The sequence below is a fragment of the Sitophilus oryzae genome, unplaced genomic scaffold (assembly GCF_002938485.1).
Source record: "Sitophilus oryzae breed Bouriz unplaced genomic scaffold, Soryzae_2.0 scaffold_810_pilon_pilon, whole genome shotgun sequence".
Lineage (NCBI taxonomy): Eukaryota > Metazoa > Arthropoda > Insecta > Coleoptera > Curculionidae > Sitophilus > Sitophilus oryzae.
The window spans coordinates 6627203-6759928 of record NW_022147429.1 but is presented as its reverse complement, the minus strand read 5'-3'; the positions used below and the strand labels follow the sequence as shown (position 1 = coordinate 6759928).

At 32.5% G+C, this 132726-nt stretch overlaps 6 protein-coding genes across 7 annotated transcripts; 4 read left to right on the top strand and 2 right to left on the bottom strand.

The window, feature by feature from the left end:
* The first annotated feature begins 20276 nt into the window (after nucleotides 1-20276).
* LOC115889133 lies at nucleotides 20277-47636 on the top strand. Its single transcript, XM_030909065.1, has 13 exons — nucleotides 20277-20534; nucleotides 21064-21315; nucleotides 21493-21958; nucleotides 22022-22216; nucleotides 22277-22859; nucleotides 25224-25500; nucleotides 25560-26039; nucleotides 27251-27512; nucleotides 37136-37602; nucleotides 40848-41064; nucleotides 41124-41310; nucleotides 41488-41783; nucleotides 47006-47636. Exons 1-13 carry the CDS (start codon nucleotides 20337-20339, stop codon nucleotides 47152-47154), a joined length of 4029 nt encoding a protein of 1342 aa, XP_030764925.1. The 5' UTR covers nucleotides 20277-20336; the 3' UTR covers nucleotides 47155-47636.
* A 3501-nt stretch (nucleotides 47637-51137) lies between these two features.
* On the top strand, nucleotides 51138-55588 carry LOC115888977 (tetratricopeptide repeat protein 30A). Of its 2 annotated transcripts, XM_030908875.1 has the most exons (11): nucleotides 51138-51254; nucleotides 51343-51576; nucleotides 51676-51843; nucleotides 52585-52720; nucleotides 52779-52943; nucleotides 53218-53486; nucleotides 54000-54196; nucleotides 54367-54577; nucleotides 54733-54908; nucleotides 54996-55204; nucleotides 55266-55588. In XM_030908875.1, the coding sequence occupies exons 1-11, from the start codon at nucleotides 51198-51200 to the stop codon at nucleotides 55397-55399; spliced, it is 1956 nt and encodes a 651-aa protein (XP_030764735.1). In that variant the 5' UTR covers nucleotides 51138-51197; the 3' UTR covers nucleotides 55400-55588. The 2 variants fall into 2 exon arrangements, with proteins under 2 accessions (XP_030764735.1, XP_030764736.1); XM_030908876.1 differs by lacking the exon at nucleotides 53218-53486 and having other exon boundaries at nucleotides 52779-52966.
* Nucleotides 55589-55850: 262 nt separating this feature from the next.
* On the bottom strand, nucleotides 55851-64527 carry LOC115888978 (neutral and basic amino acid transport protein rBAT). Its single transcript, XM_030908877.1, has 9 exons — nucleotides 64332-64527; nucleotides 62918-63126; nucleotides 62303-62455; nucleotides 61379-61568; nucleotides 61005-61320; nucleotides 60417-60947; nucleotides 60172-60359; nucleotides 56130-56291; nucleotides 55851-56072 (listed from the first exon to the last, which is right to left on the bottom strand). Exons 2-9 carry the CDS (start codon nucleotides 63006-63008, stop codon nucleotides 55991-55993), a joined length of 1713 nt encoding a protein of 570 aa, XP_030764737.1. The 5' UTR covers nucleotides 63009-63126; nucleotides 64332-64527; the 3' UTR covers nucleotides 55851-55990.
* Nucleotides 64528-65388: 861 nt separating this feature from the next.
* Nucleotides 65389-83164, top strand: LOC115889027 (testis-specific serine/threonine-protein kinase 3-like). Its single transcript, XM_030908934.1, has 6 exons — nucleotides 65389-65676; nucleotides 66116-66285; nucleotides 66902-67051; nucleotides 71204-71477; nucleotides 82073-82258; nucleotides 82896-83164. Exons 1-6 carry the CDS (start codon nucleotides 65509-65511, stop codon nucleotides 83115-83117), a joined length of 1170 nt encoding a protein of 389 aa, XP_030764794.1. The 5' UTR covers nucleotides 65389-65508; the 3' UTR covers nucleotides 83118-83164.
* A 5897-nt stretch (nucleotides 83165-89061) lies between these two features.
* LOC115889015 lies at nucleotides 89062-94209 on the bottom strand. Its single transcript, XM_030908915.1, has 3 exons — nucleotides 93966-94209; nucleotides 93817-93882; nucleotides 89062-89890 (listed from the first exon to the last, which is right to left on the bottom strand). The coding sequence occupies exons 1-3, from the start codon at nucleotides 94060-94062 to the stop codon at nucleotides 89724-89726; spliced, it is 330 nt and encodes a 109-aa protein (XP_030764775.1). The 5' UTR covers nucleotides 94063-94209; the 3' UTR covers nucleotides 89062-89723.
* A 6910-nt stretch (nucleotides 94210-101119) lies between these two features.
* On the top strand, nucleotides 101120-131096 carry LOC115888979. Its single transcript, XM_030908878.1, has 4 exons — nucleotides 101120-101442; nucleotides 114409-114504; nucleotides 115690-115815; nucleotides 130219-131096. Exons 1-4 carry the CDS (start codon nucleotides 101289-101291, stop codon nucleotides 130458-130460), a joined length of 618 nt encoding a protein of 205 aa, XP_030764738.1. The 5' UTR covers nucleotides 101120-101288; the 3' UTR covers nucleotides 130461-131096.
* Nucleotides 131097-132726: the final 1630 nt, after the last annotated feature.

The window sequence follows — 132726 nt, the reverse complement described above, 5'->3', positions numbered from 1 at the left end:
GGTATTAGTTATCCACAGTTAACCGTGTGGACTCTGCTCTTAAATTCCCATCTACATTCCGAGTTTCAGCCCTCTAGCTCACATAGGGCCCGTGTTACGACACTCCAAAGACCCATCCTTTCCCTTCATCCCTTCATCCCATCCCTTCCTCATTGGTTTAACGATCGAAAAAGTGGTAAACCAAGCTAGTGTTAACACACTAGCTCGTATAACGCGGGTCGTGTCGTGACGCTAGCTAGTGTGTGGCGGCCATCATTTTTTACTCCCAGCGCGCGTAAAGAAGTTTAACTTCAAAAAAAAAGTGAAGTGAAACTTCTTACTTCCGGGTCTGTCTGCCCGTTTGTCCATCTGAGCACTCAATTCGGATACCTGTATCCACGTGCCTAGTTTGGTTCCAATCGACCCACGACTAAGAAAAATCCTGATGATTTCGTCCATGAGGCATCGGTTCGAAACGTTGAGGGCGACTTCCTGTAGCCCGTCCGCAATTAAGCCAAAATTGACCCACATTTTTCTTCGATATCAGATCGTTAGTCCTACCCTGATGATGATGTAAACGAAACGTCGTATCCAACTTTGCAAGTTGGGCACCGGCGCTCACATGGCCTACCCACCAAATTTGGTCGCGATCGGACATCCATTTATGCTGGAAGTACACACTCGCGGAGGCGACCCGAGGCGCGACAAAAAATTAGCGGTATACATGCGGCTATTGATTAGAACCGTTTATTTTGTTGCGTCTCGGGTCGTCTCGTCGAGTGAGTACTTCCAGCGTTTACGTTCGTTCCATTAAAACTACAGGTACATTCAGGCTGAGAGCGTCGAGCGTCGCGTCGCGTTTGCGTTTGCGTCGCGCCCGCCCCATTGAACTCGAACCCTGACGCTCAGCGGACGCTAGCGCAACACCAAATGCGATGCAGCTCTCTGCCTGAACGGTCTAATTTAAGTTAAGTGAATTGATTCCATTTCGACACGCGGACGCGACGCAAACGCGACGCGACGCTCACAGCCTGAATGTACCTTAACTGTCACAGGTCACATTGACATATCGTGTCATACATGGTCAAGTTGACCTTGGTCCAATCTATTGCCAAACCAAATTTCCTCGGACGATTTTTTGATTTGATTCATTGATGATGGGGTTTCGTAATGCACAAAACGTCGTTGTTAAATCTAGATATTTATTCTTGTTTTAATTTCTATTTCAGATGGATGCCAAGTTTCTTAAAAACCAGCGCTTCTCAAAAAGGCATAATTTGAGTACAAAAAGACAGCACGCTGTAGCCGCTCAAAGAAAAGCTGAGAGACAAGCTAGCGCCAAGAAATAAAATGTCATTAGATTTTAATTAAAATTTAAAAGTATTCCTATTTGTTTTGTTACATATTTTATGGGTCCTATAAGAATAGTATTTTTAAAATACTAAAATCAAACTAGGGGGAATATAGCCTGCCCAAGATAAATTGTTTTTTTTTTCAATTTTTAAGATGTCGAAATCTTGGGAAAGTCGTTGGGCAGACTATAGAAATATGGGAATATCTTATCTTGCACAGTATCTTTAATTGAATCTAAAGATAGTTTTACAGGATAAAAAAAAACAAAATGGCTTTGTATATACAGGGTGAGTCTTAAATAAATGCAAATATTTTTAGGGGTAGTATCTTGGTGGTAATATTTCGACTCCAGAAACACGTCTGTTTTTTTTCGCGAAAAAAATTAAAAAAGTTTTGGAAATTTGTTTAATTCTTAGTTAAAAAATATAATATCTTCGATAGATGTCTTCATAATATGACAGCATAGGTAGTAGATTAAATTCACAAAAAAGAAAATTCCGAAAAGATCGAGCAGTTCTTAAAATGTAAGCGAAAAATATATATATTTTTTTCAAAGTAAAATAGCTCGGTTATTTTGGACTTATTTGAAAAATGGCGAAGAGAAAATATGTTTCTTTTATAGAGATCTACCAACCCTGAAAATATTTGCACTTATTTTAAGACTCATCTTGTATATACAGATCACCCCAAGTCCGTGGTCTGGAGTTAAATTAATTTAGGACACCCCGCATTCCAGATATAAAAAAACGGCGTCAGATTCGCTTGGAAATTACGATCGATGACATTTCAAATATATTATGACAGCGATCTTCATTTCAGAGACATCGCTGACGCCGTTTTTTCGACCATATTGTAGTATAGACAATATAGCAATAGACGAATGAAATAATTTATGCAAAGACGATTTGTATGGAGGATAGAGGTAAGAGGAAATACCGTATGATCAAAAAAGTCGGCGTCCAGTTGGCTTGGAAATGACGATCGATGACATTTTCTTCATTTCATGGTCATCGCTGACGCCGTTTTTTTTTTGATCATTGTTTGTGATCAGGGTCATGTCTGTACCTTCGTCTATTGAAAAGTGGTCATAAAAGAGGGAAGACCTCAGATGGCGCTGCTGTGGCAAAAGTCTACTTTGGTTCTACCTCTGGTTTTTGCTCTGGTTCTACATTTGAAACAAGCGCAAAACTTTTTAGAATAGTAAATAATCAAAAAGAGATAGAAAAATATGCGATTTCTGAAGGCGCCTGTTGCCTCTCTTTGACTAACTTCACTTTATTGAAATCCGCTAAGCTCTAGCTCACAGCTCTAGCTATCTCTAGCCCAGAGAAGAACAATCGTAAAGAAACCACAAAAACCGTTGGCACTATTGAAGTGAGGGGGACCAAGTTTTGTGACCTTCGCCTGTTTATAGCATGTTTCTAGCTACACTGAGAGAAATTCAATGAAGGCAAAAGAAATGAAAAAGCTATACACTGAAAACACATGTGTTCAACAAAAAGTATATATTATAAATATTTAGGAATCATATTGAATAGTAATAACTATCTTTTAAGATTTAACGGGTTTCCGCGATTTGTGGATTTACCGCGTTCTAATAACCTATTCCTTTTAGAGGGACATTTTCAAGTCGTATCGGATAATATTGTGTAAACAATAGATCTTGTATTTTCAAATGAAACACTGGATTTCCCTCATAACTCCTTTATTACATTTTAGTAGGTACTTCGGATTACGACACAAACGTGTGTATCGTGCCAGCGCACGGTACCGACTGCCTGCGGCGGGCGCCTCACTCACAATCTTATCTCCCGTAACATTCTATTGCCTCTGTCATAAAAACCATGCATTATGAATAATACAATCTGACATATACATAAACCATAATTTGTTAATGATAACAATACACTATACATATAAACAAGGTACTCATAAAAATCATAACAATTGTTTATTTCGAAATTAATATTTAAGTTAATAAATTAAATTGAAGTGTTTTTTTAATCAAAATATAAATAAAACAATTTTAAGAAAATTTCGAATATTTAATAGTCTAAGAGCTAGCAACGTTTTCGAGGAAGTACTTTAAGATGTCTGGCTCTTTGATATATCTTTTACTATGCTCTCTGGAACAGCATGCGGCCCGTCTGGCTGCCGATACCCGTTTCGTTCACTACTGCGCATCGGAAGAAGATCCGGTAATGGTGTGGATCCGGTGGCAGACCTTGAAACGAGTTTGTGCTGCATATATAGTCACAGACACTACGCATGCGCACATCTTCGATGTTGCCAGTTTGCAAGTTATTTTCAGTAGAAAACAAATATGTGCTTTTCAGTGTTTTTTGTCAATATATACCGTATGGTCGAAAAAACGGCGTCCAGTTGGCTGGAAAATGACGATTGAGGACATTTCCCATATAAAATGACAGCGATCTTCATTTCATAGTCATCGCTGCCGCTATTTTTTTTATATTATTTTAATATTTCGCACAACACGTGAACGCTTTTATGTATTTTCATAGTCAATAAAATTAAATGGAAATAAAACTCTAGATTCTTATAATTAATCTAATTGCTCTAGATTATTATGCTACGTTTAAAAAGGGCTTTATTAAAAATTCGGGAAATTAAAAGGGATGTGTCCAAGGTTTTTCTTTTTTTTTAATTTTTAAATGCTGTAGCTCCATGTCATGTTCGTAATAGTTTTTTTAACACTCGATCAAAACTACGGATGCCTTAAAGGCCTTTTTAGCACAGATAACACATAATCCAGATGGCCATTGCTTACGGAACAGCATGTTTTCGATGAGACAGTTCCCTATTAATGACACAGAGGGCGCCTATAGCCAAATCTAATAATATTTTTTTAAACGAACGAATTTCGAGCCACACCACGGCCACGCGATGTGAAGCGACGTAGCCGGTTGTTCATATTTATAAGCAAATTCCCGGTCAAACCTAGGGAAATGTATATTCGGACTTTAATACTCATACAATTCGGATATGAAAATACTAGTCGCAGTGGATGTTTGAAAGTCAGAATTTCTAGATGCATATATATTCTATTTATAGCCATGAAATTTATAATTTAGATTTTATTTTTATTATTTGTCTCTTAATATTCATTAGCTGAAAATAAGGGTAAAGGTTATCTATATAGTAATAAATAAAATTTGGCACATAGGTTCCTTAAGTGATGTAAATGAGCACTAAGAAGGGATTTTTTGAAAATTCGACCGCTAAGGGGGTGAAATTAGGGATGAAAAGCTGCATAAAAATTTGTTAAAATCTGGTTTAAGAGTATGAAATTTTTCACGAGTGCTCCTTGACTGACGTAATTGAACACTAAGGGGCAATTTTTGGAAATTCGCTCGTTAAGGGGGTGATATGGGGGGTACTTTTGTATACAAAAAAAAGCATGTCCTAGGACTACGAAATTTTGCACAGAGGTGCCTTAAGTAGCGTAACTTAACAGTTCGATTATACAAAGCGATTTTAGGAAATTCTTCTACTAAGGGGTGAAACTGGGGGTGAAATTTTGCATACTTTTTTAAAATTAGTCCGAGGAGTTTGAAATTTGGAAATTGTTAATTAAGTGACGAAAGTGAGTACTCAGAAGCAAATTTTGGACATTCATCCCCTAAGAAATAAGGGATGAAAATTGGTATAAAAATTTGTTAAAATCGGTTTTAGAAGTATGAATTCTGCGTAGACGTTCCTTATGTAACTTAATTTAGCACTAAGAGGCAATTTTAGGAAATTTTTCCTCTAAGGTGAAATGAAGGGCGAACGTTCTGAAAAAAATCTGTCCTAGAAGTATGAAAAAAATTTGCACAGAGGTTCATCAAGTGATGAAAGTTATGCTCAGAAGCGAATTTTGGGCATTCATCCCTTAAGAAATAAGGGATGAAAATATGTACAAAATTTGTTAAAATCGGTTTTAGAAGTATAAAATTGTTCGCAGACGTTCCTTATATAAGGTAATTTAGCACTAAGAAGCAATTTTTCGAAATTTTCCCTCTAAGGGGGTGAAATGAGGGGTGAACTTTCTGAAAAAAATCTGTCCTAGAAGTATGAAAATTTGCACAGAGGTTCCTCAAGTGATGAAAGTGAGTACTCAGAAGCGAATTTTAGGCATTCGCCCCATAAGAATTAAGGGATGAAAATTTGTACAAAAATTCATTAAAATCGGTTTTGGAAGTATGAAATTTTGCGCAGACGTTCCTTATGTAACGTAATTTAGCACTCAGGAACAATTTTTGGAAATTCGCCCTCTAACGGGGTGAAATGAGGTGTGGACGTTCTGAAAAAAAATTGCTTGTTATTACTAAATTACGTTACATAAGGAACAAACAGAATTTCATACTTCTAAACCCGATTTTAACAAATGTTTGTACAAATTTTCATCCCTTATTTCACTCTCTTAAGAGATGAATGTCCAAAATCCACCTGTACAAAATTCCACACTCGTAGGACTGTTAGTTTTAACTAACAATTTATTAAAGTGCAACTATATAAAAATTATACAGGGTGGCGCCTCTCATATGACTCGGAGGCTCCAAGGAGAACGACCAATTCGTATTGAAATGAAATTTTGTGATCATATGTAAGTTAATTCTGCGTACGTTTTAAAAATATAGAGAGTTCTACAGGGTGTCCCCAAAAAAAGTTACACATCAAATTTGTATTTTTTTGTAAGGGAATACCCCCTTTATTAATTAATTTTTAGATTCTAAGAGAAAAATAAAGGTGTGTTTTATTAGGGAAGTATATGACTGAAATGTAAGGTTTTAGACTTACTTAAGATTTTGAAGAACAATTTTTAAATTTCAAGAAAAACTACCTAAATTGGAATTTACTCTATTGCACTTTAATCAAATTAAAACCTGACCCATAAAGTTATACAGGGTGGGGCAAAATTAATGTTGAACATTGGTATAACCTGTATAACTCCTTTAATACCCACCCTGTATAAATCCTTTAGTTTAATTGAATCACCCAGAATATTATTCCGATATTCAATGGGAAATTCATGTCACTTCCAAATACTATTAAGGTTGCCGGCCTACCCCTCAAACAAAGATTTTCCTAGATATTTTCATTTCTATGATTTAGTGTGAATAGATCTTTATTATTTGATAAAATCTAGGGTGGCTGTGATATGTCTGACGTTACTTCAACATAGTGTCAAATTAGTTCAACTTTAGCAATTAGTTATTATTTTGTGTCAGTTCGTCAGTTGAAACAAAAAAATTTAAGAAATTTTCCGAAAATAGAAACTTATCCTACATCAGAAAGAATTGATATGATTCTACTTTTAGATTCAAATTTTTGTTATATAATTATACATTTATATCTAATTTTAATTCTGTGATAATTAATATATGTTTTAAACGTATGTTTTTATTACAGTATTTTATACTACATCCTTTAATTTTGATAAATTAACACAGCCACCTAGATTTTTTCAAATAATAAAGATCTACTGACGCAAAATCATAAAAATGAAAGTATCTAGGAAAATCTTTTGTTAGAGGGGTAGGCAACCTTAATAATATTTGAAGATATATGAATTCCCCATTGAACACGGAAATAATATACTGGGTGTTCCATTTAAAATAAAGGAGTAACTTGCTTTTCAAAGTGATAAATGTTCAATATAAGTTTTGTCCCACCCTATAACTTTTCCTGTCACATTTTAATTTGGTTTAACATATTATGGTTATTGTAACTAAATATCAGGCTATACAGGATAAATTACAATATAGATAGCTGTTATTGAAATTTAAATTTTATTCTTCATTTTCACAAAATGTGAAATATGTCAAAATCCTTACATTCTAGGCACATGCTTCTTTAATAAAACACACCTTTATTTTTTTCCTGGAATCCAAAAATCAATTAATATATAGGGTATTCCATTACAAAAAACAACTTTAATGTATAACTTTTTGGGGGGACACCCTGTATAACTTATATTTTTATAAAAATGCTTTCAATTAATCTATATATGCTTCATTTCCAAGCCCACTCCCCACGCCGTTTTTTTTTCGATCGTATGGTATATTCAATAATATTTGCATTACTTATAATTTATAACAGTTTATGTTCACTGATTCATTTATAATTTATATCCACTTAATTACTTGATTTATCCATCATAAACTTTGCATAGATAAAAAGAAATAACGATGGACAATTCTTAATGTGTTAAATTATACCGTATGATCCAAAAAAAAAAAGGCGTCCGATTGGCTTGGAAATGATGGTCGATGACATTCCCCATATAATTTTACATATCAAATGACAGCGATCTTCATTTCATAGCCATCGCTGACGCCGTTTTTTTCGATCATACGGTATATGGTAAAGCCATCGATCACCATTTTCTAAGGTAACTTAACGCCGTATTTTTACATACAAAATGTGCAAAAAATTCTATATGAATGAACTCACCAATTTTCTATCCACTTTGTACATAAATTAGGATCTCTTGACGCAGGAAACTTAAACATATGTACACCTGATTTCCGAGAAATCCCACAATTATAAAATTGGCACTTATTACCAGACATTTTAATAATAATTTTATTATCACTAATCACACACAGTTATAATCAAAGACAGTCAAAGTAAATTACCCGCCTTTTAAAAATATCCGTTAAAACAAAAGACAGTAACGACATATCTAAATCTTCTATCTTTGTCGCATATGGTTCGTTCCTTTATTATTCCGTGATAAGGGAAGGAATAGAGATTTTCTATGATAAAAGTGGTAAAGCTAGGTTTTCATATGTACAGATTTGAAAAACTTTCCAGGAAATTCGGTCATATTATTTTCATTAATACCCATATAACACACAATATCCGCAGGATATTCTATGTAGAATGTCGGAATGTCCCATTATAAGATCATCTTATAAAGACATATAGGATATCCTCCAGACATCCTGAAATCCTGTAGATGTCTTAGAATAGAATATCCTATGGATATCTCTGTCATGTATCTATGTCTATAGGATATCCTCCAGACATCCTGAAATCCTGTAGATGTCTTAGAATATCCTATGGATATCTCTCTGTCATGTATCTAATGTAACATCAAGCTGAGATATCCGGGGATGCTCACAGATAATAAAATATCCTAACAATATCGTCTTTAGATATTTAGGAAAAATAAATAATGTACTACTTTTTATATTACATAAAAATGCAATAAAACCATACAGATAGATATATATTACGTCAAGGCAACAAAATATCCTGTTGGTATCTTCTGGATAATCTGGATATTTATGCGCTTCTGGCCACTCCTAGTAATACAGAGAATTTAAAAACGCCCGCGCAAAAAATTTCCCACAATCCATCTCGACAGTTGTTTGTTTTTATCATCGTATTATTTAGTTTGGATTTAGTGAAATCTGAGGTGAATTCGGTCATTTGTCGATATTGGATGGGCTTAAAAATGACGTAGAAAACTAACAAAACTGTTGGGTTGAGTTTGACTTAGTTTTTTCTTTATACTCATAGTTCTAGCCTTGTCTCTCAGCAGAAATTATATCCTAATCCTCAACTAATGCAAATGAAAAACGACGAACAACCTAGGGTCTCATAATGAAGAATTTGTGACAAAATTATAGGTGAAAATTTGTTGAAAATCGCTTGTTCTTTATCCCTAAACTCCATTTTCGTGTTTGGATCTATCTTAAACAGAAATCTTATTTTTTGGGTTTAAATTGTGAGTTACTGAATGTGTGATGTTAGAAATTATACCTGTATCCTGCAAAAGCACCCTCTTGATGTAAACCTGTTGCTGCTAGACATAAACTGCTAAACTCCATAAGCAGTATAATCTGGTATAATACTGATACGATCGAAAAAACGGGCGTCAGAGGTGGCTTGGAAATGAAGATAGCTAAGTTATTTTGTAACGTAAAATTATATGGGAAATGTCATCGATCGTAATTTTCGCTTCAATTGAACGCCGTTTTTTTCCAATGGTACAGTATAAATTAAAAAGCTCTTAAACTCATATTAAATAGTCCTTATAAATTTTGACGCTAAAATTCATTGACATATTTATGTAGGTATATTTTCGAGCTGTTAATAAAAAAATATCCAATGAATAACGTCAAAATGTGGCTAAATAAAACTAAATCGCGAACGTTTTTACTATAAAACAAAGGATGAAGTAAGTATTGTCAAATAACAGTCCTCATGTAATGTCCTGTAAAATATTCTATAATGCTCGCAACATCATTCTTGTATTATCCTAGAAATATTCCAAATAATCGTAAAAGGTTTGCCTTAGGGATGTTCCCGAAGATGACTTTTTTTTTGTCCCACTTGGATATTCTATAAATATCCTCCCTTTCTGGTTTTTGGATATCCCTAAGATATTTACTATATCCTTTGTGGATATCCTCAAGATATCTATAGGGATTGTGCTTGTAAGTTATATGGGTAAATTGTTTATCAGGTAAATAAATTCTATTAAAAAAAAATTTTTGAACGAATATTCAAATTCTAAACGTTTCAATTAACAAAAAAATTGGCCAAGTGCGAGTCGGACTTCAAGTGCACGAAGGGTTCATTATCATTGAATGCACCATTCACACATTATCTATACAACATCAGACATTATATTATTGTAAACTTTTTTCCGGTTAGCTGAAATTTTGAATGCGCTTATTGTAAGTAATTTAAAAAAATGAAGAAGAACCACGTTGCTAAAAATTGTGTTAATCAATAATAAAATGAGAGTAAAAATAAATATGCAAAAATATGTAAAAATAAAAAAAAGATTAAAGAGAAAAAGTCACCTTGCCTACGATTCGAACCTGCCTCACTACGTCTCCAACGCCTTCAAATCCTAGCAACTATACACACGGCCCTCGGGGACTTGAATATTCTGTGTAAAATTCTTACGCTAAACGATAATGTTTGGTGAAGGGAGTACTTTTGTTTAAACATTTATTTAATTCTGTTTTGAGTATTTGTTCTTATAGCGGCAACATAGATACATTATCTGTAAAATTTTCAACATCAGACATTATATTATTGTAAACTTTTTTCCGATTTAGCTGAAATTTTGAATGTGCTTTGTAAGTAATTTAAAAATGAAGAAATACATTGCTAAAAATTGTATTAATTAATCAATAAATAAGTAAAAATAAATATGTAAAAATATGTAAAAAATAAAAAAAAAGATTAAGAAAAGTCACCTTGCCTAATGCATTCGAACCTGCCTCTCACCATCGCCTCAACAGCCTTCAAATCCTAACGCCTTTAACCACACGGCCACCGAGACTTTGAATATTCTGTGTAAAATTCTTACTTAAAACGATAATGTTTAGTGTGAAAGTACTTTTTTTATTTATAAACATTTATTTTTAATTCTGTTTTTTAGTATTTGTTCTTATAGCGGCAACATAGATACATTATCTGTAAAATTTTCAACTGTCTAGCTATAAAGTTAATAAAATTAATAGGTAGTAGCATATTTCAACATTATTCACTGGTTTTAAAAAGATCAAAAAAATATGCATGTGTGTTTATAGTATAAATGAATTGCTCCTTACGTTAGTTCTTATTGATATAATAGCAAAAAAGTATATAAAGTATAAGCGCAATTTTATTAAAAATATGTTATTCTAAGTTAGATTAACATAGAGTTAAAAAATATGTGTTACAATTTCCTAACACATATATTTTTTTAACTCTAATGTTCTAAATTAATTGTTCAAAATATAATTGTTATTTTTTTTCCCTAGGAAAGATAAAACTTCATTAATTTTCATAAATAAATTTATTTCTATTAAATTTTATAGAGCAATATGTACTACAGTTTTATTTCACATTTTGTAATACTGCTTGTCTTGCGGTGCCCATTGCTATCTGTGAGTTCATTCAAATTATGAAAATCACTACTGATCTAGAAGATAAAATGTACCTAAGTACCATAATATTATAATCAAAAATGACTAATTTTGTAAATTATTACCTATAATGGTTAGATGAGATGCATGTAAACTTTAGGCTGGTTTCTTAAAGTTAGGTGATTAATTATCTTCTAGCATCGTCATAGGCTCTAATCAATTGTAGATTATTCTTCAATCAACCTGAAATATGTAATATTATTTACTTTATATATCTATGAAAAATTATCATTTTCTTTATGAAAATTTTGAGTTTAAATTTAAATGTGATTAGAATAAATATACGTCACTAATTAACATTTTTTATCACAGGTAATATTCTATATTACTTTATGTTTACTTTTGTGAAAATATTACTTACCTATAATATTTAAACAGGTTCCCTGAATGTACAATTTTACTTGTTTATCGCGATGCCGAGTTCTGAATCTTGTATTGGTTGTCTAAAACTGTTTGATTTTGCTTAGTTATATTGTATCTATTTTATTAAACAAACTCAAAATAATGTTTATAATTACCTTCATCAGCCTTTATACCATTAAAAGTCATTATTATCAGTTATTTATGTAGTATGTAGTTATTTTTCTTTGAGTTATTTGTTGTTGTTTGTTTGTTTCAAAGATCATTTTTGAGGTTAATATTAGGGATACGAACGATACTTCGATACTAGTATGGTATCGATACTTTGTTTCGATTCCAAGTAATTTCATTATCGATACTATTTTATCGATACTTTTGGCTCAATATCGATACTTTTAGTTTTAGTATATTTACTAATAATATTGGCATGCTGCCGCCACCTGTTGGACTATACGTGAACCGCAAAAGTTTGTTCTATTTGATTCTTAATTTGACTTGTTTGGGTTAGTTTTTACTCTGTTGTAACTTCTAGAATAAAGAGAGACAGATTATTTTGAAAATGTTTTTTCAACGCGGTGTTTTTAATGTTCTAGGCATTGGCATTGACAATTGACTTTATATTCTTTATATCGTTTTACCAGAGTAAACAAACCGCCGAGTAGCGACAGTCCTGTTTTCAATTTTCTTTGCGGCTGCGCGAAATATGTGTAGGTTATCTGTCATATGAAGAAGCGAAGTTGCCACTGTTGCCATTTATCAAATATCTCTATATACTTTATTTGAAGTATACCTCAGGCAACGAATGTTTTTTTTTAATTATTTATTAAAGATATTTTATACATTCAAATTTAGAAATAAGTTAGATTATGTGTTATCTGTGCTTTTAGCCTCCGTAATTAAAATTGTAGAATCAGCTTCAGCAACATTAACAGTTACCTTGTTTAATTCTGCTTATACATATATTGCATTAATTTTTCTGCTACCTTAAGATTTCTCTATTCTTACACCTAATTTATGTGATTTTCTTAGCATATATGATTTATAAACCATATTTTTCCTAATGGAAGGATGGAATAGGATATGCAAAATTAAGATATTTTAACATTTATTTCCCAGACAAAGCATAATATAGTATTAAGATTAAGACATAACAAATATTATAAGAAAGATCTTAATATAAATCACAAACTAACTAAGTCTTAATTTGGTCTTGTGTAAACATAGGTATAAAACTAATAAGATCGAAACTCAACCTTCACCATATTGTCAAGATTTGGTAATAGGAAACAAGAAATTACAGTAAATTAAGAAAAGAATATCAAAGTACACGATATTAAATACTGTAATGTATTCTACGACAGAAACCATCTCTCTTCTAATGAGAAAAAGATAAAACATAAAGCTTATTGAGCTTATTTTAGTCTTATCAACACACTCTTCGATAAAATATATGTCTAAAATTGCTATTAATCCACTAACTTGATATTTTTAAGAAATTATGATACAAATATTTTAATCAAAGTATATTTATATTTAGTAACATTATAGGTAAACGTTACTTCTATCTCCCATTGATGTGTATTGTTCTATAAGACTCGTCATGGTAGTACTTCAATACATCAATACATATAATCAGAACTATTGTTGCCTGTAAATAACTAGAAATTAAATAACTTGAAAGAAATAAAATAATTCTAATAAGTTTAAAACCATTAAGAAAAAATCCGTAAATGATAATTTTTAATTCTAATCTAAATATATAAATAAATGTTATTAACATTACAATTTTATATATTCAATTTTATATATCATTCCTTAAGTTTGGATATCAAGATAAATCTGAAATTATAAAATTAATTAGAGAATTTGTGTTATTATTGATTAACACTCAAAAGAAAATTTTCAACTGCAAATAATTCGAAAATAAACTGCAATTTGGCGACATCGACAATGTGCGCTTGCGTAATATTGATGATCAAATGCAGCAAATATGGGCTTCAAGGTCAGCCACCGGATCCACACCTTTACCAGTAATGGTGTGGATCCGGTGGCTGACCTTGAAACGAGTTTTTGTTGCATATAGTCACAGACACTACGCAGGCGCACATCTTCGATGTTGCCAGATTGCAAGTTATTTTGAAATTATTTTCAGTAGAAAACAAATATGTGCTTTTCAGTGTTTTTTTTTGTCAATATATACCGTATGATCGAAAAAACGGCGTCCAGTTGGCTGGGAATTGACGATTGAGGACATTTCCCATATAAAATGACAGCGATCTTTATTTCATAGTCATCGCTGACGCTATTTTTTTTCAATCATAGTACGCGGTATATATTTATATTATTATTTTAATATTTCGCACAACACGTGAACGCTTATTATGTATTTTCATAGTAATAAAAATAAATAGAAATAAAACTCTAGATTCCCATAATTAATCTAATTGCTCTAGATTATTATGCTACGTTTAAAAAGTGCTTCATTAAAAATTCGGATGTGTCCAAGTTTTTTCTTTTTTTTTTAATTTTTAAATGCTGTAGCTTCATGTCATGTTTATAACAGATTTTTTAAACATTCCATCAAAACTACGGAGGCTTTAAAAGGCCTTTTAGCCTCCGTAATTAAATTTGTAGAATCAGCTTCAGCAACATTAACAGTTACCTTGTTTAATTCTGCTATACATATATTGTATTAATTCTCTGCTACCTTCGGTAGCAATCTATTCTTACACCTAATGTATGTGATTTTCTTAGCATATATGATTTATAAACCATATTTTTCCTAATGGAAGGATGGAATAGGATATGAAAATTAAGATATTTTAACATTTATTTTCCAGACAAAGCATGATATAGTATTAAGATTAAGACATAACAAATATTATAAGAAAGAGCTTAATATAAATCACAAACTAACTAAGTCTTAATTTGGTCTTGTAGTCTTGTATAAACATAGGTATAAAACTAATAAGATCAAAACTCAACCTTCACCATATTGTCAAGATTTGGCATTTTAGGAAACAATTAATTACAGTAAATTAAGAAAAGAATATCAAAGTACACGATATTAAATACTGTAATGTATTCTACGACACAAGCCATCTCCCTTCTAAAGAAAAAAAGATAAAACATAAAGCTTATTTTAGTCTTATCAACACACTCTTCGATAAAATATATGTCTAAAATTGCTATTAATCTACTAACTTGATATTTTTAAGAAACTATGATACAAACATTATAATCAAAGTAGGTAAAATGTTACCTCTATCTCCCATTGACGTGTATTGTTCTATAAGACTCGTCATGGTAGTACTTTAATACATATAACCAAAACTATTGTTGCCTGTAAATAACTAGAAATTAAACAACTTGGATGTAATAAATGATGTGTCATATTGATGATACAAAATAATTCTAATAAGTTTAAAACCATTAAGAAAAAATCCGTATATGATAATTTTTAATTGTAATGTAAATATATAAATACATACGTTATTATTATTACAATTTTATATACTCATAATACTTTCATTTCATAATCTTCATTTTCCTTCTTACCTTAATTTTGGATATTAAGATAAGTCTCAAATTAGTATACCCTCAAATTATAAAGTTAATTATAGAATTTGTATTATTACTGATTCACACTCAAAAAAAAATAATTTTGAACTGCAAAGAATTCGAAAATAAACTGCAATTTGGCAACATCGACGATGTGCGCTTGCGTAGTATCGATGATCAAATGCAGCAAATATGGGCTTCAAGGTCAGCCACCGGATCCACACCTTTACCTTAGTTTACCCATTTCCCATATAATTTTACATATAAAATGACAGCGATCTACATTTCATAGCCATCATTGACGCCGTTTTTATTCGATCATACGGTATTAGCCTTGGTATTAGTAACATTATAGGTAAAATGTTACCTCCTCATAAAAATATTAAGGGGTAATACCTATTAAGGTAATTATAAAGCAATATAAAGGTATTTATTGGTATAGGCACAGAATATCTAGCTACGCAACAGAAAAATACTCGAAATGAAAGAGCTAAAATTGCACAAATAGAATACTAGATGGCGCGACAATATCATAATCAGATATCTAGGGACTTTAATAATCAGAATATATAATTAGAAATTTTGAACTTTCGGTTTTGGATCGACGTTTTGTCGACGGCCTTATAGCTCGGCCAGTGCCTTCTATTAAAAGATCAGCCTACGGGCGAGATATATGACGTCACGCTAGTTAGATATAACGGATTAATAAATATGTTGTAGAATAGATGGAAAACATAATTATTCCTCAGATTTTTGGTTTGTATTTTAAAAATGATATAGTTTACATGAAATATACATAATATACAGTTAATAACTACAACATATATACCTATTTATAGTAATAAATACTTTGGCAAATAAACTATGAACCATACAAATGCAGCAAATGTTTTACGATGTACAAATAGTGTATAGGTACATAACATAATGGGTAAAATGTAAATATATTTTAAATTTTGGGGTTTGAAAATCGATCTAATTTAACAAAAAACATTCAATATCTAATAATAGTGATGTATTATTATTTGCATTCACAAAATTTATATGTATATCTTGCAAGTATCAATCTTCGAAAAATTATATTTACAAATAATACAATATTATCTAAAAAAGGCGTCAGCGATGGCTATGAAATGAAGATCGCTGGCATTTTATATGTAAAATTATTCTAAAATTTTTGATTTTCTTGGGATTTTTAGGTTCGGGAAAAACGCTGATTTAAGTTTTCATTTGGGTTTTCATTATTTTTATTTGGTTTAAAAAAACGTTTCGGCTAACTATAGCCTTCATCAGTGTTGTGTCATATGAGAAAAATAGTGTCGAATATAATCCAAAAAATTACATATACAATATAATTCACACCTCATAATATTTACTGCAATTAATAAACTAATATAAACTAATCAAAACATGACCACATATTTTTTAAAATTATTATTCTTAACACTAAAATTATCTACATTGACTATGGAGTACGCAGTACGCAGTAAACATTATGTGCGTGGTATGAATATTTTATATGTAATTTTTTGGATTATATTCGACACTATTTTTTTCATATGACACAACACTGATGAAGGCTATAATGTTAGCCGAACCGTTTTTTTTTTAAACCAAATAAAAATAATGAAAAACCAAATGAAAACTTAATCAGCGTTTTTCCCGAACCTAAATCCCAAGAAAATCAAAAAATTTAGTATATTTAGAAACAAGATTCAAGAATATCAAATTTTCCAAGATTGTAAAATTCTAGTTAATTATTTTATGTGTACAGTTATTTAGGGCATGTCATCGATGTTCATTTCCAAGCCAACTAGACGCCGATTTTTTTCGATGATACGGTATAATTCTTACATAAAATGTAAATAACATTAGACCAATTAAAACAAATAAATATGAATTTCTTAGTATTTTTAGTAACACCTTTATTCTTAAAACTTAATTTTGTATTATGCAAATATACCAATTTTATTGTTATTTTATTCATATTGTATTCAGCCATCACTTAAATATTTGATATTAATTTGGTATTATAAATAATACATACATTATATATTATCAAACAAAAACACATTCTTCTTTTAAACTGTATCAGTCTTGTCTTTACAAAAATCTTTTTTAAAATTTGAACTCAAAATAATAATCTTTTTCATGATCTTTAATACACATATTCTTTATTTTTCCCTAGATCATAATACCAACTTAGTGTTTGAATCTATCGAAGGAACCAAGCAACACTTGGAGTGGAGATTCCCACAATATGAATAAAATAAACATACTTGTCCAGTTTTCATTAATACCATCATGGGAGAATATTATTTTTAAATTTATTAAATATTTTCAATAAAATTCTCTTGATTTATAACTCGTACCTTTTCTTGCTCTTCCGGACACTTTAGGCTGCCTAGTATAATAACTATCCATAAGTAACTATCCTTTCCACCAGGAACACAACAAAGATGAGGCATAGCACAAAACACACACTCCACTTAAGCTTTATTGATGAATTGTTAGAGTCTTAAAAAACACACACAAAAAATCACGATAAGTAAAAAATGTATGGGCACTTTTAGGTTAAATCACTTACACAACGTGTAATTTTTAAAATTTCTATTTCTTTATGCGAAACCGAGAGTGACCATATATCTGGTAGTAGTTTATGTCACTTCAACACCAAAATAATTAGTTTTTTGCACTTTACAATAATAAATAATACCAAAAATCAAAAAGTTAAAACCAAAAATCAACCGACAAAATATGAAACGGAATCTAACCCAATATCTAAGTATGTACAGCTGATGAAGTAATAAAAAGTCCGCCCGTAGGCTGATCTTTTAATATGCACAGTTGCCAGATTCCAAAAGACTTGAATTGGCATCCCATCTTTTTATTGTGTATAATGCAGTATGTGTTTCTTTCTATTCTTCTTTTCTTGTCAGGTACACTTATATTAATTATTCCTTTATTATTAAAATAATTTTAAGTATATTATTACAAAACATATACATTTTTAATATACACTACCTTATAATGTTAACTAAGAAAATACCTTTAATTACCTTTAAAATTAATAATATACAGAGCGATTGATAGTGATATTTATTAATGCTGGAACGTTAGTAATGAAATATAAGTTTAATAATAATGGAAATAATTTATTAAAATGCAGTACAAAAAATGTTAACTGACTAAAAAATACTATAATAACAAATTCCTTCCGTTTGCCACGTTATTTATATAGACCTAGGTAGATTTTAAAAAGTGACACAGGTACAATTAATAATATATTAGTTCGGCATAAAAGTTGCTGTCACGACATCGAACAATAAATTAAAATTATTAATTAAACAAATCTTTATAAAGAAACGCAAGTATACCAAATCTGGGCCCAATCGAACTCCGAAAATGATATCATAATAGTGTACTATATTATGGTACCACTCGATATACTTTAAGGTACCATAATATTGCAATGTCACCGAAGATTCGTGGTATACCAAATTTAAGAACAATCGAACGCCATGAAATGGTATCGTAATATGGTACTATATTAAGGTACCACTTTATATACATCATAGTTCAATCATATTACAATGTAACCGAAGATACGTAGTGTACCAAGTTTGAGCCCAATCGAACGCCAGAAAATGGTATCGTAATATGGTACTATATTAAGGTACCACTTTATATGCATCATAGTACCATCATATTACAATGTCACCCAAAATACGTAGTATCCCAAGTTTAAGCCCAATCGAACGCCATGTACGTAATATAATACTATATTATGGTACCAGTTGATATGCTTCATGGTACCATAATAATGCAATGTCATCAAAAATACGCAAGTATATATCAAATATGAGCTCAATCGAACGCCAGGAAATGGTATTGAAATATGGTACTATATTAAGGTACCACTTTATATGCATCATAGTACCATCAATTACAATGTAACCGAAGATACGTAGTATAACAAATTTAAGTCCAATCGAACGCCAGGAAATGGTATCGTAATATAGTACTATATTATGGTACCTCTTATTATGCTCCTTGGTACCATAATATTACAATATCACCGAAGGTACGTAGTATTTCAAATTTAAGCCCAATCAGAGACGCCATGTATCGTAATATAGTACTATATTATGGTATCACTTGATATGCTTCTAGAAAAAAAACGGCGTCCAGTTGGCTGTAAAAGGACGATCGATGACATTTCCCATATAAATTTACATATAAAATGATAGTGATATTCATTTCATAGCTATCGCTAACGCCGTTTTTTCCGATTATACAATATGAACTTGGTATGAACACAATCGAACGTCAGGAAGTGGTATCATAATACATACATATACAGTTAGAACAATACTTATTATATTGTCGCCGAATTACAATGAAAATTCAGGATTCAATTATACAATCAAACGTCAGGAAGTGATTGTAATTTAGCTCATAAGATTTAATTCCAACTAACATGGCAAACTGAAAAAACAGCTCTGATCTATTTTAATATGTTTAAATGATGTAGCAAATTTGAAGTTGGGTAGGCTTTATCAGGAAGTATTACGATATGAATTACACAATGGCAACACTGCACAAAATTCTTTTAAAATTTTGTTTGTAGAAAACTGTTTTCTTTTAAATTTATTGCCCTCTATTATGTAGTAGCGAAACTACCACATCAAAATATCTGATTTGGAGACAGACTTTTAAAGCCTGTCTCCTTTTGCTACCTACAATTTTATACATGTAACGAGGCTTCTGTTGCGTAGCTAGATATTCTGTGGTATAGGGTATTACGGGCCATAATTATGGAGTGTACAGAGTTGATACAGAGATATAGAAGGGAGTACTTCCTTATCTCTGGGAGTGTAGAGTATATGTAGTTCATTGAGTATATGTATCATATATAAAAATTATGCGATAAAATATATGAAAAATCAACATCAAAGTTGTCAACGTCAACCTAATTTTTGGCAGCCGGAGTGTCAGTGTCAGATGAGTGTCAGTACTATAAATAAACAAATACGCATTTGTAATTTATATAAATAAAATAATTAGCACTATTAATTCCCGTGATTCAGAACAGAAGATAAAGAAAAAATAGCCAGTCTTATTCGGTGTTATGTTGGTGTAAAGATGTTACTGAAAAAGTCAATTATTCTTTGTTTATCAATTTGCATTTTATTTGTGAATTCTGAAGAGATAAACGATGGCAATATTTCTCATAGTGAAACATATTCATCTCATATCAACTCAGTTTTAAATTATTTAAATGCTAAACCAAATAAACTTTATGCCTACAAAAAAGGATCTCTCATTAATGCTCAAAATAGGGTAAGGACAAAGAATCTTTTATTATAAGTAAATATGCATTTTGGTTATATATTTAAAGGTTTTATTTTTATCAATCTAGTGGAGGAATAACTTTTGTTTATCTCGAAATTGTTTTATTTTGGCCATATTGACCTCTGATATCTAGAAGTTAACTTAAACAAATGTGCCAATATCACTTATTTAGAGTAAAAGAAAATCTTTATCTTTAAATTTTAGATCTATTTTAGGACCACTATCATTCTATAAAATGAGGCTTTTGTTTGAATAAAAATTGAATTTATAATGTAGAAATCTAATATGGAAACTTATTAAAGAAAATTTAGTCTTATTTAAGAAAATCAGTATGTACATAATTATAAATTAAAATTAAGGAAGTTGTAGGTTGCCACTTCCTTCTTGCTACATCATCACTTGCTGTTGGTTTATATTTAAACAAAATGTCTTTCTTCCCTCTGTTTTGTAATAATTTTATTATTTTTTAACCCAGTAATATGAAATAAATTATTTTATAATGTATTTTTATTAATAGGCTGACATTGTTGAAGTAACAATTGAAATTGATGTAGACTGTATTAATAAATATCCAGAAATTCCTTGTAATGAACATTCACTTATATGCAATGCCTTTATTGGTCAAACACCTGAAAAAATAGCATCTTATGAAATTCTAAGTGATGTAAGATGTAGTCCCAAATTTGATAGTTCAGTAGATGAAGAAGATGTAGTAAAAGTTAAAGCACCTGTAGTTGCTTCAGTAGACCCTCAAGGACAAAATAGCAAGGTATATTGTTATTACTAGATAAAATTTATATAGACCATTTTTTTAAATAAATAAGTGTTTTGTGGATCTTTTTTTGATCACATTAAGTTTATCAAATTTTAACTTCAGGCTAGTCAGAAAATTATATTTTTGGTATATATACATACAGTGTATCAAATCATATTTTAATAATTACAGATTGAATTAAGTAATGAAGCCATGTCTCCTGAGCAAGAAAAACCAGATTTTATAGCCACGCGCGCAGAAGCTCCATGTTTGGGATGTCCTTTTGACTTGAATCCTAATGCTCAAGGTGTAGATGAACTAATATATACCGCTACAAGGCATATTGAAAGTGAAAGAAATCAAAGACATAAAGTCACTAATATTAGAAAATTACAACAACAGATTGTGAATGGAGTTAAATACATTTTAGTTGCAGAATTTGCTCCCACTACTTGTCCTACCAATGCTGATATGTCAGCACCATGTCCTCTTGATACTAATTCAGATACCTTTATCTGTGAAATTAATTTCATACAACAACCCTGGATTCATAGAGGCAAACACATTATTAATAATAACTGTACAGTCTCTCAAGAGTTTGCCCCAGTTGATTCTTATGGTACAAATGATGCTCAGAATGAAATTGTAGAACACAGAAGTAAGTATTTAGTATGTAAATATATATTTTGTAGGTGATACATTCAGTATAATTAAATTGAAGGTGACAGCCCTTCTTCAGAGGATACATCTTTACCTCATGTACCCAGCCATAGTGCGATTGATGAAGATAATAATGCTTGGTTAGCTGATTTAGAATCTCAGATCCTTACTGATCAAGCATCAAGTGCTTCCCAAGATAGGAATACAAATCAGATTGAAACTTCTAAATCTATTGAACATCCTGAAATTATGAGAAGTACAACAGTATCCTTTCTTGGACACTAGTACAAATTTTAATATTTTTCATTTTCTTTAGTTGCTGAATCATTGTTTGTTCCTCAGTACATGAAAGATCCAGATCTTAAAATTGAACCTTTAAATGCTGATTCGCAAAATACATTATATAGTAACATGCAATATACAAATGAAGAACCAGTCCTTACTATTTATCAGCCACCCAGGGAATCTATAAGAGACCCTGGAATTGAGTTTACCAACAACCAAGATTTTTACAATCCACAATGGCCCGATGTAATGACTGACTTTGAGCAAGTAAGATATAGAAGGGATGACAGTCCTGAGTCTAAATCTAGTTCAGAAGAAGACAATGTAGCCAACAGGAACAATACTACATTAAGTAAGCACCCCATAGAGCCAATAGCAACAACCGAACAAATAAGAAAGAGAAGGGATGAAAGTGCTGAGTCAAGTTCTAGTTCTGAAGAAGATAAAGTAGCTGATAAAAATAATATAACAATAAGCAAGGTACAAGTAGAACAGGCAGCAACTCTTGAAACAGTTACCCTTCCTGTTGGTGTTGTTAAAAGAGAAACAAGCAATAGTCCTGAAGAAAGTTCAGAGGAAAATAAAAAACAATCACATATTAAAACTTCTCTTAGGTAGATACTCAATATTTTTTTACTTCTAAATAATGTAAGGGTCCGGCAATAGTGCGTCGGGCATCTGTAGCTCCTAGAATAAAAAACTTGGAAATGTTGTTTAAGTGCTAACCTAAAGTATGTACCAGGATGTATTTCAGGAAAATATTTTAACTTCTTCAAGGTTCGCTCTTCGCTCAGAAAAGTGAGTGGATCGGGATGATTTTTTGTAAAATGGAACACCCTGTATATTATTGCATTTTTGGCTTCCTTTCAGATCACTTTACATAATCCTAAGATATGAGTAGATATATTTCGGTAGTTTCAGAGATATTAATAAATACATAAAAAATATACATATATTTTTCAGCTTTTTTTAAAAAAATTATTAAAAATACAAGAGCTGTCCTGAAATCAAAACTATATTATGTATTTACGTTAGATGGTCTGTACTTACTTTTCTATAAATATCGTAATCTTAAATCATACAGGATGTTCAAAATTCTACGCCAGACTTTCTAAAATATAAAATAGATTTTCTTCGGTTTTTTTTTAGATGGAACACCCTTTATATTATTTTTTTACTAAATGGAGAGCCAAAAACATTGAATGAACATTTTTTGCATTTAGAGTATTTCAAAATTATTAACGGTTTTGCAGATATTCGCGATTTTATATTGCGGTTACATATGGCATTTTCCATAGTAAACCCAATGATTTTTCTCTCGTATTTTACCGTTGAAAGAGCCATAAGAAATAATACCGCGAGTATCTGCGAAGCCGTTAAAAATTTTGAAATACTCTAAATACAAAAAACGTCCATTTTTGAAATCTCCATTTACTAAAAAAAATAATATACAGGGTGTTCCATTTAAAAAAAAACGAAGAAAATTTATTTTATATTTTAGAAAGTTTCGCGTAGAATTTTCGAACATCCTGTATGATTTAAAATTTTATAAAAATTAACGATATTTATAGCAAAGTAAGTACAGACCATCTAAAGTAAACACCTAACTCTTCGTCCTACGTGGGAGACAAAAGTGAGCGGGCGACGCGTGCGACAACAGAAGGCGATGAGCGCGACATATTTGAATCGCCTATGATACCGCTTCAGTCGCGCGCATCTCCTACTTAGGACAGCTTCGTAAGAAAACGTTGTTTGATAAATACGCGTCGCTCGCACCGCCCCAATCGCGCGCTTTTGTCTCCCACGTAGGACGAAGCGTCATATAGTTTTGATTTCAGGACAGTTCTTGTATTTTTAATAATTTTTTTGAAAAAGGCTGAAACAAATATTTATTTATTAATATCTCTGAAACTATCAAAACTTATTTAAAAATATCTTAAGATTATGTAAAGTGATCAGAAAGGAAGCCAAAAATTTAATAATATACAGGGTGTTCCATTTAAAAAAAATCATCCTGATCCACTCACTCTTTTTTGAGTCACCCTGTAGAGGTTAAATTATTTTCCTCAAATACATCCTAATATATACTTTAGGTTTGCACTTAAATAAAATTACTAAGTTTTTTTATTTTAGGAGCTTCAGATGCCCGACGCACTATTGCCGTACCCTGTATGTAATATAATCCCGTATGATAAAAAAACGGCGTCTATTTGCCCTGGAAATGATGGTCGAAGACATTCCTCATTAATTTTGCATATAAAATGACAGCGATCTTCATTTCATAGCCATCGCTGACGCCGTTTTTTCGGTCATATTGTAGTTTGTTCATGACTTTTTATGTTACTTGTGCTAACCATATGATTTATGGCATTACGTTTGAGAAAAGAAAGCGTATAACGGTTTATGCGTGATGTAATGGGAGAAAAGTCATAGGCGCAGTTTTATAGATACATCTGGATATAAACTTTGATTTCACTGAATTTTTTATGAATAAGTTGATTGTGAAATTTAAAATTAAATACTCGAAATTTTCTTGCTTTCTTTTCCAAGTCGAAGGTTTTTTTTGCTGCAGATATTATTTAAAAGTATATTTGTAACAGGATTTATTGAAATTCTGACAATATTTTCAGTATTATCAACATAACATGATACAATTAATATTTTTAATCTATTAAACCAATTACTTGGGACAAATACTTTTGACACTTTTTTATTTTACTTTATTTGTTATGGGTACAGCAAAAATATAATATCCTTAAAAAAATTAAAATAGTTGAGTCCATATTGACTCTTATAAACCAGTAACGTGAAAATGAAATGAATATCAATTATTTATTTAGTAGTGACTATCCTATTGCTACAGATACTTTGTTTATACCTTATATGTTTATTTAATTTCTGATAAAATATTATTTCCAATGTGTTCAAACTTAGTTTTGCGTTTGGTTACATAATTTTAACTTAATAAACATTTTCAGAACAAAAAGAGAAGCCAAAAGAGACAATGAAGATTCCAGCAGCAGTTCTAGTAGCGAAGAAGATGAGAAAAATAATAATAATAATAATGAAAAATCTAACAAGATTGAAAATTCTTGCGAGAGCAAAAAATGTAAAGGTGCTAAAGGACACAATGGACATGAAGAAAATAATGGTAATGATAGTAGCAGCAGCAGCAGTAGTAGTGATGAAGAGAAAAATAATCATAGACATAAGAGATCAATTGGACAAATGGAAAAAATATCTCATGAAGAAAAGGTTTACTGAATTACATTTTCTATCTTTTTAAATTATCTTTTTAAATATTTATTTTTCAGTCAATTGTGAGAGATCTAGCAACCTTTGCTGCTTCCACCTTAGACAGCATTGACGAAGACCACCATAAGAGAGTAATACTGCAGATTTTAGGTGCCAAGAAATTAAAACTAGACGGCATATATTATCAAATCATTCTAAGACTTGGAATTTCCCATTGTCTCGAAGGAGATCATCATGAAAGTTGCAGGGAAAAGCTGTATACTAACGCAACTAAAATTTGTAAAGTCCAAGTTCACGTAGATGACGACTATTCAAATCCAAAAGTAGTTAAGTCTCAGTGCCAAAATATCAAGAAAGATGCAAACGACAGAAACAGGACAAATTATAGTCGCTACAGGCGCAGAGCATCTCCAATAGGTGCGGTTGGAGCGCCTGGCAGTATTTCTAATGATGATTCAAGAATTCAACCTTATATTCAAGCTGCTTTAACACATTTAGATTCAACAAGTCAAGAACAACATAAACTTAAGGTTATAAATGTAAGTTTTTATGCATTCTGATTCAAAGCTATGTATGTCCTTTTCCCATCGTGGCGTATTAGGATCTACCAACAGGATAATCAATATTTTGTTTCTTTAGTCAGTAAAAACCAAACACGTTTAAATAAAATATACGACGGCCTCCCCATAAGAGCAATGAGAGGATTTACGTCCCAGTATTGAAGGAGGACAGAAAATCGAGTCGAATGGTTTCAAGACATAGGTTCGTCCTTGTTTAGTCAAACCCCCTACAACACAAGGATAGATTTATGTAGGAAATGCATTGAAATTCTGTAGCCATCCTTCAACATCGGGACAGGAATTTAAGCGGTACCCTCCGTATACTTTATTTTAAAAGTATTTGGTAAAAACAGCTTTTTTAGGTTAGGATTTCGAGGTTAAAATATTCTATTCACATCCTGGTTAAGCGGAAACGACCACATAGAATATTTTAGCTTTGAAACTACTAATGACTTCTACCACAGATTATAAACTTATCGTCAAGAGCATTGTTTTTTGTGGTTCCAATTTTCGGAGTCGCGCACTAGTTAGATTACTAGTTTGCGCACATAGCACGTCCACTTATGGCCCCTAAAATTGTGCACAGCGCCTGACCGGCCTAGTTATTACGCTGTTTAAACGCGAGTTTATTTTCGCGCACAGGAAATTTTACTCGTTTGGTCATCGTCATAAAAACAATTTTCGTACCACGAATTAGGGACAAGCAGATTTTTATCTGTATACATATAGTATACCTAATCTGTACTTCTACTAACTCTTTGTTTATTTTTAACAGAACCATCTATATATTTTATGCTTTTTGGATTCTATGCCAAATCCTAAATACATTATTCTGTACCCAAGTTTAAACCAATATTCAAATATAAATATATATTATAAACTTATTTTACTGTAAAAAAGGGATATTTGCAGACAGTGGCGTAGCGTGGCTTAGGGGCGCCCGAGGCGGAGAGCCTCTAGGAGGGAGGTTTGCCGCCTCTACAGAATCCGTTCGCCGCCTTATAACAATTTTTTCATCGCTTCGCAAGTACTTGGAGGTTCGCCGCCCGCCCCCACCGCCCCCGCCTTGCTACGCCACTGTTTGCAGAGCGGAAGTAAATTATGTATACATTTTCGGTATTAATTCGTTTTAAAGTCATATTATAACTCTATTTGCTATTTCTACTTTCTAATCACATTTAATTTTATAGGTTATTTCGGCAACCTCTCAAGTAGTGGCTGGTCAGAAATACGTAATCACAGTTAATTTAGGATTATCTGATTGTAAAAAGGATGATGAAAGTAAGGACGTACAATCTTGTGGATTGTTAGATGGACACGAGCCAGAAGAATGTGTTGTTGAAGTATGGGAAAGAATTTGGCTGAATAGTCGGGAATACACTGTAAAATGTCCAAGTAAAGTCCACAATTTTAAGACAAAAGCAAAGGCAGAGAGACGTAAAAGAGAGATAGGTAAGATATAATTTGTTACCTCTGTAGGAAATTTAGTAAATACAAATTCAAACCTATTGGTTTGAATTTGTATTTCATATTTGAAATAAAATTATAAACTTACTTGATTATAAGGGATATTGATTGATAAGATTGATATCTTGATTACAAGGGATAAAAGCGGAGATAAGGACTGTTCAGCCATCGTTCATCGTTACGTCATCATTATATGTCAAATATGATTTTTAGGGTGTGTCTGAAATCAGTTCATATTGTTTAGAAAATTTTAAGTACGTTCCTATATTATCTTAGATCTTATAAACTTCGTGAATAAGTAAATTCGCCTCATTTTTGTTGAAGACACATCAGCGACATTCGACTCTCTGATTATCTTTGTCTTTGACACTGATTGACCAATCGCCTGTTGTTCTTTTGGGCATATGTCATTTTTATGTCACAAAAAAAATATGAATATATAAATTAGAGAAAATAATATTAGTTATTCGAATATTAATTATTTATTGGATACTATTTATTAGTATATTAATTATTTGAAGAAAAAAAAAGGTAAATTGCCTAATAATGTTTAAAGTGATTAAGTTACCTAACATAAATATATATTTCAATGAATAAAAGTCGGTTTAAAAAACGATTTTAAATAACACATATCTTGTTTTTTAAAAATATGGAATATACTTCAGAGGTTTTCATACTTTTAGTATAGTGGAGTTCTTTTAAGGATAAGCTTTTTCTTATTGCGGACAGTTTCACATACCATATGATCGAATAAAAACGGCGTCAACGATGGCTATGAAATGAAGATCGCTGTCATTTCATATGTAAAATTATATGAGAAATGTCATCGATCGTCATTTCCAAGCCAACTGGACGCCATTTTTTATCATACGGTATTAGCTAACACTTTTATTAGTCATAATGTCTATTTATCCACTAACTTTATTACACTACAAAAAAACTTTTATAAAGAACACAAATCTAAAATATCGTCGGAAATCCACATCAACTCTTACTCTTTATTATCACGGCTCAAACAGCAAAGAGTATACGAAAAGTACAAAAAGTGGCATTGAGGCATTAATTAATTTTTTTTATTGTTTTGACTTTTCAATGTCAAAACATATTTTAATGTTTCCCTGGTTACTGGTTCTATGTGTTGCCCATTCATCATAGCTATTTTTCAAAGTAGTATTTTACTTTTTATATCATATACAGAAAGGTCCACAGACTTCGAGACATAGGAAAAATCAAGTCCAGAAGATAGTATTAGATATTGCCGAAGTGTCAAGTGGCGTCAGGAAATACCTGAATTTTTTCCAGACAATTTATTTAAATTTTAAAATTCGACACATTTTTTTTGTAAAAAAGACACGTCGTGTTTACAAAAATTATTTTTAAATGTTATAAATTAATTTTATAACATATATTTGAAAATTCAGAAAAACTAACCTAAAAACCAAAACAAAACAAGGCAGGGAAAAATTTCCTTACCCTTGGAAAAAGTTTTCCTTGCCTCCCTGTGCAAGGAAAACTGTGTTTTAAAAGAAGATAAAAACGAGTTGTTTGGCTGTCCGTGTGATATTTGTCGAAATATAATCTGCGCCAACTGCTCTGGAATCAAAGCCTCATAAATAAGAGTTATTCCAATGAAGGGACGAACACTCATGTTTGTCTGCGGATCGTGCATCCATGGCTTTCAGGACCTCCCGCGATGCTTTCAAATGGAAGATAGGTTACAGCAACTGGAAATGCTTGTTGGCAGCCTAAAGCCACAAGGCAACGCAGTACCATCCAATCCAGTGGGACAATTATTGAAGGAGGGGCTCGAGGAAGTGGAGGCTGTGGACTTAAGAGAGACGGGATTTCGGGAGAAGCAGATTTAAAAGAAGGCTAAGGAAAAATTCACGAATATATAGGGAAATGGTTGTGCCACCCTGCTGGCTGCTATTGGTGAGCGCCTAGGCAGGCAAGCCGACCAAATGTCATTAAAACTTGTTATGGTTGCTGAAAAGTGCCTATCTGCTTATACAGAGCAAATGGCAACCAAACTGAATGCGGTCACTGATGCAATAGAAAGTGCAAACAAGGAGTTGGTCGGTTTTTTACTACAGAAGGACAACAAAAATGATAAGGCTCTATTGGGCAACCCAAACCCAAATACTACTCCATCATGGCCACAACCTGAAACTGAAAACCTGAAAGCAAACCTGAAACCCGCAGTATCTCTGGTAAAATTTGCAGCGGACCCCAAGGTAGCAAATAAAAACATTGGTGAACGAATAGCTAAATTTGCCTGGATCTATGTTTCTAATCTAGACATAAACACTACTCCTGATGATATTCTTTCGGTTCTGGACCCTCAGTTCTCGGATGTCTACCAATGTCATCGTCTACCTTCGAAGTATAAAAAACCAAACAGTGCTGCATTCCGGTTGGGTGTCCCTGAAGAACTACAAGCACATTACCTCTCAAATGATTTTTGGCCAGATGGTTGTTATGTTAACACTTACAAATCCAGTGCAAAGCCAAATGATAACCTTTATCTACATGGCCGTGGTCGGAATTTTTAAAGAAAATCCCAGTTCCAGAGGAAGAAATAATAGTGAAATCGAAGCTGCCCATATGCCTGTCGAATCAAAGCGAGGAATCGTTACATATTGCCCACATCAATCCATGGTCAATGTGTAACAAATTTTCAGACGTCCGAGAGTTTATTCAGTCATCCTCTTATAACATTATTACAATTTCTGAAACATGGTTAAATAGCTCTGTGCCCTCAAGCCTATATGAAATTGATAATTTTAAATTATATCGACAAGATACAGCGTTTTCACATGCGACGGACCGTCCGCGACGGACTGTCCGTCGTGTTTTTTCAAGATAGCCGTCGAACAAACTCCGTCGGACGGAGCATACGCGCCCATGTGAAATTGTTCATATGAAAGCGCTGATAGAGACGGCTTATATAGACAAGATATAGCAGCTTATGTAAGTACAAATTTTAAACTTCAAGTACATGCATTGCCAGATGCTAATAATGGCATCGACCAATTGTGGCTACAAATAATGCTTAATAAAAGGAAGGTGACTGTTGGTATTGTCTATCGACCACCATCAGTTCATTTTAACAATGTGTACTGTTTGTATGATGTCCTACCCGATATAATTTGTGAAAGTGATGTTTGTATATGTACTGGTGATTTTAATATTAACATGTTAGACTCTTAACTCCAGAGTGCAATTTTATCTGTGATATACTTAAGTCTTTTAATTTAGTTCAGTTAATTGGGTGATCCCACCCGCATATCTCTTAACCGTGAATCTTTACTAGTGATTAAAAGTGACTTAATTTTAAGTAGTGAGGTAACCTGTGAACCAATACAGACAGATTATGAAGCTGTCTATTGTAAGCTTAAGTGTGAAAAACTGCACAAAACTAGTAAAGTTGTTTGAAAGTAGGAGTCTAAAAGTGGCACACTCTGAAGAATTTCTGAATGACCTGTACTCTATTGATTGGCAGAACCTCTATAGGACTGATGTATAAATACTAAGTTAGATAGGTATATTTGATAATAGCGTAATAGCCCTTTTTAATGCTTACTGCCCTATCAGGACTGCTGTTTTGAGAGAGCCGAGACCACCTTGGTTAACCTACAACGTAAAAAAATTATTGAACTTAAACATAAAGCCTTCAGGAAATTTAAAATGCAAAAAACATTGGCCATCAAGAGCTACTATCTTCAGTTTAAAAATCTTACTGCCAGTATAATTAAAGCTGAAAAGAAAGCTTATTATTCAACTGAATTGGGCAATTGCTCTAATGGTAATAAAAACAAAAATATATGGGATAAATTATCCAGTTGGAAAATCATAAATAAAACCCCAAAAGACATTCCCAAAGATCTAAAAGACCCCAACACTATAAACCAAGCTTTATAAATGCTGTTCCACAAACCAATGTTAGCCAAGGGGTATTGGATGGCTTTCTCAATTCAGTTTCTGTTGGGGAACAGTTCGTATTTGAGCTAGTAACAGAGGATGAAATTTTAAAATGCATTAATGGTATCAAGAGCAACGCCATTGGAGTCGATGGTATCTCCATTAAAATGTTGTAAGATGTGTATTGCCTGTCTTAAACCACTTGTAAATATTATTAATTTTTCTCTTGAGACTGGCAAAGTACCGGATATCTGGAAAATGGCTCTTGTAGTACCTGTGCCCAAAGTAGACAATCCTTCTACTACTTGTGAGCTTCGGCCCATTAGTATCTTACCTGCTGCCTCAAAAATTTTAGCAAAAATAGTAAAACACCAAACGCTGAACTTCATTTATACTAAAACTATGTTACCAAAATTACAATCTGGATTTCTACCCTATCATAGCTGTACCACAGCATTGTTAAAGGTCACTAGTAATATAAGTTCAGCGTTTGATAGCGTTACCTCGGTCTTGATAGATATGACAAAAGCTTTTGATAGTCTAGACACCGAATTATTACTAGCTAAATTAAATCATTATCAGTTAAGCGTAAATGGCTGGTTTGAAAGCTATCTTCAAAATAGGAAGCAGGCGGTCAGATTGGTTGGGGGGGATGATGTAGAGCTTTCGGAATGGGCTACTGTGGGGAGGGGCGTGCCGCAGGGGCCGCTTGGGCCCCTGCGGCATGCCTGGGGCTTCTAGCCTGGGGCCGCTTCTCTTCATAGTTTTTACATCAGATCTCGTTCAACACATCAAGTTTTGTCAATACCACCTATATGCGGACGATCTTCAAGTTTACCTACCATCGCCTCTTTCTCGCCTCTCTGAAAATGTAGACCTAATTAACTTGGACCTTAAGTCTATTTCAAACTGGGCATCTGCAAATTCTCTTCTCATAAACCCAACCAAAACACAGGCAATTCTTTTTTCACGCAATGATCTGGACCCAACAAATCACAATATCTTTCTAAATAATGTTAAAATTGATTGGACTAATGAGGTCAAAAATCTTGGTCTCATTATGGACACTAAACTGACATTCAATAAGCATGTAAGTTATGTCTGTCAGCGATCATACTACAAACTAAAATCAATTTATGAATTTAAAAATATTTTATCTTTCGATTCCGAGAGACTCCTTGCTGACAGTTTGATCCTTTCTATACCGGGCTACCTAAACATAGTCTATGGTTCGTTCCTAACTCAGTTTAACAAGTATCGAATTCAAAAATTGCAAAACTCCTGTGTCAGGTTTGTAAGAGGGTTGACAAGGAGAGATCATGTAAGCTAACATATACAGGAGATTTTTCATTGTAATATGGCACAAAAACGATATCTTCAGATGAGTTGCCTAATACACAAAATTCTAACTACCCAACATCCTCTGTATCTCTTGGAACTAATTTATATTCGAAGTAACGCTTGTAATAAGTGCATGTAATAAAGATTATTTTATTTTATTTTATTTAGCGTGTGTCGCAATTTCCACGCCTTAAAAAATTAGTTTTGACATTAATGTATGGCCAATTGCACCGCGATATTTAAGGTCTTCTTAGCTTAAGTCGAGTTATAACTGTGACTTTTTCTTTAAAAACGTAATTACTATGAAACTAAGAGAATAAAGAGTGTCCCTATTCATTCATTTATGTTTTTATAGCAATTGCAGCCACTATGAAAAAAGCTGTGTGGTTTTCATAGAAAATAAGGGCACCTGTAATTCATTTGAGAATGTTATAAATCGCTAAAAGAGGTTTCAATTCTCTTGGATTTTTATTAATATTAATAAATTTTATTAAAAATTGAACTAAAATTGTTGGTATCATTAAAAACAATTCAAATTCAAAAATTGTATCAGTCAAATTTCCTCATTTAAGGTGAATATTAAAGTAAATATAAATACAGCTCATTAGCTCTACTTATCTTTAAGAAAAATTTAAATCATTGGTGGCAATTGGGCCTTAATGTCATTTCGAATGAATAATATTATTAATAATGTACATTATAATAATAATAAATGTTCTATCATAGTGTGTATTAAAACTACTAAAACACTTTTAAATTGGTATTATATTAACAACTTTTGTTTTTTTAAACCAAAAAAATAAAAGTAACAAATTTCCCAATCAAAATATTTGTGGTCCTGAAAAGGACCTTTGTTTTCCCATGTTCGTCAAGGTAGGTAATGGGTAAACGGTAAAAAAACAGGATAATGAAATTTAAAAAATTACAAAAATTATTCAAAAATGCCTCCCTCTTGCATTAAACAATAACCCAAACGGTCATAAAATCCCCTCCTCACATTGAATAACATATCAGTGTCAAGGCATTAAATATCTTCTGCCTTAACAAAGTTTTGAAATTCTTCATGGTCGAAAATTTTAGATTTTATATTAAGACTTCTGTTTCCTCACGAGAATTATCTTCAATTTTTGGTTTCTTATGCATGTGGGGAGTAACACAGCCATATTTTTCAAAAATTTCTTTTATCCTGTGAATGGAGGCTTTTGAAGGCACCGGTCTATTCTCGAAAGCTTGTCTGAATCCCGTTTTTATTCTTCAATCGACTTGTTCTGATAAATTCACTTAATTATCTGAATTTTTTCATTAACGTGATACACATTCATTTTTAAATGCAATTCAAGAATCTGAGATAAATAATTTCGAACTTATCAAGTTTAAATAAAATGAAATTAAACGTCAATGACGTCAGTCTAAACAAAACTGTCATTTTTGAAAACTTGTCAAAATTTGGACACACGCTAAATGGACTTGATTTTTCTATGTCTCGAAGTCTGTGGACTTTTCTGTATACTTATTTAAAACATTTTTAAAAAAGGATTTATCGTTATATGATTTAATTTTGGTAACAGTTGCATATACGGTTTTCGGCTATTTTTGTATTATATGGAAAAAAATCATATACTCACATTCTATTGACCTTAGAGATTGCAAATATGCTGGGGGAGAAGAGAAATTGTGTTTCTTTAAGTATTTTTTCTACCAAACAAACTTACGGGCCCGGGGAGCGAATAGGGGTGCTGGGCGGGGTAAAAGCGTACAAACTGGCAAAACATGACATACAAATATGGAAAAATCGCATTTTCCATTTAAAAAAATTGTAGAGAATATATAGATTATGCACTGAATTTCAAAATATTTTAATTTAATATTTGACACATATTTGACGTTATGAGAATTTTAACACATGATTTGACATGACACCGGCAGAATGGAAAGCAGTGTTGCCAGTCCCACTGAATTTTCTTTAAAATTTTTGTTTTTGTATTTTTATTATAAAAATAGCCATTTCGTCAAAGAATGTATTAGATTTCAGAATATTTTATTTGTTTCACTTTATGGCCCTCAAAATTAACAAATTATCTATAAAATGAATAGTGTATAAAATAAAGAGCTTAAGTTGAAAAAAATGCAATTTTCGGTAAAATAAGAGAAATAATTTTCTAACATACTAAAAAAAACAAAAGAATCAAACCAGACAAGACCAACCCAACCAAAATCAAACCAATCTAAACCAAACCAACCAATACCAACCAAAACCAAACCAACTATACCGCTAGCGGCAATTTAGCCAATTTGTTAAATCAAGTAAAAAATTAAATAAAAACATTTTAAAACCTATCATTTTTCCCTAAGAAAAGGATGCGTGAAATTCCAGACAATTTACTAGCTGATTTGGCAACCATGTATCAATCCACAATGTTTGTCAAAATTCAACCTTCACCTTTACTACTGTCAGCATATCCTTCAATGTAACCTGCCAATGATTTCTGAATGTGTTCTGAATAAAACAGTTCTTCAGTTTTTTTGAAGAAATTTTACATTAAAGGATTGTAAAATGGGTGTGTTATGAGTAAGTTTGTTTGGTTGAAAAAATACTTAAAGAAACACAATTTCTCTCCTCCCCCAGTATATTTGCAATCTCTATGGACAATAGAATGTGAGTATATAAAAATGTTCCCATATAAACCAAAAATAGCCGAAAACCGTATATGCAACAATTACCTTAATTTTTGTTTAAAATTTATATAAAAAGGATATTGAGATAATATGACAAATATTTTCAAAGTAATAAATACACGTATCAGTTAAATAATAAGTCTATATTTTTAGTAATTGTTGTCAATTACTAAAGCTAAGCTTACAATTTGTCTTTGATTTTGATTAAATCTTTGATGCATTTCTGCAATAAAAATATTTGAATTTTGTTTGACAGCAACAATCGATTTTTAATTTTGATATTGATTGATATACGTCAATAAAATTATAACACCAAAGTCAAATGACAATGTCAATTACTAAAAAGAATATGCAGTAATTTACGAAATGTCGTAACGACGTCACCCATCTCTTTGATCTGGTTGTCAAGTGATTGAGAGAGTTCGACAAAATATTTGTATGACGTGACGTTGAACAGGGACTGAACATTCGATACAAGGAATAGGAATGGGATTTAAACTTCTGACCTTTTTGACACTTTTATGTTTTGATGTTTGTCGGGATATAATGTTTATTTCAACAGTCATCAATAAGAGAGTGTTTATAGAGGACCTTTACTAACTCGAAAAATTAATTTTTTGCTATTTATTAAATGTTTCTTTGTATGTGTAAAACTATTTTTTTTTCACTATGGCCTTTACACGTTTATCCCTGATATTAGCCATCAACTAATCAGAACTTGAAAGCCGGCGGTATTAAAATTTTAGTCTAAAATATGACAAATCATTTAAAAGTGCGTCTCAAAAGTGGCTCACCGCTATAACTTTTATATTTCTTCAGATAAAAAAACGATATTAGGTATGGTAGTATTCGACATAAATTAGGATTGATTGACGTATTCAAATGTTTTGGTTACTTCCTGTTTAGCCGGAAGTTACTACTAACTTTAAAATGACTAATTTTTGATTTTTAAATGCCACTCTCGGTATATTTCTACTTTATTCGATAGAAAATGATACTCTGAATAGAATGACAATTTTTGACATTTTCGCATATGGTGTATTTGAAATTGTAAGATGCGGTTCATAATGACAATTTGACTCGAAATACCAAGTGTGGGGTACCAAATTATTCGTAAAAAAATGCTTTTCCAAATATGCTAATGAGCCACCGTTATTACACTTAAAAAATTGAGATATGATTGAAAATACGATTAGGGCATATTTTAAAGGGCCAGGACAAGACATGAGAAACTTTAGACCATCAAACCTATTTTTCCCAGGCTCCTTGATTAAAAATTAGTGATTTAACACAGCTATGGCACTCTAGATTGAAATTTAAAAGACGATTTGTATTTACCGAAAATGTCTAAAGTCGACGTATGATATCCCATTCTGTTCAGAGTGTCATTTTCTATCGAATAAAGTAGAAATATACAGAGGGTGCCATTTAGAAATCATAAGTTGTAGTCATTTCCTGTGAAACAGGAAGTAAAACAATTGAACACGCCAATCAATCATAATTTATATCATATACCACTTTCGAGACGCACCCGGTGTAATATCAAATGATAAAAATAGAAAAGTTACGTAAGAAGTACTACATATATATGTAACGTAATAGTATTATTTCTTAAATTATGTGCTAATAAGTAATATGTCATTCAGTATTGTGATTTTTTTATATTGTAGACACAATTTATAGAAGGAAACAATTATTACATTCAAACATAATAGATGAAGATACTAAAAAATTTGTCAAAATAATTCTGGAATATTTGTCATCTAAAACACCAAAGAATAGTGGATATGAACTAAAGAAGATTAGACAAGTCACTAAAAATTCGACACAAGTACACATTAATTTGGATATAGCTTTTTGTCAAAAAGTCAATCTTTATCGCAGTTCATTCCTGGTGTGTCCAGATATAAGAAAATATACCAATTGCGATCTAGATGTTTTTGATCAACGTTCGCCAGGATATAGATTAAATATGAAGATTAAATGCTCAAATGATGACGAGATATATACGTACATATATAATAGACTATCAAATGAAATAGAAGATACATTAGACGTTCAGTTATCTTTTAATGAGTTTGTGAATAAATATAGAAAAATTTACTATGACGAACGTGAATACAAATATCGTTTCAAGGTAAGTACCATATAATAAAAAAAACGGCGTACAACTGGTTTGGAAATGATCATCAATGACCTTTCCCATTAAATTTTTCATATAAAATGACAGCAATCTTCATTTCATAGCCATCCCTGACGCCGTTTTTTTCTGTCTTCAGTTGTCTCATAAAACGGTAAAGAATCTCTTTTTTTTTTGTTATTAGTTAAAATATTTTTTTTTGTTCCTATTGTACAAAAATTTCATATGTTGAACAGGTTTTTACAGTCACTGGTAGGGTTGCCAGATTTTTAGAGCTAAATTCCGGGATATTAAGCAAAAAAAAAGAACTCTCTAAAAATATACATCACCACCCCCTTCCTATTGCACATTTGCGGGTATAGTGTATGAAAACTAAATTAAAACAAATCATAGCCAAAATATGTTTTATTGACACAAGCACAGGCTGAGCGTGCATTAGAAGTTTCTAGAGAACTACAATATCTATATCGGAGAATTTTTGCACATCATTGTTTCACAATGAGATCTATCGATTAAAAATATTTTCAATATGGCGGCACTTCCGGAAATACTGGAAGTTGACAGCACATTTCTTATTTTAAATGGATACCCCAATTTTTTATTACATGCTTATATTCTTTGTAAAATTTTATGAATTTTGATATCAAATACTCTATATCTAACATTAACCGTTTTTGAGAAAAAAAAAATTAAATTTTTTTTCGGAAAAAAACTGCCTGTCAAAAAAATTTGTATAGCTCAAATGTCAAATTTAGTGATTACTACAGCCGCTGGGACATAAAGAGAAGACGTGGCTATCTATTTCAAAAATTAAATTGTTTAAATGTCATATAATATCGGCTGTAGCTGTCATGAAATTGAGAGATTAAAAACAATCATAAATCATTTTTTTCAAATGGAAACCTACTTTTTTATGTCACTAGAGGAAAGGCTTTTTAATTCGTTACTTTTTGATTATACATGTTCCTATACCTAAAATAAATCGTTTTTAAGTTATTTAAGATTTAGTTTTAAAGCGTATATTTTTCTGGTTTTTAATCAGTAGATAGATAGATAGATATTTCTTTATTTATTTCCAGTGTTTACAATAAAACACAAAAAATAGCCCAAACAGGCATGGAAACAATGTCAAATAAGAATATTACACACCAAAAATAATGTAATTACAGTTAAGATAATATATAATACTACAATTAACTAAGATCTTAACAAAAAATTTTAAAAACATTTTTCTCCAAAAATTGGAAGCGAAGATATATTTTCCCTACTTCATTCTTATCTAGTACCATTAGTAAATATATACAAGAAATAAAAAACAATAGAATTAATATATACAATTACACATTAGATATCAGACTTATAAAAACAGCTTTATCGGATCTGTAAAATTCTTCTAGTGAATAAAAGGCCTTTTGTGTTAGAAAGATTTTCAATGTGGCTTTTAACTTGTTTCTTGCCAAACCTCGAACACATTCGGGAAGGAAATTGAACATTTTTATTAAAGAAAAACAAACATTTTTTTGTAGGTAGCTAAAATTATATTTATCTCCGACTAAATAGGACTTATTTCGCGTAGGGTAATCATGAGTTAGTTTCAAATTTTTGAAAAATTGCCAGTTATCATAAATAAACATTATACACTCTACAACATATATATACTTGTTATTGTTAGTATTTTTTGTTCAATAAAATAATTTTTACAGCTCTCCGTGGGTTTCATTCTAAATATTGAACGTACGCATTTCTTTTGCAAAAGCAAAATTCTCCCGATATCGCTCGAGTTTCCCCAAAATATTATGCCATACTCTTATGCCATTCATATTATGCCATTATTCTTGAGTAGATAAATGCATAGTACCCTGAAAGTGCAGTATCCCAACAGCGTCTGATATTAATCTCAGCGCAAAAAAAAATTGCGCAATTTTAAACGCCACGGTTCAAAGCCTATGACTTTAAATGTCAAGCCATGTAAAACTACATCTGGTCATGTCATATTGCCATTAGAGATCACTAAAATACGAGATGTATTTTTATAAATTCACTTTATAAAGTTTTAGCAGCAGTATTTATTATATTAGTAGTTATTATTAAAATAATTAGTTTTTTGACAGAAGGGAATAAATTGTCTGATTGTTTCACACTTAAAGTCAAAGGAAGCTAGATAAAACCAAGGAAAAATACGCTTTTAAACTAAATCTTATATAACTTAAAAACGATTTATTTTAGGTATAGGAACATGTATAATCAAAAAGTAACGAATTGAAAAACGTTTTCACTAGTGAAATAAAAAAAGTGAGTTTCCATTTGAAAAAAAAAAATGAATTTTGATAATTTTTTGATCTCTCAATTCCATGACAGCTACAGCCAATATTATGACATTCAAACAATTTAATTTTTGAAATAGATAGCCACATATTTTCTGTTTATGTCTCAGTAGCTGTGGTAACCACTAAATTTGCCGTTTAGGTTACATAATTTTTTTTGACACGCAGTCTTTTTCCTTCAAATATTTTAGAATTTTTTTTTCTCAAAAACGGTTAATATTAGGTATAGAGTGTTTGATATCAAAATTCGTAAAATTTTATAAGGAATTTAAATATATACAAAAAATTGGGGTACCAATTTAAAATAAGGAAGTTGTTGACAACATCCGGTATTTCTCGAAGTGCCGCCATATTGAAAATATTTTTAGTCGATATATCTCATTGTGAAATAATGATGTGCAAAAAATATCCGATCTAGATATTGTAGTTCTCTAGAAACTTCTAATGAACGCTCAGCCTGGGACACCCTGTATATATTTAACGGTAAATAATTAGTTATAAAAGAAAGATAATTAATAACCAATAATTCGACATTATTTTTTGATCATGCTTTATGTTCGGTCAATAAAATTCTTAAATAATATACCGTATGATCGAGAAAAAATGGCGTTCAGTTAGGTTGAAAATGACGATTGATGACATTCCCCATATAATATCACATATAAAATGACAGCGTTTTTCATTTCATAGCCACCGCTGATGCCGTTTTTTTCGATCATATTATACCATCTTTTGTGTGTTTTAATTGACCAAGTTGTTGAATTTTTTTTCGCGGTTTTTTTTTATCATACGTTATTTCCATTCGCTTCCGTTTCAAAAGCGTGAAAAATACTATTAGGTCCTTCTTTAGTCTTCTTATTTAATGCTTTATTAAGGATTGCCATTTCAAAATCACACTATTTACATTCCATTTTTCAGGTTTTCTCTGATAACTTAAACAAGATCGACCTGCTCAATAAATATGAACAAGGAACAGCCGTTTATGGCATTACACAGTTTGCTGATATGACAGAGAAAGAATTCTCAAAATCTAGAGGTTATAGAGCGGATTTAAGAAATGAAAACGATATACCTTTTCCCCAGGCCCAAATACCAAATATCAAATTGCCTGATAATTTTGACTGGCGCAGTAAAAGTAAGAAATATGTTAAAGTATCGTTTAACCTTCTATTTAATATTATTTTATTGCCTTAGATGCCGTGACCGAAGTAAAAAATCAAGGAATGTGCGGTAGTTGTTGGGCTTTTAGCGTCACAGGTAATGTTGAAGGGCAATATGCGATTAAGCATGGAAAATTGCTGGAATTCTCTGAACAAGAACTGGTAGATTGTGATAAGTCAGATGAAGGTTGCAATGGAGGTCTGATGGACAATGCGTATAGGTATTTCATAATTTATTAATACAGGGTATTTCAGATTCCTCACGTAAAAATACGAATTTTTTAAATTAGTTCTAACGTAGTTGTAACAAAATGGAAAAAAAGTTTGTCATGTGAGATTATAACTGATTGTTACAGTTTATGACAAAAATATATATACATATATTTTATTTACTACAGAGCCATAGAAAAACTTGGTGGTTTAGAAGGCGAATCTGACTATCCTTACGAGGGAGACGACGAAACATGTCACTTCAATTCTTCCAAAATCGAAGTTAGGCTAAGTGGAGCCGTAAACATCAGCCACGACGAAACTGATATGGCTAAATGGTTGGTACAGAATGGTCCCATTTCCATAGCAATCAACGCCAACGCTATGCAGTTCTATTTCGGAGGCGTCTCTCATCCTTGGAAAGCACTGTGTAGTCCTGATAATCTGGATCATGGAGTGTTGATTGTTGGCTATGGGGTTAAGCGTAAGTTTTATTATGTTGCTACTATCTACCTACTTTCATGTATTATCCTCTTTCATTTGCTATATACATTTTACTTATACCAGTTTTAATTTTAACTCCAACCGTTATATTCTAATCAACAACTGTTTAGCTAAACTGTAAATGACGGCATGTTCAAATCTTAAACGGCCTCTACACTATTGAATACCTTCTAAATACCTTCAGAAGTATTCTTTCGAAAAACTCAATTCTTTTCTTATGTTGCGGGGAATCTTGGCTAATCTCGGCCGCAAACACCGAAACAGAGCGATTTCGTCTGAGACAAGCTATGATTGGTGTGTATTTTTTATTGTTATTGGGATTGTCTCGCGAACTGTTTCGAGAAATGTTTCGACAAGACTTTTGTACGCGTCTATATACTTCGTACTACTTCGGGAAGTAATCAAGGTTAAACTTTGTGGTGGCTTTAGCAAAATAAGTAAACATAGGAAATGAAAAAATATCATTAGTTTGTAACGGAGTGTCATGTAACCAATCAGTCAATTAATCATTGCTTTATTGTTATTAGTTTAAGATTTCTCTTGTTTACAAAGCTGTGGCAAGTAATACATAAAAAAAGAATAGACAAACAATATCAGTAGAGAAGAAAAAAACAAAATATACACAAATATTACAAATAAGTTTATTAGTTTTAAGAGACCTAAAATTTAAAAAAGAAATATATTCAAATAAAATAGAATAAAAATATTTCCCGACAGTCAAACCAGTAAGTCGTATTTACCAAACATCAGCGGAAATACTCCTCCACGTCATAGTGTGCCATCGCAATCAGCAGAGACCTGACAGCCTTTTTAAATGCCCTATGGGGATATATTTTTCTTATATTCAGTGGCGGGTTGTTAAATATTTTTTTGCCCCTCAAAACAAAGGAGTCGTGGAGCAAATTCGATAATGGTATCGGAAGTATAATCACATAAGATTGGTTAGGTTAGGTTGTAGATGTGGTGTTAAAGGCGGGCACGTTCCGAATTTGGTCTCTGAATTTCTTATGCATGAGACATTCAGTTTCTAATATTAAAAGACAGTGTAGAGTTAAAATGTCTTCACTTTTAAAGAAAGGGGGACATGACTGTCTTTCGTCAACAACACACAAATTTCTTATTGCCCTTTTTTGAATTATGAAAACTGCATTGAACAATTTTCTATATTAAATATTATATATAGAAATATATAGTTATTCCTCTAAGGTTACACAAGAATATTTAGTTTTAATCATTGTCTAATATTATTAATTACAATATACAGGGTGATTCAGATTTTACTAGAATAACTGCAGGTATCTCGATAGAACTAACCGAAATAATGATAGTTTGTATTATAAACCATACTCCAAAAACGCTTCCCCTTGGAGTAAAATGGCGCTAAAATTTGAACTATTTTCGGTTTTTATTTTATTACTCGTAAGCCAGAGGATCTAAATACGCAAGTGTTTGGTTAAACGCTAAGGACAATATATGGGGGACTGACATGTGTGAAAAAAAAATGGATTAATTGCTATGCAGGGTGTTATTTTTGTGAGCGTCAACTGCACGGAACCTTGTCGAACTTTTTTGTCGCACGCCACTGAATAAATTTGTATTTTTTTGATACTTTCCGCCTTTTTACTAACTTTTCTTGTTCTTAAATTTTTTTGGTATGTCGCTTAGTTTTCGAGATATTCCACAAAATTCCGGACATAGCTCAGCTGCGTTCGAAAAATGTTACTTAATTAGCAGCATGCCTTGGAGAACAAAACACATCCTAGTGTAAACTGTCTTAAGCATGCCTAGGAAACTCTTATGGAAGTGACAGGTTGTAGCCGAAGGTCCAGTAGTAGACGCACGAGGGGGCGCAATTAGCAAAAAAAAAATACAAAATTTAGAATTTTACCTGTTTTTTCCTGTCTTTTACCGTCAAATGTAAAATTTAACCTGTCAACAGTTGTCAATTTATTTTTTATTTTGCCCGTTATCCGTAGATCGTGTTAAATTTGTTTTTGATTTTTATACGACTCTGTTCTTGTGTTTTTTCATATTTTTAACTGTAGATAGTGGTTTTTAAGTGTTGTGTTACTGGCTGTAAGAATTACCAAAAAGATGCCCAAATGCATATGTTTCCGAAGGATCAAATAGTAAGTGTTAACACGTGTTACATAGTATAAACCAAGATAGTTTCCCTTCCTTTAAGATTGTTAATTAATTGTAAAATAGGTTGCCCTAATTGTTATAGATCTAGATATATTTTATTCTTATAATGTTTTGTATTGTTTTTGTTATTATATTCAGTTCAATAAAGATGGTTTCTTATAGTTTTTTTGTGTTTTTGATATATCCCCTTTGTCATTTTAACTTAAATCCATTTATTCGAGTAAATTGGTTCTTTCTTGAACCAATTTACTTGAATAAATGGAAAAATCCGAAAAAATAGAAACTAGCCGTTTTAAATTTATGTTTTATTTCGTTACTAGACCCACGAGATGGCGCCACCGCTCGATCCGAACAAAATGTATTGAGTTTCCTATCTATTTTATATTATATAGTATCTTATATATGGTCTTAAGTCAAAATAAATTTCATTGTTGTTTGTGACGTTAGATGTGAAGTTTATTGTGCAAAAATATACCCAGAACTTTTACAAATGCCGAATACGCCGACATGCATTATGTTTATGGTTTCTGCGATGGAAATTCTAATGCTGCCGTTGAAGAATACCGCCTACGGCTTCCGAACAGAAGAGTTCCGCACTCCCACACTTTTGTACGAGAAGTGCATCGTCGTTTTCGTGGACATGGATTTGGCGTTCCTAATAACCAAAATCGCATTGGTCGTCAAAGAGATAACAACAGAATTCTTCAAGTCTTCGACATTAATAGAACAATGAGTACAAGTCGAGCAGCCCGACAACTCGGTGTATGCAACTAAGGTTTTTAGAGCTCTTAAGCAAGATCACCGAAAAGCCTTCCATTTGCAGCCTGTGCAAGGTTTGGTACCTGAAGATGCTGAAAGACGACTTACGTCTTGTAGATGGATTTTGGAGTCTGTCGAAATAAATCCACATTTTCTGCACAAAGTTTTGTGGACAGATGAGTCTAATTTCACGAGAGCTGGAGTCGTGAACTATCATAATCTCCGCGTATGGGATCAGAAAAATCCTAGATGTATTAGGCAATCTTCATTTCAGCACGAGTTCAGTGCAAATGTGTGGATTGGCGTTATAAGTAATAATCTGCGTGGACCACATTTTCTCTCTCCTCGCTTAAATGTCAATTTGTTCCATGATTTTCTGGAAAACTTTCTTCCTGAAGTTCTTGAAGACATTCCATTAAATTTACGTGAAGAAAATTGGATGCAGTTAGACGGTGCTCCTGCCTGCACACTCTGGACGGCAAGTGCGACAGTGGCTAGGCGAAAATTATCCTCGCCGATGGATAGGACGTCTACGCGACAACCGTCAGAATTTAATTCCCGGTGAGGGGGCAGTAGCTTGGCCTGCGCGTTAACCGGACCTAGATCTCCTCGATTATTATGTTTGGGGTCATGTTAAGGATATCGTTTATGCAACACCAATAAACATCCGCAATGAATTAATTGAAAGAATACAGAACGCCTGTAACACCTTAAGAAATAATCCCATTACAGTTGGAGCAGCGGTTAATATATTGATTCGTCGCTGCAATAAATGTATCGAGGCTGGAGGAATGCATTTCGAGCACTTATTGTAAGTTTGTTGTTGTGGTTTAAAAAATGTATTTTTATTGTTAAATGTTCGTCGTTCTTGTCATTAAAAATATGTCAATTTTCAGTGTCATTTTGTTTTGAACCTTTTCCATGATAGTCTTACTATGGCCGGAATTTTGTGGAATATCTCGAAAACTAAGCGAAATATAAAAAAAAATAAGAACAAGAACAGTTAGTAAAAAGACGGAAGGTATCAGAAAAAAATACAAATTTATCCAGTGGCGTGCGACAAAAAAGTTCTACAAGGTTCCGTGCAGTTGACACTCACAAAAGCAACACCCTGTATAGCAATTAATCCAATTTTTTTCACACATATCAGTCATGTTACCCTTAGCATTTAACCAAACACTTGCGTATTTAGATCCTCTGGCTTACGAGTAACAAAATAAAAACCTTAATAATAAAAAAAAATAATTCAAGTTTTAGCGCCATTTTACTCCAAGCGGAAACGTTTTTGGAGTATGGTTTATAATACAAACTATCATTATTTCGGTTAGTTTTATCGATACCTGAAGTTATTCTAGTAAAATCTGAATCACACTGTATAGTAAAGAAACATAATTTCCAAAACTTAAAATCGTAGCGGTCTGCCTTTTATCGGCTTATAACCTACGGTGTTGCGTCCTAAGAAGAAAATATACACAAAACTATTTAAAAATCGTCTATATATTTGTTATTTTTGAATAGATTTATAACATACCAAACTTGGTGCTAATAAAAAAGTATCGTTTACAGTTTTCTCTTAAAAACAATAAGAGGTCATTGCGTTTAAAAAATATCCGTGGTCCGTACTTTTGTAGATATCGTGTCAATCATTTTCCCTATCAGCTCGATATATTGATGATGTTGCCAGTATTGCTCATAATGCTCATCAAGCAATACTACATTTTTATTAATAAATTAAGGCTGTAAACAATCATATTTTCAATTTTATATATTATTCATTATAATAAAATTAAATAATAATAATATTGTAATTATATTCCTGCAGATTAAGTGAAAAGTTTTGTTCTTGAATATCTGCTATACATATTATAAACGCGTGTTCAAATGTTCAAATGTTAATTTTTGTGGAATATATATCAACATAAAACGAGATGTAATTAACGAAATATTATCGTAACAACAGATATTTTAGAAAGGTCCAAGTTTATTTATTTCACTCAGAGTTATAAAAAAAGTCCTTTGCCTCGGGTTTAAAAACCGACACGTGGAAGTGGTGTGGGACAAAACGAATTTGAATGAGACACCAAGAGACAACGGAAAGTTCCGAAAAAAACTCCCGCGTGAGCCTCCTCCGAGTAGTTTCAAGGCGTTTTACTACATGAAAATAAGCTGAGACGCGACAGTTAAGCGAGGAAACACCGTTTTTACTATTTGATTTTGACCTACTTGAAACTATTTGGCGCATAGTGTAGAGGACGTTTTAGACTTACAATTATTATTTATATTAGACAATTCTTTCAGAATATAATTTGTTCAACCGGACAATGCCTTATTGGATCGTAAAAAATTCATGGGGAACTTCATGGGGCGAACAAGGATATTACAGGGTGTATCGCGGAGATGGTACCTGTGGTCTAAACCAAACTCCTTCTAGCGCTATAGTAGAATAGACCATTTTTAACCTATATTACATAACATTGTCTTCGGTCACTTAACTAGTTAAAAATATATAAATTTTGATTTTAATGTAGTAGAAGTTAGTTCTAATACTGAAGACGTCTTTTTGTAAAGGTTAAATATTTATGGTTGTAACTTATAATTAATAATCAATTTTAGTTAGTAAAGAAGAGTGGAATATTCTCTATTTTTTCAGTAATAAAAAAAACTAAGACAAAAAGTACAAATACAAAAAAAAAGTTTATTTTAAATAATTCATGACAAAAATATATTTTCATACAAAATTTATTTTGAGTTATATACCTATGTTGAATTTTGAATCTCTAATGACAAAAAAAATAGATGTGATAAAAATACTCTTTTATTTATATATTTTAATATATAAAATTGGACAAAATGTTGTTCTTAAATGGATAGAAATTATGTGGCCAAAAAATCTTTATTTGTATGTATATTTGTGATATAACTAACTCTAGCCTTTTTTGTGTGGATTAGTTTAGTGATTAACTATAAATAATTTAAATATATTGTTTCTATATTTATGATTTATTGTGTTGCTTTTCAAATATATTTAACGGAAAATAAATGTGCATGTGTATTTTATTTCATCCTATTTTATTAGCCGACCATACCAATAGGTATGGTAGCCTATTAAGATCGGCAAAAAAAAAGTTTTTTTAATTTCACTCAAAATGAGTTATTTGGGTCATAAATGACCTAAATACAAAACATTTTCATGGTGTCTGTCTGTCCGTCTGTAACACGATAACTCAAAAACCGCTGAACAGATTTCAACCAAATTTGACACAAAAATACTGTGGCACCCGAGAATCTGGCCATTAGTTTTTGGTGGGGCTGGGAGGTTGGTAAGGAGTATGGGAGGCGGTTAAAAATTTAAAAAAATCGTAACTCCAAAATTACAGTAGCTAGCGAAACGCGGTTTTCAAATTAAGATTAGGAATAATATTTGCAACAAAATTTGTAATAACATCAAAATCAGTCAAAGTCGCAGTTTTCGAGATATTAACATATTTTACTATGGGCGGCTATACGTGCCTCCCGGCGCCGATTTTTTTTATCTACCTAGAAGATCGTCAATTTTAATTCAGTTATTATACTTGTAATACTATAGTCTGCCTAACGAGTCAGGGAAGACATCGACGTCCACAGGGAAGACATCGACGGGGTCACGTCCAAAAAATGACAAAAATATAATTTACTTGTAACAATAATTGTCACTGTCATGGAATCTCTCGTTGGGCAGATTATAGCTTATTTCTATTCAGGATACATAACAGTATGATAGTTGTCTGTCATTTTAATTCGCAAGCAAATTGTATTTTCTGTAAATTTTTAGATGCCGCGCCGTCTGTCTCGAATATTTCCCTGACTAGTTTAGCTGTATCGGTAAAAAATATACTGACGCATAATGTAGAGGGTGTTAGTAGATCTCAATAAAAGAAGGCTGTACTTAAACTGCCGTTAAACGGTAGCTTACTAAAATGCCGTTAATAGGTATGACGTTGATGTGACGCACTTATGGCTCCCTGGTACACCCAGGGTTCCTGGGCTAGTACCATTACATATTGGTTTTTCTCAAAGAGTCTTGTGATTGTGGCGGAAGACCCTTTTGCATGGTGCAGGTTTATTTGGGATATCCCATGCATCAGGTTTCTGGGGTAGGTAAGGATCCCCCTGTTGTAGGGAGGACAGGGTATTTCCCACCATAACCACGCTAACCAATCCGCCAAATAACTAAACCATCTATAAGCAAAAAAATATAAAAAAGTCTTGCTCGGCGTGAGATTTGAACCATGGACCATCCGCTCACGAAGCGATAGCCTCAGCCACGGAGCCACAGGTGCTCTTGAAAATGCTTATGCCAGGCATTACTTTCCGCCGATATGAACGACGTCACAATATCTATTAACGACATTTTAGTAGGCTACCGTTTAACGGCTGTTTAAGTACATCGATAAAAGAAACATATTTTCTCTTTACCGTTTTTCAATTAAGTCAAAGGTATAGATATTTCCACATAGATAAAGATATTTTTTACTGAGTTATTTTTCTTAAAGCAAAAAAATATTTTTGGCTTAAATTTTGAGAACCACTAGTTTTTCTTTGGGTTTTCGTTGTAACTTTAATCCGCTATCTATGTTGCTATATTATCAATATATTATGTTTTTAACTAAAACTAAACAAAAACCCAGTTTTTTTTCGAAAAATACAAAATTTTGAACAAAAAATTTGCGAAAAAAACGTCATTGACATATTATTGGAGTCGAAATATATCATCCTTAAAATATTTGCACTTCCTTAAAACTCATCCTGTAGTTATACAGGGTTTAACAAACCAGATCAATGTAAATATTTTTGTGATGATCTGTATTATTTCTCTGAGTTTTATATTTATTTGGACAAATATGCAAATCCTTAATTTTGAAGCTCTTTCCTTATGTCTTTGTCATAATATTTGAACGTACTGTATACCGGGTGCGTCTCAAAAGTGGCTCACCTCTATAACTTTTTTATTCGTTCAGATAAAACAACGAGATTTGGTATGTTAGTATATGACATAAATTGGGATTGATTGACGTAATCAATTGTTTTCGGTCACTTCCGGTTTCACCGGAAATTACTACAACTTTTGATTTTTAAATGGCACCCTCGGTATTTTTTTACTTTATTCGATAAAAAAATGGAATCCTGAATCGAATGACATAATATATATAATATCCGGCAGCCAGGTATCCGGTCATCGCGATTATTTCAGTGAAATTGCTGATGAAAATAATAGATAATGTCGCGATCAAGAGAAAACCCAATTGCAAGCGTGATCGACTACTACTTGAAAACAGATCGAATTGATCACAGCCCCCAATTGATCACAGGGTCCCTTACAGTTGGTCGTCGAATAACGTAACAAACCACTAACCCAATTTGACGAAATTTGCGAAAATATACCTTTCAGCTCCTTGCAGCAGTGTTTTTAGTATGAGGTTGTTTTCCGAAGCTGGTTTGGTTTACGACAACAAGCGAAATCGCCTATTATAGACAAACGTTGAAAATTTAATTTTTATTCGCCAAAATTTTTACTTACATTAATTTTGACTATTAATTTTCTAAAATTCCCATTGATAAAAGAAAAAGATCAAGATAGTAAATTTTTAAAATCTGTGTATTTTTTTTCATTTATTATTAGTTACCTATTATGTCACTATATGAAGTTTTCATTTTTTATTTTTCATTAAAGTAAATAATGAATATTTTCAGATTTTTTGAAGTTTTTGTTATTTTCAGCTTTAAATAAAAGCAATTTAAACTGTAAGTACATTATTTTTTGTTATTTATGTTACTTTTTGAATATCCGGTATCCGGCCGGATAATGAGTTACTATTCGGTATCCGGCCGGATACCGGATAGTTGCCGGATATCCGTTTCATCTCTAATTTTTAGTGTCTTGTCCTGTCCGGTTAAAAGATGCCCAAATCGTATTTTTAATATCTCAATTTTTTTAAAAGGAACGAGGGTGGCTCATTAGCATATTTGGAAAAGGCGTTTTTTTACGAATAATTTGATACCACACACTTGGTATTTTGAGTCAAATTGTAGTTATGAACCGCATGTTACAATTTCAAATAATCACATATGATATGTCATTCGATTCAGAGTGTCATTTTCTATCGAATAAAGTAAAAAAATACCGAGGGTGCCATTTAAAAATCAAAAGTTATAGTCATTTCCGGTGAAACCGGAAGTGACCGAAAACAATTGAATAAGTCAATCAATCCTAATTTATGTTATATACTAATATACCAAATATCGTTGTTTTATCTGAAAAAATAAAAAAGTTATAGGGGGTGAGCCACTTTTGAGATGCACCCAGTATATTGTTTACTGTATATCATCTGTGTATTTCTAAAAGTACGCCCTTATGTATCCTAGCAACTGTTGACATTTGCCCCATAGTCAACTTTCATTACCATAGTAACCACCGTAACTTGTCTACAAACAGTATTCATTCCATTTTAAAATGTATTCCGCTCATGTAATTAATGACGGCGATTTTACAAAAACTGTATATAATCTAGTAAGCTCTCTTAGTATTTTCGCTCTGACAAAATAAATATTGTAACAATATTAACCAATTCAAGCCCACGCACACTTTGACGTTTCAGGTAAAAGAAAGTAGATTTAGTGAAGCTATTAAAATACTTCATGGCATACCAGAATCTAGTTCTACAAGAGCAGGATTATCTTTATTAGCTTACTGTTATTTTTATATCCAAGATTTTAACAATGCCGCTAGTTATTACGAACAGCTTACAGAAATGTATCCAGATAACGACGACTACAAATTATATTACACGCAGTCTTTATATCAGGCTTGTTCGTACGACCAAGCTTTTCAGGTAGTATATTTATAAAATATTTATCCCAAATTGAGCCAGAGGGGGGGGGTTATATTAAAAAAAGTTAATATTTTATTGGTGTGTATTAAATATTATTAGGTATCAAATAAACTGATTGAAAATCCAAAATATACCGGACCTGTAACAAAATTACAAGCCGCAATTAAATACAGCCAAGAAGATGTTCTATCAGCCAAGAGCTTAGTGGATGCTTGTCCCAGTGATGATCCTGACAAAGAAGTTAACCTGGGATGTCTACTATATAAAGTACTTTTAAATTGCGTTATCACTTGTTAAGAAACAATTCTCCATTCTTCACCATGGAGAACTTCATTAGGGTGAAGTTTTTTTTTAATTGAAATCACTTATAGAAAAAAAAACACCCAGTATATAGAAGCCTCCCCAAACATAAAATCATAAATATTTCTCTGCGAAAATGCACCATTCTATTTTTTCGACTTTAGAATAACTGAAATCAGTTATACGAAAACGTGGTCCTGCTTTATATTCTTGTTAAATATTTCTTGTTTAGGTATGAACTGAACCTAGTAGATACTGTAATTTAGACATCAATACAGTACTGAGAAAAAACGAAAATAAACAAAAACGAACCAACAAACCAAACCAAAGCAATCAAAACACGCTATAAGCTAAAACTCGTCTGGCTTTATTTTATAATATTTGATCAATAAATGAAAATGGTATACACTTCCGCAAGAAGTTTTTTTGCGTGTCTATGTTTAGAAACATTTCTAGAATAAAAAACAAAAACATGTTTTCATGTAACTAGTTTCAGCTATTCTAAAGTTGAAACACTCAAATAGGATTTCCGCAGACAAATTTTTATAAAATACTATTCGAAAAGGCTTCCAAATACTAAATATAATTTCAATTGATTTCAAGTAAACGAAACTTCAGCCCTTCATTAATATAATTATTATTGATTTAACGATTTTGTCAGAAATATTGTTAAACGTATAAGAAATGTTTTATTCGTATCGTTTATAGGATGGGAATTATGAAGAAGCTTTGGCAAAATTCGTTAACGCCATACAAAATCAAGGATTTAAACCGTATTTAGCTTATAACGTAGCTTTGTGCTATTATAGGTTGAAAGAATACGGCCCCTCATTAAAATATTGCGGTAAAAAAGATACTATATAATAAAAGTAGCATAATTCTTGGAGTTTTTATATTTTTAGCTGATATAATAGAAAAAGGTATTAGAGATCATCCTGAATTGAGTATAGGGATGCAAACTGAAGGTATTGAAGTCAGATCTGTGGGGAACACATTGACTCTACACGAAACATCTTTAACTGAGGCTTTTAACTTAAAAGCTGCTATCGAATATCAGTTAAAAAATAGTAAGAATGCAAAGGAGATTTGGGTATGATTGGACACTTTTAATAATATCTAAAGAAATTGACATTTATATCGCAACTTAAAACTTATGACAAAATTAATTAATATAAGGTAAACCATATTTTTATACTGAAATTAAAGGACTGTCCAATGATTATTAAGCTCTTGAATGGAATACATTTAATAATAGGATATTTTGTAAATTTGTCCGATATAATCCGACTTTCCCCTTCTTCAATTTTGGCAAAATCTTTACTAAAAGACGGTTCTTCTTAGTTGATGCCGCAAGAGAGGCCCTGACTGACATGCCACCTAGAGCAGAATATGAGCTAGATGCTGTAACGCTTCACAATCAGGCATTAATGAATTTCGAACAAAATCCGTCTGAGGGTTTCGAAAAACTGCAATTTTTACTGCAGCAAAATCCTTTTCCGCCTGAAACATTCGCCAATCTGCTTTTGCTCTACTGTCAACACGAATGCTACGATTTGGCCGCTGATATTTTAGCAGAAAACGCTCACCTGACTTACAAATACCTAACACCAGTAAGATCCACTTACTTTTCTTGTTATATAACAATTAAAAATCCAAAGAAAATTGCAGTACATTTTTCTCCTCATCAAAGAACTAAAATGAAATGTTTTTATTGTTTAAAAAATCTCTATATCAAAAGATCAAAATAGTCTGTCCAATGGGGGGATCCCTGACAGTGACAATTGGGTCTGTCATTTTCATTCACAAGCAAATTGTAATTTCTGTCATTTTTTGGATGTCGCCTGTCAAAAAGTTCTCTGACTCTTTGGACAGACTATACCTAGAGATGGATACACGACTTGTCCAACAAGCTTTGTGATAATACCTAAAGTCTCTCCAACAAAAGGATACATGATAGTGACAGTAGTTTGTAATTTTAATTCGCAGATAAATTGTATTTTGTTATTTTTTTGATGTCGTTTCTCAAAATCTTCTCTGACTCGTTAGAGAGACTTTATATAGTGTATTATCGCAGTTTTCGTTAGTCATCAATATAATTTACTTATATTTAAACATTTCAACAGTATTTATACGATTTTCTGGATGCTATTATTACACAACAAACATCTCCCAGCGATGCTTATCAAAAATTAGATGAGCTAGCAAGTAGGCATACTGAACAGCTAAGAAAATTAGCTAAGCAAGTGCAAGAGCACAGGAATCGAGGGGATATAGAGATTGTCAAAAAAGCTATTATGGAATATGAAGAGTGTTTAGATAGGTAAATATATATCACTTTCAACTTTCATAATTTTAAATTTATCTGATTTTAATAAGTAAAGTTTGGCCAAAGAGAGAAGTCCAAAAAAAATATAAATGAAACTAACGCCAACTAACATATTTTCTCCTTGGATAGACTATAGTTGCGACCTTATTTCAAAACTATTTTAGATATATACCAGTATTAATGGGACAAGCTAAGATTTACTGGGATTTGGAAAATTATCCTCAAGTTGAAAAGATTTTTCGAAAAAGCGCTGAATTTTGTAATGAGCACGACACCTGGAGACTTAACGTTGCGCATGTCTTATTTATGCAAGAAAACAAATTTAAAGAAGCCACTGGATTCTACGAACCATTAGTAAAGAAAAATTATTCAGAGGTATTTAACATATTCAATTTACATTTTTTCTATACCGTACTTCGTACCGATAAACACAGTATTCTTGAAATTTGCGGCAACTGACATTTTAAAATATTTAATAAGTAAGAGTAAGAAAAGTAAGAGTTAGAATCCTGTTTTATTGCCTTTTTCAGATTTTGAATGTTAATGCCATTGTATTGGCAAATTTGTGCGTTTCCTATATAATGACGTCACAAAACGAAGAAGCTGAAGAATTAATGAGAAAAATTGAGAAGGAAGAAGATCAAATGTCTTTTGAAGATCCAGATAAAAAATATTTTCATCATTGTATTATTAACCTTGTTATAGGGTATTAAAATGTTGATAAAAAAAAACCTTTGCGGTCACAATACTGTGGCTGCAAATATCAAAAGTTAGCTAAGTACTTTTTTTTCAGGACTCTGTATTGTTCTAAAGGCAACTACGAATTCGGCATATCCAGAGTCATGAAATCTCTTGAACCATACAACAAAAAACTCGGTACTGACACTTGGTTCTATACAAAAAGGTGTTTCTTAAGTTTGATCGAAAATTTAGCAAAACATATGATTGTACTGAGGGATGCCATTATTCAGGAATGTGTACAATTCTTGGAGAGTTGTGAATGTAACTATTAATAATATGATCAGTGACACGATTTAATGCACTAATTTATATAAATTTACAGTGCATGGAAAATCTGTAAGAACTGTGGCATATCCTACTTTATCTGAAGAAAATGAAGTTCCTAATGGAAAGGAAACTGTTAGTTATGAAGCAAGAAAGTTGAAATACCTTCTGTTAAAATTGCAAAATTATTAAATTTAGTTACAGTTTTATCACAAACTAAGATATAAGTATGTAACTTAAGTTAGTCTGTGGTTTTATCCAGTTTCATATAATATATACAAGGTGGGCTAAAATATTTCGCAACAAAAGGGAACATTTTTTATTATTGTAACTCCTCAAAAATATCTTTTTAGACTTTTTACAGACGAAAAAACGTTAGATTGAAGGTTTTCATTTCTAAAGGCCTTTGGCATTTTTAATATTATTTCCGAAACAGTAACGAATATTATTCTTATTGGATTTACTTTGCGTGTGATACTAGTTATGACAATATTCGGAAAAATAAAAGAAAATGTATTTTTAAACGTCCCTGTATATTTATGAAACTTGATACAAAATTCCTTTTTTGTTATTGAGTATATTGAAGAAATTCAATAATAAAAAAGTAATTTTTTTGCTAACTCTTTTGATAGATAAAAAAATATACTCTTTAATGCTAGCAAATATATTTTAACTGCAAATACAATAATGTTTCAAAGCAACTTATCATTTTTATTATCCCGCTCTATTCAATAACAGCAATTTATTTCAGATGAGCGGAATGCAATAATTACAAATAAAAGTTTACTCCTCCCTCTTAGGTACATACTCCAACACAATTGCAGATTTTGCAGTCACTGGAACAGACCTTGCTCCCCTCTTAACCCTAAACACAATTTAACATTTATTATATTTATTTTGTTCTCTAATAAAAATAGCATACCCAACGTCCATGAACGCTGTCTCGTTATAGTTCTGACTGAAATACCTAACAGTGACCTCCTCCAGCTTTGCCAAAGGAGGAATTTCGCTAGGTATATCGATTACAGATGTCTGGTTTGTAGGATTGAATGCCACAAAAACACCCGGGCTGCCTGGTGTAACCCTATTATAATAATGCTTATTAGTATTTCCTTTAAAGCAAATATCGATATTTTACCTTTGCCTTTAAATAAGGAAGCATTAAAACATAATATGTATTAGTAAATACGATTAAAATTAGAAAATCCGGTGTTTTATTATGTTTAAACTATCGTTGGTCTACAGGCAAAACACCAAGTCCGAGTTTTTTCCTTTTTGACTTATATCATTTGACTAGATTTGTTCCAGATTACAGTTTCTGAAAAAATCTATTAAGTCTTCAAATAATTATTAATTTCATATTTAACTAAATTTCATATTCATTAAGCCCATAACAGCGTTATATTCATTAAATAAAATACACTAAAAAATATTTTTTAAACTTGGTGTGTTTTCGTTGGCCAACGATGTTATAAGTTATATTATGACTTAGTCATTTATGCATATGTATGTAAAGGAACAAGCAACAGAGGGCGTCACTGAAGAATATCCTTTGAGTTCCTAAATTTGCGTCACCATAATTTTACATCGTACATTAAATTTACGTCGTTATGTTTTTATTTTTATTAGATTCTTTAAAATATTAGGATTTATTTATTATGTCGCAAAAAGTAATGTGACTGCGACATAAACCTTATTGTTATTGTAGTTATTCCCCAAATAGCAGGGAAATATTAACTGCCAAAAAAAATATTGCACTGTAATCATAATAATAATAATAATAGCTCCCGTGTATAGCGTTTAACGCCTTGGGAGTAGCAAGGTACAGCTTGCCATACTAGAGCCGTTCGGTATATAGGAAGGTAATGTGGCTAGCACTACTCTTCAACCGCCTATTATTACCTCAGGATTGTGAATCCCAAGTACTCATTTAAGGCTGTGTCGACCTAGGTACCCAAAAAATTTTTTTATTAAAATAAAAATAGTCGGCTGATGAAATGCCGGGTGTGGGATTGGAACCCACTCACAACCTTCAGATTGGTAGACGAGAGCCTGTACCTCTACGCCACCGGGCACCACTGTCATCATACACATGTAAATAGTACAGTACTTCTACTTTACTACTATTCTTACTATCTGGTACTTTCCCTAAGTGATGTCAGAGGCACAATACCATTAGGCTGAATATGAAACGTTAGATTTAAAAAATTATTTTTTATTGAGATAAAATTGGAATAAAATAAAATATGCCGGTATGACATTTTATGAATATTGAATTCAAATGAGAGGTTATGAGATTGTTGGTGCAAAAATGTAATTTTTGTATTTTTCAAATTTTATATTTATATGTACTCCTGGATTAAAGTTAATTGAAGGGGTTAGAATCATAAGGGTCTAAGTTACATTTTTTAAAAATATGAGTTAGACCCATATTTTCAAAGTTAAATGTAGTGTAGTTGTTTGTTAGCAAAGAGATCCAAGTGATTCTGGGACGTTTGGCGACATCTATTAACCGGGCAAAAAAGTTGCTAAATTTTATCGCATTTATTCTTAGTGTCAAAGAGATCTAAGCGCACTTGGATCTATTTGACTCCCACATTTTTTGTAAAGTTTTCATAAAAAAGTTTTGTCACATAGATTCAGTATAATTGACGCGTGCAAACCGGCTCTTGTGTTTTTCTGATATTTTGTGTGTTTGAAAATATTGTAATGTGTAACAAAAACATTGCGAAGTTGTTTATGTATTTAGTCTAATCTACTAGCCTGGAAAAAATAGATCACAAGTTTTTTGAAATTGGACATTCATATATGGACTGCGATCGCTCTTTTGCCCGCATTGAGAAAGCCAAGAAAACTTTATTAACCGTTTTTGTTCCAGAGGACTGGACTAAAGTTATAAAAAAACATCTAAAAAATTTACTGTTTATGAAATGGAAAAAACTGATTTTGTTTCATTTCAACATCTTAACAGTATAATGATTGACCCAAAAATGGACGTTGAAAAGAAACCGATAAAGTGGCGTGAGATAGTCTGGTTCCGATTCAAAAAAGAGAGAACTTATTTTATTTTTTGTATAGTAAAGTAAGAATACCTTTTTTACCTATGTGTCAAAACGAGAATTGCTCGACGCTTAAAAGGGAAGACCATCTTTGTTGCTAAATAACGAAGTATTCAAGCCCTTATATCCAACTCCATTGAAAATTCCGTACATAAAATGGGAAAATCGAACTCAACTTCTACCATTTATTCCACCTATTCACCATGACTTTTATTTAACTATGCCCCATGAGGCAAAAGCAAATAAAGTTCCAAAAAACAAAATCAGACGACGGTTATGGTTGAAGTTGAGGAAAATCCAGAAATGGATGAAAGCAACGACAGTGTGGTGTCGGATTACGAAAATTAGAATTATTCAGCTAAAGTTCGTGTTGTATTTTTTGATACCTTTTTTGTATAATAAAATGTTAGTTATTTTTATGAAAAATCGACTTATACCTTTTTTCCTGACAGAAATTGATCAGAGTTGTCAGAAGCATATGGATCAAAGTGACATAAAACTAGTTAAATACAGTTTTTTTCAGTCTGTGGCAAACGGTATATGAAATAGTTACACGAACTGCATTCTTTTACGCAACAATCATTTCAAATGCGTTCATGCAGAATTTACAATAAGCAATCAACTTTAACTTTAATTATCTCAAAACAATGGCAGATGTACTTAGACCCTTATGATTCTAACCCCTTCAATTATATTTGTTAAGTGTGTTTTAATTTTAATTTTATATGTTATATATCGTCCTATTGCTGCCAAAAGTCACTAACTAACATTTTTCCGAACAACCAAATTCAATCACTAACTATGTTTTGAAGCGGAGAATCAATTGCGAAAGTCATTAACTACGATTTCTGGCTATTTATGTTTTATTTTAATACCGAATAGTTACTAACTATAACATCTTTATGCAATGCAATTCATCTTTAGACGCATTTTTCTCGGAAGGGATAAAAAGTAAGTTAGTGACTTTTGGCAGCAATGGGACGATATATTTGCTTATATTATGTTAGGTTTTATTTTTGATATATTGCAATTTATTGCAATTTTATTTTGATGTACAAGCCATAGTGCGTCGGGCTTCTGTAGCTCCTGGAATAAAAAACCTGGGAATTTTGTTTAAGTGCAAACCTAAAGTGTGTACTAGGATGTATTTCAGGAAAATATTTTAACTTCTGCAGGATGGCTCAAAAAAGTAAGTGTATCGGGATGATTTTTTTAAATGGAACATCCTGTATATTATTGCATTTTTAGTAGTTTCAGAGATATTAATAAATATTATTAATATTTATTAATAAAATAAATATACTAATATTATTATTATTATTATAATTTACTCATATCTTAGGATTTTGAGAAGCGATTGAAAGGAAGCCAAAAATGCAATAATGTACAGGGTGTTCCATTTAAAAAAACCATCCCAATCCACCTACTTTTTTGAGCCACCCTGTAGAAGTTAAAATATTTTCCTGAAATACATCCTAGTACATACTTTAGGTTTGCACTTAAACAAAATTTCCAGGTTTTTTATTCCAGGAGCTACAGATGCCCGACGCACTATTGCCGGACGCTATATTGTAATTTATCTGCATAATTTATTGTAATTTATATACATGCATTTTTTTCTCTGACAATGCCAATATTTCTGTAAAAAATTATACTCATAATAAAGATATGCTAAAGTTATATTCATAACAAAGATATGCTAAAACACCAGATTTTTTTGAGAATTTGTACCGTATGATCAAAAAAAAAATGGCGCTGGCTGGGAAGTGCAATGGATGACATTTTCCATATAAATTTACATATAAAATGACAGCGACATTCATTTCATATCCATCGCTGACACCGTTTTTTTTTTCGATCATACAGTATTAAATGGTATGAAACATATAAACCAAGTTAATTTACCTGAAGAAAGCCAAAACTGTATTGTTTTGCAAACCATATACTCCGCAAATACCCCTCATGATGGAAGGACTTTCTCTTATTTTCAATAAATCTGAATCCACTGTTTCATTGAAATTAATCAGAGGTGCTCCAGGTAACAAATATGTTACAATATTCAATACATCCCTAGGATAACCACTGGATGTTGCCTACAATGATTACTCATTAAAATTCATGGCAATAAAAAAAAATTAAATAGCAAGTACCTGCCACAATGGCCACTCAATATTATCAATATTGAATGTGTAGTTTAAACTATTTACAGTTTCATTAACTGAAATCGTTGTCTTGGAAAATACATTAGAATTAAGAGGCATATCCACCATAAGAGACTCATTAACCTTATATGATTCAACTTTACCCAAACTCTCTGCCACTAGCAAGGGACCATTTTCTGTTTTATTCCTAATAAACGATCTGAGTTCTTTAAACAGTGAACCAATTTCTGGCAAATTATGTGTTTTAGTGTGCTTATAAAATGGATACTGCGTATGTCCAACTGTGGAATGTGGGTTTATGGTGTCTTCATTCTCAAAATTAGAGTCCACAAGCAAATATGCAGCATTGTGTATAGATACACCAGATGCATTCAATGCAAGGAATTTTTGTATTACATTAGTAAATTGCTGCAATACTGCCTTGTTTCGGAAATTTAAATGAGGCTTATCAAAAGGAGAATAGTAGTATTCATTTCTGGTTTCAGAATATTTCCAAGCTGACACATTCTTCTGACTGACCTAAAAATAAAATTGAAGTTAGAGAACTCTGACATCCTTAGTAAGAAAATATTTTACCCAATTGTTTGGTGGAGAAGTTGAACCATCTCTGGCATTGTTAGATCCTTCTTTCCAAATATAATAATCAATAAATTCAGGATCTTTCTTTTCAGATCTATTGAACCAAACATTGGAGGTGGTAGGATCCAGTTCAATAATAACATTTGAGCCTTGATTTTTGACAGCACTTATTGCCTGTATAATGGATATATTATCTAAATAACCATATATATCATGTGGCCATGTGATAATAACTCCCTTAATGTTTTTATCCAGATGTTTAACATTTTCTAGTGTAGGTTCTTTCAGGTTTGTTAAAGGTCCTTTCTGCCACCTATAAAGAAGTAGCAAATATAATTTGGATTATGAATTATAAAATATTAATAAGTTACCATGTTCTTGGTGGTGGAGGATCACATTTAGGGGCAGCATATATTATCAACACTGCTCCAATAAGCATTGTTACCCATAAAGCCCAAAATGTGATAAAGAGGAACCACCTCAATCGTACCCAAAATGGGTCATTGGCGTATTTCATCAGTTCTTCCTTAGTTAAGCCAACAAATGCAGATTTTTCCTCCACTAGTAAATATTATTATTAGTCATATTATCATATTAAAAATAAGTAATAAAATAACACAATGAAAGTAAAGGTCAACAAGAACCATTAGAACAATCAACAAGAACTAAGAACCATAACATGGCACTTAACATTGATTATCACATTTATTTAATCTTGTTACCTACTACAATCTGTAATCTGATATATTACTGTAAAACACCCCAATTAATGATTACAACAATCCGTTTTTTTTAAAAAAAAAATATAGAATAGATATACGATATACTATATGATCGAAAAAAGAAAACGGCGTCCAGTTGGCTTGGAAATGAACATTGTTAGTTGATAACGTTCCCCATATAATTTTACATAAAATTACAGCAATATTTATTTCATAGCCATTGCTGATGCCGATTTTTCCACCATACGGTAGAAGAATAACAGATATAGAAGATATATATGAAACATAAATTTTAACCCACGGCATATAGTAAATGTACAATTATTATTTTTAAATAAAAATAATTTTAACATTAATTTCCGAATGTACCTTTGAAATTAATCAATACATGAGCTTCTACTATAAGTAATAATTACAATTATATAATAATATATTAAATTAATCATTCACAAAAGACTCTAGTTATTATAATTACTTGTAAACTAGTAAAATATCTTACTTTATTGTACATTTTTGTTTAAAATACCTACAAATTTAAATGGTAGGCCTATTTATTAGACAGACAATACTTACTAATATCAAGTTTTGCATCACCATTTTGGGGACTTTTCTCGTTACAAATTATTTCAGCTGGCTTATCGTGAGGCAACATTTTTTCATCTGCACCATCTGCCTCTGAGCTTGTTTTAACTTTAACTAAAGATTTAGGTCGAGAAAGTGCATCATCTACAAAAATTCCATTATAATTACTTTTTAATGTTATTTATTATTGTCAATTATCAATTAAGAGTACTTAACTAGTGAAGAGCCACAGGACTGTTAGTTAAGACCTCCATTTAGTAAAATTAATATTTAAATTATATTGTAATTAATTGGAAAAGTATCAAGTGAAATTAATTATTAATCTAAGATATTGTTGTAATATATTTTATACATAAACACATACTCGAGGTCTTCAAAGACACTTCTGTCTGCAAAGGACTCTTAAAAATGTTTTCATTAGGTCAAAAAACAAAATAATATGCTGACGAAGCTTTCTTTCCTACCACCATAATGATGGTATGATCCAAAACAGGTTTGAGACTTGAGACATCCTAAACCCCGTTCCCGTTAGTATACATATATTAAGAATTTTAGTATTATTTCGGGTATATACGATAATTTAGTTATATAGTAAATAACTCTTACCTTCCATATCTTTTTCTGGTATAGGTTTATAAGACGAAGGGGGCGGATCTGAAGATGTCTTGCCAGAAATATCCAGTTTATTTCCTTCCATATTAAATATGAAAGTAGAGTGATTACTTTTAGAAATATAACCGGATAACTATACCTATTTACTGACTCAAAAATTAAAAATTACAATCAAATTTCTGTCCTGGAGATAACCTCTAATCCAGGGGGGTGACAGTGAAATAGAAAAATTGGAAACAGTCATTAGTGTCATTCCTGTCATTCTCCTCACGACAAGTATGGCCGCCTAGACAAGGACAGCATTGTTTTTGTCTAACTATTGTCTAACTTCACAGTTTAGAATTGACAGATTTCAGTTTCAGAGACAACTTCAGATTTGTTCTAGAACAAATTCGAAAATATTCGACGCCATTTAATTCATTCCGTTTAGTTTCGTTTTGGAAGTTCAATTTAATATTTCGGCTGAAATTTATAAATATAATGGTAATAAAGTATATAAAATATATATTACATGAAGAATCCTGGAGAAAACGACGTTTCTGCAGTAGTAGGTATGTCCCATGTATATGAAAAATAGGTAGTAAATAAACACTGTTTTTACATTTTTTAGATGCAAGAAAAGGGTATTATAATATCTTTGATCGGCGATTTTTCTGAAAATGGAAGCAATTTACAGCAAGGTAAGATCATTGTTAACTATAGCCAACATTAGTTATCTCCAGTATGTGCGATTATTGTCAATAATGCAATAAATCGGACTGATAATCTGATTATGTTATCCGACTAAAAGTCTCTTTTTGCTTCTTTTTGATTTATAAGCCAGGCCTCTTTGGGAATAATGGACGCTTTTTTAAACAGTATATTTATATTTTATACCTATTGATATTTTTACATTGTTAATTTTAGTATAAAAAAATTGTTTTTCTGTTTTCAGGTTTTTGTATAAGGCTCCCGTTTTCATGTTCCTGTGTCCGTTTTCTGTCCTTGAAGTCTGCGAATACGTGTGTTTATTTACAAAATACTGTAAGTCATGCTTATACCTTAACTAATTTACGTTAAAAGTACATATAATTAACTAATTGGTATTGAAACAATACAATCCTCTATATTTTTATATTTATTTAGTCACGTTGTTCCATATTTCAAATAAATATATGTGAATAAATAATTTTTTGGTTTTATTTATGAAAAGTAAAAATACAAAATACATTTGAACTGAAAGAGGACCCGCCATTGAATAACCGGAAACGGAAATGAAAATTAAGCCATCATGTCCTTATCATGTCAACCTGTCAATTGGAAAATTAGTTCTCCAGACGACAACGAAGGCTTTCGGTGGCGTATCGTGTTTCCACGATTTAACACAGAGTTGACACTTCTTTCTAGTTAATTATTTTATGCTCTAATCTACACTAATTTGTAATTTATGTAAATAGTAAATAGACGGGTACCTACAGGTACCTATAAGCGTTTGGTTTTTATAGAAAGTGGTATAACTTAGGTAGATGCTTGGTAGAAGCAGGACACATGGAAGCAGCAGGCAGAAAATGGAAAATCATAAAAATCAATATTTCTATCCTCAGAGCAATAATCTAAAATGTTGATTACATAATACTTCCATATTCACGTTAAAAAGCTGATGCAACAAATTGACAATTAAGTATTTTTAATAAAAATCTTTCAGTAAATGTTACACAGTAATAATTAATTACATATCTCCCATATTAATAATATGAGATTAAACTATTATTATTAAAATATCTATAATAAAATTAATCTGAGATCCATAAGGTTGAATTATTGAAATTCCCGCGTAACGGCTGTACAGGTTGCAGTGCTGGTTGCATATCTGGTCTGGAACCAACGAGCTGAAAATTTTGACATGGATTATATTTGGACTAACCTTAGGGACTAACTATGATTAATTAAACCCAAAGATTAAACCTAATCCTAATAATAACCTAAATGGTCCAATAAATAGTCCCCTAAATATTAAAATCTTTACTAAAATGGCTACTATAATATTTGATTAATATTACATCTATTTTATGTTATTTTCTTTAAGGGGCACTCTGTATACCAGCTTCCCAGCTTTTAATAATATTTATACGAATAATTATCTATCTAATAAGATCTAAGACCTAATACACCAATATGCTACGTAAGTTATTTATAAATTGTACTCATTCCATCAAAAAAAATATTGTAACCATTGAGTGAAAAAATAGGGACTAACAATGTTAAATTTTATATTTCATATGTTTATTTCAAAAAATGTTAAGAAGTTACCTATCTTTTGATCAATAAATTATAAATGAAAAATATTTCTTTATATAGGTTTATTGAAGGCAAATAAACATAGTAAAAATACCGTATGATCGATTAAAAACGGCGTCAGTGATGGCTATGAAATGAAAATCGTCGCCGTTTTTTTTTTCGATCATACGGTATATACCTCAAAATTACAGACGTTGACATTGTCACACATTTTTCAAAACAAAGTTCGCTTGTCACATTTAAATTATTAGTCATACCTCATTATGTTTCAGTTAAATTTTCTGTAAAATGTTTAGTTATTTAAAAGTATGCCTTCCCCTGTTAGTAGTCTACATCAACCGCCAGTTGCTGATGTTACTAATGCCTCTCCAGTGGACCCCGTTGATGCTAGCAAAGAAAAAAAACCAACTGTTTTAGAGTCTCACGGATATACTTTAGGAAAAACCATTGGAAATGGGTCCTATGCTACCGTTCGTGTATGTTAAATTTATCGTCAATCTTTTTTGAACTAATATTCATAGATATATATAACTTCATAACTCGCCTCTTAAGTAGATTTACAACTTTACATATATAATTTCACATTTATTAGGCACCAGCATAATTTTTAGTGTTTTATTTATATTAATTACAAACGAGGTTTATAAGAAACTTTATTAAAATTAACTAAATTAATTTAACAAATTAATTTTTATTTTTTTTTGGAAAATTATAGATATTATCTAGCAGATAATTTACAGCAGACAAAATCACTATATTTTAACCACTGGAAGTATATGTTCCGTTAGTCAAATTTGTTTAATCATAAGCCATACGCAGATGATAAAAATTCAGTAGTAAGAATAAGAATTTGTAAACAATTTCTTAAAATTTTCAGAGGAACGTAGTCTAAAGCATAATTTTATTTATTCATAGATGGCCCAAAGTGAACGCCATGAGGGAAACGTAGCAATAAAGATTGTAAGTAAATTTTCTGCACCAGCCGATTATTTAAAGAAGTTTCTACCTAGAGAGATTGAAGTAGTAAAAGGCCTTAGACACCCTAATCTCATTAGGTTTCTACAAGCTATAGAAACTACACACAGGTAAGACATATATAGCTAAGAAAATAAATTATACAGACACATTACATTATTTTAAAAAATATTTTTATTAGACACGCAAAAGGTACAATACGATAAAAAAAACTTCATCAAAGACGACTGGGGAATGATAATCGATGATAATTTTGGCGAGGTCAAGCCCTAGACGTCATTTATTTAGCCTGTACTCTTTATTTTTTAATGGCGTTTAGCGCCAGTCGACCTTAAGATAATTGTAGTTTATTTTAATATCGAGTAAAAATTATTTTTAAAAAGTGTAGTTTAAAATACGAGAAAAACTATATTTATTTGGAAATAAATTTGTGTGTCTGGATGACGATATTCTTTTTTAATTTTTCTATCATTAGCGTCAATTCTTGAGGAGTTTTGTCAATTTATAGCAAATGACGTCTAGATATTGATGACCTCGCCAAAATTATCATTGATTGTCATTTTCAGCCGTCTTTGACGCCGTTTTTTTTCGATCGTACAGTATTATATAATTGGGTAACTAATCTATTAAGTATAAATAGATATTCGTTGTAATAACCGAAGAAATCAAGCTTGAAATGTTCAAATATTTAAATTATGTAATTTATTTTATTTAAACACCTTTAAGAGTTTATATAATTATGGAATATGCAGACAATGGCAGTCTTCTGGATATCATCAGAAAAGATCAATTAATTGATGAAACTCGAGCCAGAAAATGGTTTAAGCAGCTAGTCTACGCTATCGATTATTGCCATGATCGTGGAGTAGTTCACAGGTAGATATATCAAATATTTAATTGCAAATAATTTATTGCTGCGCACTTCTTGCATCTCAGCTACCATGGGCTTAGCTAGGTTTTGACTTAGGGTTGGGGTATAAGTCAGTACCAAAATCTTTCTTTACTTACTTCTGCTTACTAGTACCACAGAATATCTAGCTACGCAACAGAAGCCTCGTTACATGTATAAAATCGTAGGTCTCAAAAGGAGACAGGCTTTAAAAGCACAAAATAGAAATCAATTCTTTGGTTGATTTCTATTTTGTGTTTAAAAGCCTGTCTCCAAATCAGATATTTTGATGCGGTAGTTCTACTACTACATAACAGAGGGCGATAAATTTAAAAGAAAACAGTTTTCTACAAACGAAATTTAAAAGAATTTTATGCAGTATTGCCATTGTGTAATTTATATTGTAATATTTCCTGATAAAGCCTAGTTTCAAATTTGCTACATCATTTAAACATATTAAAATAGATTAGAGCTCTTTTTTCAAACGTTTAAGTATTTTTACTCGCCATGTTAGTTGGAGTTAAATCTTACGAGCTCATTTAAAATCACTTCCTGACGTTTGATTCTAACTCAATCCTGAATTTTGATTGTAATTCGGCGACAATATAATAATTATTGTCCTACTATTATGACACCACTTCCTGACGTTCGATTGTGTTCATACCGTATGATCGGGAAAAAACGGCGTTAGCGATGGCTGTGAAATGAAAATCGCTGTCAAAATTCGTCTTTTCCCAGCTTTTGGACGCCGTTTTTTTCGGTATCATACGGTATTTGATACATACTTGCATATTTTTTCATGACATTGCAATATTATGGTACCATGAAGCATATCAAGTGATACCGTAATATTGTACCTTATTACGATACATGGCGTTCGATTGGGCTTAAACTTGGTATATTACGTATCTTCAGAGATATTGTAATATTATGGTACCATGAAGCGTATCAAGAGGTACCATAATAGTACATAGAGGTACCATATACGATAGAGGTACCATATACGATACCATTTCCTGGCGTGCGATTGGACTTATACTTGGTATAGTAAGTATCTTCGATGACATTGTAATATGATGGTACTATGATGCATATAAAGTGGTACCTTAATATAGTACCATATTACGATACCACTCCCTGACGTTCGATTGGGCTCATATTTGATTATACTTGCGTATTTTTGATGACATTACAATATTATGGTACCATGAAGCATATCAAGGGGTACCATAATGTAGTACCATATTACGATACCATTTCCTGGCGTTTGATTGAGCTTAAACTTTGTATACTACGTAATTTCGGTAACATCGTAATATGATGGCACCATGGAGCAAATAAATTGGTACCTGCTATAGTACCATATTATGATACCACTTTCTGACGTTCATTTGGGCTCATATTTGATATATACTTGCATATTTTTGATGACATTGCAATATTATGGTACCATGAAGCTTATCAAGAGGTACCATAATAGTACCATATACGATACCATTTTCTGGCGTTCGATTGGGCTTAACTTGGTATAGTAAGTATCTTCGGTGACATTGTAATATGATGGTACTATAATGCATCTACTATGATGCATATATAAAGTGGTACCTTAATATAGTACCATATTACGACCACTTCCTGACGTTCGATTGGGCTTATATTTGATTATACTTGCGTATTTTTGATGACATTGCAATATTATGGAAGCATGAAGCATATCAAGGGGTACCATAATGTAGTACCATATTACGATACCATTTCCTGGCGTTCGATTGGGCCCAAATTTGATATACTTGCGTTTCTTTATAAAGATTTGTTTAATTAATAATTTTAATTTATTTTATGAATTTTAATTTATTGTACGATGTCGGTGACAGCAACTTTTATGCTTAAGTAATATATTATTAATTGTACCTGTGTCACTTTTTAAAATCTACCTAGGTCTATATAAATAACGTGGCAAACAGAAAAAAATTGTTATTATAGTATTTTTTAGTCAATTAACATTTTTTGTACTGCATTTTAATAAATCGTTTCCATTATTATTAAACGTATATTTCATTACTAACGTTTCAGCATTAATAAATATCACTATCAATCGCCCTGTATATTATTAATTTTAAAGGTAGTTAAAGTTATTTTCTTAGTTAACATAATAAAGTAGTGTAGATATATTAAAAATGTATTTTGAGAGCATATGTTTTCTAATAATATACTTAAAATTAAAACTATTTTAAAAGCCAAACGAATAATTAATATAAGTGTATCTGACAAGAAACGAAGAATAGAAAGGAATTATTATACACCAGAAAAAGAATGGGATGCCAGTTAAAGTCTGTTTGAATCTGGCAACTGTGCATTTTTAGCCGAGCTTCAAAGCCGTCGACGTGCCGTCGATCTACATCGATCCAAAACCGAAAGTTGAAAATTTCCAATTATATTCTGATTATGATATTGTCGCGCCATCTAGTATTTTATTTGTGCAATTTTAGCTCTTTCATTTCGAGCACAGAATATACTAACGAAAAAGAAGCCCAAGTTCCTTGTAATAAATCGGTTCCATTTTCGTAACGCCATCTCTCGACATAGCTGACATTATAGGTTAGCCAAAGGGGTGCGGGGCCGGGGGGAATTGTAAAATACACTTTTTTATTTTAATTATTTTTATTCGCTATTTGCAATTTTATTTTTAAAACACATTATGTGAAACAATCACATAATATGTCTTAAAAATAAAATTACAAACGGAAACAAAAGGAATTAAATAATCTGAAAATCTACAAAGTTTATTGATAAAAAAGTTAGGCTATGCAAATTGCCAATTGTATATTGGCTATGCAAATTGCCAATTGCAAAATTGTATATTAAGTATAACCTCTTTGGTATAACACTGTTAAACAAACATTAACAAATCATAACATAGAAACAATCATAGAACTAAAAAAAGTACTATTACATAAAAACAGGTGATACAATACTTCAAAATTAATTTTAACATAATATCAAAACCGAAAAATCAAACTGCAAACACAACCACACTTATCACAACAGAAATTAACACACACTTCCGCGGCAAATGTCCAAGAAAGACTGATCATTCTGATTGGTCCTGGTCCGGTCGTAGCTCACGTCGTATTGTCGGTAAGCAAAATCCCTGTCCAAAAATTTGACGATCAGCGCCATCATCCGTCATAATTGGGAAACTTTTGCTGGAACCATTTTTAATATTTCACTTACATGGCCCTGATTTCGAATATTTTTCTGTTGCGTAGCTAGATATTCTGTGCTAGTACCCTCTAGTACCAAAATCCAGTTACTTTATAAAAAAACAGTAACTTCAATTTAAAATTTCTTGAAAAAATTTCGGTTTTAAAATTTTTGCTACTTGAACAAATCAGCTTTTGTTTTACATGAGTTTCAAGATTTTTTTGTTGATCCAGATATCTTGTACAAAGAGCTTCAAAATGATTGAAATATGTATGTATGTATGTATAGAACTGAGGTATAGAATGTTTAGCCATCGTTCAACGTGACGTCATATATTGTGGAACTTCTGTTAACTATTTTTTGCAGATCCCGTTGTGAAACAATGATGTGCAAAAAATCTCCGATCTGGATATTGTAGTTATCTAGAAACTTCTGATGCACGTTCTGCCTGGGACACCCTGTATACTGTGCATATCTTATCAACACATTTCGGAGTAAATTTGAAGAATTTTATAATTTAAATAATTTTCATTTAAGAGTCCTACGGGTGTATGAACCCGGAAACTTTTAAGTCCATGTTATAGAAAATATCTGGAAGAATTGAAAAAACCTGGGGCTCTGGAAACCTCTTCCATTGAAATCTCTCTCTTTTGCTGATCTTATCAATGAGCTACAAAATAGTGCCGATGTACTTACAAACACTTACAAACAAAATACATTTTATTTTGTTGCTTCGCTAATATTTTTGCCTTTATAGTTTATGTTCCAACAGCCCCAGCATAAACACGACCTAACGACCTTACTCTTTCAACTTAAAAAAATAATTTGTAATCTAGTAATAAATTCACGACCTATCTTTTCATGTTGTATTTGGTTTCCTTTAGCATCCGATATCTACTAGATTTAATAATGTTTATTATAAACGTACTTTCTAGAGATGTTAAATGCGAAAATTTACTAATGGATGAAGGCTGGAACGTCAAACTATCGGATTTTGGGTTTGCCCGAGGCCACATGAAACCGAAAAATGGTAATCCCATCCTCAGCGAGACTTACTGCGGAAGTTATGCATATGCGTCTCCAGAAATTTTGAGAGGAATCCCCTACCAGCCTCAACATGCTGACATATGGTCGATGGGAGTGGTACTGTTTGCTATGGTATTCGGTAGATTACCTTTTGACGATAGCGATTATAAAGAACTGATAAAAGTAAGCACTTTCTTTATTGCCTGAAGTCCTTAAGAATCGTGAAATACGGCTATTAAATAAAAAAACTGTATATTAAATAGTATCTCCAACGAGAGAATACATGACAGTGGTTTGTCATTTTAATAATTCACAGACATATTTTTTTGTCATTTTGTAGATGTTGTCTGTCGAAATAATAATAATAATTGTCTTTATGTATTATAGTCTAAGATCCGGCTGCATGATTATTACGGTCATTTAATGAAAACCAAATTTTTACGTATATTTATGAATACATCTTAACAGGGAGCGACGGCCCAGCTACATCGAAACATCGCACCGGTTCCCATTAGAACACCGAAATTAAGCGACGTAAGGCGATACTAGTGGATGGACGGGTGACCGGTTCGAAACTCTGTATCGTGCTGTTGTCCAATAAAGGCAAAAGTGTAAAATCTATTGACACATACTGCTCATTCACGCCGGTTCGAGGCCGGATGGGATCGGATATATCGTGAGTAAGAGTTGATTTAGACACTTGCCAAGTCGGTAGGCCATTGACCATGATATGGCCGAGGACCGCGGTTCGGATTCCGCGTAAATAAAGTAGGCCCCGTCCAGATTAGCCCTGGCAGCAAAAAGGAGACGTTAACTGAAATCTTTACTTTACTCTTAACAGGGTGCTTTAAAAAAGGTCTTTTGAACTAGTCCTATAGTTTGTTTAAGGGTGGCTGCAACGATGTCCCGTAATCCTGTTCAGGATTACGGTATGGACCTTTTTTTAGCTCTCATTTGGGTTAGCCGACTTCTACGGTACTACAGCTCTACTTAACCCACCCATATTCGAAGGTACCCATTTATATATTTTGGCGCTCAAATTTTTCGCTTTTGGTGCACTACTGGAAAGTGAATGTTTTTTTGGTTTATATTTTGTTGATTCTGAGGCTATTATTTGCGCCCTATAAAAGTTCATAAATAAATTTATATAGTTTCTTTTTTGCGACGTCCGGATTTTGTCCGGATTTGTGAGTTCACTTGTCCGGAATTTCCCATAGCTTCTATGGAAATCCTGCATGGGCATGTCCAAAGAATGGCAGAAATAAGAATCCCAAAATAAATCAAAAACTGGAAACCTTCGACATTAATTACCTTCGACAATTAATAAACTGGAAACCTTCAGGAAGAATAAAACCGGGTGGACCGAGAAGGAGTTGGCAGGAAGGGATTGGACACTTTTACGCGGGAAAGAGCTCTCGGAGATGGTGGATGGAGAGACAGACAGGCAAGTCTGTCGAAGAGATGGCATCGGAAGACTTAGAACGTTTTAAACCGATAAATATATCGAGGTTCTATCAGGTTTGCGCGTTTATAACAATATGCGAAGGAACACTGTTTGTCGTTCAGTCGTTCATCACGTCACAAGTCGTTCTGATTGATCATATTACTTTCACGCCACTTTTATTTCATTACCTTTATGTGATCCCGAGTATTTTTTTTAATTCAATTTTTGATAACCAAAATAGCATTTCGTTACAGTCTGCCGGTGAACTGTGCTACTACAGAATATATTATCAATTATAATAAATATTAGTACACATATATTAGTAATGTTACAGTAATCTATACTAATATACAGGGTGTTCCACAATTAGTGCGACAAACTGAAAGGGGTTGTAGAGGGCATTAAAACAAGTCATTTGAGTATAGGAACCCATGTCCCGAAATGTGCCGTTTTGGCAGGAGCTGGAGTGAAACGTAAATTTCAAGTTGCATTATTTATACAAAACATTTACAAAAACTGCTTAAAGTGCGGTCCATTCTGTTGAAGACACAAATGCACACGCCTGGACGGCACCAAACCAAACGTTCCAAATAATATAAAAGTATTTAAAAGTAATATCTTGTAAGTAATGATACCGGGTGCGACTCAAAAGTGGCTCACCCCTATAATTTTTTTTATTTTTTCAGATAAAAAAAACGAGATTTAGTATGTTAGTATATGACATAAATTAGGATTGATTGACGAACTGAAAAAAAATAAATAAAAAAATTGAAAATTGTTTTTGGTCACTTCCTGTTTCACCGTAAATACTACAACTTTTGATTTTAAATGGCACCCACTCTATTTTTTTACTTTATTCGATAGAAAATGACACTCTGAATATGTCAACTTTTGACCTTTTCGTTTAAAAAAATCGTATTTTAAATTTCAATCTAGTGTGCCATGGCTGTGTTAAAAACATTAATTTTTAATCAAGGAGCCTTGGAAACTATACTAAATAATTTTGATCGTCTATTGTTTTCGTGTCTTGTCCTGGCCGGTTAAAAGATAAAGATGCCCAAATCGTATTTTTAATCATATCTCATTTTTTTCAAATGGAGCAAGGGTGGCTCATTAGCATATTTGGAAAAGCATTCTTTTACGAATAAATTAGTACCACAAACTTGGTATTTCGAGTCAAATTGTTGTTATATCATTTTCTAACGAATAAAGTAGAAATATATACCGAGGGTGCCATTTAAAAATCAAAATTTGTAGTCATTTCCGGCGAAACAGAAAGCGAACAAAAATAATTGAGTGCGTCTATTATTCCTAATTTATGTCATATACTAACATACCAAATTTCGTTTTTTTTATCCGAAAAAATTAAAAAAGTGATAGGGGTGATTCCTCGGGTGATGATTTTGAGACGCACACTTTTGAGACGCACCCGGTATATCGAGGAACTTTGGTTACGCTCGTTTGAATAATATATTTTCGTACTTTTGTTCTTAGGCGCAATACATTTATAACTTTCAAAACTTAAAACTTACGAAGTAAAACGATGAATTTACACTGCTGAGTTTCACGACGATTTTTTAAGTAACTAAATTTTTAAAAACTAATATATATTATTTTGCATTATTGCGACATTAAGACGTTAAGTGCATCTTGGCGTAGAACAAACGGTGGACACAAAAATCTATATTTAATATCAGAGGCGGATACAGGCATTTATTTTAGGGGGGGGGGGCAAATAAGTAAGCAACTTATGTAGAATATGCTTTTTACGGTGCCATTTTTAACTCAAAAGCCTAAGGGCGCAAACATAGTGAGGCATCTCGATGCGATGCTCGCCAAGATGCTGGCCGCGCTGCTCGCCAGGATGCAAGCCGCGATGCATCCTACGCGCACTGTTTTAAAACGGCGCGTAAGTGCGCGTAGGATGCATCGCGACTATCGTACAAACATAGTGCGGGGCATTTCATCTCGATGCGATGCGCGCCATTCACCTCGCCATCCGGCGATGCTGAATCAAATATACGTCGTACAAAATAAAAACCGTTGCATGTCATCGAGCACGTGCGTTGATTGTAGACAGCATTGTTGCCAGATTGTAATTGGAAGAGAAATATTTTTGAAAAATTTACTATACCTAAGGTCTATTAAAAATTCTAAAATAAATTTTAAATTGTTTACAGTTTTAACAGTTTTAAATAGTTTCAAACAGCGCTGGAAAAAAATATTTTTTAACAAAACATGTTTTTTTATTGTTTAAAACAAATTTTTATGGTTTTAAAGAACATTGTAAATACAAAGTCGAAAATATGTTTACAACACTTTTATACTCTGTTTTAAACCATATCATGTTGAGTAATGATAAAGCCAAAGGACAAAACTTAATTCGATTTTAGAAACCTTAATGGTGCTCCTCCAAGTAGTAGTACAGAATTAATAGTTTATTTATTATTTAGACAATATTAAGTGAGCTGATTACTCTGTTTTTTATTCCTTTTGTATTATAGTTGTTTTTTTATTTTGAAAGAGTGTTTCACATTTTTTATTGAAATAAACACCTACACACCAAACCTATTTAATACTCTGTTTTAAACAAATATTTAAAACAAGTAATGGTGTCTTAAAAACATTGTTTTAAATATTTTGTTTAATTAATAACAGTCTGGGTTTCGGGCAATTCAAAATACTATCTATTATAAAGAGTGGTAAATGATATAAAATATATAGGCAACTTTTTTTTAAATATTCCAAGGATTAATAAGTATTTTCCATAGAAGATCAGTAGGTTTTGTTTCTCAAAATAAAAAAAAACTCACTTCACTGGTCTACTTTAAAATACTTTATTATAATATAACGGGCCGTTATTGTCCCTTTCTTTCTCAAAATATTGTATCAGAGATGACACTAATTCTTGGCACCGACTATTTAACTGCTTAGGCATTTTTACATATTATATTAATTTGTGACGTCAAGAGCTCAATAGAAATATAAAAGAACTAAACCTTGTTTGAAAAGCAATTTGACATTCGTGACGTCAGCACTCCGGCAGTCTATGGTGCGTCCAGACCTGACGAGCCGAGCGCGAGACGAGAGCAAGACAAGAGCGAGACAAGAGCGAGACGAGAGCGAGACATTTTCTATCCATTTTTTACGCAAACCTGCCACCAGACAAGCCGAGTGGGATCATAGTGAAAGGAAGCCAAACACATATTAAATTGCAATTGAATATAAAAAACGATGGCCAAATAATAACGCATACAGTAATAAATTTTTGTATCTTTAATATGGTATTCGGTCTTTAACATGGTATTCATCGTCGGTTTTCCCTCTTTTGGCTGTTTTCCCCTTTATCCCTTACACGACGTTTTTTACATAATACGTTTTTTAATGTTTTTAGAACAAAATGTTAAATAGAAAAATTATTGGTAAGGTTAAGAAGCACACTTTAACATTACTATACAGTATACAATATACTTCAAAAAAGTGTTGTGGATATAACATATTTTATAATGGGAATACCCTATATTTTATTTTATTATTGGGTTATACATACATACAATTCGGTAACTTTTCTTGCATTTTTTTGATATTATATATCTAAAATTAATAGATGTTGTAATAATTCTATTTTTTTAAAGAAATGTTGGATTTCGGTAGGGTAAAAATTATCAGTGACGCAAAATTTGTAAATTCTATCAGAAAAAATGATAATAGATACAGTGTACGATTTAAAAATTTGAGATTACTTAATTTTAAATAGTCGAAATTTATAAGTCAGACCTAATATCTCGCAGTCGGGCGAGCCTACTAAAAACATGTCCAGACTTTCGAGCTTTATTTGATCGGCCGTTGAAAAATCGACAGGGGACGGATAGCAACGAGGCTCTGTGGGTTGACTCGCGAGGCTTTCGCGAGACTCGCCCACACAGCGAATTTGGAATGTCTCGCGCTCGTCTCCATAAGTCTGGACGCACCATCGTATCGCTGATCGCCATTCGCAAATATATTCCAGATACGTATAGTGAACAAGTTCGCAACGTTAAATAATTTTGATATTTAATTTTTATCGTGATGGCTTTTTATGAAAGTGTTTACATAGAATTAATTGCATTAATTTGCAATAGCACGTCGAACTCACAGTTTTGTTATGGAGCCAGATTAAACCAATCAGAATGAGTATTATGTTACCGTAAAAGCCCGAATATTGGTTAAACGTAGAGTTGCCCACGTAGGAGCCCGAAATATACCAAAAAGTGGTTAGTTTCGGTTAAGTTTAGATTAGGTCTATATTTTTATTAATTCAAAACCAACTAAAACCTAATTCTTCTCTAACCTAAACTCACCCCTTCTTTTGCATATTTCCGGCTATTACCTGGGTATTCCTAGGTTTAACTAATATTCGAACTTACGGTGTAAATTTATGGAGGGCCCATAAATTTAAATTCGCCCTACAACAAAATTTCACCAATTTTCTCAATACAAATTAAAAGTTATAAATCATACTATTTTTTATAGAAATGATGGAATAAGGGTGAACGGGGTGCCGGTAGACTAAGAAGATACTTGGAATGTAGGTGTTAATTTATACTCGAATTGAGTTGCCTCACAGTATAGGCACATTTTGAACCCTTACCGTGCATAGTTACTGTAGATAAAAATAAATTAAAATATAGTTGGCTCCAACGATAATTTAGTTTGCAGCTTCTTTTCATCATACCTAATAAAAAAACCGTGACAACCACTACTTATAGTATGTACCTACATATGTATTTTTAAAAATCATTATGAGATTTAAGTATAAAAAGGTGCCCATAATGTGAGTAGCGGTATTGACGGTTTTTTGTTATGAGGAAAATAAGCAGCAAAATATATTATCGATTGCAGCAACTATGTATACCTAGTTTACATTCAGTATGTCCAATTAATATGGAATATTATACCTATACATGCTTTTAAACATTTTCTACCATTATATTTTGATAGTTGAGTTTTTGAAATTATTTATTAGCTTCTTAATCAAAACAGACCCATAATAATTAAAATCTTTATCATCCAAGACTTTCAAGAATTATGAAGTAATCTCACGTCAATATTTTTTTAAAATTATTGCATGCTTTAAGTATTTGCAAAGTTAATCGGCGTCTTGTCACTGTTGTCTGGCTGATTGGCCGTTTAGGTACCTATAATTTGATTTCAGATAATGCAGATTTTAATGTGCCATTTGTGGATTTTTATTGGAATTTTTTTTACATATTTGGTATACTCTATGAAGTGCTCGTGGCCGACCGTAGCTCCAGCGTTAGTGTGTCGATCTGCGGAGCGGAAGGTACTGGGTTCGATCCCCAGCCAGTACGGTCGCTTTATTTATTTAAATAAAAATATTTATTTATCTAAATAGAGCGACCAACGAGCCGCCACCACACACCTTGACTATATTTGCTTTGTACAGCATCTCAAATTAATTGTGCCGTTCGGATTCGGCAGTAAACTGTAGCTCCCGTGTACTTTTGAAACACTGATGACACACATCGCAAGTACATGCGAGAGGTAGCCGACGCTCTAAATAGAGTATGGCACTGTAAGAAGAAGAAGAATGAAGTGCTCATGTCCATTTTTCAATTATTAAAGTGCCTATTTAGATACATTTAAAGTTAATTAAATAGTGTATAGTAATTGAATTATGGGTTTGTTTATTTTTTATGAAATGTATTTTTTTCTATTAAAATAAACATAGCTTTACTTACAAAATCACTAGCTAGCCATTTTTAAATACAGGGTGTTAATTAAGTAGTATCTGGCCAACTTCAGGAGGTGATTCTTTGAGTGTTTTTAAGGTAAAAAGTTAATTTAAACATGTGTCCGGAAATGCATAATTTTAAAGATACAGGGTGTCAAGATGTTTCCTAATAGACATTTTTTTATATAATATCTCAAAGATCCGTTGGCCGATTTTATTGAAATTTCGCCGTGTTGTGAATTTTCATAAGTTAGCACTAATTAAATGATAATAATTATTATTTACAACAATATTCAAACGGTAAAAACTTATCAACTTATCCCAATAAATATTTGACAACGCCTTGGATTCATTTGTTTTAACGCCTGTTGGCGGTGGAAACCATGCAAGCTTTTTCTATGTCCTAAGTTGTTAATTAAAAAAATAATAATCATATAAAAAAATATGGTAATTAGTCTAAATTTATTATTTATGTGATTCTGCTCTTTCTCGTATAATTTGCCCCTTACGGAAATTGTTAGATTAAAATAGCCAAACTGTACCTAATAAATATTTAAAATAATATCGCTTTCTTTATCCGCCGATCCAGATTTGAACGGCCTTGCCCTGTTCGCTCGTCAATGCCGGCTCTATCGACTTAAGTACGTGTTGACAGGCAGGTTATTGAACCCATGTTGCTTCTAGCATGTCGTTTTTTCAAAGATGGGTCCCATATAAACGCGGGCAGAAGTATTTTCAATACTAAAAGCTAACAACTACTACACAAAATATTCTGAAAACAACAGTTTTCGATCGATAGATAAAGGTTTTAAAGATTCAATACACACGAGATACAACTCTCAACTAACGTTCAGAAAATTCTGGCAAATGTCAAATAAACGTGGCACCGGCAACCGCTTTCTCGCCGTTGCCAACACAATGTCGAGTGGGATATTTAAAACTAATTGAAAACGTCCCATAAGGGCCATATTTGTGTAGTGGTAGCACTGCACACATTTATTAGCCTAATCGATAGCCCGCAACATACCCGCAACGGTTTTTATTTTGTACGACGTATATGTACAAATTTATGCGTCAAAACCACAGATTAGGTATCCTATAAGTATACAGATAAAAATCTTGTTCCTAATTTGTGGTACGGAAATTGTTTGAGCAAACGATTAAATTTTCTTGTGCGCAAAAATAAACTCCCGTTTGAACAGCGTAATACCTGGGCCGGTCGCAAGGCCGGTCAGGCGCGCTGTGCACAATTTTAGAGGCCATAAGTGGGCGTGCTTGTGCGCAAACTAGTAACCTAACTAGTGCGCGACTCCGAAAATTGGAACCACGAAAAACAATGCTTTTGACCCGTGCTTTTGACGATAAGTTTATAATCTGTATAATCTGTGGTCAAAACATACTGGAGCCTCGCACCTCGCCACCATATCTCGCCACGCACCTAGATCACAATCTAGATGTTCAGCGCGATGCTTCCTAAAAAACAAAATTTTTGTTTTTTGCGAGAAGCGGACGCGGATGCCTGAAACTTTACATTTGATTGGTCGTTTTAGGGTCACAATTCGTTGAGCATATGTCGAACTAGAGTCGGGTGGAATAAAATGTTCACAATACTAATATTTAATTTATCACCAACAATGTAATAACTGTAATAACCTTGATTCTACAGGGTCCGGCAAAAGTGCGTCGGGCATCTGTAGTTCTAATAATAAAAAAGTTATGAATTTTGTAGTCCAGACATAAAGTATGTATTAGGATGTATTTGAGGAAATATTTGAACTTCTAAAGGGTGGCTCAAAAAAGTGTGAGTGGATCGCGAATATTTTTTTAAATGGAATTCGCGTCGGTTGATTAAACGAAAACGGAAATATGTAGAAACAAAATATTTTATGGGCATATGTGGAAAGACCATGTGAATAATTTAAAATTATTTTGAAATGCACAGGGTATGTCAGAACTAAGATTTACACCAAAATTATATTTTTTCTTATGGAACACCCGATATTTTATTTCTTATTTGGATCCTTGGACACAAAATAAGGCATGCATTATAAGGGTTATTATATATTAATATGTTTACAAGCTTTAGTTTTTGAGATATTTAAAGATATTTAAATATGCATGCTACAATGGAATAGATTATCAACACCCTGTACATTACTTTTTAGAATTAATTCTTGTGCTGAGTTTAAAGATAGAGAAATAAACTTTACTGAAAAATTGTATTGCTGCCTTAAATTTATACAGGGGTACCAAAAATTGATGATTTATTTTAAATATTTATTTTACATAAAAACTTTGTTATTTCAAATACGACAACCTATTTTTTAAAATAAATCGAAACAGATTCAAATGCTCTTTCAAACTACATATATTAGGGTGTCCTATACCTATCTAGCTCAGATTTTGAATAAAGAGCAATTTTTCAATAAAATGGCAACAAAGAGGGCTGATGTCGTCATGGCAAGTTTCTAGTGACAGTAGCTATTTTCAAAATCGAAATTAGTTAATGGACTTTATTTATTTATAGCAAGTACTTTAATCACTAGTTGATTAAAAAAATATACCATTAATATTGCAAATTATATTTTATCCTCTCATAGTATATATCTTTTTAATTTTTTGATTATGTAACAAGCACTTTGTTTACTCACTTGTTTCGTGAAACTGCTTGAAACCATTTTTGCTTTTGATCAAATCGGTGTGAGAAACTATGAAGCTATAAAATTTTGTTTCAGGAGAGTTGAATATCCGGGAAAGTTGAGTTATTGAATGTAATTGCACCCAACAACGCCGTAATTGCGCTCTCCTTTATGCGTTAACATTTTTTCGGCAATTTTATTAACATTTGACATTGTCACAACACAGCACGACGCCGACGCCTAGTTCGAATTCTTTTTCATTTATTTTTTACTACCCGAAACAGCGTTACATCACACAAACCTGGTACTTGAGTGTTTTATCTCTTTTTGTCTCAATAACTGCACTAGCAAAAAACTAAAATACTTATATATTATAACAAAACCACGATTTCAATATTATTCTATGCGATCAACATGACGGCGACGTGAAATAGATAGGGATAATTTCTGATTTTTGCCACTGCGGTAAGAATTTGTTGAAATCAACTAAAATGCACCAAGCCTATACTAATTAATAACTACTATTACATAAACTGGTGCTTAATAAAACGGCGATGGTAAATGTTTCAGTATGCCTACGCGCACCTATTCGCCGTTTTAAAACAGTGCGCGTGGGGATGCATCGCGGCTACCATCCTGGCGAGCAGCGCGGCCAGCATCTTGGCGAGCATCGCATCGAGATGCCTCACTATGTTTGTGCCCTAATATTTAAATCAATTTATAGATCTTGGGGGGCTTGGGCCCTATAGGTCTCCCCTCTGTGTCCGCCACTATTTAATATCATGAAAAGCATTAGTCTGACCCTTGGTCTGACCCACATCCGAGAAGATTTAACGACAGTTGACATCCAAAAAATGACAGAACATGCAATTTACCTATGAATTAAAATGACAAAAATAACTATTATTGATTTGAATCCTCTCGTTGGACAGACTTTATTCTAAATTAATCTCAATTTTAGCAAGTATCTAGTAAAGTGGTATTTCCGAAAGATCCGAAAGTCTCTGTTAATTGTAAATCATTAATAAACAAAATACTGTCACCATTAAAGAGCAGAATCAGAATAAGCGGAATAAGAATCGATTCTTGGTTCTCGTACGAAGAAGACCAAGCGGCGGGCTCAAGCAAAGAGAGGAGAAGCAGTACAGTTAGTATCGTACAATTTTATAAAAATATTGTTTCCATAATGCAGTATTTTTTTAATAAAATAAACATTTGAATTATTTGTCGCAGTCATCTTGTTATATTTGTTACACTACCCTCATTAGCGTAACTAGCAATTCATTCTGGGGAAGGAGGGAAGTGGCTGGGGTTGAGCCCAAGGGGAGCCAAGGGCTTTTATTTTTTAAAAAATGAAGATTAATTTTAAAAAACACATTTTTTGAATAATACGTTAACATGAATTTCTCTATCAATAAATTCTTTATCAATAAATTTCATAGATTTCAAACTGTTTTCCCGTAGATTACTTAAATACCTACACATTTTCTAAAAAATAAAAATTAACACATTTTTTGAACACAACAAAGTATTAACTAAACAAAACTAGAGAAGTCATTTTTACTACATCACAAGCAAATACAAATTAATACGTAGCCAAGAGTCATAATTCAAGATTTCTCTGGGTGGTGCCCAGCAGTACCTGGGAGGGCATCCCTGTAGTTACACCATTGACTACCCTTAGATTAATAAGTTAAGTTACTTATATTAGATACTACCCCTTATTAAACAAACCTAGCTTTGTACAAGTTTTTTAAAACTAATCGAACTTATGATCATTTTAGGAGTCTGAAGACGATAGGAGATCGAGTTTAGATCCAGATACAATCGTACCGCCAGACATTATTACTAAAGAGCAACTAGAGAGCAAAGCTAGACCTAGAGGCTCAAAGAGGTATAGTACAGACGAAGAGGAAACTGTCAAAACTGAGGATCCTACACGGAGCGATACTGAAGATTCAAGCAAAGGAAATACCACAGGAAAACAGAAAAGACAATCTAAATAAACTTTGGTTACTATCGTTTTGCAAATGATCAAAATATACACATTGTAGATAAAGTATAATGTTGATGTGTTTTTCTGTATATTTTGTATTCAATTCTGAATTCTTGGATTGGAATGATAAAAATTAGTGATATAGTCACCGTTTAAAAATATCGCAGGAGGGGAGCTTTGCTAACGTTCTGAACCCTCTGCCTATATTACTGCCAAAAAGAACAAATTGACACAAATTCATAGGTCGAGAGTTATTGGAAATGAAAGTTTGTTCAGCGAGACAGTTTCGACAAATAACATGAAAAAAAGCAATTACTGAAAAAAAGCAATTTACCTTTTAATCAAAATCACACGTTACAACTGTCATCGTCAAAATTCTACCATTGAACAATACCGGGTGCGTCGCAAAAATGGCTCACTCCTATAACGTTTTTATTTTTTCAGATAAAAAATCGTGATTTTGTATGGTAGTATGAGACATAAATTAAGATTGATTGACGTTATTCATTTGTTTTCGGTCACTTCCAGTTTCACCGGAAATGACTACAACTTTTGATTTTTAAATGGCACCCTCGAAATTTTGTTACTTTATACCCTTGCTTTATACGATAGAAAATCAGTGGCATAACTTGATAAATGGGGGCCTCGGTGCAAGATATTTTTGGGAGCCCATGAGTAAAGAACAAAACCAAAATAATGTATATTTTTTATTAAATATTTTATTTCAAGGGCTCTGCGGGGCCTCGTTCCTGTGGGGCCCCGGTGCTTTGCACCGAACTGCTCTATGATAGCTACGCCACTGTAGAAAATGACACTCTGAATAGAATAATATATCATATGTCAACTTTTGACATTTTTGAATATGGTTTATTTATCTATTTATTGCAACATGCGGTTCATAACGACAATTTGACTCGAAATACCGAGTGTGTGTTATTTTTTCAAATATGCTAATGAGCCACCCTCGTTCCATTTGAAAATATTGAGATATGATTAAAAACGATTTGGGGCATTTTTAAACCGGCCAGGACGCTAAAAACAATAGACGATCAAATCTATTTTCCAAGGCTCCTTGATTAAAAATTAGTGTTATTAACACAGCAAAAATGTCAAAAGTTTATGATATGTCATTCTATTCAGGGTGTCATTTTTCATCGCATAATGAAAAAATACCGACGGTGTCATTTAAAAATCAAACGTTGTTGTCATTTCCGGTGAAACAGGAAGTGACCGAAAACAATTGAATACGTCAATCAATCCTAATTTATGTCATATACTAACATACCAAATGTCGTTTTTTTTTGTCTGAAAAAATAAAAAAATTATAGGGGGTGAGCCACACTTTTGAGAGGCACCGGTATACTATATATAGTCTATGCATTGTTGATTATCAAATCTACATTTCAACCAGGGGCGGATATAGGAATTTATTTAAAGGGGGCCTGGAATTCATTTTAGGGGAGGCCCAAATAAAAAGTAATGTAGAATATGCTTTTTTAGCGCCATTTTTAACCCAAAAGCCTAATACTTAACAGAATTTAGAGATCTTAGGGGGGGCCTTGGCCCCATGGCCCCCCCTCTCTATCCGCCACAGATTTCAACTCCCCAACTTTTTTATAACCAAGGTTTATAAACTTTTCTTCTCTAACTTTTAATAACCGTTGTAAATGCAATAGAATGTTAAAAACCGAAGTCGTCTAGAAATTTTACCAGGCTGATACATGAAAAAACTTTCTTTGTAGGCAAAAGATCAGAGAAATTTTGATACCGTTTATACAGGGTGTCCCAATATTCCCTGGGCATAGAACTACTACGTATTTTTGGAATTAAAATAAGTTTATTGGGCACAATTTTCCTCTATACAAAAGTGCCTCGTTTGTCCGTTAGAGGGCATCAAACTTTAAAGGATTAAACTTATTTTTTAAGATATTTTAACAACCGTTATTCCGATTTGAATGATATTTGTGCCTATGTTTTGCTAAGTGAACTTTAACTTTTAACTTTTACAAAAATCAAGAAAAGATACTCCCATCCCTAGACCCCTATATAAATTTTAGTAGAAATACAGGAATACAGGGTGAGTTTTATATGATGTTCTCTATGGGTATCTCGGAAACTACTGGAGATAGGGAGTCGGTTAAATGGGAAAAAATTGAAGTTTTGTAAGGTCATAAATATGCGCCTTTCAGATTTTTGAAAAACTTCATAGCTCCCTAGATATTTCGGAAAAAAATCAAAATTTGGCTATTTTACAGTACTGTCTGCTGGATCTGTGTCTATGAAAGGAATGCGGACAAAAAACATTTAAATAAACAGCAATATATTTTATACGTCGACTTGACGAGTACGTCACCGCAAATCGCTCCGCTCACTCACTTTATTGGCTACTTCTAAATTTGTCGAATTTTTATTGATGGGACGCGTCGTCTAATTTTTTACGAAAAACATCGAGAGAATATCGTTTCCCCTCTCACGGATACCCCGTAGCTACAGAACGGACAGACGTACTGTACAAATTATCCCAATTCCATTATAATCTATTTTAGACAAAAAGTTTTCAGACAAAAGTTGTAGATAATCACATCCTTAATGAAATTGCGTCCTCCGCTTTTTATAAAGCCTGTCATTTTTGACATATGACACAAATATGTTTTTTTTTAAATGGAAACCATAGTTGGCCATGACATCATAAAAAGTGCCATTTTTTAAGCTTTTCAGTGATATAAGCTATAATGTTTTTTTCGAAAAATTACTGAGTTATAGCCAACTCTCATCATTTTAAAACAATATCTTTTAGGTAGCCATGGAAACAAGTTCAATCGTCGTTGCCTTCAGAAATGCAAAACTCAAAACTGTCACATCCAAACATAAAATAAACAAAAATTGTAAATATGATTTTTTTAAATAAAGAAAAGCGTGTAGGACTAATGGTTCAACTTTTCTTGGCCATACATTTTCGAGGATACGTTGACCGGTGAACGTTATTTACGTTTTTTAGAGAACGGTTTTCAAGACATGAAAAGTTAAATTTAGATAGCCGCGCATCAATAGAGTGGTTCCAACATGACTTTTATTATGACACCTCCTCTCCCATAATGAAAGAAATGTTACATATTATTTATCGCAAACTCAGGGATCGGAAGAGGTGGACTAGTTGCATGGGCCTCCTCGATGAATTAAGAGACACGCGAGAACATATTCTAAAATAAATTAAAGTGTATGGGGTAGTGATATTATTTCCTTAGATTTTAATTTGCGTAATGTTAATTGTAAAAAACTGTTTAATGATATATTCTGTCTTTCTATAAGTTATAAATCATAACAGAATAAGAATACCATACCAACTATATAAATGAAATTAGTCAAGAAAGATAAGAATTTGCTATAACTCAGTAATTTTTCGAAATAAACTATTATACCTTATATCGCTGAAAAGCTTAAAAAATTTCGATTTTTATGAAGTTATGGCCAACTATGGTTTCCATTAAAAAAACATATTTTTGTGTCATATGTCAAAAATGAGAGGTTTTAGAAAAAATCAGAAAACACAAACTCATTAGGTATTTGATTATCTACAACTTTTATCTGAAAACTTTTTGTCTAAAATAGATTATAATGGACAAGTTTTAAAATTGTCAAAATTTGTTTTTTTTTCGAAACATCTAGTAAGCCATGAACTTTTTCAAAAATCCGAAAGGCGCATATTTATGACCCCACGAAACTGCAATTCTTTCCTCATTTAACCGACTCTCTATCTCCAGGAGTTTCCGAGATACCCATAGAGAACATCGTAGGAAACTCACCCTATATATTCCATCTCCACTGACGACCGATTTTTTTTCGTAAAATGGTCCTTCTAGTACCAATCAAACCTTCCAAACCAAACCAAACTACATTTTTTGTTTCAAAAACGTTACCGCGCATGCTTTTTGAGGAAATATTTTTCCAAAACTGACTTACAAAGATTGTTTATTATCAAATCAAGTTCATAGGCATAAAATCAAGTATAATCTGATCGGCAAAGATATGGAATTTTATGTCGTAGTATAACAAATGAAATTTGACAATAGGTCTCGCAAATTTTAAATTAATTAACGTTTGTGATTATTTTTGATTGAAACCCTCTATCGGACAAACGAAGCACTAAGCACTTTTTTATAGAGGTAAATTGTGTAAATTAACTTTGGTCGCGTTCATCAGGATAAGTTGATCAGTAAGCGATGTGCCATCGATTGGTTGTCCTGCTGAACGCGCTTTTTAGATCAAAATCATAAGTAATGCATATTAAATTGTTTTCACCCATTTTTGGCACAAATCGAGAAGATTAATCAACCGAGAACAATAAACAAAATGGTTTGTTTTCGTTTTCCAAATCATTTTGTGATATTTGGCGTATGTGACGTTTAATCCATCATGCATCGGTAGCGTAGCGTATTTTAAATCTGATGGAAAAAATGGCGACTGATCCCAGAGCGCTCACAACTAATCGGCGCGTTCAGCAGAAAATTAGTGATCGCTGCAGTAGCGCTACGTCCTGATGAACGCGACCTTTGATTAAAAAAATACGTAGTTGTTCTATGGCTACGGAATATTGGAATTCTTTGTATATTTTGTATCTCTACTTGCGATGTGGCCTTTTATACAAGAAACAAAAAGGACCATTTTACGAAAAAAAAAACTCTCGGTTATACCACAGATTATACAGATTATAATCTTTGTTTTTTCTTTATTGTTTTTCTTGGTTCCAATTTTCGGAATCGGGCACTAGTTAGGTGACTAGTTTGCGCACGTAGCACGCCCCCTTATAGCCTCTAAAATTGTGCACAGCGCCTGACCGGCACAGTTATTAGAGAGATATCGGAAAACCGAATAGCGTCATCCAGTATTTACGCGTACCTTATCATGGTTACGACATGCGCGAGTCAATTTTTAACGGAACACCCGCTAATAACGTTACCGCCTGACGTAATTTGCGGATCAATTACACCAAGCGCTCTTTCTAAATAACCTCTGATAACGTTTAAAAATTGCTTAAATGGGCATGTGCGGGTATTTAACAACCGGAGCCGGCCGGCGAGATCTTTTATTTTAGGTTATGTTTGAATTGTTTTGAATTATTGCTTTAGTTTTATTAGGTAATTTGATATTTAAGTAGCTGGGATTAGTTTTAATTAAATACATATGGCCCAAAATATGGATTCCACCTCTTCCAATACTAAAGAACATATAAAAACTCTTAGGTTTACAGCAGATGACGACTTAGTGTTGCCCTAAACCCACTGGCAGACGTTGAACAATAAAGCACTGGAAATAAGCACTTTAGCCCTTTAGTTTTAAAATACCTAGTGAACAAAACAATTTCAAAGTTTTAAACTAAAGTTAGGTTAAGTTTAAATAGAGGACGCGACGCGATCAGAATTCTTTCCGATCCGATAACTATAAATGAAGAGAGTTAATACCACCTCACGTAAAGGAAATAACACCTGGCCTTATTAATGTCCATGCACGCTATTCGGTTTAGCGATATCTCCCTATTACGCTGTTTATTGTTATTTTACGCGAGTTTATTTTTGCGCACAGGAAATTTGACTCGTATGCACATCGTCATAAAAAACAATTTTCGTACCACGAATTAGGGACAAGATTTTTATCTGTATACTTATAGGATACCTAATCTGTGGTTATACCTACTAAAATTTATGTAGGGCTGGGAGCTGGAAGTAGTTTTCATCCTTCCCGTATTTTTTCTTGTTCTTTTTTATGAGTGTTAAAGCGCTGACTCTGATAAAATACAGGCACTCGAAATTTAATTCTAATCGGAATATCAGTTCTTAAATTAATCTTGTGTCCAACGAATTTATTTTGATTCCAAAAGTACCTAGTAGTTCTATGTTCACGGAATATTGGGGACATCCTGTATTTATTGCCATTTTAATGGAAATTAACAAAAAATATCTTCTAAAAAATATATATTTGAACAAAATTTCTTAAAATATGTACAATACATCTAAATATACTTACTACTTTTAACAAGTAACAGAATAAAAATCATCAGAAATATGACGACTAACAAGAAATTAGATTATGGACATTAAGATCTGACAAGGAAATAATAAAAAGAAATTAATAATTTAATTAAGAAGAGACAATATGTGATTTGTATCAGAATACACAACAATGTTAAAGCCCTTAACAATTTTTTCTAATGTAAACTATATCATTAAATCGTCTATATCTTATCTTTATTTTGTAATTTACTCTGCATTATTCACAATTAGTCACAAAATTTCGAGAAATAATTTATGTCCTATATTCTTTATTTTTCTTAAAATTAGTTTAACTCGCTAAGTATATAAAAAATGTGTATGCGTACCTTTATTAATGTTGGTAATTTTCGAAACTTAACTAGTTTCTATTATTACTAAAACTAACCATCCGTTTATTTCATAAGCAAACAGAAAAATGCATTAATACAGTGACGAAGTAATCTTGCCTGTCATGACAACAAGCTTTAAACAATAAAGTCGTTTTAACTTGTCAATCTGGATCAATAAAGTGGAAAAATTAAAAAAATTATATAGGTACCTAACAATAGATACCTATTTAAAATTATCGACTAAATATATTCAATATTACAAGGGTAAGCTGGTGGTAATTCATATGTAGATTTAGAACTGATCTTTGGTAATGTTGAATATATAGGTGGTGCTAGATTCTTGTATGATTGTTTGATAGTTCTCAAAACTTCTTGGCTCTCTGCATCTACTTGACAAGGACTTAGAACTAAAAAATAAAAAATCAAATGTCTTTAAAAAACGTAGGTATTTCGTCACTAAAACAGAAGACTAAAAAATAAAAGTTATTTTTTTTGTAAATTCCACTGTCTAATCACTGTCTTCCACTGTCTGGAAATTAGATTGACACTATTGACAGTGGCTTTTTACTAATTTGCCTAATCAACGACCGTTAACCTGAAATGTTAAGCATTTTTTGGTGGTTAGACAATTTTGTTTAGGAGTAACTCTGGGAGTAACAAAAAGCCACTGACAAGCTGGTTTCCGTTTGGAATCTATCACAATTACATTTTACAAACATTTTTTTTTGGATTTCTGTAAATTTATAATTATTTTGTAACATGCAAGGTGTACAAAACAGTATACCGGACTGAATGCCTGAATCAGGCAGCCTGATACTACAAATAAACTTAAAAGAAAGAGTTCTTATGAACGACCCGAAGATGTTTTCTGAGGATGTTAAACACGCTGACAACTTTTATAACTCTCACTTGAAACATTATAATATATAGGATATCTGGTATACAGGGTGTTTCAAAAAACATGTGCCGTCATTCCTCACGTAAAAATAAGATTTATTTTTCATATCAATATACAGGGTGGCGCACCTCATTCGCCTCGGTGGATTATACGAAAACGGAAAGATGTAGAAACAAAATACTTTATGGGTATATATGGGGAGGCAATGTGCATAATTTAAAATTATTTTGAAATGTACAGGGTGTGTCAGAACTAAGATCCATACCAAAGTTATATTTTTTCTTATGGAACACCTAGTATTTTATTTCATTTTTGGATTCTTGGACATAAAATAAAGCATTACTATAAGGGTTTAATATGTTTAAAAGCTTTGTTTTTTGAGATATTTAAAGATATTTAAAAAAAAGTTTGTCAACACCCTGTACTTTACTTATTACTTTTCAGAGTTAATTCTTGTGCTGACTTTGAAGCCAGAGAAATAAACTTTACTAAAAAATGTTTTTGCTTCCTTAAATGTATACAGTGGTATCAAAAATTGCTGGTCTATTTTAAATATTTATTTAACATAAAAACTCCGTTATTTCAAATGCAACACTATGTATTTTTTTAAATATGCCCAAGCAGATTTAAATGTTCTTTCAAACTATATTAGGGTTTCCTATACCTATCTGGCTCAGATTTTGAATAAAAAGCGATTTTTCAATAAAATTGTAATCAAGATGGCTGATGTCGCCATGGCAATTTTCCAGTGACACTCAGTAGCTATTTTCAAAATCGACATTAGTTTATGGACTTTATTTAAATTTATAACAGGTTATTTCTAATTAATTTACCTACAATAAGGTTAATAAGTAAGTATTTATTATTTTATCAAGAAAAATAAAGCAGTATCTGTTGGCAGAAGGAATGGAACATAATATCCATTCCTTCCATTCATTTTTTTGTGAGGATAATTGTTTGTTGGCTTGAAGAGTTTATGCTCAAAGATATCCAAATAGAAATTTTCTTGACAAGAGTTTTTTGGAAATACTACTTTTCCTATTTCGCAGAGCTGATAGTGTGGTATGTGAAAAACCTATTAGGCAGAAACCTGTAGTTGAAAATGAAGAAAATGAATTTGCCTTAATTGATTCTTTTATAGAAAATCCAATATGTCTACAAGTCATCGTAATATAAATCAAAGAACTACTTCTTTATTTTTCTTGATAAAATAATAAATACTTACTTATTAAACTATTGTAGGTAAATTAAATAAAAGTTAACTTTTATAAATTTAAATAAAGTCTATCAAGTAATGTAGATTTTGAAAATAGCTAGTAACTGTCACTAGCAAATTGCCATGGCGACACCAGCCATCTTGATTACCATTTTATTGAAAAATCGCTTTTTGTTCAAAATCTGAGCCAGATAGGTATAGGAAACCCTAATATAGTTTGAAAGAGCATTTAAATCTGCTTTGACTTGTTTTAAAAAATACATAGTGTTGTATTTGAAATAACAAAGTTTTTATGTAAAATAAATATTTAAAATAGCCCAGCAATTTTTGATACCCCTGTATACATTTAAGGAAGCAATAACATCTTTTAGTAAAGTTTACTTTTCTGCTGCACATTACCTGTCTACATATACCCATAAAAAATTTTGTTTCTACATCTTTCCATTTTGTATAATCAACCGAGGCGAATGAGGTGCGTCACCCTGTATAGAGAAATTAAAAAACAACTTTGGGTGCACGTCATCAATGGCACCATGCGTCGTGTTATGGAATTTGCTGGTGGTCGTATTTTAAGCTCCGCGCGCACTGCATCGGATCGGGCCGGCGAGAAACGGCGAAGGCGATGACTCGACTATCGTAGATAGGTAGAGGTAGGAATCTGGCCTCTACAGGCCGAAATGTTTTAGTGGACGCCGGCGCCGTCTATATGTACGATGGTCGCAGTCGCTTTTGCTGATCGGTCCGATCCGATGCAGTGCGCGCGGAGCCTTATGATGTGCAACAAAAGTTATTTTAATTTCCTTTATACGTCCGATTTTGCTTTGTTTCGTAGCTACAGGTTGTTAAAGTCTTAATAATCTTTCGATTTATTATAATTTTCTTCCAAGTACTTTTAGTGATTCGAATTAAATTTTAAAGGTAAAAGTTACTATAAGTACTACATTTTTTAATGCTAATAAAGTATCGATAAATTCATCAGGGACGTGCATATGGGTTATCACTTGATTTTTTTTCAAAAAAAAAACTTTTGCGCCACTGACTTTTTTCTTTTAATATCAAAATTGTGTAGGCCGTTTAATGCCAATTAACAGTTATCTCTTGATATTTTGTCGAATTCGGCTTCCTTGATGAGATAAACGCAATTTTATTAATCACGATTAATCAAATTAAAATAAAAATAAAATGAATAAATTATATATTTTACCTAATTTATTATTAAATATTATTACTAGTTATTATTACTATTAGTTCAACCTAAAGTAATTTCAAATAAAAAAAGGTATTTAAGATAATTACAAAAAAATTAATTTTAAAAAGTTTTAACATGCTGTAACTCTATGCATTTCCATACCCATGTTTATAGGGACTTTTTTCATATTTTGTGATGAGGAATCAATGAGTACTTGTTTAGAACTTTCACAAGTTAATGATATTAATTTTTTTAAAGGTTGCTATTAGACTTGGATCAAGGCAAATTAATAAAATTGCGTTTAGCTCATCAAGGAGGCCGAAATCGACAAAATATCAAGAGACAACTTTTAATCGGCATTCAACTGCTTACACTATTTCGCTAACAAGAGAAAAAAGTCAGTGGAGTACATGCTTTTTTTAGAAAAATATTCCAGTGATAACCCATATGCACGTCCCTGGTGAATATGTTGACACTATTTTAGCTTTAAAATATGTCGCATTTATAGTAACCTTTACCCTCAAAATTTCGTCTGAAACGCTAAAAATACTTGGAAGAAAATTGTAATAAATCGAAAAAATATTAAGACTTTAACACCATGTAGCTGCGAAATAAAGTAGAATCGGACCTATGTTGATATGATAAATAAATCTTATTTTTACGTGAGGAATCTCCCCACGAGAGATGGCATATGTTTTTTGAAACACCCTGTATGTTTTAATCCACTCCATTCCAATTTCTACCAGTTAGCGATCAAATATTTCTTTAAATTTCATGATTTCGCTAAATTATAGAATCGACGTATCGTAACTTTTAAATGTAAATATCTTGTGAGCTGATGTGTGCTTGATGTATGTATTCATGGAAAATGGCTTCAGGCTTATCAATGCTTTTAAAAATATACCCTGTTGAAGTTTGGTAGACAATTTTTTACACACCCTGTATAATGACAAGTTAATAATCAATTAATTATTTAATTCCAAAAGTCAATTGATTGCAATAAATAATGTAAATAGGATACAATATCTACCTGTAATACCACCTCGTTCATCAATTATGACTATCCGTGACGTAGAATTCCCAGACCTTTCGCTAACTATAACACAAAATAAGATACAGATCATTTTTAAGATACCTATAAAACAACTCGATAACACGTATATGTTCGCATTAGCTTACTTATTTGACATAACTTGACGCTAAACAAAGTGATACCGACACAACATAACAATACCAGCAGTACCCAGAACACCTTCTCCTCGTATATTTTAATCATAACCAGTTATGGTCTGGTATATTTAAATGGAGAAGGTTTAAAAGTACTAAAAATACCGTTTAAAGGAGGCCTAAAAATGAGAATTTTAAGACACGACTGCAAACTTATAAAATACGTCGAATGTCAATAGGTAAACGCTCGCACTCGCAAATGATATCAGTGCGGATAATTTTGATTAAAGGTATTTAAACAGATTAGGGAAGGCATACGCACGAGATATTTTCACATTAGTTAAATCGTAATTGAATTTTATATTTCTATTGTAATTTGTTTTACAACTCTTCTAACAATCCGCACCGCTGTAAATAATTTATGAAAGGATGTAAGTAATAAAAATGTGCGTAATTTGGAGTTCATAACACAATGATTGTTTCAGATGTTGTTTTATAGACCATTTATCTTACATTCATATAATACGATTTCTAAAAATTTGGTTTTTAACTAAGTTCGTGCAATACAGATTTTAAAAATAAGATATAGAAAAATAAGATATATGAACTTTGTATTTCCTTGTATTTTTTCGGAATTTCATTAATTCATTAAGTACCTATACACTATACTTTAAACTGTATATTATAATAATATAGAGGGTGTCAAAAAACTAGTGTATCTAAAATACCTATGGTGGGTGATTCTACAAATAAAAATAAAACAAAAAGTTCCTATAAGCATATGCCCTAAAATGCTTCCCAAAGAAGTTACAGCTCTCGAAAGGTTAAATAAAAATAATATATTTTGTTTATTTTTAAGAACATGGGTAAATCGTTTTTACTGAAAGTTAGTACTGTTGCACACATTTTAATGCCAAAACGAATGGCGATTGTGAAAAATTCCGTAACAGACCTGAAAGGATATTTTCCATTAGAGAGTACTACTGATGGTACTTCTTTTGTCCTTATAGGTACCAGCCCCGGATCTACAATTTTTTTAAACCGGGGCAAAAATTGATAGTAGCGCCCCCTCTCTCTAGAGTTTGCAATAAATTAATTTAAAAAACTTACAAATATCTAGATATAGGATATAGGTAGGAATTTTTCGTTTACAATTTCAATGTAAGCATTCAGAACGTCTAAATTAGTGGTAGTCATTTTTAATTAGTAGAAAAAGTAAACAAATTTTTGACTTTTCCACTAATTATACTTCAAATTTTGCGAGAAATGTCATTTTGGCCATTGATAAGCATCCGTCAAGAGAAATCTTGGTTAGAAATCAAAAGTTTATTGTTTTATAACTTTGAATAAAAAGTTGTATAAGCTAAATATTTGGCTTTCTTTATGGATACAACGATACAACTGACTACCACAAGCTGTTGTTAGGATATTCTATTAATTTTAATTGTTTTTTAAACATTGTGAATGAACGTAAACTAAAAAGTAAAAAGAGTAATTATTGAAACCGCTAATTTATTCCACTAATTGCGAGGTTCTGAGTGAAACTTTAGAATGTGTTCAAAAACTAACTGGGCGTTTTAAAATAAAATGAATACTTGATAGAAGAACGTAAGGTTGTGATAGTGCATACTAGGCGCTTTGTGGAGCAATTTTTTTGATTTTCAACCATATTATGATTTTGGCGCCCCCTGACATTGGCGCCCGGGGTAGGTGCCCCGGTTTACTCCCCTTTAGATCCGGGGCTGATAGGTACAGTAATTTCAACAGATTATAAAGGCTAGAACGTTTTTACGTAAAAAGGCACTCTTTGCTCGAAAAGATGAACGATTCTCAAGATATTTGCCTTTAAAGATTACAATGCATCGATTTTAGTACCGTATGATCGAAAAAAAAAACGGCGTCAGCGACGGCTATGAAATGAAGAACGCGGTCATTTTATATGTAAATTTATATTGGAAATGTCATCGATCGTCATTTCCCAGCCAACTGAAAAAATTTTAAATAAATTAATCTCTTGATTTCGCTAATGCTAAAATCGTTGCATCGGAACCTTTAAACGCCCAAATACATAACTTGAAAACACCTTCACCTTTTTTTTGCAATAACAAGGGGCCGTTCTCTGCCGGAAACACTGCGACCTGTCAAGCCTATTGTGTTTGTCCCCTTTCTATATCTGCACCCATGCTTCGATCCCTGTGCCCTGCACTAACTTAATCAGGTTCTTGATAGGATGGGAGCATAGTTCCTCCTGTTTTAGCCTAGCTTTCCTAAATAAAAGTGTCGCTTGCAATCCGAAGCCTCGCAGTGACATATTATGTGCTCCGCTGTTTCAGGATCTCTATCGCAGTCTGCAGCAAAGACTTCCTTGATACAGGTTGAGCTTGTTTAGGTAACACTTGACAGCCATGTGTCCTGTCAAGAGGCCTGTTGTAATCCATACTTTATTCCTGCTAAGCATTAGCAGTTCTTTGCGGTTTTAGAGCTAGGCCTTGGATAAACGCCTTGCTGTGCCTGTGCCCCTGTCTGTTTCTCCAGGGGACATTCTGCTTCTCGCTGATCCAGAGTTTTAGTGCACTACGGGCCATACATTTGGGTATTCCCAGTACTGGCTCTGGACCAAGATAGGATGCTGATGATCCTTGCCTAGCTAGCTCATCGGCTTTTTCGTTGCCTTGGATGCCGCTATGGCCCGGCACCCAAAATATTTTAATTCTGTTCCTTCGTGCTAGAGCTCCTAGTTCACCTATATAGGCATTCCCAGACGAGTATCGACGATACCTTTGGGTTAGCTTCTGGAAGCGCCCCAAGTGCCGCCTGACTGTCTGAGCATATATTGATGAGCTTACCTGAATAAGCTCTTCTATTATTTTCTCTCGCACAATGTAGAATGATGCTGAATACGGCTGAGTATTTACTCAAGGAAAAGGATAAGCTTACCCTTGGTCTTTTCCCGAATACAGCTCCCGACTTCAGCTCCTGTTCCTTCAGCGGTTTGGTTTGGCCAGCACAGCCGTCTGTGTTCCAGGTTAGTCCATCCTGAAAGAATGTTATATCTGTCCACATTCCTCGATACATCTTTTAAAGTTAAAGTTTTTAAGGGTAAAGACATTTTAAATAAATTTTAACTCCTTTCGCTAATTTTGCTAATACTAAAATCGATGCATTTGAACCTTTAAACGCAAATATCTTGAAAACCGTTCACCGTTTCGAACTAAACGAAGAGTACTTTTTGCCTAGAAGAAGTCCTAGCTTTAATTTTCATTTATTGAAATTACTGTGATCTATGAGGATAAAAGAAGTACCACCAGTAGTGTAATTTGGTAAGAGTACCCAATTTCAAGAAAACCTAACCTAACCTAACCAAATATATTATTTTTATTTAACCTTTTGAGAGTTGTACCTTCTTCGGGAAGTATTTTAGGGCATATGTCTATAGAAACTTTTTGTTTTATTTTTATCTGTAGAATCGGGCCCGCCAAAGTCAGATATACTATTATTTGACACTCTGTATACAGGGTGGTCCGAATTGTATTCGGGAAACTTCAGCAGCATATTCTGCAGATAAAAATAAGTAAAAAAGTTGGTATAAATGTATGTCAAAAATGCTTAGTTCTGGAAATACATCAGGGTGTAGAAGTTTCATTTTTATTTAGATTTGTTTATAATAATTTCTGAACTAACGTCGATGTATCGATGGAAATTGGTGTCTGCGAGTTTTTGATATGAGAAATTTGATTTTGATGTTAATATAACTCCTACTTGTAGAGGGCACCACCTACATATTTTTTAACTGGTTTGAAGAGTAAAGGTTGATTCTCACTATACCTTCCGTTTCAATTCCATATCCATTCCATATCCGTTCCGTATTTTTTTTTATTGTATTGACGCTATACGTAAGCTTCCGTTCCGTATAGTTCCATACTTTTTATTTTACAATTTATATCATTACAAAAGTTTTATTTTAAAAATTTGTATCTTTTGAAAAACGTAATAGATTTAATTAAGAGGTGAAAGAATAAATAAATTACAGCAAAATTTTAACAGAGCTGGTACAAATGTAGGAACTTGACAACGCTGTTTCCGATACGCTTCAGTTCTTCCGCCAAAAAATGTATGGAAGGAAAGGATATGGAACGAAAGGGAAACGGAACGGATAGTGTGCATTGTCCTATTTATTTATATGATATAATATTTTATGTAAACAGAAGGGAAACGAAAGGGAACTGATATGGAAGGTACAGTGAGAATCAACCTTAATACATTTTCGTCCGTACCTGTATAAAACTACTGAGTAAAAAATATACATTTGCGACGTATTTTACGTATAAATTTGAAATGTTTTTTGTAAGTTTCTTGACCTAAGTGTGTTTAAATTCAACCAATATTTTTTGTGTGGGTTACTACATCCTTCCCCTATGTTTAACTAAAAAAAATGTTAAACTTTCTTTTTCTAACGCATATAGTTTTTTATTTGAGAAGTGTCCGAAGTTATCCCCATAGGTGGGGTAACTTCGGACATGCCTTTAAAAATGTGTAAATTTGATGTTATACCAGTTAAAAGGAAACTTCGGACATAAATATAAGTTTAAAAAAAAAATCAAGTTCATTTTTTAATAAAAACTCAAAAAAGTAATAACTTCAAACATCATTTAAGACATTTTTATTAAAAAAGATTGATTATTTCTAAAAATATCGGTCAAAAACTTTGCCTCTTCCTCGATACTCAGCACTGGTTGCCGTCCTGGATCCTTATCATGAATCCCCTTAACTTTATCCCCAATTGTGGATTTGGGAATCCTATAATACTCAGCCGCCTCTCTTAAGGTTTTTCGCTTGGCTTTGACATCTGCTACTGCTTGCTGTAACCTCTCTGGTGAATAATTTTGGTAGGGGCGACACCCCAGTTGCTTTTTGTAACTTCGAACCATATCACGAGTAGTTTCGAGGAGTTTTTAAAAAATGAAAGTAGGTCAAGACAAGCGGAGATAAGCCGAGACAACCGGAGATAAGTTGAGAGGAGACAAAGTTAGACGAGGAAACACGACCTTGACCTTCTTCGAACTATTTTCCGCATAGTATAGAGGGTGTATAACTTCCATTAGTGCCTATGCGCTTTACTATTTACTATAATTTGTAATGTTTAACACTGGGTACTTAAGCCCCTGGCGAAAACGATGCCGGACGGGACCTCCTTCGGGACTTAACGTCCGTCATACCGTAAGTCTTTCCTAGGAGAGACATGGGGGCTTTGGCTTTACTGTCTGAGCCGCGTGGATGAGGTACCACTATAAAAACCTCCCCAAATCCTACGGTATAGTGCGCGCCAAAGGGATGGATGGTCAGGGGGAATCCTGACCACTAGCGACTAACCTGGGATACCGGGCGACCTCCCAGTTCATAAATGCCTAGTCACGGTACTGCGGGGCTCTGCCGTGATGGTCGTTTCTTCCCTTGCTACTCTCATCTGGAAAAAACATCAAAAAAGGTTTGCTATGCTCTATGGGCATGCCGCCGAATTTGTGGTAGAAACTGGGGATTAAAACCCAAAAATATGTACTGGCTACACGTGACGCACATCAGACCTATTATCACGTATGGTGCAGTTGCCTGGTGGCAAAAACCCAACCAAACAACGGCAAAAAATAAATTGTCGAAACTACAACGACAAGCATGCTTAGCGGTGACTAGTGCCTTCCATTCCACGCCGTCAAAAGCTATGGAAACCCTACTCGACCTACCTCCTCTTCAAATTCTTTTGGAAAGAGAGGCGAGATGGGCTACATATAGGTTTCTAAATATCGCACGAGGAAGCCAAGGAACAATCATGTTCATACAAAACCGGCTAGTAGAAGAACTACAGTCGGATGAGATTCTGGGAATGGTCTCGGATCTCACACCACCAGTCCAACTCTTGACGCGCACCTACAGCGTCCTGTTTTCGAATAGGGACGAGTGGGATAAGCCGGGAAACGGTTTACTACATGCGGAAATGTGTTGGTACACGGACGGATCCAAAAACGAAAAAGGATCTGGCGCAGGAATTTACTGCAGCAGTCCAAAGACTGAGATCTACCACAGTCTTGGAAAACCCACCACGATTTTCCAAGCTGAGCTATATGCTATTGAAACCTGTGTGCAACTGCTGGTAGAACAGCAATACACCGGGAAAACAATATGCATATTTTCGGATAGTCAAGCCGCGCTGAAAGCACTTGAGGCAACGAAAAGCACGTCAATGACGATTCTTCATTGTAAGAAACTACTCAATATACTGGGAGATAGAAACAAAGTGTCGCTAATATGGATACCGGGACATGTCGGCCTAGAGGGAAATGAACGTGCTGATTCCCTCGCCAAAATTGGTGCAGGCTCGCCATTCGTGGGCCCAGAACCGACACTTAGCGTTCCTAAAAATCTCGCAAGAGACAGGCTCTGTGAAAGGGTTAGGGGTGCGACGTTCCGGGACTGGAATGACAGTCCCGGAATGGAACATGCCAAGAAAATCCTAGCAGGGCCATCCAAACATAGAACAGGAGAACTCCTAAAGGCCGGTAGGAATTGAGCGCGTACGCTCGCTTAGTGTACACGGGCCACTGCCGGCTGAGATCTCACCTACAGAGGATGAGACTGGTGGAAGACGCCGAATGCCAACTCTGTATGAAAGATGACGAAACAATGAAGCACGTTATGTGTACCTGCCCCGCTGGGGGCAGGACCAGGTTTGAGATGTTTGGCAAACCCATGCTAGACCTATCAGACCTAGGAGACATATCGCCCTCAGACATAACGGCCTATATTAAGAGGCTGGGTCTTGAGGGTGAACTTTGACGCTCTTGTATATTAGAGCTTGTAGAAACTGAGCCACAATAGGTCATCGAGGCCGCAGTGGAGTGGGTCTCATGGGACCCACTCTTAGTCAATACAATACAATACAATACAATAAGCCCCTGGCAATTAATACTGGTTTACCATTTGAATAAAAGAAAATCATATAATCTCACTAGAATCAATGACCTATTAGATGTGTTAGATAAACCAACACTCGACTCCTTCAAAAAATAACCCGTTCCAATCACATTCCTCTTTTTTATCTATCCGTACATCATCTACGTCGCGTCGCTTTATTGATAAGCGGATATAAATTTATAAATAATTTGCCGAACAAACAGGTAATCAGTTCGGTGACAGCTAACTAGCTATGTTGCTGTCTACTTCCCAAGTTTACATTCTTCTTAACCCTCTCGATTGTCGCGATAAGATAACACGTAACGCGCGCCGTGCTAACTGAGGAGTAATTGATTTTTGCGCTACCTGTCGTAGATGTAGTTCCTGGACATGTCGAGCGACATCGAATATCATGACGTCACCAAAGTATACATGCCGCCTGCTGCTGACGATGGTGGTGGTCCATCGCAGGAAAAACAATGGACCATCGTTGGGTGTACGCTGGGAGCTTTGGTGATAATGCTTCTTGTGGTATATTGTGCATGTAAGTACTATCTTTATTTCTATTTCTTCTTATAGTGCCATTATATTCTCTGTACAGAGGGTAGGCGACCCCTCCACATATACTTTTAATGTATCTCACCAGTTGTTCACATATACATAGAACCTAAACCTATGAACCTATACAGTTTATCTTCAAATTCGAATGTCAATATTTTAGAGCCTGTATTTTAGGGCTTGGTATACGTACTAGGCAACTATAGTGAAGGTGGTTTACATTCCTTGAGGCACAGAATATATAGCTACGCGTAGCTATATGTATATTCTCTGCATGAAGTGACGGTTTAAGGGTCTATTTTTAAATAATTTTATTCAAATAGAGCGAGCGTACCGGCTGAGCTAATATAAATATTATGACCATAGGAGTTTCCTCCTAGGGTTATAATATAAGGTACGGGAAGAGGGGGATTTGTATGCATCAAAACAGATAAAAACTAAGCTTTATTTCATAAATTGTGTTTTCTGGTATCTTTTAGATGTCTGTCGAAATCTGCCCTGACTCGTTTGTTGACTTGATTTATTTATTTTATAGCCAAAATTATTTAATTAGAGCTAGATATATGATGAAAATTAAACTATTTTTATCTGTAACTGTCAAGTAGTATTTAAAGAATAAAAATAAACCATTTTGAGCTATAACTGTCAAGAAAAATTTATAGTGTAGATACAAAGGTAGATACTAAAATGATATAATGAAAATATGTAAAATACGATTTTAGTTAAAATATACAGGGTGTCCCAGAAATAAGTGCAAGTATTTTAACTGGTAGTATATTTCGACATCAGAAACACGCCTATGAGTTATTTTTTGCGAAAAAAATTTTTTGAAAATTTTAAATTTTTTGAAAAAAAAATTCGAAATTTTTTTAGTTTTAAGATAAAAACATTATTTCTTGATAATATGGCAACATAGGTAGTAGATTAAATTTACATGAAAGAAAATCCAGAAAAGATCCATTGGTTCTCAAAATTTAAGCAAAAAAACATTTTTTGTTTAAATTTTCAATATTACAGTTGAGGGTTGGAACCTTTGGTGTTACACAGCAAAATAAAACACTAAATCTAGAGCTAGGATTGAACCCGGTACTCTCGGGTAGTAGGCAGACAAACTTTACGATGTGCCACATCCGCCACTCTATCTTCAATTTATTATTTATAATTACTTTCATCTTATTAATGGTTTTTAATGAGGGATATGATCTTCTTTGTGTACTCGCATATACAATGTAAAATCATTTACTTTATTTTTTTGACTCAAATGGGGATCACATTATTTTAAAGAAATTAAGTTTATCAATATTAGTCATCTTTATTTCTGTAATAATTAGGTATAATGACTTGGCAATTGCACAGCACCATAATTATAAAAGAATAATCTACCAGGAAAATAAAACACTAAATTACCACAATATACACCAAAACACTTTACTTTTGCACCGGACGCGCGTTTCGCTAACCAAGATGCAAAAATAAAGGGTTTTGGTGTATTGTGGTGATTTAGTGTTTTATGTTGCTGTTGTAACACTAAAGGTTCTAACCTCTAACTGTAATAATCTACCATTTCGATTATTAAGTAAATCTAAACAGCTGCAGCGCCCTTAAGAGTAAAGTTTTTTAATTAGTAGAGAATATCATATCGTGCAATTGCCAAGTCATTACAATTACCTATTACAGAAATAAAGATGACTTATGTTGATATTAACAATTTATAACAAAATTGTTGAATTTGTGCTTAAAGAAAAATCAAATAAAATAAACTGACTTGGTTTTACATGAAATCTCACAACTTTTTATAGTGGAAGAATTGTGTTGCGAGACTTGGCATTTTTTACATTCTATGTTTTTAATGGAATATCGTTTTTTCGATTAATTTCTGGCTATCGTCTGTCGAAATTGACCTTTTTCTTGCAGGACAAACAGTTGTTTATATATTTTGTTACTGCAACTTATTTTCTTTTATATCTTTCTTATTTGAAATAAAATTGTGTGTGCACTATATACGCCTGTTTGATGTGGAACTTCTAACAGCTATTAAATTGAAAGATTTGAAGGACATGTTTGAAAAAGTTTAATTTGAAATGTTGAAAAAAAAATATTAAATTAAAAATGAATAAATAATTTGATTCACTTTCACAAAATTTGTATTAAAATGACCGTCTGTCCCTCTGAGAACTCCTTTGGGTACCTATATCCGCGTGCAAAGTTTGGTTCCAATCGACCCATAATAGAGGCATCGGTTCGAAACGTCGAGACCGTGATCCTGTAGCCCATCCGCAATTATGCCAAAATCAACCCACATTTTTCTTCAATATTAAATTCTTAGTCCCACCCTGATGTAGATGTAAACGAAACGTCGCGCGTTGTATCCAACTTTGCCGGGTGGGACCGTGTGCACCATCGCTCACATAGCCTACCCACCAATCTGGTCGGGATCGACATCAAATTTTGACGTTTCTTATGTCAAAACTAACTGTCACAGTGACACGTGTCGTATTGACACGGTCAGTTGCCCTGGTCCAATCTATCGACACACCAAATTTCAGTTAAATCGGACGATTTTTTCGCCTATTGATGATGGGGTTTTATAGTGCACAAAATGTCGTTAAAACATAATGAAAAGATGTAAAGTTCTTTGAGCCCATCTACATTCTGAGTTTCAGCCCTGTAGCTCACATAGGGCCAGAGAATACCATCTCAACTTCCTCATTGGCTTACCACTTTTTCGATCATTACCACTTTTCGGGACGCGTTTCGTGGCGCTAGCTCGTGTGTCGCGGCCTTCAATTTTTACTCCCAGCCCAGCGCTTGTAAAGACTTCAATAAAAAGCAGAAAACATAGAAAATAATTAAATAAAATCTGTCCAAAGAGAAAATACATGACAGTGAGAGTTGTTACTATCTATAAGACAAGACCTTCATGTCGTATTAATACACAAAAGTAACACCATATTGACCATATATAAAGGAACTTGTTTCATTTACCTATGTGCAATACAAGGGTAACACGATAACACGTTTTTATGCATCCACGAGTTACGGAAGTTTTTTACGAAAAGAGGGTGCCATAGATTTTAAAACGTTTTTATTTGCGCTTTCGTGCATCGTACATTCAAATATGATTCTCGGAATTTCCTGATTAATTTAATGTAGCTAGCTAGCTGTCATATTAACATTTTTGAAAATTGGATAAACAATATAATTGTTGCGAATTTTGCGGCGTCATATTATTTTTCGCAGAAAACGTACGAAATTTGTATGCATTAAAACGAATGAAAATTAAGCTTAATTTCATAAATTGTGTTTTCTGTCATTTTTGATGACTTATTTATTTTATAGCCAAAATTATTTAATTAGAGCTTGATATTTGATGAAAATAAAACTATCTTTATCTGTATCTGTTAAATAGTACTTAAAGAATAAAAATAAACCATTTTGAGCTATAACTGTCAAGAAGAATTTATAGTGTAGATAATAAAATGATATTTCAGAAGGAAAATATGTAATTAAAATACGATTTTATTTGAAATATATTTACAACTATTATATACTATTCTAATTAGAATTTCACTCATTTATACGATTATTAGAATTCTTACAAAGTCTCTACAACGATACAGGGAAAATTTCGACCAACATCCTTAAAATGATAAGTGAATAGTGAATTAAAATGACAACTACCTAGATTTATCATCTTTGTACATTCGATCAAAATATTTTCTCTCATACCAAAATCGTATACACACACATTATCTTTCCGTCAGCATAAACTTTCGTGATTTTACTTATAACAAGTTGACAAATTGACAAAAATATTAACAAATGTAAATTTCTGTTTCTGTGCAAATTCCAAGTATCATATCATAATTCATGTTTATGTTTTTTATTATATTTATTTTGGGATTTGAATAAAACGATTTTAAATAATATTTTTAATTATACTATGCTTTGTTTTATTTAATATAAATTATAGCTAACTACAAAAACAAATAGAAACTAATTTTCTAACTGTATAAGATGTCATAAAGAAAAGAGATACTTCATATTTTTTTTTCAAAACTCAATATAACAATTTGGTAAATGCATTCTTTGTAAATGATTTCAAAATGTTATTAAAAACACACAGCTCAGCCTTCTTAGAATGGTGTATGAATAAATTGTATTTGTTCAAGACACTAAATTAGCTATTGTTTTATTGTCTTCTTAAATAAGAAACATTTAAATTTTAATTATCCGTATTAGGAAATTTACCCCTAAAGAATTTTTTTCACTTTCATAAAAAGGCGATATTTCAAATTTAGCTTTATTTGGATAATAGCCTTGTATATGTATTTTTAAGAAAAGACAAAAAATTTAAGAAAACAACAAAAACAATCTTATTAATAATATATCCTAATACTGAAATTCTAAATAATTGTTATTTATAAAAAACTTTTTTCCAAGATTTTATAATAAAATGAGTCTTCAAATTGTTGACGAATATTATGACAACTAGAATGTTCCTTAAAACAAAATACCAACGATCTTAAGAGTCTGTTCGGGTCGCTCTCAGGAGTCGGATAAAGCGGGTGTATGGCCGCAGGAAATATATATTATATTTCAGAAATCTGCCAGACTTAGCCCGATCCTGTCGTGTTAAGCCACACCTAAAATTCCAAACACACTTGCTTTGATTAAGGCTTGATTAAGTTTTGCAGAGCTTCAGCATTTGCCATAAAACAGCGAGTAATTTGTTATATACCATATAAATTATATATCACAAAACTTCAATCTATTTCCGTATTGTAATGGAATTTTAAATTGTCTTTATTTTCGAGAAAATTTAGTCCAAACATAACGAATATTTTGTTGATGTTTGATCATCAAAATCTTAAAAATAAAGAAGTTGCCTAAAAATGTGCTGCAATACGGATATAGGGTACCTTTATCTTTAATTTCCTTCTTCATTTGTGTAAAAATACCTAGCCAGTTTTACATAAAACGCAGGGGCGGATACAGGAACTTACTTTAGGGGGGGGGGAGCAAAATAAAAAGTAATGTACAATATGCTTCTTAGGACGTGATTTTTAACCCAAAAGCCTAATATTTAACACAATTTATAGATTTTAGGGGGGGGGCGGGCCCCGCCTCTGTATGCGCCACTGAAATAAAACGTTAAATGCCGAACGCTTATTTTGCTACTTTTTCGGACTAGTGAAATGAACTCTTAACTGTGTTATCTATTAAAAAATAAATTTCTATCAGTTTTTAAAGATTTAGATAAAAAAGTAAAGTACCTTTTATGGCCTACTCTGGTTTCGCGGATTATAAACCGCAATCTGCAGCTATAAATAGCCTACCGACTTAGCAAGTGTCTAAAGTCTATGTCGATTTTGATTCGTACCACCGAACAACTAGCATGATGTAGTGTTAAGACGTTAAACCGTCCAAATTAAGGGCCCGTCCAGACGAGCGACTCAGTAGCGCTACTGCGTGGCGCCACAGAGTGATTCACATTGTTTTGTTATTATATCACATATATCTTCAAGAAGGCGTTCAGATGAGCGATTTTGTGTCGCAAAGTGGTGCGTCAGTGGCGATCGGTCGCCGGTCCCCGCCACGAATTGCGACCATCAATCGCGTGTTCTCGTCCGGACGGGCCGCTTTTAAATTAGTCGGCATCCCGCTTCACTACTGGGTGTACATTTTTAAATGAAAAATGGCTTTCGACACAGATCGATTTCTGGCGCAGCCAGTTGAGTGGCCAGGGGTGGAACTCTGTAACGATATAGCGATCGGTAGCGATAAAGAATACTGATCTTGGCCGTACAAACTGAACGGCAAGCGACAGTATTCTTCATCGCTATTTCGTTACAGAGTTCCACTCCAGAATACGCCACATAGCAGCGCTTCAGCGAGGCTGTGAGCGAGGCGCAACTGAGTCGCTCGTCTGGACGGGCCTTAACTTTTTATCTAACGAACGTAGCTTAATGATATGGTTTCGCCTGTGTGTCTGGTGGCTGCGTTCAGGCGCGACTGCCGGCTACAGCAACTGCGTTCCGCTTGTGGCAGTTGCGTCCGGACGCAACCGTCGCGTTTTTAACCCTCCGTTTGGTTATACTAGACTTAGCAGTGCCCTGTGGCAGTACCTAATTATTGAAAATAAGTTATAAATAAAAAGATACATGCTTACCGTTTTTTTCTATCAATACACCTATTTTCTCCCATATTGCCTCTTTGATAGACACATCTTTATATTCCCGTTGCTCGGGATCATAAATAGCACTATACTTCCTCACTTCGTCGATTAATTTTTTATCCTCTATAGCAGAAAATTTTGGCGCCATAATTATAAAAGACAGGCAACAACGTGGCGAGTTCAACGTCTATGCGGCTACACTGAGACACGTCCCAGTGTACCTATTCTTGACCATCGTTCGCAACTTTGCGTATATGCATCACGTGTATTGTTATATGGATTTGAGATGAGATGCGAGCGGTCAAGAATAGGTACCCAGTAGATCGGCAGACGCATGCCGTTGGACGTCGGACAGTACGGCTGAGACGCACAAGCGGAACCGGTTATAGAGCAAATCCTGAAATCCATTTATTTGAGGTATGGATTCGCTTGTGCCTCTGGCGGTTGCGTCCGGACGCAGTACTGACATAGCTGGCATGTTACATTTAAGTGAATGAGGAAAATGCATGTTTTTAAATAATGGTTTTAAAAAATAGTTCATATAATTACAAATTGAACAAAAAAAAATCGTTGATATCGGTTATAAATGCCTCTAATATAAAATAATTAAATATTGTTAATTTAAATGGCGGGGCAAATGCTCTCTACCGCGCCTTGCCGCTGTGACGTCACCCGCCGTTCTTCTGGTTGAGTGGAGCCAGACGCGTGTTTATTTTACACAGTTTGCTTTTAAACGCTGTTGAATCCGAGTCAAAATTTTAGTTATTTGGGTTAATTAATACATAATTAGTAATTAGTGATATTTATAAATAGTAATGGATGAGCGAAAACAGAAAAAATGGTCCAATGGTCCATGAGAAGAGATGAAAAGAAAAACGTTAAATTATCCTCTATTTTTACGATTTATTGTTGTAAAGATCATTTTGATGTAAGTTCATATATTTATGTATATTGTCTTACATAGGTATATGAAATTTGAATGCACAGGGTTATTCATTATATTTTGACACCCACATACAGCCTTAACTGCAAGTTTTAGAAGAAAACATTAAATAAAAAAGTTGCATGGTTTTTCATATACTCTCTTTTAAAATTAATTCTAGATATACAGGGTGTCTCAAAAAAGGTGGTCCAGAAAATTGTAGGTATTTTTCGCTTTTCAACTGTCAATATTTCGTAAACATTTGAAGATAGGTATAGAATATTATACATGAAATATATCTAGAATATCTAGAAATTTCCGAAGAATCCAAAAAATATAGGGTGTTTCACTTAAAAAAGTAACTTAATGGCGTTTGCTTATGGGACACCTTGTATAATATTTTCATTACTGATAAACAATTTATTTCCTATAATTTCTTAAAAAAAACAATCTTTAAAAATAACAAAGGTAAGGGGGTGTCAATATATAAAAAAAACTTTCTTTTTTACGCTATGCTCTGGAGTTACTTTTCAACGTACTAAACAAATATTTTTGTCTCTTTTCACTTCTACATAACCTACAGCATTATCTCCATACGTCTCCCTACCTGATCTGAAAAATAAGTTTATAACATTAATATTTATAACTATATAAAAGTTCGTAACAGTACAGGTACCTAGTTATACTTAAATATGCCTCAGTACTACAAAGAATAAATGTTACATACCTCTCTGTTTTTTTCCTCGTAATTCAGCACCAATAAATTGGGAATTTGTATTTATAAAAGCAGCCAACATAAAAGCATCGACTTTTGGCATGTTATCTGATTGTGCTTTTACAAACCCGGAATCTGCCATTACTTAAAAAATTCTCAGAACACATAACACATACAAATAATAACTGCACAAAAAAGCATAAAAAGCTCCTTCAATCAACGCTAAAAGCAACAAAAATGTCTTATTACGCCACCTAAATACGTACATAAACGGAACACGTCTGGCTGCTGCTGGCCATCGCGCGTCGACGAGAACGGCGGGTGACGTCAGACCAATAGAATATCGTTTCAATTCTCGAGGCGTCGTTTGCGTTGTCCATAGTATTATAATGGCCCGTTTTATAAAATTGTGGTACTGCTTTCAAGAAAAAAGTTTTTTTTTGCATTTACACATATTTATTCTAATAAATTGAACAGTTTCTGGCGAAAAATAAAATATATGCATCTTCCTCATTAAGAGTTTTTAAATATTTTAAATCACACACGTCCTAATTTGTTTCTCATTAGGAATGACGTAAGAACAATAATTATTAATCCTAGCCAAATATCTAAATATTAATTAACTTTGAAAATGGTTTAATTGTCAGTAAACGGCCTTTAATAAGTTAATATTTATTTTTACGTATTAATTTTTTTAAAGTGTGCCTAAAATCACATTTCAAAGTAGATAAAATATAGGTTGATTAATCGGGTGCCATGATGGATTAGGTAATAGATTTAATTCTACTTAGCTAGTTTTTTAGTCACGGGTTAGATAATTTAAAAAAATCAAAAAAATGTAATAAAAATACAATTTTAAAATAACATAATAGATAAACTAAAAATTAAAAACATTTACAGTATGGCATAATAATTTTGAACTTGTTTATAAAATCAGTGGCGTCCGATGATTTTTTTTTTAGAAAAGGAAGCGATTCGATAAATGTAATAAAAAAAAGCCGAACAATATTTTTGTAGACCTGCAGACATCCGAGATTATACAGGGTCCGGCAACAGTGCGTCGGGCATTTGTAGCACCTATTAAAATAATTTTTCTTCCTTTTTTTTTAAATGGAACACCTTGTATATTATTTTTTGAATAGATGGAGAATTAAGAAATAAACATTTTTTGTATTTAACAAACAACAAACAAACAAACAAAAACAATTTTTAATGGTTTCGCAGTATGATCGAATGTTCGAATAAAAATGGCGTCAGCGGCGATGGCTATGAAATGAAGATCGCTGTCATTTTTATGTAAATCTATATGGGAAATGTCATCTATGTTCATTTCATAGCCATCGCTGACGCCGTTTTTATTCGAACATACGGTATTTGCTGTTTTATATTTCATATGGCATTTTCCGCAGTAAATTTTTACCAAAGCCACCTAATGATTTTTCTCTCGTATTTTACCGTTGTAAGAGCCAACCGTTGTATGAAATAATACTGCGCGTATCTGCAAAACCATTAAAAATTTTGAAATTCTTTAAATACAAAAAACGTTCATTTTTTAATTCCCCATCTAATAAAAAGAATAATATACAGGGCGCAGTGGCGTAACAACAGACTCACGGGCCTGTGTGCAAAAATTTTACCGGGCCCCCTATTACACCTACAATACTTATATAGTAATCTGAATAATATGCACTCATATTTTAGGTTAGAAATAACATTATCAAATTAATTTTTATATAGTATTATTTATTACTGCAACACAGAATATGTAACCCAAAACATATAAAATATCAAATAAATAAAAAAATAAATAAATACAAAACAAAAAACCACAACAAAACTAACTAAATTAAAATAAACAATGTAAATAGGAACATGAACATGTTAAAATTCTTTTTTCCTTGCTTTAGCATGGGCGAAAGTTGACACAATATTACCAATGTCTATTGTAGGAGCAACTTTATTTTCTATTGAAATAATTGCCAAAAAAAGTGGCAGTTTTGGGCACCTCTCTTAACTCAGCTGCCTTATCGTCCCCTTAATACAACCATTAGGTAACTAGAGTTTTTGTGATTTTGAGTTAACTAGTTTGGCCAGTATAGTTTTTCATGCTCTTTTTGATGCTACAACTAGCTTAGTTCTATTTCTATTCGATGGTACAGAAATCCAGTGACAACAGTGAAATTCCAAATCCAGTGAAATACAGTGGCCGGCCGTAGCTCCAGGTGGCCGGTCGTAGCTCCAGCGTTAGTGTGTCGAAGTTACTGGGTTCGCTCCCCAGCCAGTACGGTCGCTTTATTTATTTAAATAAAAATATTTATTTATTTATATAGAGCAACCAACGAGCCGCCACCCCAAGGAAGGCAATGGCAAACCACCTTGAGTATATTTGCCTTGTACAGCCTCTCAAATAGTGTCGTTCGGATTCGGTGATAAACTGTAGGTCCCGTGTACTTGTGAAACACTGATGACACACATCACATGGCACAAGAAGAAGAAGTTTGGCCAGTATAGTTTTTTCATGCTCTTTTTGATGCTACAACTAGCTTAGTTCTATTTCTATTCGATGGTACAGAAATCCAGTGACAATACAGCAAATTTCCTTTTTTGTCAAATTTAATGCTCTAATGAAAAATCACATATTTCCAGTTATTTTTATTCTGCAAAATAAACAGGAAAACACAGCTACAAAATTGCACAAGAACAAGTGTAAAGTAATAAGTTATTTTCGCGATAGCGTGTGCTAGTTAAGTAGTTAAGAAGACCTGTGATAGATAAGAATTTAGTTCAGGATCGCCCGATTCTGCTTGATTCGACATAGCATGTGATAGATATGGAAATGCGGTGTGCCCGTGTGCTTCGCACTCACGACACATCGGTAGTTACGCCACTGACAGGGCGTTCCATTTAAAAAAAAAACAAAAAAAAATTTTGTATTTTAGAAAGTTTGGCGTAGAATTTTAAATATCTTGTATGATTTAAGATTGCGATATTTATAGCAAAGTAAGTTTATACTATTTAAAGTAAATACCTAATATAGTTTTAATTTCAGGACAGTTCTTGTATTTTCAATATTTTTTTTAGAAAAACTGAAAAATATATATTTTTTATTTATTTATTAATATCTCTGAAACTATCGACAAATATTTACTCATATTTTAGAATCATATAAAGTGATCTGAAAGGAAGGTAAAAATTCAATAATATACAGGGTGTTCCTACTAATAATATTAGTCTATTCCAACAAATATACTTTCAAAATAATTAGATTAGATTCATTGTAGATATCAAAATAATACATATTTTTGTCACTAGACTATTAAAATATGTAAATATATTTAAAATGTATGACAATTTGATATTGAAAACATTGTTATAAAAGTGCAAAAATTAAACCACATATAACATTAAGCTTTTTAATATAAAATCTGTTCGCTGAGAGGATAAGGACGACTTCGACAGACCACATCCAAAGAATGACAGAAAATACAATCCACTGAATTAAAATGACAGACAGTAACTGTCACGTTACTTTTTTCTCACGTCGGACAATAGGTTTCAGGCAATATACGTATTGGAAAATTTATGATGTTGTTGATACCAGTTCAGTGCTATTAAATTGTGACAAAAATGAAAATCTTATCAGCTGCGGTTTAAAATTAAAACCTATGTGTTGTTAACACCATCCATCGTCATAAATTATGTTTCTAAATTAAAAATCTGCGTCTATTTACGGTATAATCTTTATTAAATAAAAATATAACGAGTAATATAAATCAGTCTGTTGATAGGTTCATATTTTTGAACTAGACGCTTCGTCATAAGTTTCCAACATATTTTTAGAACATTTTATTATAAATATAATTTTATTTAATTTCTAGTCTTGTCGATCCAAAATAATATCTTAAAAACATTTTAATAATATCTCTTTATTGAAGAAGTCTGGTGATTTGACGGCGACGTTTCTAGCGAAGTAGCATCTGCCACAAATCCGGTGGCTCAAAGAAAACCCAAAACACCACTAATCCACCACCAAAAAAAATCCGCTTACAAAACAAATCTCAACTCGACAAAACACGTCTTTATCACCTCTCAGTTAAATTGCAATAATTAAAAATCCTTGATGGCCAGATTTTCCATAGAATGGAAACTCGCATTTGATATTTATCTACCGTATGATCCAAAAAAAAACGGCGTTCAGTTGGCTTGGAAATCAACATCGATGACATTCCCCATATAAAATGACAGCGATCTTCATTTTATAGCCATCGCTGAGGAAACTTCTTTTTCACGTCAAATGAACCAATCAAAACAATAAATAGCTTTTCAACACTTATTTCTAAGTTACCCCTCTAATTCGATTGGTCTCTTATTTTCATGTTTCAATTAAACGTATTGCTTATTTATCAAAAAAATATTTTCATATATAAATGTTCCTATAGGTATAAAGATCCATTTAAAGAATAAATGATATTGACAGTGGACGTCATTATTTTTTTCCATTACATTTTTTTGGATAATCGTCTGTAAAAATATTATATTCCCTCAAATATGGATGCAACTTGATGTAATATGAATGTTGAAAAGGCGATTCTGGATACTATTATTACTTACTATACAGGGTTGCTGTTATGTACGATCGATTATTAGGTAAAGTATAGGCGGTATCGCAAAAAGTTAAATACAAAAGTTATAGGATTTTTAAATATCTATTAGCGAGTAATAAATTCATGTATACAGGGTCGGACATAAAGTCGTGGCACATCAAAATTTTAATTTTTTAACGGTTGATTTGAGGTACATTGTGTGTATTTCGATTTTTGCATAGAATTGAAGGAAGAATTGAAATATGCAATAATATACAGGGGGTTTAAAAAAAATGAAACTTTGATGTGTCTCGACTTTATGACCGACCCTGTATACATGAATTTATTACTCGCTAATAGACATTTAAAAACGCTATAATTTTTGTATTTAACTTTTTGCGGTATCTTGTATATTTTACCTAATAATCGACCGTTTCCATACATAAAAGCGACCCTGTATAACATACTTTTATTTAAAAATAAAGATCTCGGGTGCCACTCTGTAGAGGGTTTTCTCATTATTATTTTCGTTTAATAATTGCAACTCTTTTCAGGTAAAAGAAAAAGAAAACGAAGAAGAATTATAAAACGAAAGCAAATTCGTCGAATGCCAACCCCCGACAGTGATTTGTACATTATTCCAGTTACAGGTAACTATTAGCAATACAACATTGTAAATCACATTTGCTCCACGATTGCAATGTGTTTGTTTAGTAATGTGTGACTTTAGTAATAATGATATGTATCTCTGTTAAAACATAAATAAATTGAACACTACCATTAGAGCCAATTTAATTAATATTATAAACTAATCGAAAAAAGTTAAGGATATTGTGTTTTCGCTAAGAAGAAAATTTTTCAGAAAAAATGTGTTATAGCTATTAATACCTATGTCGTTTGTGTTTAAAAAAATATTGTTTCTAAACATAAAAAATTGTACCCAAACAAATAAAAAGCATTATCATCAAAAAAGTATTTATACATTTAATTTTTGTTTAGAATAGAACTTGTTTGGGTGCTGCTAAGCGGCAGGTTACGATATTGTGGTTATTCTGTCATCGATAATACGAACAGACGTCATAGAGGAAGCAAATCAAGCCAATGGGTTGGTTCTTGGCGGTGCGCGACAGATCGATGTGGCTGACCGATTTAAAGTCACCTAAAGTGTAATTTCTAGACTTAAAAACCGATTTAATGAGACTGGATCTCACTGGATCTCACTGGAGTCATGGAGAGGCATAGGGAGGGTAGACAAAGGTCGACAAATATGCTAGGGAGGACCGAAGCTTACTAAGAGGAGCTCGTATGGATCCTGCAATAAACTACACGTTGCTCAGCCAGGACCTTTTGGCTGCCAGCAGGGTACCTACGTATTTGTCCTCAAACGGTCTTAAATCGATTAAAAAAGCAGGTTTACATTCCTATAGGCCTATAAGACGACCTCCGTTGGCCGCGAGAGTCAGGTTGAGGTTATAAAGCTCAAAGTTTGCTCTGGTGTAATGAAAGAGCTAACTGGAATGATGAGTGGCATACTGCGATGTGCAGCGATGAAGGCCGCTTTTGTTTTCGTACTGACAGACGTACAGTTCGTGTGTGGAGACTAAGAAATACAAGACTTAACGACCGAAACAAAAATTAAATGTACATTTTTGATGATAATGCTTTTTATTTGTTTGGATACAATTTTTTGTATTTACAAACAGTATTTTTTTAATAACAAACGACATAGGTATTAATAGCTATAATACATTTTTTCTGAAAAATTTTCTTTCTAGCGAAAGCACAATATCCTTAACTTTTTTCGATTAGTTTATAATAATCGAATAATAATTTAGAAGGACTACCAGTACAAGTACGAACGACAGAAGATGTAACGAGAAGATACGAACGAAGCGTTTCTAGTTTATCGACAAAGAGCCAAGTCTATATAGTTCCATTTCACGCACTTCCTCCAGATTTTGGTAAGTTTAAAACCAAATAATTTATTTTATATCTCTATATTAGTTCCTCTTGCATTACCTTTCTTGGTTTCGAATTCTGACAGTGCATATTACGCCTTCACTCGAACGAAACCTCCCTATTAGGCATTAGCCCCCCGCCTGCGGATTTGGCCTGCAGCCTTGGTCTGCGACTGTGTTTATGTGGCGGACCAAGTTTATGGCAGGCTAAGCGTTTGGCGGAATGAACCAAAGGTGGCTCATTAGCATATTTGGAAAAAACATTTTTTTACGAATAATTTGGTACCGCACACTTGGTATTTTGAGTCAAATTGTCGATATGAACCGCTTGTTACAAATTCAAATAAACCATATTTATGCGAAAATGTCAAAAGTTGACATATGATATGTTATTCTATTCAGAGTGTCATTTTCTATCGAATAAAGTAAAAAAAAATATCGAGGGTGTCATTTAAAAATAAAAAGTTGTAGGCATTTCCGGTGAAACAGGAAGTGACCAAAAACAGTTGAATACGTCAATCAATAGTACCATACCAAATCTTGTTTTTAATCTGAAATCTAAAAAAATTATAGGGGTTAGCCACTTTTGAGACACACCCGGTATAAAAACTGATATAATATGTCGAATTTTGCCCCAAACGAGAATATTTAATCGGGCAAAGATCTAATCGGCATACTAAATCGGCTGGCCAAGTTCGCAGCCTAAAATACGTAAGTTTTGGTACTTGACAGGCCAACTCTGTGGACTAAATCTACAGGCCAAATCTTCTGATGTATGGTGCAACTGAGTATAAATTTGTTTTGTGGTAGACGCATATTTATAATTTTATATTAAAAAATGCCACGTTCTACATATTAAAGTAAACGGGTGCCCATTTAAAGGCGCTACATTATAGCAAAGTTTACAGAATAAATATATTCTGTTCATTACATAATTATAGTCAGTATAAAAGAATATCCCAATATTCAAAATATATATTAATATTTAGTTATTTAATCTATTTTAAACCCAATTTAACGTTTAAACTTTATTTAATATAGCATTAACAAGGATTAAGAACAAACGAAATCATACCTAATGTTTGGTATTAACTTGCTTATAACAATAATACGTGAGAATATACGTATCACAAATATTTTTCTATAAAATCACGTAAACAATGTAGCTATTCATTCAATTACAAATTAAGTGATTTCTTAATTGATATCATTCACTTAAAAACAAGTAAATGTTTTATCGACAAATACAATATAAATTTCGCAAATATAAAAAATCTTTCCAATCTCAGATAAAGCGATGTGTCATAGGCCTCCAAATCGGCTAATAACAATAAATTTGTGGCAAATCATTTGTCCTGAAAAATACAGACTACGTTTTTTATTGATTTGGGATCGTTATCAAAAGCATGTGATTTAATCTAGAGCTATAAATCTTCAGAAATATAATACATACTTGTGGCAAAAATATTTTTGTTGTGAATATGCACGAAAAATTTATATAGTAAAGATAAATTACAAAATATATGTCATAATAATAAAAAGATAAAAACCGTTGCAGTTTGCAAAAAAAAGAAAACAATACTAAAAAGTATCCAAATTTAGTGTAATAATTTTTGTAAATTTTATCAAACTATTTTTTTTATATAATAAATTTTCTTAATAATTTACAAGGATTTGTATAATATTCAGATGACAACGGATATATACAAATAAGTATGTAATGGAAATACTCCATTATTTTCCAATTTTACGTATTTTATAATGTATAAAGTTTCCATCGCATATTTCATTAAATTATTGTAAATATCAGTCTGAAATAATTAAAAAAAAACATTATATGTATAATTATTTTATTAACTTGAATTCATCATATTTAGCATAGGTATATCTGTAAGGCTGCATAACGCAAAAGCATGATACAAAAGCAAGTATCATATACAGGGTGCTACAAATTCGCGATACGAGCATTGTTATCTCGGAAACCATAATAGATACGAAGATGGTTAAATTGGGGCAAAGTTGCGCTTTTGGTTGTTTATCAAGATGCCATCAAAAAAGTTTTAAAAATTTCAAGGATTGCTGAGTTTTTTGAAAAAAATAGATTTCTTTGAAAATTAATTTTTTTTTCCTGCCGTTACTTTTTAGAAGATCAAAAAACTAATTCTGATAGCCACTTTATTAGGGCTATCTGATATTATAGTATTTTTAGATTTTCGAATTAGCTGATAATTTGTGAGATACATAGGCCAACTTAATTTTTTTAAATACGGACCTGCATTTTTTATTTCAGTTTTTGAAAGAACTCAGTGTCCTGAGTACAATGATATGCCTGCATACAATGATTGATACTTTTTTTTTGTTTTTGGTACCTTAACAACAACAAAACTATTTAATTATTATTTAAAATAATTTCAAGTCCAAGTCTGGTTTTTAAAATTATTCTGATTATATTCATCGCAACAATTGATCAGCGCTAATTAACAATGAATAAGAAAAATCGAGCCAATTGAAAGATTCAAATAAATAATAACCAGGTCAGCAATTTAAAAATATTATTTTCAACTTTTTTTTATTATGAATTTGAAATCTAAGTGTACAATCTAATAATATGCATAATATTAATCGTCGTTATTATAAATAAATCAACTTCTACAAACTACTGTTTAATGCTCTACATGTTCGAAAGGGTTACAACCCTACCTATTGCACAAATTTATTATTGGTTCAATTTTATTTATAGCTCTTTGAACATATCTTCTTCTTATACTTCCAAATGCATGTACCTACTCTTTATTGTAAATGTTGGAAAATAATGATTTCACTTTTACAAATGATAAGTAATACAACACCCCTCTGCCTCTTGGCGACGGTCCAGGAACCTCGATGGCCATTATACTGCTCTACCATTTCCAATCCATCTTCCGGAGAAATGATATGATTATTTATATTATTTATTTTAGAAAAAACTCAAAATTTAAGTGAGCATGCAGTCAATAATAATAATAATAAAGCACAACAATCAGCTTCACCTACATCACACCCACAAACAATCACACCAGAAACATCCGAAACACATACCATGCTGACTAACACACAAAGTTCATCAGCAGAATCGTCGATAAGACACACCCAACACGAAACATCAATCCCGCCAACAGACACATGCCAACCATCTAATCAAATTGATGAAACATTTAATGAACTATACGCCCAATACCAGGGAGCAAACCCATCATCCAGACTTTTCATTACCAGACCACAAAACACACAAAACATCAAAAACACTATTGCAATAATTAATAACATCATAGGAAAAAGGATTGAGGAATCAAACAGCTACCTAGACATTGAAGAAATTCTCACGCTCGTATACTGTGGAGCAGCAACAACTATGCGAACCCACGAACAGAAGAATAAAAACAACGACTTAACTAAAACTAAAGCAGCAATACCCCCATGGCAGCATCGGCTCCAGAAAAAGATAGCCACACTGAAGAAAGAAATTGGAGTCATCACACAACATTTGAAAGGAAACCTAAAAAAGAGACCCCCGCAAAACATATTACCAGATATCAGCTCAGAAGAATCAGTAGTAGAAATATTAGATACTAAAAACAACAACTACAGGCACAAGCAAAAAGACTAAAACGATACAAGAAGAGCCACCAAAGAAAACAAGAAAACAAACTTTTCAACACAAATGAAAAAAGGTTCTACAGATCTCTCGAAACAACGGAACAGCAAATAAACAATCCACCATCTATTACAGAAGTAAAAACTTCTGGGAAAATATCTGGTCACAAGCAGTAGAACACAACAGAGAAGCTCAATGGATAACAGAAGAAGAAAACAAGCAGATAAATACAACAGCCATGCCAAATGTAACAATCACCTTAGAAGACATCAAAGCTGCCATATCCAAGACACACAACTGGAAAGCACCTGGAGACTACAAAATACAGAACTACTGGCTAAAATCATTCACAAGCATCCACAAACCACTAACGAATATATTACAAAATTTTGTACAAGGAACGGAAGCCATCCCCTCTTTTTTAACTCAGGGAGTTACCTACCTTAAACCCAAAGGCACGGACACTTCACCCCATCTAAGTACAGCCCTATAACATGTTTATCAACAACCTATAAATTACTAACGGCAATAATAACAACAAAGATCAACACTCACCAGCAGAATAATAACATCATATCAGAAGAGCAGAAAGGATGCTGTCAGGGATCTAGGGGCTGCAAGGAGCAACTGGTGATAGATGCAGAAATACACACTCAAGCCAAATTAAAACGTAAGTCTCTACATTTTGCATACATAGATTATCAGAAAGCTTTCGACACCGTCCCACACTCCTGGCTCATACAAGTTCTACAAATATACAAAATCCACCCTCAAATCATACAACTTCTGCAGAGAATCATGGCAACATGGAAAACTACCCTAAACATCAAAATGAAAAAACAACTCATCCACACAGAACCAATTCAAATTAATAGAGGAATTTTTCAGGGTGACTCCCTCAGTGCACTCTGGTTCTGTATTGCGCTCAACCCCCTATCGAACCTACTCAACAAAACGCCCCAAGATGCTTATAAAATATCCTCACTCACACATCCATCTACCATCTCGCACCAGCTATATATGGATGACCTAAAGCTTTATGCAGCAACCAGAAAACAACTCAACAACCTTCTCAATATTACAGAAACATACAGTGAAGACATCCAAATGAAACTAGGAACAGATAAATGTAAAATAAACAGCATTATAAATGGAAAACACTCGATACAGGAAGAATACATTCTACAAGACTCAAATATCATACAGAATATGGAAATGGATGAGACATACAAATACCTCGGATACCTACAAAAAACAGGATTAGAGCATGCCAACATAAAACAGCAACTAAAAAGCAAATACAAAAACAGAATAAAACAAATACTCAAAACAGAACTGTCCGGTCGAAACAAAGTGAAAGCAATAAATACCTATGCAGCGTCCGTCCTGACGTATTCATTTGGCGTTATAAAATGGAGTGACACAGAATTAGAAGAACTAAACAGGTTAACAAGAACAACATGTAACAAGTACCGAATACACCATATACACGCGGCAACAGAAAGATTTACACTAAAAAGAAAAGAAGGAGGAAGGGGATTCATGGATCTAAAGAACATGAACTACAAGCAAATACACACACTCAGAGAATATTTCAGAGAGAAAGCAGTTACCAGCCCACTACACCGAAGCATTGTTAACCTAACAACATCAGGTACACCGTTACAATTCAACAATGAAGCATTCATACCAGTTGATGCAATTACAACAACAAAGACTAAAATTGAAAAATGGAAATCCAAAGCCCTACATGGAAAACATGCAAACCAACTAACACAACCACACATTGACATAGCAGCATCCAATGCATAGCTTACTCATGGTAACCTGTTTGGAGAAACCGAGGGTTTCATAATAGCAATCCAGGACCAGATCATCGCCACACGTAATTACCAGAAATACATAATCAAAGACCCCAAAACACCTACAGACAAATGCAGACTATGTCACACACAAACCGAAACAATAGAACACATAACCGGGGGATGCCCTATACTTGCTTCCAGACAATATACCCAAAGACACGACGATGTTTGCAGAATAATCCATCAGGAAATAGCAAAGAAATATTCACTCATCTGCTACCATACACCATACTACAAATATCAAGCAGCTAACGTTCTAGAAAATAAGACAGCCAAGCTCTACTGGAACCGGGATATAATCACAGACAAAACCACACCACACAACAAACCGACATGACGCTCATCCACAAACCAACCAAGACGACATACTTAATAGAGATATCCATACCAAATTCACAAAATGTCAAGAAGAAACACACTGAAAAAATTGAAAAATATATACCTCTAGCAGAAGAAATAAGGCAGATGTGGCACCAGGACATTGTAAAAATTATACCAATAATAGTGTCATCAACAGGACTGATCCCAAGATCATTACATGATAGTCTGAAAGGCCTTGAACTTGCACCAAAACTTTATATACCCATTCAAAAAACAGTTATCCTCCACACATGTAATATTACACGACAAGTCTTAAATACACAGTAAAAAGCGTTGACGCTTGACTTAAGTCCGCGACTACGTTAAATACCGGAAAGCCCGAGATTCAAGAACATAATAATAATAAATTGCTTTTATTTTACAAAAAAAAATACATAAGATGGTAACAAAATTGCAAGTCTGGCGTAGTCTAGCTACAATAGCTACTCAACTTAACCAGAACATGCAAACTTAATAATTAAATATAATGTTTTACAAATTGCCATAAAAAAAGTTTCAAATGTACAATGCAAAAGCAAAGTATAAAAAAAAGAAAAATATGAAAAATTACGAATGCATTAAAAGATACTCTTTGTATTTATGCTTAAACGCATTCTCACCCAAATTCAACAATTCTGTTGGTAACGAGTTATACCCCTTAACGGCATTTTATGAAAACCCGCGCTGAAAAAATCACCACATAGGCTAATAAAATTACTTTTTCAAATTTGTCAAGCTTTCGAGAATTTTATTCCCATCATCAGGACAGCTTCTAAAATGTATAAATAAAAAAGGCATTAAAATGTTAAAATTGTATAACAGAAAAAACGACTTACGACTGAGTCAATTAACAAAAAAAAACATCCTTTGCACAAAAAGGCCTTAAAAACTAGCATCGTATAACATTGGACTACAAGGACATTTCCTTTATAAAATATTAAAATACGTATCCAACGATATTACTTTTCTTTTAAACACAAACAAAAAGATTTTTTAAAAATTTTAATTTTTACATTGTTATTTCGAGCTCGATCAAACAGTGACTGTTTAATAAAATACCAATGAACTGAAAATTCCAGAACTCTCCTTATCAACAGATTTTTTTTTCCTTTTTTCCACCATAATGACATTTACTTCTTGTACTGCTCTTTTTTATACAAACCCACAACCATCCACGGTTAAAAACTTTGTTTGTATAAAAAAGAGCAGTACAAGAAGTAAATGTCATTATGGTGGAAAAAAGGAAAAAACATCTGTTGATAAGGAGAGTTCTGGAATTTTCAGTTCATTGGTATTTTATTAAACAGTCACTGTTTGATCGAGCTCGAAATAACAATGTAAAAATTAAAATTTTTAAAAAATCTTTTTGTTTGTGTTTAAAAGAAAAGTAATATCGTTGGATATGTATTTTAATATTTTATAAAGGAAATGTCCTTGTAGCCCAATGTTATACGATGCTAGTTTTTAAGGCTTTTTTATGCAAAGGATGTTTTTTTTGTTAATTTACTCAGTCGTAAGTCGTTTTTTCTGTTATACAATTTTAAAATTTTAATGCCTTTTTTATTTATACATTTTAGAAACTGTCCTGATGATGGGAATAAAATTCTCGAAAGCTTGACAAATTTGAAAAAGTAGTTTTATTAGCCTATGTGGTGATTATTAACTGCATCCTCACTTAAATTTTAAGTTTTTTCTTAACTTAGTCACGACTAACCTGCTATTTTATTTATTTTATATTATTTTTTATTGCAGTTGATTTTCCGTATTCAATGTTTTACCCCACGTCATTGTTAAGTTTGAAGGCTTATCAATATTGTAACGATGAATAGATTAAATATTTTAAAAAAGCAGAGCCGGACTTGAAATTAGTTTAAATAAATTGTGTTCAAATGTCCGAAACAAAAAAAAGTATCAAGTGTGGCATATCATTGTACTCAGGAGACCGAGTTCTTTCAAAAACTGAAATAAAAAATGCAGGTCCGTATTTAAAAAAATTAAGTCGGCCTCTGTATCTCACAAATTATCAGCTAATTTGAAAATCCAAAAATACTATCAGATAGCCCTAATAAAGTGGCTATGAGAATGTGCAATTAGTTTTTTTTTATTTTCTAACAAGTAACGACAGGAAAAAATAAACTTGATTTTCAAAAAAATCCGTTTTTTTTTCAAAAAACTCAGCAATCCTTGACATTTTTAAAACTTTTTTGATGGCGTATTGGTGAACATCCCAAGGCGCAACTTTGCCCCAATTTAACTATCTTCGTATCTATTACGGTTACCGTTTAGATACGATTGTTTTTTATGTAATTTTTTTCGAAAAATTACTGAGTTATAGCCAATTCTTATCTTTTTTAAACAATTTCAATTAGTTAGCTATGGAAACAAGTTCAATCGTCGTTGGTCTTAGAGATGTCAAACTGGCACATTCAAACAAGAATATTTTATCGAGACGCAACTAAATTATTGTAAATTTTTCAAATGAAGAAAAGTGTGTAGGATTCTTGGACCATTCGTTTTACAGGATACATTGACCGGTGAACGTTACTTACGCTTTTTAGAGAACGGTTTTCAAGACATGTTAAATTGTTGGTTGAAAAGTTAAATTTAGAGAACATCAATAGAGTGGTTTCAAGATGACTTTGATTATGACGCTCCCCTTCATAATGAAAGAAATGTTAAAAATAATTTTTATCAGAATTATGCAAACTCAGGAATAGGAAGAGGTGCCAGAGGTGAATCAATTACATGAGCCTCCTCGGTCACCTGACCTATCCTATCCTATATAATATTCGTATATGATTTTTTTTATGCGGTATATGGTTAACAACAAGGTTTACAAGGGAACTTATGAATCAAGAAAGGAAGAGGCGATACGGAAGAAGTTTAATAATATCGACCGCCGTTCTTTGAGAAAAGCTTGTAATTCAGTTTTTAAAAGATGCATTTTATGTACTCAAAACAATGGAGGATTTTTTGAACATTTGCTAAAATAACTTAAAGTGTATGTAGTGATATTAGTTTTTTTAGATTTTAATTTGTTTAACGTAAATTGTAAAAAAACCGTTTAATAAAATATTCTGTCTTTTACTAATTATAAATCATAATTAATATAGAATACGAACACCATGCCAACTCAGTGAAATTAGCCAAAAAAAAGATAAGAATTGGCTATAACTCAATAATTTTTCGAAAAAAACATATTATTGCTTAAATCGCTAGAAAGCTTTAAAAATTACGCTTTTTAAGGAGTCATGGCCAACTATGGTTTCCATTTAAATGGAGGAATGTCATCAATAGTCATTTTCAAGTTCCAAGCTCGGTTCCAAGCCAACTGGACGCAGTTTTTTTCGATCATACTGTATTTGTGTCAAAATTATAACAATATAGGACAAATTTTTACATATTTGTAAGTAGGTTTTTTGCCCTTCATGTCAATTAGCTTATCTTATCATACTATAAGTAGGTCGAAGAAAAGGGGTCAATAGTTTGAATATTAAATATTAATTAATTTCCTAATGTCTTAAAACATTTATCTGTCTAACCAACAATAGAATACTGATGCTAGTTATCTGCATATTTTGCTTAATAATTAAAAATACATTTTAACTAGTCTAAATCAAAGCGAATATGACTGTCAGTGTCGGCCCACTAGTTAGAAATAAAATATATTGGTTGTAATTCGTTTCTGCATAAATGATATGATAAATATTGTATAAAGTTATAAGTAGGTACTTCATAGAGAGTATTATGTCGTAGATATCATAAACAATAAGATTAAGGTAACTTCTGTTCAATCTTATCAAATTTATTTGCACTTTCTTGATACAAGTCATGTACTAGCCACAAGTGGTTATTTATAAGATATTTGTAACGTGTATACAGGGTGCTACAAATTCGAGGTACGAGCCTTGGTATCTCGGTAACCGTAATAAATACGAACATGGTTAAGTTGGGTCAAAGTTGCGCTTTAGGATGTTCACCAAGATGCCATCAAAAAAGTTTTAAAAATTTCAAGGATTGCTGAGTTTTTTGGAGAAGACGGATTTTTTTGAAAATCAATTTTATTTTTTTCTGTCATTACTTTTTAGAAAATCAAAAAAAACTAATTGCACTTTCTCATAGCCACTTTATTAGAGCTATCTGATGATATTTTTAGATTTTCAAATTAGCTGATAATTTGTGAGATACAGAGGCCAACTTAATTTTTTTAAATACGGACCTGCATTTTTTATTTCAGGTTTTGAAAGAACTCGGTCTCCTGAGTACAACGATATGCCACACTTTATACTTTTTTTTTTGTTTTGGGTACCTTAACAATAACAAAACTATTTAATTGTTATTGAAAATAATTTCAAATCCTGCTCTAGTTTTTTAATTTATTTAATCTGATTATATTCATCACAACAATATTGATCAGCGCTAATTAACATTAAATAAGGAAAATCAATAAAAATTGTTGGACATTTCAAATCAATACATTTCAACATTAAGAGTACACAAACAATTAAGGAGTAATAAAAAACAATTAAAGAGTACAAAATGCATTCGGAAGTATAAGAAGAAGATCTGTTTAAAGAGCTATAAATGACAGATGTGTGCATTATGGATGGTGGTAAACCTTTTGAACATGCAGAGCATTAGAAACTAGTTTGCAGAAGTTATTTATAATAACTACGATTAATATTATGCATATTATTAGATGGTACACTGAGATTTCAAATTCACAATAAAAAAAGTTAAAAATAATAGATATCTTTAAATTGCTGACCTGGATATTAATTATTTGAATCTTTCAATTGGCGTGATTTTCCTTATTCAATGTTAATTAGATCTGATCAATATTGTTGTGCTGAATATAATCAGATTAAATAAATTAAAAAACCAGAGTCGAACTTCAAATTATTTTAAATAACAGTTAAATAGTTTTGTTACTGTTAAGGTACCAAAAACAAAAAAAAGTATCAAGTGTGGCATATCATTGTACTCAGGAGACCGAGTTCTTTCAAAACCTGAAATAAAAATTGCAGGTCCGTATTTAAAAAAAATAAGTTGGCCTCTGTATCTCACAAATTATCAGCTAATTTGAAAATCTAAAAATACCATCAGATAGCTCTAATAAAATGGCTATGAGAATGTGCAATTAGTTTTTTAATTTTCTGAAAAGTAACGACAGGAAAAAATAAAATTGATTTTCAAAAAAATCCGTTTTTTTTTCAAAAAACTCAGCAATCCTTGAAATTTTTAAAACTTTTTTGATGGCATCTTGGTGTACATCCTAGAGCGCAACTTTGCTCCAATTTAACCATCTTCGTATCTATTACGGTTTCCGAGATACCAATGCTCGTACCTCGAATTTGTAGCACCCTGTATGTATAGCTTATTTAGGATCTCAAAAAATGTAGTTCTATCGTGAAATATTTAATAGGTATTTATTTAAAGATTTTATATTAATCGATATTTTTCTTGCAAACTTTGAACACGTTGCAGCCAATTGTTCATATAGGACATAGAATGACTCAGCAATTTTTCAAGTGTTTTGGAAAATTAGACAACTTTACCCTTGAACGAATTTCACATGTTCGAAATTCCCCTGTTTACCAAACAATACTGATTGTTTTGTCCCACTTATTAGCAGCAGATACTTTCATTCAGAAATAAACATTTTGAGAACCTTAAAATACACGTTTTCGTTATAGACGTCCAATTATCTTAAACGACCTGTATGCAGTTTATGGATTACCATAGAGAAAGATAATAAACTTTCTCTATGTAGACTACTGTCATCAATAATATTCAATAATTTATGCATAACTTGTTTGACTATTTGTGACGACCCATTTATATTATGAACTACGAGTTCGAATTATTATTGTTCTAGCACAGCAAAGGTTCTAGTATAGATTGCTCAACGAGAGAATATGTCAACGAGTGAAAGTTGTTGCCTGTCATTTTATGGGATGGGTTTTATTGTCTGCGGAGCACAGTCTGCGCCTAGATCCTATATGTGTGAATTAAAAATAGTCTTTCAAATACAATTTAAATAAAAAAATTAGATGACCGATTCCAGTTCAAATTGACAGTCTGAACACAGTCAATACACAGTACCTACTGTATGTGAGAATCCACCTTAATTTGGTTATTCAAGATAAACCAAAATCGCAACATTGTCAGAAAACCGTCGAAATTCCCCTGTTTACCAAACAATACTGATTGTTTTGACTCACTTATTAGCAGATACTTTCATTCAGAAATAAAATATTCGAGAACCTTAAAATACACGTTTTCGTTACAGGCGTCAAATTATTTTAAACGATCTACATGCAGTTTATAGACTACCATGGAGAATGATAATACACTTTCTGTATGTAGATTACTGTCATCAATAATATTCAATAACTTATGCATAACTTGTTTGACTATGATAACCCGTATATATTATGAACTACGAGTTCCAATTATTATAGTTCTCGCACAGTACAGATTCTAGTATATGTAGTAACGAGAGTATATATGACACTTGACAGTGAAAGTTGTCACATAGTGGGAGGGGGGGTTAGGTTGCGGGGGGAGCTAAACTCTTAAAAAAAAGCTTAAGATTTTTTTTATTATTGACTACAGAGCACAGTCTGCGCCTAGACCTATATGTGTGTATTAAAAATGGTATTTCAAATACAATTTTATTGGAAGAATTAGATGAACGGTTCCAGTTCAAATTGACAGTCTGCACACGGTGAATGCTCAGTACCTACATACATAGTATGTGAAAATCCACCTTATTTTGGTTATTCAAGATAAACAAAAATCACAATATTGTCAGAAAAACAGCCCTGCTCTAACCAAAGAAAGGCCCCAGCTCTACAACCATCAAACGAATAGAAGAACCAGCTACGTATTCTGGAACAACTTCTCAAACAATTCGACCATCTCCACGCATCTGAATAATGAAATCGCGAACCTTCTAGACACTGTCTGATGTTTAGAATAACTAATACCAGTTACATGAAAACTCCTTCCTGTTTTTCATTCTAATTTTTTTTCTAAACACAGACACGCAAAAAACTTCTTGCGGATTTAGTGATAAAATATAGCAAGATTTGAAAAGCACTCTTCAATTGGAATTCGTAAACAAACGCGTTTTAGCTTACAGCATGTTTTGATTGCTTTGGTTTGGTTTGGTTCGTTTTTCCTGTTGATGTCTAAATTGCATTATTTATTAGGTTATGTTCACATCTACACAAGAAAGTGTTTATGATGTAAAAAGTGAAAGTGTTTATAATGTAAAGCAGGAACATCAACAGCAACAACAGGAGCAATTCCCATGTAACATAATATAACATAACTTGTTTGACTATCATAGGCCATTTATATTATGAATTACGAGTTCGAATTATTATAGTTCAAGCACAGCAAAGGTTCTAGTATAGATTGGTCAACGAGAGAATATATGACACTTGACAGTGCCTGTTATTTTATCGGAGGGGTTTTATTGTCTGCGGAGCACAGTCTGCGCCTATACCCCAAATGTGTTAATTAAAAATAGTCGTTCAAATACAATTTGAGTGGAAAAATTAGATGAATTTCTTTAGTTAGTTCTTTTAGAGTTTTAGTTCTTTTAGAGTTTCGAATAAAATTTTGAGGCTAAAAGTTACTATAAATGCGACATATTTTAAAGTTAAAAAAATGTCGACATATTCACCAGTCTGTACTGACTTTTTTTCTCTTGTTAGCGAAATAGTACAAGCAGTTTAATGCCGATTAAAAGTCGTCTGATATTTTGTCGATTTCGACCTCCTTGATGAGATAAACGCAATTTTATTAATTTGCCTTCATCCAAGTCTAGTAGCAACATTTAAAAATTTTTAATATTATTAACTTGCGAATTTTTTAAAAAAGTACTCATTGATTTCTCATCAAAAAATATGCAAAAAAGTTCCTATAAATACGGGTATGGAAATGCATAGTTTTAGAGTTACAGGTTGTTAAAACTTTTTAAAATTAGGTTTTTTGTAATTATCTCAAATACCATTATTTTTTTATTTAAAATTGCTGTAGGTTGTACTAATAGTAATATAGTAATAATATTTAATAGTAAATTAGGTAAAATATATAATTTATTAATTTAATTTTTATTTTAATTTTATTAATTATGATTAATAAAATTGCGTTTATTTCATCAAGGATGCTGAATTCGACAAAATATCAAGAGCTTTTAATTGGCATTAAACGACCTACACGATTTTGATATCAAAAGAAAAAAGTCAGTGGCGCAAACAAAGCAGAATCGGACCTATGTTGATATGAAAAATAAATCTTAATTTTACGCGAGGAATCTCCCCATGAGAGATGGCACATATTTTTTGAAACGCCCTGTATATAGAGATTAAAGTTGGGCTGAACTGAACCCCCTCAGGCCCCCTTGTAGTGCCACTTATGGCAGTAATCTATATTTTTCCTTTTCTCCAAAGTACCTATTTTATCCTATTTATCTAATTTACTAATTGCTATATACATAGAAATATAATAATATAATAATTAATTTTTTTTCAGATTTTTCTTCGAGGGAGGTAGAAGTAAAAGGCGATTACGTCATACTTAAAGACTTGGCCATCTTAGAACAATGCGAATCTACGACATACCCAAACGGTGTAGTGAACGAAGCTTACGAAATACAGGAATCATACAATCCAATGTATCCAAATTTATACGAAAACGCGCCGCCTTTAAATGTAAACGCATCAGTGAAAGAACCGTATCAGAGACAATCTCCATACAATCCAAATTTCTATTAATGCCCTCTATTTATATAATTTCTATATTGTATAAATTACTTTATAGGTATAATATTATGACGTATACCTCAATAAAATATCGATACCTTACTTACTTCAAAATCTCGTAAGTAACCAAAACCTATTTTCACAGGAGAAACAAAAAATTTTTGCAAGTGAGCTCTATTGCTATGGAATAAAATTATTCACAGATTATAGCGAAATAATCAAAATAATTCAATTTTTTTCAATAAAATAATTCAATAGATTATGAGGTCTTTTTCGAAGACTATAGATATAATATTTGCCAAAAATTGAATTTACGAGGTTTTTAAAGTAAGGTATCGATACATTCTCTCGGACAAGCGAAGTTTTCGGTCGGGGTTTGCATGTCTAGGAGTGAATCGCTATTACGATGTAGTAAGTCGGAAAGAGAAAAATGCGAAGTATTTATTACATAACTACTTAATTCAACGCTAGATTTCATGCGTTTGGGAAAATACTTGCTCTTCTTTCTTGACCGTACTCTTCGTATATATGAAAATCGGCACCCAAGGCCAGAAATACCGACCCGTTATGTTAACAACTAGTGAATAACTGTGATATATACTTAACCCGTCAAGGACTGGCGTTACCATATGGTAACGTTAAACATAGGGTCCATCTTTAACCACTGCATTAGAAGTTTCGTAATTTTTGTTAAATACTAAAATGATCTTCAGGATTAAAATATAACTTTACTTATTAAGAAAAATATAATCCTAGATGATATAAACTGATGGTCCTGTATCATTTAGAAATATTTAGAAATTTTTTATTCGATATGGTGACATATTGAAAATAAATTACCATAATCTAATTTTATAAAAGCACAATTAAAAATAAATTTACTGGACAAAAGAAATATATAGTAAATATTAATTATTATTATTAATAATAAATTAATAGCATAGTTGAATGGATATCTCCTTATGTTATGTCGAATTATGAGCTCCATTGAAGCAGTAGCGTAACTTCAAATGTGAGGCCTCCCCGCAAGATGTTTTTGGGGCCCTTATATTAAAATAAAAAAACACACTAAAAAACATAATATAGCTTTATGTAAGTATATCAAGTCATTTAAAATATAAAAACAAAAAATAAACTTATTCCACATAAGAAAAAATAATAATAAAGGAACATAAAAAATAAAACATTACAAAATAAATCAACATAAAACAAAACTCAGGTACTAAAAGAAAACTAAATAATAAAAATAAATCAGCATAAATAGACTTTTTCTACTAAAAATTTGATTCAAATTAAAATAAATTAATAGGAACAAATAAAATGCAAAAAAGGAACAAATAAAAATAAGAATTGAAAATAAGGTAAAAAGTTTCAACAAAATTTTTTCTCCTTGCTTTAAAATTGGCAAAGGCGTTAATCAAATCAATCGCTACGTTTGCGTTATTATTCTAATGAAAGATAGAAAATTATTAGTCACACATATTAATAATGCATGAATAAATTAACTTGGCTAAAAAATATGTGTTCAAAATTAAAACATACTACATTATTAAGGTAACAATGTAGCTTAAAAATTAAATCAAGTCCAAAATATTTTTCATTTTTTTCCTTTTATTTTTGGAAATTGTAGGAGACCCTGTTCACATATATAATGTATTTAGTAAATAAAATTAGAGGCACCTGCGGCGCCCCCAAAATCGCGAGGCTCTCCCGCCGTTACGGGTGCTGCGGAGCCTACGCTACGCTACTGCATTGAAGCTTATTTTATAAAAATCATAGAGCCAGAACTCACTATTCGCTGATTCGGTTCGTGGATGCGATTTGTTGGTTTGTTTGACTAAAACGAGCCTTTTGAGCCTAAAAACAGACATTAAAACGACGAACCGCATCAGCGAATAATGAGTATGGAGCATAATCTAACTGCATGGTACAATACACGGTACGAGAACAGGCGCCCAGCATGTAAAGCGAGAGAGAAACTAGCGAAGATAACTATAATAGCTGGGGGGAGTCAATAAGCTATGGTTATGCTAAAACCATCCGTATCTATAATATCAATTTATATTATCTAGGATTACAGTATAGATACATTTATATTCCTAAATATTTTTAGATCAAGTTGTAATTATTATGTGAGATTATGATATAATATTTTTTATGTGTTTATACATTATGATACTAAATTTAATATAAAAGAAGTTTTATGTTTATAGGTACGCTTTACGATATATTATATTGTCAAAAACATGTGTGTCTCATTGGTTATTAAGAATATTAA

Bases quoted from the DNA above. Each gene is read 5' to 3' on its own strand.
- LOC115888977 (XM_030908875.1), top strand. From the start codon at position 51,198: ATGTATTCCGCTCATGTAATTAATGACGGCGATTTTACAAAAACTGTA. The intron at 51,255-51,342 runs GTAAGCTCTCTT...TTGACGTTTCAG, and splicing joins CAAAAACTGTATATAATCTA to GTAAAAGAAAGTAGATTTAG. The intron at 52,944-53,217 runs GTAAGAATGCAA...GGTTCTTCTTAG, and splicing joins CGAATATCAGTTAAAAAATA to TTGATGCCGCAAGAGAGGCC.
- LOC115889015 (XM_030908915.1), bottom strand. From the start codon at position 94,062: ATGATTAAAATATACGAGGAGAAGGTGTTCTGGGTACTGCTGGTATTG. The intron at 93,883-93,965 runs GTAAGCTAATGC...TTTGTGTTATAG, and splicing joins CGTCAAGTTATGTCAAATAA to TTAGCGAAAGGTCTGGGAAT. The intron at 89,891-93,816 runs GTAGATATTGTA...TTTATTTTTTAG, and splicing joins TGAACGAGGTGGTATTACAG to TTCTAAGTCCTTGTCAAGTA.
- LOC115888978 (XM_030908877.1), bottom strand. From the start codon at position 63,008: ATGGAAGGAAATAAACTGGATATTTCTGGCAAGACATCTTCAGATCCG. The intron at 61,569-62,302 runs GTAAGTATTGTC...AATATTTACTAG, and splicing joins TGATGCAAAACTTGATATTA to TGGAGGAAAAATCTGCATTT. The intron at 61,321-61,378 runs GTAACTTATTAA...ACTTCTTTATAG, and splicing joins CCTCCACCACCAAGAACATG to GTGGCAGAAAGGACCTTTAA.
- LOC115889133 (XM_030909065.1), top strand. From the start codon at position 20,337: ATGTTACTGAAAAAGTCAATTATTCTTTGTTTATCAATTTGCATTTTA. The intron at 37,603-40,847 runs GTAAGTACCATA...TCCATTTTTCAG, and splicing joins AATACAAATATCGTTTCAAG to GTTTTCTCTGATAACTTAAA. The intron at 41,784-47,005 runs GTAAGTTTTATT...CAATTCTTTCAG, and splicing joins TGTTGGCTATGGGGTTAAGC to AATATAATTTGTTCAACCGG.
- LOC115888979 (XM_030908878.1), top strand. From the start codon at position 101,289: ATGTCGAGCGACATCGAATATCATGACGTCACCAAAGTATACATGCCG. The intron at 114,505-115,689 runs GTAACTATTAGC...ATAATAATTTAG, and splicing joins GTACATTATTCCAGTTACAG to AAGGACTACCAGTACAAGTA. The intron at 115,816-130,218 runs GTAAGTTTAAAA...ATTTTTTTTCAG, and splicing joins CGCACTTCCTCCAGATTTTG to ATTTTTCTTCGAGGGAGGTA.
- LOC115889027 (XM_030908934.1), top strand. From the start codon at position 65,509: ATGCCTTCCCCTGTTAGTAGTCTACATCAACCGCCAGTTGCTGATGTT. The intron at 66,286-66,901 runs GTAAGACATATA...AACACCTTTAAG, and splicing joins GCTATAGAAACTACACACAG to AGTTTATATAATTATGGAAT. The intron at 67,052-71,203 runs GTAGATATATCA...CGTACTTTCTAG, and splicing joins GATCGTGGAGTAGTTCACAG to AGATGTTAAATGCGAAAATT.